The sequence below is a fragment of the Columba livia genome, chromosome 2 (assembly GCF_036013475.1).
Source record: "Columba livia isolate bColLiv1 breed racing homer chromosome 2, bColLiv1.pat.W.v2, whole genome shotgun sequence".
Taxonomy (NCBI): Eukaryota; Metazoa; Chordata; class Aves; order Columbiformes; family Columbidae; genus Columba; species Columba livia.
Window position 1 is genome coordinate 117,126,566 of NC_088603.1, and position 144,179 is coordinate 117,270,744.

General features: G+C 42.5%; 2 protein-coding genes across 7 annotated transcripts in view; both read right to left on the reverse strand.

The window, feature by feature from the left end:
- The window catches only part of LOC102096676 (ras-related protein Rab-10), a 33,917-nt gene extending 29,854 nt beyond the window's left edge, over positions 1 to 4,063 (reverse strand). The window contains exons 1-2 of one of the 2 annotated variants that reach the window (XM_065053419.1): positions 3,683 to 3,803; positions 270 to 389 (exon numbers count right to left, since the gene is read on the reverse strand). In XM_065053419.1, the coding sequence (XP_064909491.1) occupies positions 270 to 339 (70 nt within the window). In that variant the 5' untranslated portion in view covers positions 340 to 389; positions 3,683 to 3,803. Of the gene's footprint in view, positions 1 to 269; positions 390 to 3,682 lie in introns of both variants that reach the window. The other variant, XM_065053418.1, reaches the window with a different exon arrangement.
- A 29,222-nt stretch (positions 4,064 to 33,285) lies between these two features.
- Positions 33,286 to 100,726, reverse strand: KLHL14 (kelch like family member 14). Of its 5 annotated transcripts, none has more exons than XM_065053426.1 (9): positions 100,153 to 100,726; positions 97,515 to 98,497; positions 81,992 to 82,113; positions 50,971 to 51,060; positions 46,378 to 46,456; positions 39,545 to 39,735; positions 39,234 to 39,392; positions 36,480 to 36,637; positions 33,286 to 35,996 (listed from the first exon to the last, which is right to left on the reverse strand). In XM_065053426.1, the coding sequence occupies exons 2-9, from the start codon at positions 98,450 to 98,452 to the stop codon at positions 35,856 to 35,858; spliced, it is 1,878 nt and encodes a 625-aa protein (XP_064909498.1). In that variant the 5' UTR covers positions 98,453 to 98,497; positions 100,153 to 100,726; the 3' UTR covers positions 33,286 to 35,855. The 5 variants fall into 5 exon arrangements, with proteins under 5 accessions (XP_064909498.1, XP_064909497.1, XP_064909496.1 ...); XM_065053425.1 differs by lacking the exon at positions 100,153 to 100,726 and adding an exon at positions 99,551 to 99,814; XM_065053424.1 differs by lacking the exon at positions 100,153 to 100,726 and adding an exon at positions 99,218 to 99,814.
- Between the last annotated feature and the right edge of the window lie 43,453 nt (positions 100,727 to 144,179).

Genomic DNA, 144,179 nt, shown 5'->3' on the forward strand with positions numbered 1-144,179 from the left:
TGCTAGAGTTAGGTTAGGTTATGGCTGGACTCGATGATTCTGAGGGTCTCTTCCAACTGAAATGATTCTATAAAATCATCATCCACAGGGGAATTCAGATGTGAATTGCCCATCTCCTCCTTCAATATCTATAAAATAGTCTTCGTCCATCTGCAAAAGTCCTCTTCAAGGAGGTCTAGAAAATCAAAAGACACTTTTCACCCCAATATAGCTGGCAAGTTCCTGATACAAAATGCTAAAAAAAAAAAAAAAGGAAAAAAAAAGTCTACCTAGTGAAGATGCGAGTGCGAGCAGCTTAGCAGGATGCAATATTGACAGCACAGACAAAGGGTGGTACATGTCCAGGTGCAGGTTCTACACCCACTTACTGTCCTACAGCCTCTTCAACTCTGGAGACACAGAAGCAGTTGGTACACACAAAACAAACATAAACAACCCCAAACCCAAACAATAAAGACCCAGATTGCTACTACTGTTCTTAACACAGGACATGTTTACCTTCAATATAGTTCATTTTTGTCAATTAACTCTATTTTCTTCTAAAGTGAATATCAGGGAATCTACACAGACTTCTGAACTGGTTCTCTTATTCACCGTACATTAGAAACAAAAGTGTAAATCACTTGAATTTGCAACTTCACTCTTAATAAGTCTTCTTTTTAAATATAGGCATTAAAAGTAAATGTTTTCTTTTGAGGAAAAGTCAAAATAAAATTATCTTTCTTTAAATCCTGAAGTGGGAGTTGCACCACTTTCAACTGTGACTGATCTGGGTGGATTCACACCTCTACAGAAATGTTTCTCACAGAAAACACGTGTGCTGCAGGACCACAGCCACCGTTAATACAGCAAAATAACAACCTCACATTGTGCGAGATGACAGTCCTGTTCACTTGTATACAAGGGTTTTTTTGTTCATCAGCTTTCTCTATGGCTTTATATGCAATGCCATTGTTTAAACAAAAACATTTCTTCTTTATAGTCTATCCATAATACAGTGCATCTGCCTTATGATGCATATAAGTTTAATTAGAAAGCTGTAACTGCTTATAATTCACTCAAACTGTGTAATTGAAGAGGAGGAAGAGTACCCAGCCTTGAGTGTCCAAATGCTGCATAAAAAGCTGTCAATGAAAATTTACTGTGGATGTTTGTTTGTTTGTTTTTTCATAAAATACAAAATTTTAGAGATGTTGACTACTACTGGAGCTTACTACAAAATGTTTGGGGTTTTCTGTTTGTTTGTTTTTCCCCTGCAATAACACTAGGATTCTTCCTAGTAACACATCCCTGTGATTCATGATGACACAGAAATGAGACTTTCAACAACTTTTTAACTTCTGTGCCTACAACCTTTTGCCACTAGGGAAGGAGGTGGCACATGATTTTTTCAGGGAACGTGGATGGCTGAGAGACTATACAGCCTGCATAATCTTACCTCTACTCAGTTCACTATTTCAGCTGGACAGGTAGGGTGAAAAATCAACAACAGCTTAGCATTCAATAGGCTGCATGACAGAAATCATCTGAGCTTATATGAAACAGGCATCTGGATGAAACCAGTTATTTGTTTTGATGGTGTCACCAAAGAGGGAGAAGACATCACAAACAGAAAAATCATTGCATCTTTTTCCTTTGTACCCTTATAGGCCACAACCTATAGGCCATGCTCTCAGTTGTAGCTATCTTGTCTTCATGAAAAAAAATCTTCTGCTTCCAACACGACTCTTTCGGAAGCCATCACTCACAATCTCATTCGTTCTAGAAGTCTAAGCTCTAAAACGCCTCCTAAAATGGATTTAAATGGAACATGGTATTTCAGAAAGAGCTTTAAAAATCACATCCAGATAACAAATACAATATTTGGATGATTCATTTACATTTCAGATAAACACTTGTTTTAAAAGTTTTCAAATGTCTCAAAAATAGGTTTCAGGAACAGTAAGAAATCTAATAACGTTAATCTCAGTCCACAGCAGTCACAAAACTATTTTACCTTAACTACAACTCATCACTTGGACAATATATTCTTAACATCATCACCATACAAGAGTTCTTAACTCTGCAGTGGAATGAATTAAAAGAAATTCTGTTTCAAAATAATAACCTCACGGGCAGGATCCTACGTTCCTATAGAAAACCCATCAACAAAGCTGATGTTTAGTTTCACAGTCATTCTTTGGGACTCCTTGCTAAGCCTGGTAACAAGTTGCCTGTTAAAAGGATCAATGTCACGACTTTACTGCTAGCTGCCTTCCTCCCTTTTTGTTCGTGTTGGTTTCAAATGTTGCTTTGCAAGAGTGGGCAAGAAAATAAAAAGTGGTTCAAGTTCAGCTGTTCTCATGTGGGCAGGTCAATTCACCTCCCGTACATTAAATATTCCCTGGACCAATGGCTGCCACAGCCACTACCTGTTATTTATTCAGTTAAGCCAACTCCTTCCACACTGAAAAACATATACAAGAACCATGCATATTCCAAATGCAGGAATATACAATTTCTTGTGCAAACTTAAACTTCCTCTTCAAGAGCACAGAAAATGAAAAGAAAAAAAAATTCTTACACACATGCAAATTTTCAAAACAAAAAAGTTCTTAATCAGAAATGGGGAAAATCTCCACAGCAAATCAAACTACTGCACCCACAAGACACATTTTTATGCTGATGACCCCGTTTTCAGCGTGTGGACAGTCAACTTGCCTTTCCTTGTGGCAGCGTGGGGTTGGTGTCCCACGGCGCTGGGGAGCTCCCCATCACCCCCATCTGCGGAGGTGCCGGGGGAGGCAGCGTGGTGCTGCAGCACAAACCTGCCGTGCTCTGGCAGGGAAAATTACTTTCACCACAGCAGTGGTTCTGCCTTAATAATAAGACATGTGGCTACCTACAGTAGAAAACACCTTGACTTTATACAATCAAAATTATTAACACAAAGTTAAACCCCTTTCTAGCACGAAAGACGAAGGCACTGGGAATTTTACTGATGCTGCACAACTCTTCGAGGTAGATACCGTTTCCTCTGTGGCCACACTAGTGTACAGCAATCAGGTGTCTGTCTGGAGTCGTGGGAAATAAGAAAGAGTAGGAAACAAGTTGTCTTCATAAGTTTTTTAAGAAAAAAAGTAGGTTCTGAATGCCCCAGACAAACGGCAAGGACACTGCACAACCGCCAGCACAGCGAGTTTTTGGAGGCAGGGACACACGTTCCCTGACACCCTGCAAAACCTCTGCAACGGTTTAAGTTGCCAGACGTGGCCGCAGACACGCAATAGGTCAGGAGAGGGAGATTTGAGATCTCCGAGGCAGGCAGATCCGAGCTGCCACGCCGGGAAGGTCGTGTTCGAAACACGAACCCGCGGCCTGCGCCCGCCAGGCGCTCCCGGGGAGGGGAAAGGATGAGGAGAGGGAGGGAAGCGGCCTCCCGGACGCCGCCGGCCCGCTGGACACCCGCCAGTCCCTCGGGGCGTGGGGCGGGCGCGGACTTGCCCACGCAGCCGCCCGCCGGCGGGGCTCAGCTTGGCGGAGGGCTGCGAGAGCCGGCGGCTCGCCGCGGCCGTGGGGCGGACTGAAGGGCACCGGGGGCTGCGGGGCGCTGAGGGGCGCTGACGGGCGGCAGGCCGGGGGCTGCGGGAGAGCGCCGGCAGGGCCGGCTGCCTGACCCCTCCCCCGGCCCGCGGTCACTCACCGATCGTGGCCAGGTAGGAGGTGGGAGCCCCGGCGGGCGGCGAGCCGGGCTCCGTGTACCTCCGCACGATGGAAGTCTTCCCCACGCAGGACTCCCCGGCCATCACGATTTTCACCAGCAGCGGCGGCTTCTCTACATCGCCCTGCCACAGCCCCGCCATGGCGGGCGCCGAGTGCCGGCCGGGCCGGGCCGGGCCGAGCCGAGCCAGGCCGGGGCGGGGCGGGGGCCGCAGCGCCGCGGGCCGTCCCGCTGCGAGGGAGCGGGCAAGAGGACATCGCCCCGCCCGCGGTGTTGGCGGGGAGGCGGCTGGGCCGGGGCCGCTGTCCCCCGCCCGCACAGGTGGGTCGGGCCGCAGGAGGGCCGGACGCTGCCTTGGGTGAGGCCGTGTGCGGGACCGCCACCCGGCTCTTTAAACCGGTGTTGAAGAGTAAAGAGTCTATCTGGCTTTTTTTTTTTTTTTTTTTTCCCTACTCTGACTGTTGCGGTCGTCACAGCAGCCAAAAAAATCTGTGCACATACCAGGAAATATAAAACCGGGGTCAAGCTCTAAATTATTTAATTCTAAAATTGCTAAAAAGATAAAAGCTGGGACCAAAGTGGTTGATGTGAGGAGATGCCGTGCTGCCAGGCGATGCTGTGGCCCGCAGCAGCCCCAGAGCTGTCACCACCCGCTGTGCTGGCCCCCAGGTGGAACAACTGCTGGAGAGAGTCCAGCGCAGAGCCACGAACATGATTAAGGGAGTGGAGCGTCTCCGTTATGAGGAAAGGCTGAGGGAGATGGATCTCTTCAGCTTGGAGAAGACTGAGGGGTGACCTCATTAATATTTATAAATATGTAAAGCGTGAGTGTCACGAGGATGGAGCCAGACTCTTCTCGGTGACAACCAATGATAGGACAAGGGGCGATGGGTATAAATTAGAACACATGAGTTTTCATTTAAATTTGAGAAGAAACTTCTTCACGGTGAGGGTGAGAGGGCACTGGAACAGGCTGCCCAGGGAGGTTGTGGAGTCTCCTTCTCTGGAGACATTCAAAACCCTCCTGGACACCTTCCTGTGTAACCTCATCTGGGTGTTCCTGCTCCGGCAGGGGGATTGGACTAGATGATTTCAAGGTCCCTTCCAATCTCGAACATTCTGTGATTCTGTGACTGCGGTTAAGATGACAGGTGCTGCACATGGCAGCCCATCGTCACGCTGCGCTGTGCACACCTCTTACAAGGCCTGTGCAGGACCCCACGAGCTGTGCTTCAGCTACTGCTCGGAATCAGCAATTATGAAATTATGCAAATGTGTGCTTTTTTTTTTTCGTGAAGTTTTGTCAGCGGGGAGGAAAGAGGGAACTTTCGCAACCCCTGTAACACTTCCCCTGTGAAGTACAGAAATAGCCAGTCTGGTCTCTCATGACTTCCTAACATTAAAGAGAAGAGACAGAGGAAAGAGGTTTTAAGAATTTCATCTTAATTCACTTTTGGTTTATTCTCATCTGACAGTCAAAATGACTTGTTATATACATATATATATATGTATATATAAATAAAGTATATCTACAGTGTAGACCTACTGCATGTATTTGTGGATGTTTTTACCAGAATCCCTCATTGTCCAAGTGATGAGGCCCTTGACCATTTACTGATGTGCACACTGAACTCGCCCAGTGTAACGAATTTAGGAATGGGATACACTTTGAGTTAAAAATGCTAACAGATGTTTACAAATATGTATGACTATCTAGGTCTGTGATGACTCCCCACAGATCTTAACATTCTCAACTTCAACTGCTCAAGCAACTCCTCTATCAATTTATCTATCACAGAGCAGCCGATGAAACATACTCGCTTTTTGTGGAGAACAATTGGTGACTCGGTTCCACCCAGCACAATTTGGGATGTTCTCTTATCAAAGGACAAGTTCTACTTCAGGCTTAGTTCCCCACCACCCCACTCTGAACCCCACACCAACCTGCACCTCAACTTGCTGCTCTCAGGCTTGGTAGCCATAAACCTTTAGGGCTTTGTGGTTGAAGATTGTCAAAGGGTGGCAGCAGCTTGTTGGTTGATCAGTGCAGTTTCCTTCATTGTTGGAAGAATGAGAATTTCTTCTACCAGTTGAGAAATAATCAGTAAGAAATGAGTGATAAAATTGACTGCTGAGTTAGACAGTCTTTTTAGGACTGATCTCTGAGATGTGGCTGTGTAAAAAAACCAATACTGCTGAAGAAGGCGTCAGTCAAACTGTTTCTGCTGGAGACAGAGAAATGTTGCGTATTGATAAGACTGAAAGCATTCCTGAATGATGGTTGGTGGAAAAAGTTGACCCTCCCAGGACACTTGTAGCTGACACAAGTATGTTATGAAAGCATTTGGCGAGCCCTTCCTGTACAATAAACCTGCAAGCATGTGGCTTGCTTATTTTAACAATGGCTAGGATGAAATATGATTGCTGTCTAGCAGGAATTAAACAATAAGGAGGTGAAAAAAGCTGCTTAAAGAAAGGGATAATGGAGTGAATGTGGCCAAGCTAAAAATTGTGAGGGTTCTAATGATATTTCAGAAAATTCTTGCAGTTGAGGTAATCAGGAGAAAAATCTTAATAAAGGCAGAAGAAGGTGAATTTGTTAGGGAGGCTGTAGCCACCTGCAACAAGGAAGGACTGGACTTCATAAACCAGAACACTTCCTATAAGAAACATCCCCTGCTATCTCAGCAGCCCCTTGAAGTTCTGCTTCCTCATGTAGAAATTTGAAGCCACCATTGATTATCCCAAAACTGAGTGATAACAGGGTGCCAGTATCTTTTGGTAGTTCTCATAGATCAAGCCTCTTCTGGTAGTTCTCATGGGTCAGAGGTGACAATGTGTGCGTGGAACCTGTATAACCTTTATGGATAATCTAATGTTTGCAGCAAGGGATGGGTATCTCCAGCCAGTTGTCCGTCAGTCCTGCTCCAGTCCGTCTGTCAGTGTGGCTGCAGAAGCAAGGACGAGTCTGGTGCTCCACCCTGTAGATGGGTGCTCTAGGATGGGTTTGGCAGATGAATGCATGTGGGCAGCACAGTATGGGTCAGGTATACCATAAGACTTTGTCTTTATTGTGGAGCCTTCTCCCATTCTCTAATCCGAAGCTGTTCTTCACGAAATAGCTTTCTTCAAGTGAGGGCAACACTGCAGCTGCCTACAGCAGTTAGATTTAGGCGATAGCCTGGACTGATGGTATTAGCAATGACGCTACACTAGCTCAGTCATTACCTTCTGTTGTCTGTCAGGCCAACCAAATTACATTAAAAGGCTCTCCACAGTATTTTGTACATTTGAGTGTTGATTTATGTACAATCCACAAGGCAGGATTGTAGCTAATTTCCTAATGAAACTCAAAATGCCCAGGGTTCCCGCTGCTATCAGTGAATTACAGTATCACTTTCCTCATATTCCTATCCACAAGGGGACAGTCTTTCCATCTCTTACCACTGACTAAAACCATTTAAAACTTAGCTCCTTGAAAAGCTACCATTCAATGAATGAAATTTAATTTTTCTTTAAAAATCCATGTTTCATGCTTTAATGAAAAAGTTCTGGATCTCTGTAATGATGTTACTGTACATATAGAGCTAATAATAAGTAAAGTTAGTTTGATGAAGCTAATGACTTTAAAATGATGACTGTGCAGATACAAGACAATTAGTGCAAAGCACAAAACAAAGTGTCCATAATGTTCATTGAGATATCCCTGGAAAAGGATGTCTTTGCTTCTCATTCAGCTTTTTCGATTACTCACTTCCATTTCTTTGACTATCTTTAAAAAAATGTGATAAATAGTAATAATAATGACATAATTTTTAATAGCATTTTAGTGAGACATCTTTTCATTTTCACACAGAAAAATGACTAGAACTATTAGAATTTAATTTTATAAAATGTTTGGTTATTACAACATCACATTCATTTTCATTGAATGCTTGCAAATGCCTAGTGTTACTTTTATAGATATGATACATTTTTGCTTCTTACCATAAATGTTCAGTTTAGGACTAACTGCTCAGTTTACTCTCAGAGTACTGGAGGACTTTGGGCAAAGAAGGCAAAGCCATATTTTTTTAATTCTGAGAACGTTCACATAAGTTTGGGGATTCACCACCAAGTTTGCTTTAGTGCGGTGTATTGCTCCAGTCTCTCCTGATGAGTCAATTAATTTTTACAGCGGCTGATTTTTCATATAGCCAAACCCCTGCAAAAGGTGGGCTAACTCTTCACTGCAGTTACAGAAAGTGCTGTAAATTACTCAGAATGCAGGGAGGAAACAGCAGGATTCTTCAGCAACGTATTTACTGCAAAACATCCAGCATAATCTTGTCACTAAACCTCCTTTGGACATTCTGGCAAGCAAACATTATTTAAACAACAACAACCACCAAAACAAACCAAAACAAACCCCAAATGAACAAACAAAAGCAGATAAGGAGACTAATGTAACCACTAACCAGGGATGAAGAAACAGTAGCATTCAACTACAGCCCTGTTTCTGAAACATAATTGTACCATTACAGATGCCACAGGCTCCTTAATGAAATAAAGCTTACAAAATAGTGCAAAGAGGTTCAGTGTATTTCCATTTGAATTATTTTGATGGAATATCGGAGTATTAATGCAATTACAAATGTTAGCAGCATATTCATGCAAGTTTTCCTGAGCTGCAGGTATAAGCTAAAAAATGGTAATGAGAAGAAAGAGCAACATTTAATTTGGGTTTTAAATCCTCAATACTAAGTCACTGCTCGTGAAGATAACTCCCTGAATAGATTCTGCAAAGTGACCAAAGTGAAACTCTTTGCTTTCATTAGTGTTAAGATAAAACCACTCCTGAGTGGACAAAAGTGAGGTAAATTACTCATGATAGGCTAAACAGGGTTCACTAATCCTTAAATTAAATTTCTTGGCCATCTGTAAAGTATTTTAGCTATTTAAGAGACAGGTTTCACTGTTAAACTAGAATATAATTTCTAAGATGTCACCAGAGAACAGGGAACCCCTTGAAGTCAGAATGACTCAAATGTGGGGTTACTGATGAAAACTGTTGAAAAGTGATTGCAATGAAGTGTCCATTGTTTGTAGCTGCTCATGACCTGGCTCACAGTTGTAGGGGCTTTTAATTTTATTTTACTTAATAACAGAAGTCATCACTGGATTAATTTGTTATCTTCAGTTAGAGTATCCTTTGATACCTCCAGATGCAAAGTCACACTTCTGACCTAATGATAAGGAAGACAAATATTAGCAGAACAATCTGAAGTAATCCAAACCTTACATCACGGGTCCTGACCCCTTGGATAACTTAGAATTGAGACCAACAAGGAGACCATGCAAGTGTTGCCCTCAGCCCTTTCTCAACATCGTTGCTCTTGGACACACAGAAGATTTTAGCTATGAATATTTAGTAATTTGCTAGTAAAATTGCAACAGAGCAACTTTAAGAACACTTTTTTTATAAATTGGGCATATTGGAGTTCCCATATCGGTAAAAGTAATATTTCTTCTGCAGCTTCTTTTGCAGAGTATGATTTTTTTCTGAATCTGGAGCAGCAGAAGGGATAGCTTTTAAGAGACCATACTGACTGCCATCTGTATAGTTAATAAAATCCTGATTATACCTGAAGTTTGCTCAGAAAAATGCACGTTTATGTCAAGGTCACAAATGTTATTTTTTCCTTAGCTTGAGCCTGCCTCATCTCTGTTACTGGAATGCCAGTGCATTGTAAATGAAAACTGAAATTCTTGAAAATACAAACTTTTGACCAGTTCTAGTATCTGAGTTATCTACCGCTGTCAGTCACTCACTGCCAGCCTTGCTCACTGAACAGCCTGAGAAGTACAAGCTTTAAATACATACACTCCTCCCAGAGTCGCTTTGGCTTCCCCATTACTCAAAACTGTGCTTTCTTTGGGTCCCTGCTTAATTATCTGGTCAAGATTTTCAAAATCATTATTCAGTGTTACATTTCTAAATTAATATACAGGAACTTAAGAAGTTACCCAGCTGCACGAATGCTAAATGGAAACTGCTGGACCCTCAGAAATTTCGTAATTAATTTTGTTGCCTACATACAGCTTTAGAAAATAAGATATTAGAAGCTAATTCTTTAAAAGACACATTTACCCTCCAGATATTTTGTGAGGATTACTCTAATGTGTTTTCATCAGACAGAAGCGTTTGAAATACTCTATGTGCCAGGTTGCCAATAGTTATCTGTGCGGAGGGGAGCACTGAGATTAGGTCTTTGGGCAGGTGGTTGCTGACCATAGGGACTGAACTCCTGCACCAGATGCCGCGCATCTCAGGTGAACACCCCCAGATACATGCTCAGGGATTTCTGCAGTGCTCAGAAGTGTCTCAAGCACTACACGTGCCTCTTCTTTATATTATATTTGCATTTTTTGCCACCCAAAAGCCATGAGAATGCACGTAAAAAAACCCAAATGGCAAGAGCATAGTCTAAGATACTTCCTGTCTAAGCAGACAGTTATGATTCATCAAGACTGGATTTTCACCTCTGTGTGTTTACTAAAATAGTATTTATGCCAGTCTTTTTAGGTGTTGATATCCGGCCACTTGTCTATAATTTTGCATTTTCACTCTTAGCCTTTTTTTAGCTCCATGCTTTGCCCGCCTGTGGGATGTGAGTTAGCAGCTTCTGCTTTTCCTAGGTTTCCAGAGGGTTTTTCTGCTTGTCCCTTCTATGGCCTGCAGTCTCTTCTCTAAATTTAGTAAAAATTAAGTGTTCTGCCATGAATTACCGAATAAGCATTTTGTGACTCTGCAACAAAAGTTGAAACATTTTGTAGTAAGAATAGGCTTTATTTGAAACAACCAAACCTTAAAAATTACATGGGTGTTAGTTTGGTGGGAGAAAATATATTTTCAGAGGAAAATTCCAAAGTTTTTTTTTTTTTTTATGCAGGGTTATTTTGTGTATTTCCAAGATTATATTAATCTTGAAAATTGTTATTATTCAAATAAGGAAACTGCTGTAAGACAAAACTGAAAGACAATTAGTTCATTAACATTGATAAAACTGTGTCACCATGATAAAGTGATAAAAAAGGGGTTAAGGTTTTAACAGAACATGAATGGGAGTATCATATTCCTGATTCTATTATGCCGATTTTATTAAATGGTTAAATAAATTGGCTCAAAACTAGGGAAAGGTCAGGCACTATATTCCTAGCGCTGCTGCAAAACTTCATGAAACAGAATTTATTTTGAAGGCAAATGAGTCTGATTAGATAAAACAGTCCAATACAAAGAATTCAAGCTGGCTCTGCAAAAGGCATGAAGTGCACATTGGTATTATTTCCTTTGTGTTGAAAATGTTCTCAGCTGGACAAGACAAAATAAATAAACACTTCTGGGGATTTAGGTAGTTGACGGGCTGAGAGCCAGAGCCAAAGAAGAGGCTACGGTGTGTAGGAGCATCTCCTAGAATGCAGAGAGGGGAGAGTTTGGGGAGCTGGAGGCAGCAAGGGCTGTTTACCCAGGGCTAGTGCAGGGAGACCGGTTAGTGTCATTAAAAAAACCATGTGCTATTAACACGTGTCTTTGGCCACAGTGAAAGCTGTGATTATTTTAGGACAGATTTGGTAGGTCAGGGGCTTAATCAGCTGGAGAAGGGAGAATATTTTATGCAGAAAGTGCTGCTAGCAGTGCAGAGGGAAGGGTTGCGAGAATGAGGCAGGTGAGAAACTCCAGCCGGTTCTGCCGTGACAAAGTCAAGAAATCAAGGCTGATGAACCAGGGAAAACAAGTTATCAGTATGTTCAAAAGAGGCAGCATGATGGTCACAGTAACAGGTAATTTCAGCTTATTGAAGAAAAACAAGATGAATAAATGAAAGATAAGAGGATTTCTGTAACCAGAGTGAGAGACGATTGAGGCAGAGAAATATTTTAGATAGAAAGACAATTGAGAAGGATTGATTCTGATACATTACAGAGAAAGACATAACACTTGCTTATTTTTCACCTTTTATGGATAATATGAACACACTGGTGTACAAAAGGGAGAGGCACTCAGTGTTTGCACAGCCCCACCTTTTCAGTGGCTTCCTGGTCTTCTTCATTCCTCCCTCGCTCTCCTCTTTCCTTCTCTGTCTGCCTTGGATTCTTCTGCCCTGGTAAAGGTACTACATCATAGTTAAATGGAGTTAAAAAGGTATTACATTTGTAGTGTTAGCAGACACATGGAAAAAAAAGACAAGACTTATATATTTGTTATACTCATCAAGAAGTTCATCTCTGTAGTGAGATTTTTATGACCTCAGGTTGCTCTATTTGGGCTTCATGGTCAGTTCAAACTGCAAAGTTAGCTTAAGGTATAGGATGAGCCATCTGTAGCCATGGGAAGCCCTTGGACTCGGACAACTATTGGAGAACTCAATTTATTTTCTGATAGAGTTTATGCTGATGTGTGTGTATTATGAAAGATAATTTAGGCATAAAATTATGCTTTATTTTGTTTTGCACATTGCAAGTTGCCTCCCATGTTTGCCTCCCTTATCTCCTGAAGTGCAGGCATCCTGGTAAACAGCATCCCTGCCTATTTTCTGCTCTGCTCCCCGTTTTCTTAGCCAGATGTCAAGTGTCCAGGCATGAATATCCATGGGAAGCAAAATCTGAGAGTACCCTTACTTGTGCACCTGGAAACAGCATCCATCTAATCGCCTACTCTGTTCTTGTGGAATACAGGTCTGCAGGGGACTTTGCCACAGTAATCTGCGATATTTGAAAAAAAAAAAAAAAAAAATGGCAAACATCTTAAAATCACAAAAAGAACCCCAGGAATAGGAAGAGAAGGTGGAAAGGTATGTTGTTATTATCTAGGTATAAGAACTATGAGAGGGATGCTAAGTACATCTGCTTATTCTGATTTTCCTTAGCACCTGTAGTGTCAGAAACCATGTAGACTGAGGGTGCTGATTGATCTCCAAATCAGGGGGACAAGGTGTAGAAAATTAGAGCAGATGAAGAGAAGAAGGACTGAATTAATCCTTGCAGGGGCCTGTAGGCACTGTTTATGGGAGAGATTTCCTCCAGCACTTTTAGAAGATCAAAATGGTGTGGCTTAGAGAAGTCATTTACCAAAGGCCAAGTGGCCATGACAGACAGCTTTGATTGGGAAGCTTTTACATACTGTTCACACTACTTTTTGTCTAGCAATGGAAACAAAAGAAGAAACCATGTAAGAAATCTGCTTATAGACAAGCCTGAGAATACACAGACTTCATCTGTATCACCTCTAGCAGAAATGCCCATATTTCAGTTCAAGTTCACCAACCAAAGCTGCTGGAGGAGTAAACCAGCAAAGATGGTCCGTCTAGTCTGTAGGTACTAGCTCACCTCTGCTAACTGGGATTTTGGCAGGAGTGAAACCAAACTCACCAGCTTGCTCCCATCTCCATGTGTCCTGATGCAGCCAGTCCCACTAGCTCCCGTGCTGGGTGCTCTCATCCTCAGCTGGACTTGCATCTCCAGCCCCAGGTGGTTATCAACCCATCACAAGTAGAGTCTAGGCCACAGCCATGCTGCCTGCAGTTGAACATCAGTTTTGGAGAGATGCTGGTGTATGCTGGTGGTGGCATTTCATCCTCTGAGCCTCAATCAGCAAACTGTATGGCAGCTCCCCAGAAAGGTCAGCTTTCCAGGGCATGGAACTTCTTCCACACTAAAGAGCACCCAGCTGCCCCCAAACCTTACCCAAAGTGCTACATGAGCACCCATCCTCTTGTTTTTCATCTGGAACAAGTGATGCTGGCATGGAGGTCCCAGTGAAGAGCCTTCACATTCAGACTGTCCTGCTCTGCTGTGAAAACTCTTGGTTCCTCTGGCCTTCAGATCTGCTGGACCCATCTCCAGTCCCCCTGCCACAGTGTGAAAAGCTGGGACAGGGCTGGGTACACTCAGAGCTGGGGGCTTTGTGGTTCCCTGTTACAAAGGCTCCTACGATTTGAAGTCACCTTTTCAAATTGCCCTCATGGTCTTGGTTAGCACAGGTTATCTGAATGACTGTCCAGAGCAGGGAATAGTTTTAATTTATTTTTGAGTGGCTGTTTTCTGATTTAATGGAGGTTGCTGGTTTTATATTTGTTTTCACCAGTCTGACTGTATTTTCCTATACATCAAAAGAATGCAGAGTTGTGGATAGACCCTTTTTATGTATCTTATAAATCTATTTAAGTGAATAAATAAATAAATAGCACCACAATGGAGTAAGAGTGAAAGATTGCATTGATGCTATTACGAGTAGAAATATTTTGGAAGTACCACAGTCAAATCATCCGTGAAAATGTCATATAGGCACATGCACATACGTAACCCACGGAAAGATTTTTTTCCTTCAGATAAATTTCAAGAAAGCAGACATCCATTTTCATTTAAGTACCTGACATATTCTTCAAATCCACAGTGTGCTTGGCAGTTATCAGAGCATCTTCCATTAATCCTTAAAAGATTTAAATAGAATTTAATTTATATTTAGCATTCTGAACACACAAAAGAGAATAATAAGGGTATTCAATGACTAGATCTTATAGGCTTCTTCCTAAAAAAGGCTGATACAAGAATAAGGCTAAATCAGTAGTAGCTTAATCTCTTGTAGATAGTATAATTTATGTTGCTATGTATCATTTTAATGACTCTAAAACAATGGGCACATGATATTGTTTTCATTTGCAATTTGTGATTCTCAGAGTAAGAGATGCAGAGACAAGGATAACCCATGTTTTCCATGAGAGATTCATGGAAACTGAAAAATAATGTCTTTTAATAGTTCATGATAACTGTTTTTCTTGGCTTAAGTGTAGGTTTTAAAAAATGGTGCTCATTGTTTTGCTTGTAGTTCTTTCATGCATGGACAATCATGCTGATGATGCATTTACTTCAAGTGAATTTTCCAATTGAAAAAGTGCTCTTGAGTAGTTTAAGTACTATGAATCACCAAAAACTCATCTAAGTCCCATAAAAGCACAGGCTGCAGAAAGCAGCCCTGGAAGGAAGACTTATTGGGATTGTACTGCATGATTCAGCTAAACAGAAATATATTTTGTCGACACAGAAGAAGCTGAAGAACCCGACAGTTCTGTAAAAATGAAATTATAATCTGCTAGAAAGACAGAAATTAACTCTTCTGGAAACCACATTTTTGTGTCCTTCAGTTGTTCCTCACTGGTCTGAAGCAGAGATTCTAGATGTGAGAACCTCCCTCCTTGAAACACAGACTTTGTGGGATGCATTCCATTCCTCATCTCTTTATCTATTTCACTATTGTCTCCCTTCCTAGATACCCTTGGCTTAGGCTTCTTTTTCCTGTTATCACTGCCTGCATCACTTGGACAACTAGCATTTCTGAGACAATGTCTTGTTAGTATGAGCAAATGCAACCTATTTATTTCTTCTGTGATAATATTTACTCTGAAAAAACTTCTAGTCATAAGTTTTGTCAGGGAGGTGTTATTGATTTTTAAGTTATTATTCAGTTCTTATGTAGCTTTCATTCAAGGCAACCTTTGAGAGCAAATAAAACTATTCACTACATCACTATTCAAGGTTTTCAAAATTGTTAAATGTTTAATAATGATTTCAAAATTTTAAGGTATGACCTTAGAATTTTTTCTTTTTTAATTTATGAAATAGATTAATGTTACAATTTTTTAAAAGTGATTTAGATATGCTGAGAGTTTAAAAAAGTTTAATGTAGCTTTCTGTATCTTGGACAGGGATGTATTGCCTCAGGTGAGCAACACAAGTGTCAGGGCTTTCCTTGCTTTTGGAATTTCTATCAGGATCAAAGGCCTTGGGGGCCGAATCCAGTAACAGGCTGCTGAGCCTGTAAGGTGTTCCAGTAGGGGCTGAGAGAGTCGATGTGGCCATGGCACCTTTTCTGCTTGCTACGACTTGTGCAGTTTTAGGTTAGCTGGTGGTAGACCACTTCCACCATGCCCTGGTGAAAGAAAATAATGTTGCCCATGTGCGTCCACAAAAAACATTTTAATTTTCATCATTTTTCCACAGTGATTTGGATACAGGTTAAGATGTTTAGCATGAGCTAGAGGAGCTTGTGTGAGTGGCTTGGATGATGAAGTAGGGAGCACAGCCAAGCCCTGGCCATCAGTGCTGGCAGGCTGCCCATTGACACCAAGCATCTTATAACTGACATCAGTTTGGCTACTGCTCCTTGGGAATCTGGAGTGAGAGTGCCTGAAATGTGCCTTTAGGGTGGAAGATACCTGAGAATATTCAATGATTTATCCCATGTTTTGTTTTCTTGGTGACATCATTGATTCACAAGCTGGTTGGCTTTACTTTGAGGATTAATATTCTCACGCTGTGCTTTGAAATAAAACAGTTTGTGAAGGTGAAATGTAATTAAGTAGCTCACACTCTCTGATGAGCTGTTAGAACAGTAACTGTAGAACAAACAGGAATAAATAAATAGTCTACAGATTCCTAAGCAACATGGATGGTTTCTTGCCCTCAAATTAAAATGTCCTGGGGAAGGTGTGGAGAGGAAGGAAGCAATATGAATATGAATGTTTAGTACCTCTCGAAGAGACACGTAAGAGAAGAATCAATTGTGCCTCAAAGGTATGAAACAGTGAATGTTCAGTTCTAACTCAACCAAATGCTGTTGAAGTCACGCGTCCCTTAAGCAAAAGTTCTGTTTTAAATCAAGAACTTTTTCTGTGATTTACAGCTAAAACAAATCAAACTTCCATCCTTGTCCACACACATACATGGAGGTGAAAGAGCGAGTTGGCACATCATTTGAAATATTGATCAAGCAATTGAATGTCATTTGGAGAGACGGTGAAAAAATGTTTAGAAAGGGCCACATGCATTGTTTAACAAAATAGACTCCTGCAGGGGGACAGGTGGGTTGTACACCTGTGTGACAAACTCACTTCCCCTTCCAACAGAAAACAAATAATCGGTTTCACACTTCTAAAATGTGTCTATTCGCATTTTGCCTGGAAAGTTTTAATACTGCCACAGAACAATCCAACAGTATGAAACTGGCGCTTTCTCAGAGAACATTATTCTGCTCAATATTATTTTTGTTAACCTGCTCTGGTTGTTTGTACACCAGCAATTTTGGAGTCACTGCTAGGACTTTTTAAAGGAGTGTGGCTGAGGGAGCTGATGTGCTGCCCAGGAACACACACAGCTCCTGTTTTCCTCACATGCTGCTCTGTACAACTCTACTGATGCTGTTTTCACAGCAGCCACACCCATCATCTCCAACACCCTTTCTGGGGTTTCCACCTTGCATATCCCTCCAGCATTGTGCTTCACGAGGTGCAGTTAGGAGCTGGTGTATTGGTGGGACCAAAGAGGTGAGAGAAGCCAGGATGGGGGACACAGGGGCTGGTGGGTTGTTAGAGAGAAAATTGAAGCAGACTCTGAAACTTGACTCTTCTGTCCTTTACAGACTACAAACATTTGTGCTGTTCTGGGGACATGACTTTTCTTAAATTAAATCAAAATCCAAGAAGTCACTTGACTTAGAGATGGCTTTGTTTGAAATTTGGAGTTTGTTTAGGTTGAGGAACAGAATCACTGCAGGCTTTGGCTAACCAAAGCAGGGCTGACAAGTTGACAGCAGTGCTGTGCTTGTGGAGACTGAGACAATGGTGACTGTAGTTTATCCACAAGCATGAGCATTGATAGTTTCTCTGAAATAAGGATAGTTAGCACTGAGGGAATGCTCCAAAGCAATTCTGGTGCTATTGATCGTGCACATTGCAAAGCACATAAGAGTGTGTCAGCTTAAAAGAGTGCTGCTTGATGACTGGTGAAGTTGACCAAATCTCACCTTCAGAAAAAGCTAGAGATCAAAACGAGTAATGAAATGTGTGGCAGATAAGGTACATGGCACAAGCCTGGAAAATGATAAATCGAATGCTTTTCTTGAGAAAGTAGGGAAAGGAAGAGCTAAAGACTTCTGGAACAAATAATCAAATGAGCTGCAAGGACAAATTGGATTTGTCAAGTAAAAATTGTATTAAACCAGCCTAATTTCCTTCTGTGACAGGATACCAGGCCTTATGGATTAGGGAAGAAGGAATGGAGTCCATAAATCATGAATTCAGGGAAATGTTTTGTCACAGTTACCTGTGGAATCCCCATGAGCAAGCAAGGGAAGTACAGTCTGAGTAAGTCAGTCCGAGTAAGTCAGTCCAAAACCATTTTGAAAAATAAAGGGAATAATTAGTAGATCACTGTCACACTGGAGCATGTTTTGAGGGGGAATGTCCCAGAGGCCTGTCACAGACCTGATAATACTGAGTGTTGAATATTCATTCAGAGTCAATTTCAGTAACAACATTGCTGATGTAACAAAGACTGTATTTGTTACATTTGCAGAAGACACTAAGCCGGGACTGTGGCAAACACTTTGAGAGGCAGAATTAGGATCCAGACTATACCCAGTATGTTGGAGAAGGCAATGAGAACAAAATACTGTGCAAATTCATAAGGAAAAACCCTCCACTCAGGAAGGAAATTCTGGACTCCAAATCCCACAAAACTGGGAATAGCTGAAACAGCATAAAAGTAATGGAGAAGATCTGCAAGTTATAATGAATATGAGTTAATGATATGGCAACAAGGTAAACATTGTACTGGGCTGTGTAAAATAGGCACTTTGTCTACAACATACGTGAAGTTTTCTTCCTCTGCTCAGTGAAGGTATGGTGTTCAGCTGGAGAACTGTGTCCAGTTTTGAAAACTTGGAACACGTAAAGGAAGATGTAGGTGAAGAAGGTGTATAGAGCCATTTTGTTTATTCTCCTCTAAACTCTTTGGCAAGATTAAAGGAAATAAGGAAGACAGATATTAACGCAGACAGATTAACCATCTTCAAAAACAATAAATGGCAAAGAGGGCAGGAATAACCTCAAAGAGGACAACAATAATCTGCCAACAAGCAGCAAGAAGTCTGCATTGGATGCACTGATATAATGAGCTAAAGACCCAGGTGATAATTAATAATTCTATCTAAATAAAGTTCTAATTCAATATTTATGGTAACATAACACTAAATGTAATAGAAGAGAATGTCTTCTTTCTCAGCTTTCACATCTGATTTAGACTAACTCTGCAAACTCCTGCCTGCATGCTGAGCCTGACTTGAGCAGTGCTGTTGGCAAACATGTGAATTTAAGCAGAAAGCATGGATTTACAAGAGGCACTAACTGGTATCAGTACAGTAAAACCAACACATTCTCATGCCATGTGATTTGCCAACAGTCATATAACCATACAGACTCTTCGCATTCCCCCATTTGGATCAGAGCTGCAGACATGCAGAGGTGCATTCTTTGTTACGTACCAGAAACTTCTTTCTTAAAGTCTAGGAGCCTTGAGCATTCAGCACCTCTTGTTATTAAAAGTGGAAGTTTTTCAACAGATTTCCCTCCTGTCTTCTGCAGCCAGAAATATGGTACATGTAATGCAGTAATATGGGACTCCTTGGGACAGAAGTATCACAGCAAAGGATAAGAAAGAAGCTGAACCTTCGTGGTTCCACTAGAACCCTGGTAGAATCAAAAGGCAAAAAGTTCAAAGCCCAAATTAATTTCTTGTTTTTGAAGCACCTATTTGGTGATTAAGTATTTCAGGTCTTCACTAAAGCTTTCAATAATATTTCTAACATCAAAACTCTCAGAAAGATGGATGTAAAATGGATCAATAAAAGGATTGATTTTTGTATTGCCAAACTGGTCTTTGCAGTCACATGTTAAAGATGAAATGGAGATATTTTATGTCAATCCACGACTTTTGAGAAACTACTTAGCTTCCACTGAGTCACTTATCTTTGCTGCTATTCTATTATTAATAATCATATATGAATAATACAGATGCTTCTCTCATGCAAAGAGGAACCCCAATAGCATGTTAAGGCTCTCCAGGCTTCAGTTCCAATCTTCTACTACTTTCTGTGATGTGTAAATAAATTCTGCTCACTGTAAAGGCAGGGTTGAAAATGTACAGGTCACAATTCAAAAATGGTCTGAGGTGCATGCTTCTAGCTCTTGGACAGCATTTCAGCAGGCATTTCAGCTCACACTGAATGGCATGTTCTAAATTCCTAATCATGTTGTAGCTGTGATGGTCTACAGTTATGACAGACACACAGACTGCAGGAAGAGATCATACCTTCTTTTTTTTTTTGTCTTGGAGCAACTAGTACAGCTGAAAAAATATACAAGTTTTCAGGCACAAACTTCTCTTCAGATAGAAACAGCTAGAAAGCTTGTTTATGCTTTTACAGCTAAATCAGTGGGTCTAACCAAAGATATCCTCCCTCCTGACAGATTTGCCCCACTGCAGCCTGGATGACAGAGCTCATCAGCGCTTGCTGGTGGTGTGTGCCAGGGCTGTGCCATTGCTGCTCTAGGAACCTCCATGGGGACTGTGGTCCCTCCAGACACGGTGGAAGGGGGACAAAGCAGGGATGTGGGAGAAGAAGGTGAATGGGGTAAGGAAGGGAAAAAACTCATCGTTTGCCCCCCAAAAGCCCACCTTTCCCTGCAACCCCCATGTCCTGGTCTTGTTAAAAACAAGACCAGTTTCTCTTTTAGTGATTTTTTCTTTCAGCTAAGTTCTTCTTAGTAACAGCACTTTTCTGAAGTTGGATACATGTTTTGGTAGACATAGCAATGGAATGCAAGGTCGCTGATAAGAATCCACATCCTGTAAGCAAGGAGGAGCGAACTGAACAGGTGACTAAAACTGACCAACTAAGTATTCCATCCCATCCACATCATAACACCATAAAAAAGTGGGAGATCATGAGGGTCTCGCTGTCTCTTTGACTGTGGCCACCATCTGGAGAGAGCCCTGTCTGCTGTTCCTGTGACCAGAGGCCTAGTGACAGATCCTGGTCCTTGAATCCAGTTCCAGTCTGTTGCACAGTCCAACCCAGGACTTATGGATGCCTGCCCTGCAGCTGCTGGAGCAGTGCTGAGCTACCTGGAAAACTGAAGAGTGGTTTTGAATATTTTGTATTATTTTCTCTATTTTATTAGTAGCATTACTAAAACATTTTTAACTTTTTCCAACTTGCAAGTCTTCTCTCTCTCTTTGCCTCTCGTTGCCCTCCTATTGCCTTTCCTTAGTGGGGAGGCAGGGAGGTTCAGAGGGGGTGGAGAATGGGGAGGGGGTTAACAAAGCATCTGCCACGGTTTATTGTCACCCTGCAATCAAACAGTGACACCCCATCATGCTTTGATTTCAGCCCTTAGACACCCTAGCTTTGCCTCTAGTTCAGGCAGCATCTCCATCTGACCAGCCTTCAATCCCATTGCTCTTCTTCCATCTTACTGGCAAGTCCACTCACCAGCCAGCAGCCATCTGCTCCACAGCCATCACTTGCCACAGACGCCAAATATGAAAAAGGAGAAACACCACAGCTCTTCACTGAGAACAGGTTCAGAGCTTTTCTTTCCAGGGAAATGCTTGATGAATCAAAGTCTCAAACAGGAGAAGGAAATTATAGCAGAATAAATCATGTCACTGTAAGGTCAGTTCAGAAGTGCTAAGAGAAGGAACACAAAATATGAACATTCCTTCTTCATGTTAAAATAAGGGATTAAATATTACAACAGGAGTCTAGGGACTGTTTTTAAAAAGGGCAAAGGTTTTAAGTCACCTGCTACTTTTGCAGGCTTGGTGACGTCACCTTCTGAACAGTTTGCTCAAGTCCAGAAGTGCTTCAGGTTCTGCATTAACTAGACTGTATTTCCTCAAAATATGGACTTAGTACCACTTTTTTGACCTCCTTTATATATTTATTTGGACTTGCTAAATGTAGAGCTGCAAGATTTTTAAATGCTGAGTCAAGCTCATAATGGGGAAAATAGCAGAAGTTGCAAGAGGAAGAGTCCTTTCTATAGTGCATTTGCAGTAAAACCACTTATGGTAAAGGCTGGGGGCAAATGTTAAAGAGGATGTAGAACTGCCCTTTTGTGGTGTGGCTGTATGGGGAATGATGCAGCTGGTGGATACAGAGGTCCTGTTTCACCCTGGAGCTGTTCCCACCTCTCCATGTGTGCTTGTCTGGGGTCACGGTGCCTGTACAGAAGCATCCATTTCTACAGCAAACTGTTGTCTGGGGAGTGAGGCATTTCACAAGGTGGTGCACTCCAGCAGCCGTACACCCTGGGGACTGATTTCGTGGAGCAAAAAGAGTCATCCTGAGCCCAGAGAAAGGGCTTTGCCTTGCACACACCACCTCAGCACCCTTGCTGGTGCCTAGGTCCTCTTATTCAGGAAGCCAAAGCAATATTGTCCTCCACTGGTCCTGAAACTAGTTTAGCTGCTAATGTGAGTTAGTTGGACAAAATAATTTTCAGTACCATCAGGGGCACTTTGAAACCAAGACTCAGATTCCCGAGACGTGTTGGTGTTGTTCCACTGGTGCTGGGATCTCTCACTTTTCAGCCTCAGCTGCAGCGGGGACGGCCATTACAGGTGGTGGTCACGAGACTGTGCAGCGGGAGGGGGTGTGAGCAGCCTCACCTCCTGCGGGGACCAACATTGTGCGAGGGATTTTTGGCCAGGGGATCTGCTGCTCAGCTTTCACTCCAAGCAGACAGAAACCACTTAGAGTGAGCTCTGGCAATGTCCAGCATGAGCATCCCTAGTGAATGGATTTGCTGTCGTCAAACGGTGACATTCCCATCAGGTAAAACCTGCACGTCCATGAAACATTTCAGATTTCTAAAGCTCATAATATTACATTGAAAACACATGTTTTCAACTATTATGTCTGCTGATTCTCACCGCTGGCTGATGACCCCTACTTACAAAACCTCTGGGCACACCATGAAGGGCTCCAAGGCACCCAAGGCAGCCAGCATCGCTTGAATAACCCAGCCGAACACCAGCATCCAACAGCTCTGTGCTAAGAGCAAGGGAGATGAAATACACACCAGCACACTTGGAGGAGAGCCTGAAGGCCCTGCAGGCAGCATTGGCCGCTACAGGTTTTTTCCCAGGGAGTGTGGTGTGAGGGTGTGTGGCACCTGCATGGAAGAAGCCTGTTAGATGACACGTGTTTCTGATATGGTGAGCTGCAGTGAAATGATTAACTGTCCTGGAACTTAAGTGACCATAATTAGGCTTCCCATGAACAGCCCTTTGAGATAAAGAATGGAAATTCACCCCTACATGGGCCTTTCAGCTTTTCAGCCTATTTGGGGCAGGCTGAAACTAGGTGTGTACATCTCCCTGAGCACCTTGGGCACTCCGCAGTTGTCTGAAGGAGCTGTGACAGTTGCTGGCTTGGCCTCCCTAGTTGTGTCATTTAACCTGCTCTTCCCAGCATCACATCCACGAACAAAAACATTCCTGGTTTGCAAGGCATGCTTCCCAGAAAATTACTCTTTTAAGGACCCACAAACCTTAGTTCTGCTTGAGCGCGGCTTGATACACCTAGAATAGCTGTGGGAAATAAGTACAAGGCCACCGTGGCTGGTTGAAGTACAAAAGATTTTAATATTGATACACTTATTGTGACTTATCATACATAAGAAATATTTCTTTAATTTCCACCATCAGTTTCTTTGAATTAAGTTGGAAGAAGTGCACGAGAGCAGCTCGAATGCCAGAGAGGTTTCTTGCAGAGTTAAAGACTTAATTTTAGAATAATTTCCAATAAGTCACCAGGCAAGATTATGGGCTGAGGGTTTTTGCAGGATATTAAGAATTATATCGCCCCTTCCAGAGCTATCTGCAAATCCTGTGCCGGTGTGATAAATAACCCCATGGTTACCAAAAGATGGAGAGCAACCAATGTCCTTGCAAACTAGAAGAGGTCTGTTTTCCACACACCAAGGTAGTGAGAGCTACAGTTGTTGTTCTAATGCTGTTAATGGGCGGCAGTATGCTAATTAGTCAGATTAACTAAGCGGGTGAGTCATGCACTAACCCTTCTTGAAAGAAAGTGCCCATTTTGAGATGCTAAATGAGAACATAAATGCAATCAGGCATAGAATTCTTGAAAGATAAGATGAGAGCAGACCTGCTTGTTAATGGAGGCAGTGAAATTAATTCTGCTTTGGAAAGGGGTGCACTTTTTCATATTCAGGGTTTGTTTTAATGGGGAAAGGTTCAAAACCTTCAGATCTATACGATGCATTTCACTCAGGTTTAAGTAGCTTTAATGACCCAACATAACAAAGATATTTCTGATATTCCCTGCTACATCTGCACCTTCGGAAAGACTTTTTTTCTTTCTTTTTTTTTTTTTTTTTTTTTTTTTAATTAGAGGCATTCAGATGTTTCAAATGAAGACAAAACTGTAATATTCTGAAAAAACACAAAGCCCTCTCATCTATAATTGATGGGAAAGTATTAAAAATGTTTATTGTGAGTGCTCAACCTCTTACACTGAAAAACTGCAGTCTCCTCACATTTGAGAAATGGGCATTGATGCTCACAGACACCACAGATGCGGTCTTGCTGTGGTGCTGGGGGTCACTGCTGAGGGTAAGGAAGGGAGGATGGTGTGCCCTTCTGTGGAGAAGACCTCTGCCATTTTTCAGTGTGTGCAACCCCTTCCTTTCTTCGTGGCCACCTACTATTTGTGCGTCAGCTTATTGTAACCTTTTTCTCTTCATGATTCATACTGGTGTAAGCATCAGGGAAACACATCGGTGGTGCTAAGCTGCCACCGCAGACTGTGATATTTTGGGTCCTGAGCTAAAGACAGCTCCAGTCTCTGGTCTGAATTCCTGTATAAATGCCCTTACCACAATTGAATTCACCACAAAAATATTCTGCCTCGCACTTCTTTTCGAACATGCTCATCAGTTACCAGACCTGGTCATTTTTCTTAAAGCTTTTTGACCCTTCCCGTCTGATTTCAAGGCAGCTCCTGAGCGGTAGGACTGCTGGAGATGCCGGCTCCATTCATCTGCCTTCTTTTCTAACCCAAACTATTTCCACTGCAACGGCCACCAGTTTCCACCACAAAGGTGGCTGCACTTAGGTGGTTGGTGAAGTGATCCCTATATATATTTGCAATTCTCTGCAGTGCCTTGAGGCTTGCAGAAGGCACTATATAAATCAATTAATAACAATATCAGAGGTCAGTCAGCCAACAAGAATACAATTTAGTTTAATGAGAGATAAATAAGACAGACAGAATGAGAGGGGAAGGGAGATACAAGGCTCCCTGCTCGGTGCAAGGCTCTAAATATGCCACCTCCTCGTTTTATCACAGTGATGATCAGAAACACAGAAGATAATCGTGTCATTGCCATTTCTTAGTCCAGTGTAATATCTATTACTGGTTTTGATGTCTTACTCAGCTTTGTACCAGTTTGATTTTAGGAAGAGTGTACATTATTTTCATGAAAACAAATATGAGCGTGAGGAAGCATTTTTCCCTTGCGTGCAATTCCTACTAAAGAATTTACATTCTTCTAATTTACTGGTTTACTGCACCACTTAGTGCACTCCTGAGATGTGCAGAATGTCCTCGCAGTTAAGAATGTGCAGATGAAATTTACCCTTTTTGCACTGAATCACTCACTCTTCCCTTGGAAGTCACCATGCTCTTTCCTCCCTCTAAATCTCCTTTAACTGCTCTAATAAAAGAACAGATTATTCTGCATAGTTACAAAATGGATCCAAAATGAATGGTTGGCAGTTTAGTTGGATTTTAGGGTAGTTATATATTTTTGTGACCAGCCTGGTACTAAACAGATGAATGGAAAGACATTGTTTTACATTTGATTCTTCCTATTATATGAAAGTGTAGGTGCAGGAACGAAAATTCGCCATTGTAGCCCCAGACAAAAAGCTTGGTTACATCACCCTCACTGAAGCATCATTTGATAATTTGTCAGAGGACATGGGGAGATAACCCCAAGTGGTGCAGGGGAGTGGATGGAGGAGACTTGAGTGGCAAAACGAGGAGGTGTTTTGTGTTTAGGCCACACCAGTACACAAGCTGCAAAGCCTTTCACTGTGTCTGTGTCCACACAGACCTGTTGGGATGTGTGGGATGATTCCCTGGGCCCTGCTACCCCCATAACAGCCTGAAGAGCGGCTAGGGAGGGTGGCAGCTCCTGTCCAGCCCCTGCACGAATCCTTTCTGGGGGTCCAGAGGGAGTGCACACATGGATACAGGTGCTGAGAAATGTTCCAAAGCTCAGTGTTACAGAAACAGCCATTAGCAGCAGAGCATGAAACGTGTGTCTAAAGCAGAATAAAGCAGTGTGAAGCACTCTCGGTGAGCAAGTCCATAGCTGTAGGGCAAGGCTGGCTTGGGCTAAAATTTGACACAGTTTAGCATAGCATCATTACACGGAGGATCTGTTCACCTGGTTATTTGTGGAAAAGTCTTTTTTTTTTAGCTGCATCTGCAGTCACTGCATATCTCTTCATGCCCGGTTGTTGCCTGTATCACGCTCCAAACAGGTATTCATTCAGGCCTCAAGCCCTGTAGCCATGGCAAAAGGAGGCAAAGGAGGCAGAACAGGCCTTTCTAAACCTCTTTGACAAAAGCCAAGGCCAAACAGAGCTGACTTTACGCACATCAGCACTTCTGAGGTTGCATCTCCCAGAAATTCCACTTACATTTTTGAATCCTTTCACGTGCCTCAGAACAGCAGCCTGTGCAAATCTGGGGCTGTCTCCTTCACACTTAGGTAATCCACTTGCAGCAGCTCAGATCTGGACATGAAAACATTGCTTCTGCAAGGGGGGCTGCTCTTTGTTCTCTCTCTCCTGTGCCAAAAAAAGCCAGCCCTGAAGACCGTGACAAAGGATTAGCTCGAGCAGAGGCCAGGCTGCGATGTAAATAGCCAGACAGAGAACAGAATGGCTTCTTTTATCAACCTTAACATCCCAAAGCTCTACTGATTTCATTGTCATTATGGTGGTGATTAATTTGACCCGGAGTACTGCCACCCACTGTTAAAGCCTTCACTGCAACCCTGTTGATAGCTCTCATGACAGAGATTACAGTCTGCCACTGCGTTGTCCATAATTAGTACTTGTCAAAATGAGATTTGCCTATGGTAGCCCACAGTCCATGAGAAACCCATTCAAAATTAAACATGCTTTGGAAAATAGGGGACAGTTCATCCTCTAATTGGAACCAATGACTACAGAGTGAAGACTCTTTTTTCTCATCTATTAAGTGTTGTTCCAGGTCTAAAACATGATTTTGTGAGTCCTCTCCATAGCTATCAATAAGTGTCCTCTGGTGAAGCATGTGAGTGCTGATTCTGTTCCGCAGTTGGGTCCTAAAATGTTTACATGGTTAACTGCCTAAAACAGCGTAGTTCCATTGCTTCATCTGAAACAGGCCAGTGTCAGGGCACAGTGACAGTCCCAGCTGTGGGTGATGGGCCCTTGGGAAGGCAAGGGCTGGGAATACCTTGTGCTGCAGGGGTGGGGGGATCACCTGGGGGCATTTGGATGAGTTGTTGCCTATTTCCAGGGAATGGAGGAGAGAGGAGGAAGTGAAGTCACACATCCATTGGTCTACCTGATGGGCTAGCATAGAAATGCAAGGTTTACAGTGACTGGGGTGTAGGCCAGTCTGAGGCTTCACTTACCAACATTTTGGGCTGCACTAGACATGGAGTCTAATATACAATTTACTCCTGCAGGCCAAGTCTACGACCATTTATTTCTTTCCCACTGTAAGATGAACGCCCAGTGTTACTACAACACTGTGGGCAAAGGCTCAGTACCAGCATCCAGCACTGCTAAGGATTGCAACAAAAGGTTTTCTGATTAAACTCTGAACTACAGCGGCAGTGCAAGGCATTTGCCAACATGAGACATGCAACTAGCCAAAGGTATCTCATCTTCCTACTTCCAGGCTGAGAAGTTCACCTGTGTTAAAAAAAGGGAGGAAAAGAGAGGAAAAACAGGCAAAAAACATCAGTCCGAATGAGACACATTAAAAGTGTGATTCAGCATTTTGGTTAGACACAACTATTTTTCTGTAGTACAGTAACTCAGAAACTACCAGTGTTTACACCAGACACTCTTGCCTTCAAATGGCAATATTTCACATTTCATGAGATGAATCTAGGATGGACATGGGGATGGTAAACATCCTCAAAATAAGTAACCATGCTGGGATCACTTGAAATTGATGTCCGGTTATGTTTTTCACAGGACAAACAGGTGAGGTGGTGTTTTTGTGATCAGAAGCATGAACATAGCTACAAAAATTGTTCTGCCTCAAGCCACCATCTAAAAACCAGAGGAGAGAATGCAGAGGATTACACCCTTGTGCTAATCAAAATAAATCACTGTTGGAGAAATGATCTATCTTTTCATTTTAGGTCCTGGCAGTGCTCTGTAGCTCTTGAAAGTGGTGGAATGTATAACGGAAAAAGCGAATGCTTGGCGAGTAAGTCACAAGAGGTGGTGGTGTACCAGACAGAATTCTTCACAAATGTCTTTAATTTTGTTCCACTAAAAAGAAGCAAGATCTTAAAAGACTACAGTACTTTTTAATGAGTGCCTAGCCACCGATAAAAGTGCCACATTTTCCTACAGGAGGTTAATTAATCTTTATGCAGTCCTATATGTAAATACCATTCACTAAAGGTTATCATATTGGACTCTATACCTGAATCCTGCACAGCCAGATTGTAACTTTCATTGCCATCCCTAGTGGAAATGCTGCTAAGAGGATGCTTCATTTTTAATATTGCTTAAATATAATTCTGATCAGCTCTGGCCTGTGGGAGGCTTATTGATGAAGGAAAGACCTCATTGCACAGCTTCACTCCTTTGCAACCTTGGACTGCATTCCTGCATGTTAGGAATCTTCTGCTCTTCTCTGCACTGGTCAATGCACAGCTGAAGAGGTGGGTCAGCTGGAGTTCATCTAAAAAGGGAAAAATCAGACTGCTGGTACATGTAAAATTCATAGTCAGGAAGAAGAGATTGAATCACAGGGCTAAAGAAAGGTGAAGACTGGTAAAGAAAGGTGAAGACTGGTAGTCTTCAGGTTTGCAAAAAAAAAGCTGCTGCAAAATAGTGAGAATAAGCACTTCTCATCCACTGAGAGCAGAAGGAAAAGCAGTTTTGAAGGTTGTGCCATTTGTGAAAGTTTCAGACGATTTAATTGCAGACTTAAATTTTTGGAAAATATTTGTTTTCTCTTTTAGGCTCTTCCTGCAATCATCTCTTTAGACTAATGAGACATTTAAGCTAGACATTAGGAAGCATTTTCTAATGATGACGATGACTGCGTCCCGTCACACATCGCTACAGAGGTTCGGCGAGTCAGCAAACGTCTGCTGGGAGAGCGCTGGGCATCGCCGGCCCCACCGTGGCGTGGGGGAGGCAGGGGATGACCTCGGCCAGCCCCCGTCAGTCCTGTTTCCTGTCACTCCGGCAAGTCTGAAGATTTACTTTCACCCTGAAGGTAATCAGTCAGTCGTGATTTTGACCTACAGTTTAATGTGCTCTCTTGCTATAGTTACAGACATCCTCCTTCTGGTTACGCTCCCCGCTGTGACTAATGGCATCTTCGCAGTTCAAGAGGTGGTTTTTAAAGAAAAAGATCCAAGTTGCAGTGCTGTTACCAAGTTCACAGTTTTAGTGAAAACAATGGCACAGCAGACTTTGCTATGGCCTTTGAACTTGACATTTTTTGGGTGCAAATATGTACATGTATATTTATACACCTTTCTCAAAACCCTTAAATACACAGGAAGCAACAATTTTTCTGTTACTGTTCATGCAATGGATCATCAGTCTTGGTATTTACTATTCACAGCGAAGTATGTTTAAAGTTCACTTACTCCATTCATATGAATTATTCTTGATCAGTCAAAGTTTTTTTGAAAACCGAACTGTTTTGCACAATTGCAAACAAAAATGGAAACAAGTTTGCAAAGAATCAGGAACTGTATACCCCACAAAATACCAGGATCCTAAGCAAGCTTTACAAATATGATCCTTCTGGTGTGGTTTTCTGGGAGATGTTTAAGAGTGATTTGAGGAACCAGGTCTTAAAGATAAAACCATAAGGATGTTAAAGGTATTTTGCAAAATAGCTCCAGCATTTATAAATATTGCTTTGGAAAACACTGCAATGATTGAAGGTCATTCTCCAAACTGAGGAATAGGTTTTTAGATTAACAAATGTGACCACTTTAAATAAATTCAATTGGTTTTGTTCATGTGTGTGTATGATGAAGAAAAATTTGGGAAAATGATGCATTTGTTTAAATCTCCTTCCCTTGTTTCTGCTTTCTAAACTGTTTCCCTGTATCTATTCACCTCGAAACCCAATTAAATTCAAGGGCAGTAGATCACAAAAGCTAGTGTTACTTGACCAAAATCTCTACTGTGTGTGGCAAGAAAATCAGCAGCAAGTAGGTCAAGTTTTGCTTTTCTTTGCTAGATGAGACTGCAGATGTCACCTGGATGCTAATTGGAGTCATTGTACAATCGTGTTAGATGCCCTGTTCTCATTCAATATTGTGGCAGGTAACACAGTACCTATGTTCTTCAAGAAAGGATCAATGTCACAAAGTTAGTTTTCTGCTGCAGGGAGAAAACAGACAATTAGAAAATCACTATTTGTATTCAATCTCTGTTTACACTGGTTGACCACATCACTTGCAAGCACACATTTCTCTCTAGCTTCAGAAATACACAAATGTATCAGCACCAGAAGTCTCCTCTCATTTTACTTTGCAATTCAGGAATGCTTTATTAATCAACGCAAGATGCATTCATTGAACTGGATTAATCCTGCATAAGTAATTTTGAAATTTCCTGCTGAAGTTATTTTTCATTTCTGGGAACAAATCATTTATTTGGATTTTCATATATCAGGATCACAGAGATTTGCCACAGTCAGATTTTAATTTTAGTTACATCTGAGCTGGCTTATATATTAGGGCACATAGTTTTGCATGAGAGCATCTTCTAAAATCTGTAATTGGTGTGGAACACTGACATGCACAGAATACATCTGACAAGGTCCAGAGAATTACGTTCAGTTTCGCTGATCAACATCTATGCTGCAGATTAACTGAATCTTTTATGGCATTACAAGCCCTCCAGAATTCATTAGTGTACTTTCCCTTCCCGCTAGCCACTCTGACCTCCAGCACAGCCAACGCTATTTCTTTGGTCTGGACCTGAGACTTCCATTTAAATTAAAACACGGTCTGTCCCTTAAAAGCAAGAAAACTAGAGTACTGTATAGGTGAGCAATTATAACACAATACAAACCGGTATATATAATGAGCTTTGGCATGGATTTTTCTCAGAAATTGGCTCACAGATGTAGCTAGCTGAGTAAATTATTGTATTAAAAGTGGGAAGGGGGACAAACCTGTGATGGAAAGCAATGCCAGCTTTTGGGAGGTGGGTGCGCACAGTACCTTTGAAGGCAGTGCTATAATGAATGGGAAAACATATTTCTGAAGCACCACCTTTGCCCTCCTTAAGGGCACACATATGGGTTGCAAGTCAGCAGCAAGCCACCCTTCTCATGTTTCCTGGACAGAGGATGGGACCACAGCTCAGGGACAGGGAAACAGCTCCATTCACCAGTCTGTTGTTTGCCAGGTCCAGCTCCACGAAAGTACCTTGGCAAGTTTGTCACGCTAAGGACAAAGAGGAGAAGATGGCTTAGGGGAGATCTTATCACCATGTTCCAGTATTTAAAGGGTGGCTACACAGATGGAGACCCTCTTTTTACCAGGAGTGACATGGAAAAGATGAAGGGCAATGGGTACAAGTTACTCCTGGGGAGATTCCGATTAGACATCAGAGGACAATTTTTCATAATGAGAACAATCAGTCATTGGGATAATACCCCCAGGAAAGTGGTGGATTCCCCAACACTGGACGCTTTTAAGATTCAGCTGGACAGGATGCTGCGGCATCTTGTCTAGACCTTGATTTTGCTAAGGAAGGTTGGACCAGATGATCCTTGTGGTCCCTTCCAACCTGGCATTCTATGACTCTATTAAAGTTTGGCAAGAAGGACAGCAGACAAGGAGAACGGAGGAACAGTCCAGATGTCTGACTCCCACAGACGACTTTAGTCTGTGAACTGGAAATGGAGAAGACACTTCCTTCCAGCCCAGTGGGCACCTGGACTTGTGACACATCTGCTCATCCTCTGCTTCTCGCTGCTGGTGGCAGCTCTTCCTCCCTTTCCACCAGTGCTGGCTGTAGCTGGGTGCTTCCTGCAGCCCAGGCACCCCAGAGATGTGTCACTGGGCAGCTGTGTCCTGATTTCTGTTGTGCTGAAGTCTGTGCACTGAAAGCTTGAATGCTGCAACACCTAAGTTCTCTGTTGACTTGCTCCCTCTTCTTGACAGATAAACCACTGCAAATGATCAGTCGAAGAAAACGGGAGCAGTACCATCACCAAGTGCTTATTTAGTTTCATGTGCATTTCCTGTCCTCTTTTGTTGCATTTTCTCGTGTTTCTCTTCTGAATTCTGTATGGCCTCACTGGTCATTTCTTCCCATACTTGCTCTGATGTGTGCTTCTCAGAAACCACTTTTGCCTTCCTCATTACTCCAGCTCTTACTCTCTCTGTGCCCTTGATCCACAAGAGCTTTCCACTTTCTCTTCTTGCTGGCTCTCATTTTCTATTTTTTCCCTTTCATTCTTACCTCTTTCTCACTTCATCCCCTTCCTTTCCAAATCGTATCTCTGCCCATTGCTTCCAGCTTCTCCTCTTCTTTCTTCTCTTGCATTACTTTAAAAAATATACATAAATCTCCCTTTCTCAAATAACCTCATTAATCAAACAGTCTTATATGCTGTGCTGTCTTGCCATAGTTGCTGTTGGCTCGCCATACCCTTCCTCATAAAAGATGTGAAGAGGATCAATCCCCTCTTGTTAGACCAGACTCTTCCACTGCACTCTTGGCCACCTTCAGCACAGCCCACACTTGCTGTAGGTGCGGGGTCAGGGCCTGGCTTTTTGTTTGCTCAGTGCACCTGCTGGTGGTTTGCATAGGAAGGTTCTGGTCCATGTAAAGGCTGGTAGGCATGAATAAATCAAACATGTAGTATAGTAACTGATATTGACAATGATTCTGCTTCCCGATAGAACCTCTGCCTTGACCTTGTCTTCTCAGCCTGCCAATAGCTCTTGTCCCAAATTCCTCTCCTGCTCACCTGTGCCAGCGCTTCCCCTCCAAGGATACAAATACCCATCATTAGAAGGGTCAATCACCACAGGAGGGACATTTTGAAGAGGGAAGAAATTGCCACAACCAGCATTAAATCCCCCAAGGTAAGATGGCATTTAACTGGGTGGCATCCTTTCCACTCATCTTACCATGGGATGGAGGAACGGGCCGAGCAGCTCAAGGCAGAGGCATTTCACAGACATATGATGGCATCGGTGACTTTCTGAGGTCCAACCCTGCCCACCAGCATGCAGGTGGGGCTTTCCCTGCTGGAAGCACAGGCGGGACATGTGGCTCAGGAGAAGAACCTGAGTCACTCCATTTTACTGTGTTGCTGTAGTTACAGGCACTGAGAACAACGAGGCTGTTATGTGCGGCCACAAAATAAGTTTACGCATCTACATGATAAAAAAAGTTCCAAAGAATTTAATGTAGATATTATTTATACATACACTTTGTAAGTAGGAATATGGCAGACAGTTGAATTAGTACATAAAGTTTTATTTAAAGTTTCCCCCCTACAAGCAAGCTTCATTTACACAGTCTAGTACTGTACAAAATTTACATTCTTTGTGTGACTTATTCAGTTAGCACTTTCCTTGGTCATGCCTTCCTGAAAGATAGAAAGATTTACATACAGTCCTCATAAATCTTTAAATTATCTCGGTAAAAAAAGGACCACTTAAAAGGACAACAAATATCCTTTAAAAATGATACATTTCAGTAGCGACAGGTGACAGTCAGTGTTTAATGGCAGACCTTATCCTGATCTTAAATGTCATTCAAGATTTCCTCATTTAGTACCTTAACAGTTTCCTTTTTATATATATTTATATTTATATACTTTCAACAGGAAAGGAAAAAAAAGTCATGATTGCACCAAATATATTTTACAAGGGATCCCTTGGATCTGAACAATATAAATAAATAGAAAACCAACTAAGATTGCACTATATAGTAGAAATGGATTGAGATTTCAAGATATACACTCCACTTTTTTGAGTTCCTTAGTGATGCTCAATGGAAAACTCCCCAACGGCACATCCAAATATTAGCATCTTCAGATAATCACTTTGTTTAAACAATTTTTTTCCAGGCGTGCAGCTACCTCATCCACTGGGTTATTGCATTTGTATGATATCAGTCTTTACTGCATTACTCCAGTTTTACAACTGCGTAATTCTGCTGCAAGCAAGGGAGTTGCACTGCAATAAAACTGGACTGATGCCAGAGAGAAACAGTCCCACGGTATTTGCTCTCCATTATTTATATTGCTCTCAAGCATCAATATATAGTGTAATTTCTGTGTACACTCACCCTCTTTCTATTTTGCAAAGCAAAGAATGAATTCTTCTTCCCATCTATTGCCTCTGCAGCAGAAACCAATCTCCAGTAGTTGCCTGCTCCTTGCTCAATGCACTAGCATTAAGTTGTGAAAGATACGCCGAGGCTTGAAAATGCAGGATCTGAGTCTGCTTCGCCTTTTATCTGGTGCAGCCAGTTACAGGTGGGCAAATTAAAGACCAGGTTTGCAGTGGACATAAACAAAAGTACATCCATTGGCTTCAACCGAGCAATGTCAGTTTATACCAGAGAAGAGGATGCTCCTGAGAGTAACGGATGCAGCACCAGTAAACCGCAATGGAAGAATTATACATATACTTTGCTGAGGTGTAGATGATTGTGTTAGCTGCAAGGTGGCGAAGAATCAGGCTCAGATTTTGTTACTGCTTTTGCAAAGCCAGGACGGAAGCCTAAAGCATGGACAGCCTGATTTGTGCAAGCAACCATGAGCTCATATGAAGCGAGTCCTAAATGCTACTGGTCCCACGTGGTAGCATTCTGAACTTGCTTTGTAACGTGTAAATAACTACACAGGTTATAAGGCAGTGGAAAGTCTAGCCTCATATTACTTCGGATAAACAGTAAAAATCTTTCAGAGTACATTTGAAGATGAACCACACAGGAGTATTTTAACTACTTACCAGCATCTCTCCAAAATTGTGCATAATCTTTTCAGAGTCCAAAGTTAAATGCAGTCTTCTTGTCTTTGGAAGCAACTAGCACGGATGCTCCTATCTACCAGGTTAGCGAAACGTAAGTAAGGTTTCCGGTGCTTTGTTAAGTGGCCATAGAAATAACTTACTCTATGAACCAAGAATTTAAGGTGTAGGACCAAATTTCTGTTATACCGATGCAAAACCAGTCATTCCGTGTGATTTCAGTGAAATTACTTTGACTTTACACAAGTGTGATTAGAAGAATTTGATCCTAATCCCTAAGCTGCTATTACAAGAAGTGCTCCGTAAAGCATGGCGTTCATTGTAGTCTGCTTTCTGCTGCACTTACACATGGGGACTTTGAAGGCAGAGCATTTTAGATGCCAAGCTGTGCAAAACCTGAATGATATTTCTTTACCTTTTATAATCTTCTGACGCTGTGTTGCTTGCAGAGCATGTGAAGTAGCTGTAGGTTAGGATTACAGAGGAGGAGATAATTCTGCAATGCAGTGCGAGCTTTTCACTATCTGAATTCTGAAGCATTCATGAAAACAACATCCCCATGACTTCAACACAGATCACATGCAGGTAGATACAATGCACAATACTGATCTTGTCTCTTCAGGCTGTATTTGAAAATTTAGCCTTCATTTTTTGTAAAGTTAGATTTGACATAAGGAACATCTCTGCAGCAGGAAAAAAGTTAAAATCAGTCTGAAATGGCAGTCTGTCAGCATGTAATGTTCGGTGTGTTTTAGCTACTTGCTTCATAAGACACCGGCATCTATCTGAGATGGGACAATACTTGGGTTTTGTTTTCTTTTAGTTTGCTCCTAAAGCATAAATATGGAATAAGGGGTCAATTATGGTAGCTTTTGTTTTAACAGGAATCCTGTTCTAATAAAATATTTACGTCACCCGTCATTATTTTCCCAAATGCAATCAGTGTTCGTGTCAGTGCTCCTTGACTATCATTTGTTGTATGGTACGCAGGCTGGCAATATGACAGTTGAACAAGCAGGTCCTGCAAGTGGCTCAGCGACATCTCCTTCTAGTTCTGTCCAAGTCCCTTTCTCAGGACTATAGCAAATGGTAGAAGATTTGTAGGCTCCCTGTAACAGAACAAAAAGTCATATTAAGTGCGGCCTACATTAAACTCAAGTTACACATCATCTTTAAAGATGAAAAGCCACTTTTGAAAGTGACTTGCCGTTTTGGGCCCTAATTTGAGAGCCTTCCAAGAGGCTTGGTTTTCGTATGGGTTGAGCACCCAGCCTTTGCAAATCAGGCTCCTCCACAAGTCCCTTATAAGCAGATCTATAAGCATACAGTCCCGTAAGTCACTTTTGCCAAGTTACCTCTGATTTTTATATTACTCCATGTCAGTGAACACAACCTGGTAATAACTCATCTAAATAGAAACACACAAAGGTGAAAAAATACTCCATGCTCTCCATGTGCTGAAAACCAAACCAAAACCTGCCCCTACAGCTACTATATCCCTTGTGTCCCCTCCATCCCATCTGAGCAACATACAGACTGGCTGCAAGAGCTCGAAAGGAGTGGAAGGGTCACTACAGAAAGCAGGTACACACCATACTCCAGCTGTAGCCTCCTACAAGGTAAATACTGTCGTCAAGGACTGCGCAGCCGGGGCCACTGCGACCCTCCAGAATTGGAGTCTGGAGGATATTCCACTGGTCGCCTTTCGGATCGTAGCATTCCACAAGCATTACATCGAGATGGGAGAAACCTAGATGAGAGCATTGACAAAAGAGAACGTGTGTTCTGACATACTGTTTTACTATTTGTTTTATGGTTACATTTCTTAAATTACAGTTACAATTATATTATTGCAATTATAACACTACTGCTCAACTTTCTTCTAGAAAATATTACCATATACATCTAAGCCATCTTCTGTAACATTAATGTCTCATTATTTCAGTTCAAAAACTGAAAGCTTTTATTACCAGTTGTACAGTCTTCTACAAATCGCAAATACGCAAATAAAGCCTGAACAAATTGGAAAGTAACACTCAATAAAAACCTATCAACGGTGCAAGCAGATTAAAGCAGTATTTCTCCTCATCTCTCAGTGCTAATGCAAGTTTGAACAGGTTCAAAAAGACTCCTGTCAGTCCTTCTCAAAGGTCAGCAGATCTAATCTATTCAAAGGCTGACAACTGAGGACGCCACTTGGTTCCAGAGGGACAAGGTGCTTAGCACAAGGGATGTGATGCTACGGACTAGCTTCAATTTTCAAGCCGATTTAAGGTGTACCCTAATTGAGTAGTTGTCGTGTGTCAAAGTCTTTAAGGTGACAGAAAATGTAACAAAAAAACCAAAGGAGGCCCCATCCTTCTCTGACAGATCGACAAAGGCTCCATGTAGTCACCAAACGGCAGATGGGTCTCAGATCAAGACTCTCAAGCTGTGATGTCAGGTATCAATTGAGAGGAACATGGACATAGAACCCAGGAGTCCTGGTTCCTGCTCCAATATTTAGACATTTCACTATCTCCTACTACTTTCTTTATCAGAGCATCGCAGTAAAATGATGGCTTTCTTAATATGCTGGGATGCTTTACTTGACAATGCTGTCTTCTCCGTCAAGGTATGACAGAAAAGAGGAGTTAGATTTTCTGGAAAAGGGCATTTGGTGATCTCAGTACTTCACAATGATGCTGCTTGTATGAGTATTATTTATGTCAGGAAAGAATAGCTGCGATAAAATAATTTTTCATCACTGTAAAGACTGTAAGGGGCCACAGAAAGGCCACCGCAGTGCACCCAGAATCTGTCAAAAGCTCCATAATAAACTGCAGCACGCACATGGCTGGCCGTGGTGCGGTAAATGCGCTGCTGACACAGATCCAGCCTCACAAGGAAGGGTTTTGCCGTGGAGACCGGCTATTCCCACCCGTTTGGAGAATTTGTAGCATTTCACCCATGCTTCAGTTCCCTCACTTCTCACTTTCCTTGCAGTTCTTCCTTTTATTTCACTGTGCAGAAGAAACCATTTTTGCAAAAAGCCCTTCTTCCAGACAGTAGGCAGCTTTCCAGAAACCTGGATGCTAAATACCTCTCACAACAGCAAGCACTTCATACCTAGTAAAGGCACCTAGGGCAGCAGTTGCAGAGGCAAAAATGCAATTTTTATTAGAAGTTCCTTCTTTCCCAGAGGATGGTATGTGAAACTGGGTAAAAAAAAAAAGGCAGGATGGAAACAACTCAAGCCTACAGAAACCAAAGTACCTGCTTTGGTTGTAGGAGGGCTGTGACATGTAAACTTTCCCTTTAGCGGGTGAAAAAGCCCACAACATGTAGCTCTGCAACCTCTACAACATTTGCTGGAGCCCATAAGGTCCAGTCCAGGAGCACCCATCACAGCTGGGGGTGGGACATGGAGGCACAGCAGCCCTGCTCGGGGTTTATGCACCACTACTATTTACCAGGGAAAATGTACATCTGCGACTTTGTCCCCTCCCTGCTTGACAGCCATTCAGATCTTCAAAAAGAGCACGTGGTTTCAGAGCCTCACAGGGAATCGGGTACCAGAGTCAACCAGGCACATGGGCCGGTGTTACTAGCAGTTAACATCAGTTTTTCTTTTGCGTTACAATCTTGCATGAAAGGAGAAAGGAAAAAAAAAGGGAACAAAAACTGTCAAATATTGTCAGGGGACAAAGGAGCAGGAGCTGTGCTTTTTGCCTAAGTGGCTGGATTAAGCAGAATCTCTTTAGCAGTAAGAGCAACAGTATGTAGGTATTAAGATAAAATTACCAGATGCCTAAACGGCAGTTATTTTAATATGAGACCTTTTCAAAAGATGAAAACAAGACCTCTAAAAAGAATTCTAATTAACAAGCTATATTTAATACTAAAAAGGAATCTAAAGAGCCTATTCCTAATAGTTAATGGCTGAAGGTTTGTTTTGTTTTTTCTTCATTAAATCAGGAGCTTGTATTTGTATGTTGCCCTGAATAAAGCTCTCTCTAACTGCAAATTTTAGAAAATGATTTACAGAGGAAAATATTGCTGGTACTTTCGGGTCAAAGAATAATCTGTTTGTTTCATTGAATTCTTGGTAATGACAAATTGTCCATGCCTTTGAGTAATGGAAGCTCCCATTTTTATTATCTAAAGCATTCATTACTCATATATTTAATGTACTGTTATAATTTTAAAATAATTTGCATAAAATGTTTTTAAAATTGCTGGCTCAAGTGTCCTGTTAAATTGTGTTGCCTGGTTTATAATGTATTTAACAATGACTGTCTAACAAAAATATTCTTTATCAGGAGACGGGAAACACTGAAATGCTTTTTCACTATTGAAAATGTGACCTTTCAAATGGTTTCCTCCAATTGCATACAGTCGATCATTCATTACAGCCAAAGTGTGGATTGCTCGCTTTGTGTTCATGTCCTGTTTTCGGGCCCAGACGTCCATCACAGGGTCATAGCAGTACAGCCAGGGGACATATTCTCCATTGTGAACACCTCCTGCAAAGTAAAGATACTTCTGTTAATTAATGTAAATAGAGACATTGTGCTGCAGCAGGAATTTAGTTCCATGATTTGGGGTTCTGGGTGTTCACGGTTGTTGCTTTGGGTTGTTTTTTTGTTATACAGCAGGAATTATAAAAGATACTGGCCTGAAATATAAATCTTGCCATTGTGAACTGCTCCTGCATGGGCTGCTAAAGGTTGTGGTAAGGCCGACACGTAACGCCACTCATTTGTCTCCAGATTGTAGCACTCCACGCTGGACAAGTAGCCAGTTTCGTTTCTTCCACCGATCACATACAAGTTCTTGTCGAGGCGACAGGCATAGAAACTGGCTCTCCTGAAGGACAGGGCAGAACAGAACAAAAAGAAGCCAACAACAAACCAATTAGCTACACCAACCTTGTTTCTTCCCTCTGCGAACTAAGAGAGTGGCTCCTTCAAACGCTGCTTCAGAGAGACGTAACCAGGAGCCTCACATGCTCACAGCTATCCCAGAGACTGTGGCTGCTTTGCTGATCTAATGCTCGTTCCACATCAGACGAATACTTAGTTTTTTGGTGTCAAAATAATTAAGCACACACAATTCTGGAAGAAAATACCCTTTCTCAAAGCTGTTTGTTGCTTTTTCACACCCGTGAAAGATAAAAAGGTGCTCATTAATGTTTGGGGCATTACCTTGTAAGGGATATAACAACTCAGTAAGACAAAGTGAAAAATGAGGTAGATAATGTAACAATAATAAATTATCTTGACATTCACTTTCTTTATGGTCCTTCAAGGGTCATTGTTCCCAATTTACTAAGAGAACCACATCATCAAAATTTTTCTTCAATTATCATTTTTTTCTTCTTTCTGCAGTACTGCAAATAGAACAACTTTCCTTATGCTAGGCACAATATTGTATTTCCACCCTTTAACTCGAAAGAGGTCTGTCTCCATCCAGCTAACTCCGAGAAAGATTTTAGCCACCTGTTTGCTTTCACATGCAACTCAGGTATGCAGGAAAATATTTTTTCTGGTCAGGACTGCTAAGCATATATTGGTTCATCTTCTTTGTACCTCCAAAATTGACGGTAAGTGTCTGTTGCTGAAGTAAAAGTAGATGGTTTTGAGAGACCCTGTTTGGTGTAATCTACTTGCAGGGAAAGCTCCCCAGATTATTCAGCAGCAGGAAGGTTTGCTAGGGTAGAGGCCTTTCATTTTAAGCTGCAAGGATACGAGAAAGAAAATTGCAAAAGAGCACAGCCAGGCTAGGATGAAGACCTGTACAAAATGTTGAATGAGAAGAAATGTCAGTCCCAAACCTCCAATTTTCTCCTGGGTGAAACTGGAACGGTATGCGAGCCCAGAGATAAGCAGGCAGGTGAGGCACAGCAAGGTCTACCTCTGATAGCTCCTGCAAAGCTGGCACGCTGGAGTGTGGCTGCAGCTTGCCAAACCCCCTCTGTGGCTGACACAATGTGCTCCAGTTCCTGGCCAGGGACCCGAATCTGAATCTGGGAGCAGCTGCATGTTGCGCTCCTCAATTGCACAGTAAATCCTGGGGGCTCGATGGTCACCTGCACCATCAAGGGCTCAATCCTACAGAGCGCTGCAAGGCATTTAGGATGAGTGGCAGTCCAAGTACAGAACACAACACCCTGCAGTGAACAGCTCTGGTATGTCCCGACTCTTGCCCAGGCTTCCCTATTGTCACCCTGTGACCAGGTGAGCTCGCAAAGCCTGGTGTGCGATGTCTCCAACCTGCCACCTCTCCAGGCACACATTCAGGAGCATTTCTTTCAGTGAAGGAACAAGTAAGATCTCCGCCCTTTACCCAGCTGCCGATTTTCACCAAATCTGTAGTATGCTTTAACATTTTAGAGAAATTCCTTCTTTGTTAAACGCGGATGAGATTAGCTGGTGGTTCGTAAGTTGGAGGAGAGGTCAGGCAGACATGAAGACATGGCCGTGGAAACGGCAGGGCTGGCTGGGCACTCGGGAAGCAGACCTGATGCAACGCTGCCCGTTTCTGGCTTTATGTTTCGGATTTGGTGCACGCCTGACAGGACTCCTCACCCGGCTGGAGAGGAGCTATGTCACTGAGCACCTCCTGCCTATCTCTTGGCCTTCACCTTGCCTGCACATGGACAACTTGGATGCCGCAGGACAGCACCCCTCATTGAGCAGCAGCACCGGCACAGGGGTAGGGCTACCAAAAGAAATGATGCAAACAGGAGGACAGGAATGCTGCTAAGTGCCTTCAGCTCAGCTGACAAATTAAATAAGATCATTTAATTTATCTGTCAATGGGCAGATAGAAGCTGATGGCATTTATTGCTCTGCATGGTCGGGCAGCAAATTGTGCATCTATGTTTTTAGCCCGATTTTCTATGGAAACAAAGCTTATTTGATTACGCTGTATGTGTATCCATGTCTGCCTGCGTGTTGTCTCCTCAACAACAACCGTCTGGCTGATTTCACTCTAATTTGACAGAGGGTGTAGGTGTTAGAAGCAATCAAGTGTCTATACGCTTCCTGAGAGTATGTGACAGGCCAGAAGCAAGACAGCCCATAGTGGCCCCAAAAATTGGAAAAGCTGCAGAGGTCACATCTTATGAAACATCAGAGACCCTGCACGGACAGGCTTACATTCTCTGACCCTTCTGCGTCCAGCAGCCACAAGGCACAAACCAGCAGGATGCCTGGCATGGATACTGGGGGTGCTCACATGTCCACTCATCTGTCCTTGTGCATCACTGACAAATCCATTAACAAACTGCTTTCTGTGTTTTTTTCAGTTCAGGTTTAAAAAAACGGAGGTAGGTACAACTTGCAGGCTTCACCATTTCAACTAGGATTTCATTGACATTATTCTGTACATGTACTCCTGGTTTCATCCACACAGTGTCACTATAAGGAGCAAAAATGAAAGTGTCAGCATGCTTCACTCTTCTGCTTGGATGTGTATATTCACTCAGTTGCTCCTGTCACATGTATTTTAAGCTTTTTGTTTTTTTACTTTTCAATGATACAGTGTGCAAGGGGCATGTTGTTAAGTGATGACTCTTAAAACTGCTGTAAAATATGATTCAGATTAAAATATAATACAACAATCTTTTCACGACAGCTTTCCTCACAAAACTGGGAAGAGACTATCTATTCTAATGAGATAAATAAAATCCACCTCAGGATCAGAATATGGAAAAGACTACAATTATTTTGTGGTTTTCTTCAGGACTGCAAGTACTTGACATTCACTGGTCTCTGAAATGCTTTCCCTTCACACCCCTTCACTTAATAATCAACCCAACTAACTACTCCTAAGTACACACACATAAAATGGAAGAATTTCTGATTTCCACAGATGATGAATTTATGCCCTGAAACAAGAAATACAACTAACAGTTGGAGGTTTAAACCTACCAGTGCTATTGCTGATCATTGCAATATCTGAACCTGATTTCAGAGTCACTGTCAGAGCTAATGCTTTGCTTTTTAAAAAATAAAGTTGTATTAATAAGGGTTAAAACTACTATTATTAAAGTCAAAGACATAAAATGTGATATTGTTTCATCTCTTTCTCTGTGGCTTCTTTTCTCCATTCGCTCAGCCTCACCTGCTCACTTCCACCTGTGCTATGCCTTATTTTTTGCTGGTCTTTAAGCAAAATCTTTCCATTCAGGATGTAAGAAAAAGGATGTTTTAAGTGTTACTATATTCTACACACGTCATCCAGCTCTGGGCTGAGCTGGCAAGATCCAAGAGTACTCCGACTGAGGCGTCCAGCTCATTCCACAAATTCAGACACGTCCACTGCAAAACTCACTCCTTCGCCAGATCTAGTCTAACAGAACTGCTCTCCAAAAAGCATCCCATTGTTATTGTACCATCAGGCAGATGTGTATTTCAAAAGCCAAGGAGTCATTTGCTGCTTCTCTAAACAACACACACCTGGAAATAGTACACACTTTTTGAAAGCATGTGTTTTTGAGATGTTCTTCAAATGAAAATAAACCAAACTTGGCTTTAAAGAAAAAACACGCTGATGGCTCTGAGTCTGTAATGGGATTAGACTTTTCTTTATAGCTCATGCAGTAAAATCAATCAGATATGGATTTTAGCATATAAGATAAAAGTTTACTCATCAAATATTTCATACAGATTTTCAACTTCAGAATATACTGTCTGTGAATGAGACCCACATTTACCTGGCAGCCATTTCAAAGGAGCTATTATAGTCTATCCAGCCAATTATTTTCAGACTAAAATTCCTAAGCAGGTTTTGACTTGATGGACCATAATGACTCAGAAAAACCCATTAAATAGTCTGTCTTGTCAATGATGCCTGCATTATGCCAGCAGAGACAGGGCATGACCCTGTACTCCTAGGGGAAAAAAAATAGCATGTTGACTTTAATGGGAACTTTATCTGACTAGAGGAGCTGTAAAAGGAAACTGCATAAAACCTCTCTCTTGTTTGTAAGATCTTCTAAAAACTGGGCCAGACCATACCTCTAAAGGCTACAAAAACTCTGAGGAAGTAATGAAGGATGAGTAAATAAACCATTAAAAACATTTTAGAAAGTCACTGGAAAATTCCTGTTTTCTAACAATAGCCCAAATACTTAGGAGCCTTTAGAGAAAAATAACGGGCAAGCCCATGAGTTATGTATCCTGAACAAAAGAGGTGACAATTAACTTTGCCATAGTAAAGACCCTTGCAGAAGGAATGATGTATGAGTTATTTAAATTGCATTTAAATAACACTGTAAGGAGCTGGGATGCTAATGCATTGCGGTTTATTACCAGGCAGCTGCTAAACTATCACAATGTCCAGCAGAGTTTCTGACTTGTGGCTGAAGGCGGCAGCTTCCACCAGAGCACATGGCAAGTCACATTCAGCACCTGTGATTATAAACTCATTTTCTAGTGAAACACAACTCGACACTTTGGAGGTGGAAAAAACTCCTACTGTCTGCTTTCTCCAACCCCCAACTACCTACTTCTGCCTTCTGAGGTTTGTCAGCCAAATAAACCTAACCGTTCAGCCAGCCACATATGCCCGTCAAGAGTTTGCTTGCAGATACCCAGAGGGCCTAATTAGGACACAGATTAGGCTCCAAAGAAGAGCTTCAAGCTCCGTACAACCGCTAGTCAGCCTCCCAGTTCACTGAGGAACATAAGACCTATGAGGAGAGGCTGAGGGAGCTGGGGTTGTTTAGTCTAGAGAAGAGGAGGCTTAGAGGTGACCTCATCACTCTCTATAACTACCTGAAGGGAAGTTATAGCCAGGTGGGGATTGGTCTCTTCTCCCAGGCAGTTAGCAATAGGACAAGGGGGCATGGGCTTAAACTCTACCAGGGGAAATTTAGGCTGGATATTAGAAAGAAATTCTTTACAGAGAGAGTGGTCAGGCATTGGAATGGCCTGCCCAGGGAGGTAGTGGACTCGCCGTCCCTAGAGGTTTTTAAACTGAGATTGGACATGGCACTTAGTGCCATGATCTAGTAAACGGACTAGAGTTGGACCAAGGGTTGGACTCGATGATCTCTGAGGTCTCTTCCAACCCAGTCGATTCTGTGATTCTGTGATTCTGTGAGGATGACCTGCACGGCGACACTCAATCTCAGGCACAGCTCCTCTCTCCCCCGGTGCCAACACCTGGGCTGGTGGTGACTCAGTCCAGGGAGCTCAAGCAAAGGGAAAGGTGTTCTTTTGTTTTAAGGTAAATAACCCAGTCGTGGGGTCACTCCGCAGCGCTGGCAGGAGGGAGGAAGGGAGAAGCCAGAGACTATGATAAATTGTGAACCTCTTCTTATCTCTATGCATATTGCTAATGTTATCAGTTCACTCAGCTCCAACAGGGAGCCTCCTCAGATCTGTTCCACTTGTGCTTTTTCGTGCAGGGGTACAATGCAGCATTTTTGGGTGACAGGCATTACACATGGGCCTGCACATGGATTCAGATCAATCAAACTGAATCCTGGACAAAAGCCCTTCGAAAACCCCACGGACTGACACTTTACCTCCGGAAATCTGAAGAGACAGGCATATTTCCATGCATCTCATAATACACACCTTGAACTGCAAAGTCACACGGGGTTCAGTATATGACTGCCAGACGCCTGAGCACTGGCGCAGCCAACAGAAAAAGATCTGTAGCGCTGACAGCACAAGGAATGAGCAAAGTGTCTTGGGAAGACCTTGTGAGATCTCTTGTACATTGGATCCATGAGAAGATGGGTGTCAAACTGAAAGATGGACATTCAATGCTCTTTCATGAAACACTGTAACTTTGGATCTCACGCCTTTGAGATTTTCCTTATGAAAACATGCATAATTCAGTTCAGATTTGGGGCACTTTTTTCCTGCCAGGGTAGGACTTGGGGTCCAGCGTTAAGTTTAAACCATCTTTACGGACCATTGCGCAAGTCCACATGAACCTCTGCACTTTGGTATACAATAAGATTAAAACATATGCTCCTCTAGTATGCATTGACTGCCAGCAACCTCACTCAAAGACTACCTAGGATTAAGAGTTCTCTGACAAGGTGAGTCATGTTGAGGAGAACTTTTCATGGCTGGCATGGTAAAACAGGATGGAGGCAACATGTGAAGGTTTCAGTTCCCTGTAAGATATCTGACTGTAATTACTGCTTGTTTACTGCAAACTCATCATGACACTTCAGTCAGGGGATATGACAGGACACTATGGAGACTTCAGAAAAATCCTTCAGACCGTACTCAGGCAACCAGTAATTGCACAAAGTCCACGGTTATTTTGCATGAGTTAACACTGCAGGATTTGGCATTTGGAGTTTTGAATTTGGGAAGTTTAAAAAAAATTGGGAGACAAATGGGATGCAACTTCACGCTGCAGTTTTATCTCAGTATTTTCAATGCTTCCGTATGCCTCCTTACTCCCAGAACTAAGACAAACTTCAGCTGCTCCTAGGATGATAAAACATATATTGAAAAACACATAGCAGGTTTTTACCTCTCTTGCATGGGTGGAAGTTGTATCCAGCTGTTAAACCTGGGATCGTATCGGCTAACAAAGTTTGTACTGTGTTTCCCTGTAAAGATAGATTATTTTGACACTCAGCCGTTTGTTTCATGTATTTAACATCATGATTGTAATATATATTACATATACTTTACAAGTTGACAGCTTTTATGAAGGGTTCCCCCTTTTACAACAATGTATGATTACACTATGTGTACAGTAATAATTCAACAAATGGGGCACTGCAAGGTTTGAATTAGCAATTGCTAGCAGTAGAAGGAGATAGAGATTATTCTTGCTCTCTGTAATACGATCTTGAAAATGTGTATTTAAATTTACTTATAGATGCTGTGGTACTTTCACAGCCACAATTAATCACAGCACTAAACAAAATTACTGCCCAAAAGAGGGCATCCCCGCAGTATTTTTATGACTAGAGTATTTTGTGTCAGGTAAAAGAATCAAAGGGAGAACATGTGCTTTTCTTCTCCTCACATCATCTCTGTGTGGAACACGGCAAAAAAAACCTTGTGCAAATAACCAGGAGCTGCATAAGCCATCAGCATGGGGTATGCAGTGTTTGCACTAAATGGTTTATTCTACCATGTACTTTCAGTGTTAAGTTAGAAGGAATTACACATGTGCATCGAAGGGGGAATACACTCTTAGATTTATTCCAAGTGTGTTAGCTAAAATAAGAAACATGAGCAACATACACCATCTAACTAGCTTATCCCTGCTGTCAAGCCCAAGGACTGTATTCATGTCTTCACGATATTAAGATTTCACCTTATTTTACATGCAGATTGACATCAAAGCAAGAAAATTGAAGCAAGAAGAGTGTACGGCAATTTCCTGCAACACCTGAGACTTCAACAGATGAGGATCTCGGAAACAGAAACCTTTGTTTATGTATGTGTGACTAAAAAATTGAATTAGAAGCTTCACAAGCCAGCAGAATAACCCAACTGTGTATGTCACAGTTCTATAAATGGTCACTGGGTATTCTACAAGGCAAATACTTTTGCATCAGAAAAGCCTCTGCAGGATCGGCTTGCTTTCTTGTTTCTTTCCACACTTACTTCAGCATGTGTAAACAGACCATCAAGATTGTAGGGAAGAATAAAGACACAGCTAGAATTTGTATTCGTAGTAATTTGAGATCATGTTCTACAAGAACATGAAAAGAAAGAAAGAAACCAGGTTGACCACTCCGTCTGGAAGCAAACTCGTTCCCTTGCTATGTTATAAGCATGTTCCATATGAGGAGGGTAAGGCAGAAGACTGACAAGTAACGCAACATTCCCCTTCAAATCCAGCGCGATGCCTAGTAAGGACCAAAGGTCTTTATGCTGAGCACCACTCAAATGCATCCCAAGACATAGGATGATATCCCCGTATGCTAAGGGCAACTGGTCATTTTGCCACTGGGTTTAGTAAAGAGAGGCTTTGCTCTTGGTCCCTATCCAAAATACTTTAGTCTATGCAGACAATTTAGTAAAAGAAGCATTGACAGCTATAGATTCAATAAACAGTGAAAGCAGTAACAGCAGGCATCTGACCATCACTGTTCAGGATATTTATTATTCTATTTCTGTTACAAAAAGCAGAATTTCAAAGCAATGTACGTATTGACTGTAAGTTTGGACTTCTAGTAGGAGTTTTTAATGCTGCTGTATTCACGACATCTTTCAGAGTTACTGGGGAATTCAGTGGTCACTCGTTATATAGCAGCTTTTTAATTATGTTATAGAAACATCTGATTTGGGGACCTTGGCCTCCTAACACAACATGTGTCACACACATATTCTCTACAAATATCACATACATAGATGATTGTATAGCATAGGGTAGAGAGAGATGGTTTAGTGACCCTGGAGTGGGAATACAAGATACAATCTGGTCACTTCACAGGAAGGAAGATGAAGTCAGACTAGAACAGTCCCAAAGAAGAGCCACTATGGTGGCAGGAGGAACAGAAAGTTTATCTTATGGCAAGAGACAAACAACTTGGCTTGTTGTACCATGGAAAACAAAAGCTAAAAGGGGATAGGAATGCCGTCTGTAATACATCACAGGAACAAATCTCCAGGAGGGGAAAAACTATTAAGCTAAAGGACAACTTTGGCATGAGAACAAGGTGATTCAAACAGTCAAAGAATACATTTTACTGGAAATTAGAATAAGGCTCCTAGTCATTTAAAGCAATTGGATTCTGTAACAGCTTTCCAACAGGAGCAGTAGGGGCTAAAAATCCAACTGCTTTTTGAAAGGTGCTTAGAAAATGTACAAAATGGGACTATATGATGCTTGTGAAGGCAAGAAAAGGACTCAATGACCTACTTAAGCTTCCTGGTGTAACTGGTGTGACTCCAGTTTAATTTTGGAATTCAGTTTGCAAGACAATTGTATCTATTATTTTGTCTTGCTCACCAGTGGGGAGGTTTACCCACATTAGGCACCTGCCGGAATGCCGAAACTCTAACAAGTGATTAGAAATCAGGATTAGCACATCAGGGCGACGGGACAAAAAGAGGCAGATGCTGCTGCTCTCTGCTTTCTACAGGAAGGTCTCTGCAGCCATGCCAAAAGGCAAAGGGCAATGACAGTTATGAAGGTTGGTTTTAATCCACGTCTGCGTTCTGCAGCCTGCTCTCATCAGCATTTACTCACGCAAGGTTCTCTTGTGACTGGAAAGACATAGCCATAGAAGTATGTAAAAAGAGAGAAAAAATGTATCCCGTGCTCTCTAGATGATTGGGAAGACACAGGAGCAGCACGGAGGGTACATGGACACTCCTCAGTGTCCATCCTGCTTCTCCAGAACCTGCAGGTCTGATGGCTGAAGACACGCATGGTGCTCCTTCCATTGCCCTCATCTCAAAGACAATTCTGTCCACTGGGAAAACACCTGGCACATTCTCATTCAAATCAAAAGCCCTGTAATGCTCTGGGCAAGAGAGTTCCAGCTAGGTCCACAGGAAGTCCCTTTGGTACTACGAGGATGGCAGACAAGGGCCTTTACATAAATTCAAGTGGGTATGTGTGAGCAGTTTCCATGTAGCTGCACATTTAGACCAAATCAGTTTCAAGAAAGAACTAGCCCAGTAATAGCACAGGATGCAGGTTATGATTTTCAAGAGTCTTTTTTGTGACAAATAAGATCCACTTCTTTTGTGGGCAAATTTGTAAAGAGATCAGTATCAGCAATGCTCCTACCTCTTTTATTCCTGTCTCCTCTATAGACAAATCACAGCTCTGGTATTCATAGAACAAGGAAGCTGTTAGACGTCTGATGATAATGTCTTCAGCTCAGGAGTTGATGTAGGTGACCTCAGAATTAAGGTACTATCCATCTCAAACTTGTGCTCAACTCCTCTCTCAGATGCAGGATATGTACCTGTTCTTACATCTCTCCATCATCTTGCAACTCAGTGTCCACATCCTCAAATTGTGGGTAATTATACTTATTTTCTTTCTTTCTTCCTTCATGTGACATGGCTATTTAATTATAAACTGTCTGGAACAAGGTCTGCCTCTTATTATCCATATGCCTACCACCAAGCACAACAGGGGCCCTCGGTTGTTGGATGTGGCTGATGCTCCTAATAATAATTGTCGTTAATGATACCATGCTATCTCCTGTTCAATATAAAGAAGATCCAACAACAGCAGTGAAGGGCTCTTCTCCCAAGACATTTAGTGATACTTTTAACTACAGCGGAAATATGCTTATAGGGTGGACTGGCTTGTTTGTCTCAGGTTTTAGGAAGTGAACAGATGTAACAATTTTCTATAATTTGGTTTAGTGCAGATGCTGAAATGGGGCATTCACAATAAAATATATGCAGTATATGTAATTTCAGCTGGATCCTCTGGTGTTTTAAAGTAAAAATGTGTACCTGCAAGCTGTTTTATGGTTTCTCAGTCATAATTATCTCTGTTACACAGACTGCTACAACTACAACTCTTTCTTCGTGTGCAAGCTTTTTAACAATGTCTTGACAATTCTGTGAATTTTGCAAGGCATGGTATTCTCCTTTTGCTTTGCTCAGAAGCCTGTTAAATTGTTTAATTTCTCTTTGCGGTAAATTTATGAAGTAATCAAATCAAAGAAGGTAGCAGCAGATAATCTATACAAGAAGCTCCTGCTCAAGACTAAAAAAAGGACTGGTTTAAGAATCTCAGAGTCTAGATAATTAACACATTAACAACTTTAGCTGCGAGTATCTGGTTTGACAATAGAAAGGAAGCATTCATCTACTGCAATTGCATTATTATATTATGACTGGAAGGAGACTGGAAATGAAGGTTAAAATTCTTAACAGCTGCTGCCTGGTGCATGCACTTGAAAGAGTCTGTTCTGCTGCCTGTGGCATTTCTCAAGGGATGTGGGAGCTGATGAATGACGGAGATGCTAATGCTAAAGTAACAGATATTTATTGCATCAATATCTAGAAGTAGCCTTTACTAGGTTCAACAATTAGGCTGAGGGTCCTCAAAATCCCTTGCTAATGACTACATCAGCTGACCTGATGGACAGATGAGGAAGGCTGATGCTGCCTTTTAATATTCTGTACATACCATTAGGGTTCCACTGGTCTTCTCCTCCCAGCACAAACAAGAAGTTTTCCACTTCCACGACGCAGTGATGGGCACTGTTATATGGCATAACTGCAAGCAAAGCAAGAATTCTTTGTCAGCTCATGATCCCATCAGGTATTTCCAAAGGTACAAAATACAGCACTGGGATTACATCTGTATGAAACAACAGGGGAATGCATCACCCCAAGCACATATGTCCACTGAATTAGCAGCAGACAAAGCCCCTTATCAGCAATCTTAGCATTATGCATTCTTACAAATAATTGAGGAAAAAAGCTGGAACTCTGGTCTCTCAGTGACCCCCCCACCTGCCCAACTGCCATATATGCTGCCCTAAAAACAACTGGTAAAATGAAGTGAAGTTGCCTGATATTTCTCTGAAAACAAGCAGATGCTAGGAATCCAAATATGCTAGACGACATTAAAACAACCCTCAGCCCAGCTTTGTTCTGCTGGTAATGTTTCCACAAGAAGAGTCAGTGTGTTCAGTAGCTTTCTATTACACAGCAATGAACAAGCTGCATTTCCATACAGTTTTAAGTTTTTAAATTAAGGTCCTGCTGATTTAATGCCTTTTCCAAATGTATACGCTTAATTTCCTGTACAATGTCATTAGCAGCACAATCACACATTTTCTATTCATCTAATCAGGAAGCCCTTTGTTAACAAAGATCAAAACTGTGGCATTAGGTTTGCAATATCCCTTTTTTTTGGAGGTGTCGCGTTTACTACGGACCAACTACAGTCACAATAATCTATTTTTTCAAATTTCTATCTTCCACTGCAAATGCTAAGAGAAAAAAATAAAGGCACTTGTATCTATAATATGCACATATCATTGTGGTGTGCCATACAGCGCTGTTGTGATATTATATGGTAAGTGTAAACTTACACAGCATTAGTTATCATGCCACATAAAGTAGTTTTGGCCCAGTGATACCAGTAGGAAAAATGATGTCCTTGTTCAGCTCATCATATGGGCACCTTAAATCTAGGTGAGGACAAATGGGGAGGTGATGTGCATGTACAGGCAGGGAACTTATTGCTTGACACGGATCAACAGAGCACTTAGGAAACCAGTGCAGTGGGAAATCAATATGACTCAGGGCCAGCTCTTACTTTGTGCTCTTTTGCCAATGCCAAAAAATAAAAAAAAAAAAAAGAAGAGGCAGCCTATCTCACACTTGGATTATTTTGGGTGATATATCTCTCATTTCATTTGTTTTATTATCTTTTATTTTTCTCAGAATGCAGTTGTGCAGTATAGCATATGCAAATAATAATAAGAAGAAATATGCGCAGCTTTGTTATTTAGGACACATTTTCTTAGAGATCAAGTGGGTTCATTTAAGCTTCTTACTGAAGTTTTTGCCAAGGCAATGATGAATAAGTAAGGTACATTTTTAGTTTCTAGTAAAGGTCGAATATAATTTTCATAGTCTGTGCTCTTACAAGTCACGTAAGTGAAGCAGCTCTTAAACTGGGCAGCCAGGTACACTGAAAGTTCATTAATTAAGGTTATTTGTTACTACTATACTTTCTATAACTGGTAAGTAATCCTATACTAGGCACTGTATAAGATTTTATACTATCTACAGATTCCTGCAGTGGGATGAAAGAATGAAAATATTTTTGTTTTCTTCCTACCCCCCATATAATATTTATATCATTCTTTAAAATCAGATATTTTCCCTATTTAAAACTATCTCCCTCAAAAACACAGTACTTTCCTTGATCTTGTGGATACTTGTAACACATAATGAATTTGTGTCTCCCATGGGAAACTTGCTGTCTTCCTTAGATACTTTTTGGGACCCCTCCTCTCAAGAAGGATCAGTCCACAGAGGCTTCAATTCTTACCTCACCCAATGCTCTGCTATGGTTTAAAATTACGTCCAAGGCATTGGTTGTACTCTCAGCCAGGGTCTTCCTTTGGTCAGCCTGGAGAGAGCTGGCATTTATCAGAACTGTACATGCATGTTTTTCACATGTTTTCATTTTTACAAACAGTTTTGTTTATTTATCCTCTATATTGACACAAACAGGGCCAGTAGAGGAAGAAATTATGTTTTAAGCTTTTCTGCTGTTCCCATGCATATAAACTATGCAGAAAGACTCCCTCACTTAGGATGATAATTAAACCTTGAAAACTAAGGGCTTAATCCTGGCTCCTACTTAACTTGATGGCAACATTCCCACTGATAGGGGATTGGGCCCAAATGACCCAAAATACCATCCATAACTCACGGGAAAGCTAAAGGGAAGCTTGCCTTAGAAAGGAGGGTAGTATTTGGGCTTCAAAAGGAAAGGTGACTGCAATAAAACACTGCAGACCTTTACTATGACCTTTATTTCTCACAGAGCTTTGGGGAAAATCTGTTCTTGGTCTCATGAATCTGCCCATGGGGTTGGAGGGTGATGGACAAAACAGGAAGGACGGAGCAACATTGTGGACATCGAAGAGAGAGAGAGTTTTGTCACTGAAATAATGAAATCATGAACATCTCAGTCTTTCTTCCCCACCATTTTCAGGGTCCCTCAGAATTATAAGAGATCCACAGAAATCAAAACTATGGGAACGAACAATTTTTTTTTACTGCTGTAAAACACCTCTTGAAAGCACCAGAAAACTTGTGCTGTAAACTGTAATTCTTTATGAACACACAGCCATACAAGACGTAACTTTTCACAGATATAGTCAAAATTACATGGCAATGAGTGTGCTAAATTCAGTCTCTGGAAGAAACAGCCTCTGAAACTCACTGGGCTTGCCAGGGTGTATCAGGAAGAATTTGGCCCATCACACAGTCTGGCCAAGCTGCTGCTTTCATTAATTTTATATGAGCCTTTGTCTGCTGTTTTCCTTTAATAACGTGAAAATCCCATCTTCTCATTTTTCGGTTTCAACCCAGTGGAACACCTGTCTGCCCCACAAAAAGGGTATTTGAAGAGAAGTTTGTACGCCACGCTCAAACACAGCCCGGTGTGAGTTTTTAGCGTGTCAGTCAGTGAGTTAGAGGGAAAGGGTAAGGAGAAGCTAATCAGGATGAAATGAGATTAAAGGCTGTCTAATTTTACAGCAACTGTGATCCATCAGCCACTGTGAAAGTGACAGTGGAAATGAATGATGGAGACAGACAGGTGGGGCTGTACATTTCACTGATTTATCCTCAAATGCACTGGGCCTTATTTTATTGAGTGAACATGACCGCATTTATCATGACTGTCATCTAAACCCACTTCCCTCCATTTAAAAAGGTCACTTTACTAGGAGGGAGTAGGATAGAGGCACTTTCAAAACAGATTTAAAATTTAATAACACATGTTTATAAAACCCTGTGCAAGAATTCTCAACTTTATTAAAGACCCATTTTAAAGGAAAGAGAAAAGACTATTAAAAAGAGGAGAAGATGGAAAAAAAGCCATGGTCATCTGAGAAACATGCTTAGGTACCATGGCAATAGATGCCAGCGAATTATAGGAGGCAGACAGATATAAACAGGCTAGTTGGAGCGGGCAGAAACCACCCCCTGAAACCCTTGCCCTTCACACACACTTCCAAGGCTTTGGGGGTCCATAGTTAACAAGCTTGTGTTTCCCTGGAACAAAAGCACAAAGGAGTCCAAGCAGCTTTACAGAGGACAACACCCTCACCAGCACCATGCCCATGTAATTTACCTAAGATTGGTAGCAGACCCTCGGTAAGGTGGGAAGCAGTTTCTCAGGTACAGATATGTAACATGCAGAGATTTCTAGGTCAAAACCAAACAGGTGATTTATCCTTGAGAATGTTCTGGAAGGCAGTGGAGTCCAAGACTGCTGTTGTTTGCTAAGAAATACTTCATCACACAAACACCAGTGACATTGCGCGGAAGGTGACACTTGGGGACGTTCTTCAGACGCAGATGCAGGTGGAAGACAGTAGCACTCTACATATCAGGATAGCTGTCCCAGGCAAAAAATCCTCACATATGCCATACCTTAGTTAATAAAAGGTACCACATAATGTTCTGGGACCTACTTTCAAAAGCAGAGCCGACAGCTTATAAATGTTCATGAAACCAAACATTCTCAACCATGAAGCCTATGAGGTCAGCCAGATGCAATGATGCTCTAAAGACATCTCCAGCTTTCGTATGGGGGGGACAATGACACAGCTCACTCATCTAACAAACAATAGTGTGTGCTGTTTGTCTTACCCTGTGTTTTTCTTAGTTTCTACCAACATTTGCACATTTAGGAAACAGCATCTGGTTGTTTTCCAACATTAATCAAGGGGTCATCAGCTCTTCCCTTCTTACAACCCACCTTCCCCTGTCTATCGTCACTTCACCACTAACTAGCAGGGAAGAAGGGGGAACAGGAATGACATTTCTCAAGACAGAAGGAAGGATGAGCTGTGGTCCCAGGAGATCTGAAAGCTGTGATACAGCCCATAGCCATTCTCCTGATGTGCTAAAAACTCCTTTCAGAAACTGCACTTGATTCTCCTACTCAAAGTTAAAAAAAAAAAAAATCCACAGATTTTTCACCGCCCTGAACCATTCAACTGCTTGGGATGCAGGAGTTACCATGAAGAAAGCCAAGAAATCTCTGCCTCAGGTATGGCACAGCTTGAGCATAGCCCCTCCAAGACTCAGTATGCACCCAGAAATTGTGCTTATCACCTCTAACGACCTGTGCAGACGACGCAAGAGAAGAGTGTGTTTCCAGAACAAGGATGTCATTACCAGAGGACACACGGAGTCAATAATGACTTTCCAAAGCCTAACCTGTTGGCTACGCAACATGCAACTACTGATACTTGAGAAATGGCCATTTTCACGTCTCTCTAGTGGGCAGAGTAATGTAAGAAGATGTCTTTTTTAGTCCTGGAGGCACCTGCAAACTCACTTTAGGAGACTGTGATTTGCTCATCGCAGAGACACAATACTAATTTCATTCCCAACTCTCTCCCTAAAATGCTGGCCAGACCACAGCTGGTCTTGTTATTTGCAGAGAACAGAATATCAGATACTGTTCACCTTTCTTTGGTTCATACATCATTTGCAGGAAGACTAGGCACTTATTACCCTATGTTACTTGTTACTTCTCACCAAGGAGGTTACTTAAATAAACGCTAGGACTCCTCTGTGAATTGCTCACTTCAATTGTTTGTTATTTACTAGCTGTGGGGAAAGACTGACCACAGTAAGTATGAAATTCTAGCCTTGGTGAACATGGTGCAAGTTTTGCCATTGACTTTAAAGGCATTGGGTTTTAAACCACTGGTATTTTCTGCTCAAAAGATAAAGAAAAAAAGTTAGAATAATCAACAGTATAAGGCAAATACTTATGGCCAAACTGCACCCCTCACCTCAAACTAAAGCAAATACATGTTAAGTATTTTTTCTAGTAACACACCGATGTCAATCTTGTGTCTGAGCTCTGGTCAGTGGGTAAAGCCTGGGACAATCCAGCAGCAGTCACCATAAACAGAAAATCCTAAAATGATCAGCATGAAGCACTGCACCTCAAAGTCATATATGAGAACAAATAACTGGTATAAGCTCTGGTCCAGTAGCACTGCAGAGAACTTCATCAGCTCAGCTAGAAACTTCACCACCTCTTCATCCCCGTGCCAGTCGTGTGGCACCTCCACCCAAACCATCACAGGTAGGATGTGCATAGGGCAGCTGAGTTCATCTAGGACACAGCCCCTACATCAACTGAGGCTGCAGGATAGCAAAGGTAAAATGCCACCCCAAACCTACCTTCAAGTCAAGACAACATAAGTACTAAGAGTTATCTGAGCAAATGAAAGTCCTTGGAATGACTCACAACATAGTCAATGGTATTTAATATAATTAAGATATTTCATATTAATTATGATATTTCACATTACGAAGATATTTCTTATTAATGGAAATACCAATATTTTCATTCAAATGTCAGGAGTTATTCTTTCGATACACTCTCTGGAATAATGCCAGCCAGACTTTTTCAGCAGGGTTCTCAGTTTAATTGTTTTAATGGGCCAATTTTTCACACGTGAGCATCTGAAATAAGACACTTAAATTCATGCTGATGCACCAGATCAGGCAAACTTAGCATCAGGAATAGCTGGCATGGTCGACTCCGCCCTGAAATAAATGGTTTTAAAGTTACTTGGATGCAAGTTCTCAGTACAGACCTGTCTGCTTCCATGAATGAAATTCACCCTATGGCAAAAGGTTCTATTGGGTTTTCAGCAACACATGCATTTGCCTGTTTGCAAGAACAAATTTTACCCATGTATTTTAAAAGCTGTATGCACCCATCTGGATTTCATTTGAATAACAAAATAAAGCTGCTTACTTGGATCAACAGCATCTGAATAAAGGAGGAAAATACTGTATTTTCACGTTAAAAACGGATGTTCCTGTACCAAAATCCTGACACGATCCTCTCCATGCAATATATAGCAAAGCTATGCACACTCTGCTGCCCCTCCCATGGAAATGACCCCGTGCAGCTGAAATGCTGATACAGGATCTGAGGAGCACATATAAATGAATACACCCAACTTCTTGGCATGACGCAGAGCAGGCGAATGTAATGCTCAATCCTGTGGGAAGGTTCAAAGCAATAATTTCTCTCTTTTTATTATCCTCTGCCTACCTGTCAACCTGCTGAAGGCTGCTCCTGGCCACCCAAATGCTCCAACAATTCCCACAGATGGTTTATGAGGAGGCACTTGTTGTGTACCACCCTGAGTTATGCAACGCTAGCTCAGTGATGGTTGCTCCCCAGTGGAATATGCTGTGTACCTACTCAGGCCTGGGTTTATGGTCTCTAAAGTAGAGCCCAACATATAGTACAGGGAAATGACATCTCGTCACACTGTAACAGTCGCATGATGAAACGTTCCTGCGTGACATTTTGCACAACAAAATCTCCTCATGGAGAAAATGATGAATAGTCCCTGATGGGAGAAAACCACAGATTTACCAGAAAGTTCCAGAAAGAAATACTATTTTGTCCCACTGGAGGCTTTCAGATCCTCCAAGATGGCAGCTCAAGGACATGTATTCCCTTTTCTAAGAGAGCCACAGGACAGAAGACCCCGACCAGGAGTGGTGTGTCAGTGCCCAGGTGTTTGTGACCAGTTGCATCCATTTGTGACTCAATTTTTACCCAACCTGGAGATGCATGCACTCTGTAGTCTCCCCTGAGGGTAACCTTCCAAGCTCAGCACAACCACAACCACTTCTTGTGTTCTCCTGGCAGGATCCTGCTCAGGGACCCATGTCTTTAAAAGAATTCATCACATGCAGCAAGATCTTACTTGGCCCCCACTGTCCCAGAAGTTGAACCTTTCACTATTTTCTTTCTTGGTCTCAGCACTTATCCTAATCTCCACTCCTGATCAACACATTTTTTAAAGGAAACAAAGGGTTTTTTCTTCCTGACAGGTCTTGAAGCCATTCCAGAAGATTAATTAAAATGTGATATTCCCTTCTGAAAATTCTACATGGAAGAGGGATGTGCCCATATTTCACCATATTAGAACAGCACTTTTGATACACTTTAGTTCACTGATAACAGATAAATTGAAACCTTCAGAATTGCACGGCTATAGATTTTTTTACTTTTTCCTTTGAAATACTTCAGTATTCGCAAACAAAAGGTTTTGTTTACAAGAGAGTCCAGCACATACGTAAAGCACTAAACATAAAGCAGAAGAGGGTGGAAGGATCTATCCAGTGCTTACCACCAGGAAAAAAGCTTAAAAAATCCTTTCTTTCTCAGAAGAGATATACCTTGTACGGGTATCTGAAGGTAAGTCTGAAACTTCCAACATGCCAAACCTCCTGTATCCCCAAGCACAGCACGTAGAAGCACAAATGTCCATGTGGTATTACATTAATGTACCCAGGCTGCCTAAGTAAAGCTCAGGTGTTGCTGCCAGGGACCACAAGAAGGTTCTGAGCTCATCTTTAATAGACAGGCCACTCAGATAACGGATTGCCAGGGTGCTGAGGGCACCAACACGGCTCAGTGACCCTGACCCCCAACACCACTTGCCCATGGACGCATGAGCCCTATTTCAGCTCAGGCCTGGGCACCCAGATATGGCCTGGATAGGCCCCATGTAGGAACACTGTGGCACATCTTCAAGTCCTGTCTTTGGCCTTGTCTCCTGGATGGACTTCGGACACATGTTGAGGCCTGTCCTCATGGAGCTACCAGCCCCTCCACACACTGGCACAGAGGCAGGAATGCTGCTGTCTGAGCAAGGAGAGCATCCCAGCCTTTCCCTCAGTTCTGCATATCCCTATCAGCACCCTGAGAAAAGAGGCACTTGGAGATACCTTGCCAAAGCTTAACGTTCTCATCATGAATGTAGTCATTCAAGTACCAGGAAATTAGTGTTTTACTGTCGACACCTTTTCCACGTTGGACAGAAAGGAATACAATGTATATTTTCTCAGGATGGGCAATAAAAGCCCACTGTAGAATGTAGTCACCACTGGGCAAAAAAATACAGAAGGAAACACAGGAATCAATCTACATAAGTCAAGTAACACCAAAGACTGGTTTCTCCAACCAGGCAGAAATGTTGTTCTCCTAGATTCTCCCCACAGATTAGCTACCAAGGAAGGGAAATGGCAGACTCACAGGCAATACTTCTATAAAATTGGCACAGATCACTTACTTCGTAAATCTATACACAGAAGATGAAATTGGAATGTAGTTCTGAAAAAAAAAAATCCTTAAATAGATTTGGACTAAATTTATGTTAATTTTCTTTTGCTTTCTATAATAACAGTAGTTTAATATTTTCAGAAAAATTGCTGTGAAAAATGTTTTGTGATGCCTAATCATAATGACCAGAAAAATTCACTCCATATGAGCACTCATACCATAAATTTTGTTCTGTCTCCTCAAAGACTTTCTGTGGATTTAGAAAGCATCTAGCCAGGAAACAGACGCAAAACTGTGTTTCTTAAAATTGAATATGGAGCTGAATGTCCTAGCACTAGCAGCTGCTATTTTAATCAAGCAGTGTCAAAATTCATGGTCTAAACCATGTCCACACAGAATCACAAATAATTCACAAATCACACACTAGTACATGGTCATGGACTGCTGACAAACAGGATGAAAGGTCGGGTTCATTTAAATCACTAGCCATGTCAGGACTGCAGGATTTGATGTCTACAGTAGAGTAAATTAATTATGATTAATCACAAACACTTAAAGTATACAAAACTAAGTATCCTCAACTGGCCTGCATCTTTTGTTGAAGAAGCTAATTTTGCAGACAATGTTCTTCATTAAAGTATCGTTTTCCATTAGTTAAGTGAAGAGAAGCGAGGACTGAAACACAGTCTGCACAAATGAAACTAGGACTCCCTGTGCTAGTAACCATGCCTTGGACCAGGTTCTGGTGGAGACTGAATTCAAGGAGGGAATGAAACTGAAATGGACAGGGATGCATTGGGCCAGGTTGGAGGGGATGTGGCAGAAGAGACCAAGACTGGAGGAGGAGCTGTCAAAATCAGCAAACACAGCAGCAAAGACTGATCCAGAGCCCCAAGTCCTGCACTCTTCACACTCTCCTGCTGTCAGCACATCTGGGTGCAAACCTGTGCTGTTTACACCACTTGGTTACCCAGGCATAGAGCCTCCTCTGTCACCAGCAACCACCTGAATTCAAAAGGCGGAGATGTGTACAGAAGGTCTACAAAGCCAGCCTACATGATGCACTGTTTCTCAGCATACCCTGAAAAGACAGTTTCACCTCCAAGTCTATGAAAATGCTGAGGAGATTTGGGACTCTCAGAAGTTACGGACTGCGTTTATGAGAAGCTGCAGTGCGCATCTCCTCTGGCACCTCTGGTCCTTAAACAGCTGACCATGACACTTCCAAACTACCCATCTTGCTGAAGGTTCAGTCCCACGAACACCGGAGACCTGCAGAAGCTGCCACTGCAAGAAACATTTCTGCCATTTCTCGTCCCAGGTCCCATCACTCCTTGTGATGGCTGATGCATGCATGCAGCCAAGCAATCAACAAGCAAGAAACCACACTGTTATTTTAAGGTGCATTGAATTTAACCCAGATGTGTTCCCCACTAAGCTTCCCTGCCTGGCCTCACAAATTGGAGTTAGCGGGAGTGCGAGGCCATGGGAAGGGAAGGACTGATGTACCAGCAGCAGCACAGGCTTGCAACAGCTTCTACAACCTCAATACACAATATCAAACCATTTAAATGGGTCTAACCCAGTGTTGCTGTGGTCCTGCTCTTCATGCAGCCCAGGCAATCCAAGTCTCTCTTTGTGCAAGCACAGTCTCCCTGTGCTTGCACCCCTCAGTGAACCCTTTTCAAAGTAATAATCTGGTGAAAAATAAACCAGAAAACAAGAAAGTATATTTCCATTTTGGTTTAATGCCCTGAGCAGGCTCACTCGTGATTTGCAGCGTTGGTATGAAGGAGGAGACAGGACTATGGGATGGGGTTTGGGTGGAAAGGAACTTGAAACAACAGCAACAGCTTCATCTACCATGTGGCCATGCAGGAGATGAAGCTGCCTTACGAATGAACTGGGTGACAGTGAACAAGACCTCTGATTGCAAGAGGTTGCTTCACTTCTGGAAGGTGTGTAGGGAGAGGCTGGGGGGTTCAGGAGCAGATGGGCTATCTCACAGTTAAGGCACCTGTGCCCTGAGCTGGAGAATGTGATCCTGTCCCTGACTTTGCCACAGGATTTTACTGTAGTGCTACACAAATCCCTTAAGATATTTTTTCCACAGCTACCTGTTTCCACTGTTCTGAGAACACTGATTATGTGTGTTTCATTTCTGGAGAGCCTGTTCTGATCCCTGTGTCTGATACGCAGGAGCACTCTGTGCTCGCTGCTGTAACTGAAGTAGCTGGGAGAGGCAGTCTGGAAAGCAGGGTGTGAGGGGTCTTGAAATGGGCACCCCAAACTAAAGGATACCTTTGACTTCCACCTCCTTGCACCTCCATTCCTCATCTGCAAAATGGGAACAACGACGGACTACGCTCCTCACAAAGAGGATAGTGCAAAAACACTGTAACATGTCAATGAAGCAACTGGCCCCTGTTTCTTATGAACACTATAAAGGAAACCTTGTGAAAAAATGGTCTTCATAAGATTTTAGTGGCACGTGATGGACACGATCTGCTTGCTGAACAACAGAGAAAACAAAATAGCGTGAGGAGAAATTCAGCACAGTCCCTTCTGTGCACTGACATGTGACAAAGAATAGTGTGTGATATCATTAGAGATTGTATCTTAATGCTTATGCAAACAGAGGCCAAATTAAGGTTGCAGAAGCAGCTTAATTCTCACATTTCCTAACTCGAGAGGGGCTGGTATCGCTGTCTGTCTCATGCTCCTTCCAAACTTGGTGCAAGTCCCTTGTGTGTGATCCACCCCAGGTCTGACAGGCAGCCAGCGCCTTCTTTACCCTGTAGCTGCTTCAGCATCTCAGGATCACCCAGGCAGTCGCTCTGGAGTCCCAAGTCTACCCAGCCCACGGCAGGAGTTGCAGGAGCCCTCCTCACCCTCCTCCTTCTCCTGCCGCATTTCCTTCCCGCCGGCAGTTTGAGGCTAAGCCACTAGATGGGGTGCGGGGTGCTCGGCTCCCCCCTCCCCCGGGAGAAGCATTTCAATCATCTTTTGGCTTCAGGTTTTGCAGCCAACCAAAAAACCAAAAGAGGTGAAACGCAGCACAAAAAAAAAAAAAAAAAAAAAAGAAAAAAAGGACATAGCCAGCTTCCTCCCAAGCAGTTAACTTCTGCTTGTTCCTCGTGTTCGGTGTGAAAGGGAAGAAATCAAACGGAGTGTGCAAACCCTGTCGAATGCTCGGCGCATCAATCCTGGCGGGTGCTGAGCCCCCCCGGCTCCCACTGCCTGCCATGGGCACGGCGGGTGCTCAGGCCCTGGCACCGGTATCAGTCATACCTGCTTTGCCTCGTCGTGTCTCAGCTCCCCGAACCCAGACTGCGCGGGGATCAGCCAGCGAATTCTCTGGCAGTCCGCACACATCTGCTTTTCTACTCCGTGCGCCAGTCCCAGCAAAATACAGCAGGCACGGTTCCCTTCCCCACCAACACGCCTCCAAATCTCTCTCCCTCTTCTCTCTTAATAATGATCTGGAAGCTGGGTAAAACAACATGCTCGCTTTTGACAAAGAGTATGCTTCCTCGTTATAGGGGTAAAGAAGGGGAAAGAGGACGTGAGGAAACTGTGATTAAAAAACAAACAAACAAACAAACCAAACTACAGAATTACAGGGAAAAAACAGAATCCTTTCTAAAATAGCCATTCCTTTCCAATGGAAACACCGCACTTTACTCAAGGTTAATCCCAAAGCGAACTGCATTAAGGTGGCTGGATTACAGCTCTCTTCTTGTAGCCCTACAGAATGTTTTTTTTGGGAAGGCACGCAGAAGCTGAAGGGTGCCTATTCCATCACGAACGTGCAAAGGGACCCATATGTACCTGTGTACACACCTCTGACGAGTTACGTCTTCTCTCACTCTTTCCCAACTGCCTACAAGTAGAACTGTCCACCTCAAAGCATCATCCATCCCAGTAACACTACTAATTACTAAACTTGTAAATAAAATACAACCGAGCACTCCTGTCCAACATCCAGCTTCTCCCAGCCCCCCAAGAAAATACAGATACCCTAGATCTCCTACACAGCATCTTCTCATGACCTTGCCTTGTTATCTCCTGCAGACTTCTTCTTCACGGCCAAGAGAAAGAGAGCAAAAAGCCAGGATCATTTTGAAGTCAGTCTTTTCTTTTGCTTGGCTACCATGGGTAGAGAAAGTCCTCCTTGCACTCAGTGGAGGAAGACTACCTGAGAGCAGATGCTGGGGATGCTTCTAACATGGGGAAGCAACAATGAGAGGGGTAAGCACACCCTCAGTTCTCCTCTTTAGCAATGGGAGAACTTGCATTTTTCAGCTTGTCACAGCTGGTGCTGCACAGGCCTATAGTTGTGAACTGGGAGATGAGCATGGGCAGAGAGATTTGTGCTGCCCAACAGCACGTCCTATCACATAGCCTGCATGTGAAAACTCAGGTTTCATTCCCGATGAACTTGGATTTTCACAAAGAGAAACACATGATAAAAATGTGGCAGAAAAAGAAACACAAAGGAAATAAAATTAATGAGTGAACTTAAGTAGTTTTGTTTTGCTGGGGCTTTTTTTGGTTGGTTGGTCGGTTTGTTTTAGGTTTTTTTTTTTTTTTTTTAATTCATTGTGACACTGACAAAATGCACAGTGCATCATTACTGGACATTAATAAAGACTGATCCTGCCTGAGGAGTCTGCAGTCTTCCTGTAAATTAATAAAGACGGAACATAATCCCAAATGCAGTGCAGTTGATCATATATATTCATAAGGACACTGCTGATCCACATCTGGTTAAAATAAATGTGTTTTTACACAAATTAGATTACCACTGATACAGTTTTGATTCATACTACAGAGCACGAACAGATGATCAACACAATTGCTTTGGTTTAGCACTGTGCTTGTGAAAGTCACCACTTAACAGCTGGGCTGCGGTAATTGCTTCTAGTCTCTTACAATTACAAAAAGCCACTAGCTTAAACTACCTTAAAGCACTGATTAGATTGTTTAAAATAGCACATTTTACCTTACATTTGTAACCACCTAGGAACACGAGCACTAGCAGGCATTGTGTCTCAACTAGTGGGTGCTACCTTGGAGAGAAGTAGATAAGCTGGATTTCTTGCAATCCTTTGACCACAAAAAAATTACAAAAGATTTAGACTCAAAAAACCTCAGAGATGGCAAACAAACAATACCAGCAACTACTTGCAAAATGAGCTGGTAAAATCAGCCTACTCCTTATGCCAGTTTACCTCATTTACACACTACAAAAACACGGAAATTTTGCGCTTACTATACATATCCCAAGAAGTAGTGTGGTGTTTTTATTAGAGAAATACCTTTGTTAAAATTCTGTAAATTTCTTAAAGCCAAACTTTAGACAACTCCATTTGATTAGCTACATATAGACTTCGAAATGTTAGGTCCTCTGATGGATTTTGCTTACTGACATAAGTAAGTACTTTCTGATGTTCTGCATTATGTAGAACCTCTGAGCGATTACTTTGGGACACTTGGTGAGTCCAATGCCACTGGGGGTTCACAAACTCATTCCTATTGCTCTACCAGGGTACATAAACACAGTTTTGATAAACATGAGAACTAACCATTTTTGCAAAAATCTTGTCTTCAACGCACATTACAAATCTTTTGGGATTTGTTATTTGCTCCCTTCTCCACAGTAGAAGTGCTGATAATCTAAAACATTTTCAAAAATTTCAATCCAGACCACTAAATCCAAGATGCTACATATTCTTGATGCCCCTTCAATTTACTTTCTTCAATTTACTTTCAATTTACTTTTAATTTTCAAGCATAAGACCAAAACCTCCCATTTAAAAATCATCAGTTGAATCACAAAGCTTTGTCTTAATACACTAAATGTGCAAGATCAGAGATAAGATTGTTGGCGACACTGCTAATGTAACTCTGCAGCAACTTCCCTGAAATACTCAGAATTAGGTATTCAGTTTGGCTTTATTTAGACACACGACAAAGGGCAGCATTATTGTTGCGCTCTGCGGGGACAGTCTCAGGGTAGAACTGTGAGTACCAAAATTGTTATGATATGGTATAGGGATACCTGAACTAACTTAATGCTGCTGACTGAACCGAAACTGGTGTACTTTCAGATCCTCTTTTGTTTCAAAGGTCCTAGTTGGTCCAGGACTCAGTTCAGCAGGTGCTGTATCCACTGGTCACAGGACACAACACGTTAAAAAAGCATATAGAAATTATCAACAAATTGGTAAATCAAATACTTCTTCTTGTTTTTTTTTAGTATCTGTGAGTTGCAGACAACCACAAATCATTTTAAAGTGGAACAGACATCAAATTTATAAGAGATTTCATCCATAGATTTCATAAAGTGATATGAATTCAGTCCACACAGTTCACTATTCCTACATCTAATAGCCCAGACTCTCCTTTCCTTGTGCTTTTTTCCTGTGACACTCAGATGACATTTTTGCTCCAGCCTCTGGAACCCACTCAAGATGAATTCCAGCTGTGGCACTAGTGGGCAGCTCTGGTATCTGCCCTTCTTGTCCAACCATACAAGCCCCAGCAAACCCAATCAAGCAAAAACAGACACTCCCACACCCTTCCTGCACCCTCCACGGGGTTCCTTACACCTATAAATGGTGTGTACTTCAGTGCTACCTCTCCAGCCTTGCTTGTGCCAAGAGAAGGAGACTTTCCACCCCTGGCCATTCACCCATGGGCAGCTCCAGCAGCCCGCTGCTACGTAAATCCCCGCAGCACCCCGCAAAGCCTCTGAACATCAGGGGAAATGCAGGGCTCTCAAGAGCTCTCTAACTTCAAGTAACAGTGGTGTCGTACAGTTAAATGGCCAACCCTGGAAGAATTTTTTTTGGTGAAAATCAATAGAAGGTGATAGATCAATAGCAGTTTTCTGTATAAAAACATTTTGCCCTGAGTGAGTTGAGCATTATTCAAACAAATTCTTCTATTATTTAAAGATGTATCTTCACTTCGGTTGAACCCTACTCTTTTGTGCCATGTAAAGCCAGAGGACTTTTCTCTAAGGAATCAGTTATTTTCTGTGAGGACAAAGAACTATTTTCCAATATTGAAAGTTTCCAATGAAAGCCCTCGAGTAGCAGCAACTGCTTCAGGCAGGTACCAGTGCTATTTTACCGGGAGGTACACCCCTTTCAACAGCAGCCCTGCTTCCCTGAGAGGCCAGGCTGTTAAAATCAAGCAGTTGGATGAAGCCAAATCACAGCTTCAGGAAAAGCGACGCTATGTCAGGGCTTTACTGCTGTTGTAAATCTCTGCAGTTAAGAAAAATCAAACTTCTGAGTGCAGAAATGATCATTTATTGGAGCTGCACTGGAGACAGCCTAAGAGCTGACAGGAGGACAGTGGCTCCAACCTTGCAGGGTGAAATGCGTCCCAGTGCAGAAACCCCTGAAACACCCTGCACAAGCCTTAAGTTAGAGACTTGAGCACTGTATAAATCTTTACCTGGGACACCAATGCCCTGGACGACTCTTTCTGTCCTGGAGCTGAAGTTAATGTGAGCCAGTAAATGCCCAGTAAATACCCAGATGATTCCAGTGGCTATGATTCTTCTGAACAAAACAAAGTTTAAGCGAGCCTGTGCAGACATGGGTGGTAATGCAGCTGGGAGACAAGGACTGCACAGGGACTAGCCAGAAATCTGGGATTTGGACACCACAGATCATCCAGCTTTGTGATACTGGCTGCCACGGTGCTTGAAACAATTGTAGTTCTCTGGAGAGAGTGTACAGATAAACTATGTCCTACGGTAATGCATTGTCATATAGAGCTGTTTACAGGCAGTACTTAGTAAAGTACTTAAGCATGTATTTAAACACACTGCTGAACATCAGTGCGATTAATACTTTGCTGAATTAGAGATATGATATGAATACATTTTTCTGCTGTTGTAATTTTTCATTATATACAATTATAAGCTGGTCATAAGGATTTTCTTTCAGTTTTGCAACCAGCAAATGAGTTAATTTGGGAGTCGAATTCTGCCTTAGTTATGCCTGCACAATGCCTTTTACATGCATGAGGGCAGAAGACTGTTCCGTTACCTTTAATTGGACTTATTTTTTGTTAGTCTTTAACGATTCATCTAGGAAAACAAAATCTGGTTCTTTCTCTCTGACTTGGCAGCTCTTTGACATTCACTTCACGTCCTTTCAGTCAGAAAAGTATTTTTCACATACGGTATGTATGTTTGTTAAGGCTGTGTAAATACACCAGCTGTAATTCTTGACCAGCAAGAAAGCAGCTGCTCATGAGTACAGATCAGAGCCCTGCGCTCTGCATGTAAAACTTGGGGGGAGGGAAGGGGAGAGAAGAAACGTGGCTCTTGCATCACTTATCATCATAATTCAATTTAAATCTATGTTAATGATTTCTAACAACATAATTTGCCAAGCCTTCCCATCTGAAAGTGATGCAAGTGCCTCTCTCTCTCACTTTTCCCCTTTCCTGCTTAACCTAGGGAGATGCATTTTACCATCTCCTACTTTCAACTTTTGGAGTCAAACCTTTTTTTTTTTTAATAATTAGAACTCAAAGCACTGGCTTACTCATATACATTAAGGTGCTGGTTATTGTCATCACTGCAAAACAGTCGCTCCACTCACACCTATTTAGTTTTTACTCACAAGGAAATGAGCATGATTTAATAGTTTTAGCTCTAGTCATCTCAGAGTTGAAGACTTTCCCTTCCACCCCCAAAATCATGTCCATTAAATACACTATCTACTTGTAAAAAAATGGGAAATTTCGAAATGATTCAGTCACAGATAATTTATTACTGCAAACAGCAGGCTTGCATCAGGCACTGGAAGCTCTGGGTGTTTGCTGGGCTCAGGAAGCACCTGAGTAGGCTTACCGGGGTTCATGGAAAACAGACATTCCCACTGTGGAAAAGACCCCAATTCCCTTTTGCTGTCCCTCTCACTACCTCCTAAGAAGCCCGAATGGGCTCTCTCACGCCCAGTGCTTAGGGTGCTGGGGTTGCTCCCACACCTCAGCCCTCACATGCTGTTCACATGATGCAGGTGAGCTCGGGGCATCACAGATGGAAACCAGCCGCCCCCACCCTGCCAAAAATACAGCCCAGCTTATTTCACACACTGCTTCCTGCAGGTGCCACAGACAATACCACCCTATGTCTGGTTTTTGCCCTCATCCACTGACTTCTTTTTTTTGAGCCTGGGGATGATCTGTTCACAAACAGTACGGGCACAGCCACGGGGCAAGGTGAGGTGGCTCCTACTACAGCTGCCCTTGTTGCTCGTGCCTGGCAGAGGGCATCACTCGTCTAGACTGACGGAAAGGCCTATGTTAAAGCAATTAATTCATCTGCCCTAAAAGACTGAGGCCAGGCCAGAATTTGTACCTTTCCTAGGGCTCAGGCTGATGTTAAGCAATGGGATTTCTGCCATTTCCCACGGGATATTATTCCACAACCTAATAGATCTCAATGTCAGGAAGTTTGTTCCTGATATTCAGCCATAATTCATATCCATGAATTATGAGCTACTGTCGACATCACACCCATTGAGGCATTCCTAGAGCCTGCTTCATTTAAAATTATATGCTCTAGTTATGCAGGGTTTCTGTGTACTAGGGCAAAATGCTTTTTCTGCAGGTTAATTCATTACTATTCAATTTGTTAACACTTTTTTGCTCGGTGTGAACAGTCATTCTGCAGTTGCATACCCTATAGTAGCACAATCCCCATTTGGGAGTCGAATCACAATACATAAATATGACAAAACAACATACCAAAACCCATCCCTGTAAAGACATATTAGTCTGTTCCTGCAGATACTCCAGCCTTCAGTTAAATGAAAGCAGTAGCTCATACAACACCTGGTATGAGACAGAAAGCTTAGAAAAAGCCTCTCTCAAGTCTGTAATAAATTTTATTTCTGTCTTAAACAGAGGGAAGGTATGGGAATAGGGGAGGGAGTAGGGGAGCCAGCAGGGAAGGGGGAAAGGATGGAGACGGGAAGGGAGAAAACAACTTAATCAAGCTGTGAGGAAACAGAGGAAAATTGACAAGAGAATGACTCCCTGCAAAGAGCCACTACAATGCAGGAAGGACATACAACAGCAAATAAACTTGAGGATGCAAAATGCACACTAATAGCACTTACAAAACTGAGAAAGCTAAGACAGGCTTCTGGTATCTGTATTGCAAATAACTGTGCACAAAACACTTCTTAGGAGGAAACTGCCTTTTGTTTTAGGAACATTTGAGAGGAGAAAGTTTATAAACTATATACCAATTTCTCAAAAAAGTCTGAGGATTTTTATGAGAATTTCTTATGATAACATTTTGCCCAGCTAGTGGTCCTTTGCCATCCTGTTTGCAACCCATTTGTACATAAATAAAATAACACATTAGATACTGAAAAAGGGAGCTCTTTCTAAAGTAAGCAACTAGAAACACACCAGAATTCATTTTCATCTCCATACATGCCTACCTCCCATTAAGGCTACATAAATCCCAGAGTAACTAGATGAGAATAAACACATAAATTTTACCTGAAATCATCTAAGAAACAGAAAGCCATGGTTGCAGTGAGTACTAAATTCACACAATGCCACACAATTTTTTCACGGTAGTTATTCCAGATGGTTGATTTTTTAGAGACAGTGGCCAAATAGTGTTAATGGACCTACACAAACAGATCTGCTGAGAACACTTTTGATGATACTTCCTTTCCCTAGAAATTAGGTGACTTTACTGAAATCTGTATCTATCCAGGTGAGACACTTGCTTTGGACAGAAGACAGGACAATGTAGCTCCCAGTTCCTACTGGACCAGGATATGTGTGTTCATAGCAGAGACACAACGTCCATAGGCTGAGATGGTTCGAAATGTTGCAGATTCTTTAGAACGGCAATAAGCCTGTGGATCTATGCTCTGCTGATCACCAGGGTTTACCTGTGAAGTCATAGCAGCTTGTTATTTGTAGCTATGCAGTTTCCAGTTTGCAGTGAGCCTTGCCAAGCTGGACAAAACTTTGGTGGTACTGTGTAATACCCATTGAGACATATATGTGGGATTCCTAAGTTAAAAAATTGTACTCTGACTTAAGCAAAGCAGGGACTTGAACCTCAACTGCCAGCTTCTTCCCCAGCCCGCAAGAGATGTTGAGATGAAACGGGATGTTCTGATACAACTCTGGTTTTGCAAAAACATTTGAAGGAATTTGTTTTCGTTTTGCCTTGGAACAAAGCTGTAGAATTTAGTGCAAAATGGAACTGTCATCCTCAAGCCATCTGTAAAGATACATAACCCAAGTTGAAATATGAGATAGGAAAAGGTAAGTTCTGCGATCCAGGAGGAAGGTTTTGAGTCAAAGGTTCTAATGTATTTGTAAGGATACAGCAGGGAGCAGCATCTCCAGGAACCAGCAGTTTTCACTGTAAGACATCTCTGCAGAAGCCTGACATCAGCATCTGCTGTGGAAATGGCATGGATCATCTATAATTCATCTTTCACCTGTTGCCTTCTTACCCAGAGCCGGCCACGGCTCAGCTCTGCACTGTCTCAGTGCCCTGCCTAAGGATGTCTCGGAACAGGGTTGTGTCCTGCTCTCTCGTCCCATGCAGGTTTTCAACCACAAACGGTCCTGGCTGAGCGCAGGCAAGGAACAGGACATTTAGGTAACACTTTTGGATTCTACCTAAAAATAACTGTTTGCCAGTGTAGTTTCTGAGGATAAGGGTGGGTAGATTCAGGCATCTTTGTATATGCAGAAGAAAATGAACAGCCTGGTATCCAGAGACATGGGTATTCAAAAGTCCATAAGAAAGGGCAGAAAGTAGACAAGAGAAGCTGAAACACGGTTGAGGCCTTCAGCACAAACAGACTGGACACAGTGGCGAGACCAGCCATTTCAAAGACACAGCATAGCAAGATTTAAAGGGACTGGAAATACAGGAAGAAAAAAAGCTATCCAGAATCAAAGACACCACGCTTACAAAGGAGGTACAAAGTACGGAGGTTATCACAAAAGACACACACCGTCAGGTAACACCTGTGTAAAAGCAGAAGCTAATAACATTGTAATCAAAGAGAAAAATGCACAGAAAAAGGGCTGACATTTCTTGAAAGTTATCTCAAACGGCAGTGCAGAAGAAAGCAATATTTAATGCACAAATACAGCATTCACTGTGAGAACATGCTACATTTTCACTCCTTCTTAGAGTTCTGTCTTGCTCTTAGATACGCAGGCGTGCACCATTAATGGCACTTGCATGGTTGAATTCCCTTGCATCATTCTCAGAATAGGAGCTGTGGCTAACCTCTGGTATGTCACACGTAAAAAAGACTCTTTGCTATATTTCTGTTTCTTACTTCTATGTGCTCACTTCCCTATATGTGTAAAACATGTGGCTTATTGGCAATGTGTCTGACCACCTTGAATTAATCTCTTAAATCCAAGCTTAAAGTTGGATAGTCATACCAGTCAACTTTTCTGTGGATGAATCCCTCTTCTTTTGTGACTATATTTTCCTGTTTTTGAACCTCTTAAAAGGGTTTAAATATAAGGATGGAAAACCCGGATGGAATTTCTGTTTAAAATTAGTGATTTTGTTTAAGAAAGAAGATACATATAATCATGTGCATATGTGTACATGTACTTGTACAACTTCTACATATATCTACCACATTTATTAAACCTGTCTAGTGGTTAATATGAAGGCTTCTGCTTAGCAAGACGCTAAGGCTTGTTCAAGCTTTTCAATGCAGTGCTGAAACCATGCTTGACGCAGCACTGAAGCAGAAGCTGCAGCATCCCAGGCTGCTGGATAAATGGAGAAGAAGAGATGAAATTCATCAGTGCTGCCAAGAAGTGTTCATCAAGATGTATTTTTGATTAACCTAAGTGTGCACTGTCCTCACAAGTGACAAAAGAAAGTGGGAAGAAATTACAAGTGGCACGTGTCAAGAGAACCTGTCCGTCTGACTCAACTCACCTTTTGCAAGCAGCACTTCTTTTATTCAGTTACCAACTGATTTGGGTTAAATTGACAGAGGAAACCTTTGTTTCTAACACACTGTTATTCTTCTAAAAAGTAAAAGCTCTACAGTGGATTAATTTATTTACTTAAACAACGTAACATTTCCATATGTGCTAGGCATCTAGTGGTACTTAAGCCTTTGGAAATTTCTCCCAAGAACCTCTCATGTGAGAATATAAATCGTACTGTTTGTCTTGCAAGTAAGCAGCCTGGAAAAGAGAAAACTGGATAGAGCACTCCAACACATGAAGGACCAAGAAGTGTTTGGTGGCTCCAAAGCCACTTCAGAAAAACAGAGAAACAGGAGTTTGTTAGTAATTTGCCCGGGAAGGACAAAGTATCATCCTGTACGGGAAATGCTGATACAACTAAGCACCATGGAATTGTCACAGAAAACAGAGAAGAACAAAATATAACCTGTTCCAGCAGAGGTAATGTAGGCTGGGGAGCAGAGTGACCCAGGGTCTCTTATGCTGACTGTGACATGAAGCAAACCATTCTACCTTCCTTTTACTTGACTTTCCTGTGGATAAAATACATCAGTAATGATGCTGAAAGGGTTTCTAGAACCACTAGTATGCCTAAGTGCTGGCTGACATTCAAAATGAATGATGGAAGACCACTGCAAAGGCGGCTGCACTGTCATAGAATATATTCAAGGGAAATTTAAAAAAGTCAAGATGACAGAAATAAAAAGATGTATTCAGACCAGACTACCTGCAGTGGAGACCACCTCATGTAAAAATGAAAGCACAGCCAACCTGGGAAAGGAAGGAGCAGGCGGATTGCCTTTATCAGAGCACTGAGGATGAAAAGGTTACCAGCTGCTTGTTATGATCAGTGAGTCAGAGGAAGACAAATAAATGACAGCTCCCTGATACTGTGTGATTGCTGCTGGCGTGAAGGAAAGGGATGGAGAAGGAAATCAAAGTGCCTGATTTTGTCCTTACACATTGACCAAACACAGCAGACTTAAATATACCTAGCAAAGGGCAGGAAGGTCAAGATAACTAAAATAAGACTAAGGGATAACTAGGGAAAGAGGTAACCAGAAATTAGATGCTGATCATTCCAACTAAACTCTTCAGTCTGGCAACCTTCTGGACATTTCCCTGTCTTTCCTAACCAAATATATCACCTGTGTCATTCTTCTCATCGGACAGTGATGTTGGCTTTTACAATGGACAAAAATCCAAACCCAGTGCAAGCCCTAAGCATAAATGCATTATTGCATTTATTGCTAAGGCCAGCCCTCAGGAATCCCAGACCCTAGAGATAGGAGAGAAAGTCTGGAGAAAGGAAGACTCTCCCTTGTTCCAGGAGGATTGTGTTATAGATCATTTAGGCAAACTGGACACCCATAAATCCATGGGCCCCAACAGGATGCATCCACAAATGCTGAGAGAGCTGGCAGATGTTATTGCAAAGCCACTCTCCCATCATCTTTGAAAGGTGCCTGAGGTGTCTGAGGACTGGAGGAAAGCAAATGTCACTTCAGTCTTCAAAAAGGGCAAGAAAGGTGATGGAGCAACTAATTCTGGATATTGTCTCTAAGCATGTGGAGGAAAAGAAGGTTATAAGGAATAGTCGGCATGGATTCATCAAGGGGAAATCATGCTGTACCAATCTGATAGCCTTCTACGACAGCAAGACTGGCTGGATAGATAAGGGGAGAGCAGTGGATGTTGTCTACCTTGACTTCATCAAGGCCTTTGGCACTGTCTCCCATAACATCCTCATAGGTAAGCTCAGGAAGTGGGGACTGGATGAGTGGACAGTGGGATGGATTGAGAACTAGCTGCATTACAGAGCTCATAGGGTTGTGATCAGCAGCACAGTCTAGCTGGAGGCCTGTAGCTAGTGGTGTTCCCCAGGGGTCATACTGGGTCCAACATATTCATCAATGACCTGGATGAAGAGACTGAGTGCACCCTCAGCAAGTTTGCTGATGATACCAAACTGGGAGGAGTCGCTGATGCACCAGAAGGCTGTGCTGCCATCCAGTGAGACCTGGACAGGCTGGAGAGCTGAGTGGAGATGAATCTAATGAAGTTCCACAAAGGCAAGTGTAGCATCCTGCACCTGGGGAGGAATAACCCCAAGCACCAGTACAGGCTGAGGACTGACCTGCTGGAAAGCAGCATTGCAGAGAAGGACCTGGGAGTCACGGTGGACAATAAGTTAACCATGAACCAGCAATGTGCCCTGTGGCCAAGAAGGCCAATGGTACCTGGGGTGCATCAGGGTGAGTGTGACCAGCAGGTCAAGGGAGGTTATCCTCGCCCACTACTCTGCCCTGGTGAGATTGCATCTGGACTATTGCACCCAGTTCTGGGCTCCCCAGTTCAAGAAAGATGAGGAACTACTGGAGAATCAAGCGGAGAGCTACAAAGATGATTAAGGGACTGAAACATCTTTCTTACAAAGAATGGCTGAGAGAGCTCGGTCTGGTTCAGCCTGGAGAAGATTGAGAGGGGACCTTATCAACACTTCTAAATATCTCAAAGGTGGATATCAACAGGATGGGACCAGACTCCTTTCAGTGGTGCCCAACAATAGGATGAGGGGCAATGGGCACAGACTGAAGCACAGGAGGTTCCATCTGAATATAAGGAGAAACTTCTTTACTTTGAGGGTGCCAGAACACTGGAACAGGCTGCCTGGGGAGGGTGGGGAGTCTCCCTGTCTGGAGACGTTCAAGACCTGCCTGAACACATTCCTGTGCAATCTGCTCTGGGTGAACCTGCTTTAGTGGGTGGGTTGGACCAGACGATCTCCAGAGGCACCTTCCAACCCCAACCATTCTGTGATTCTGTGATTCTCTGGAGACATTCAAAACTTGACTGGGAGTGATCCTATGCAGCCTGCTCTAGGTGAACCTGCTTTAACAAGGGGATTGGACTAAATGATCTCGAGAGGTCCCTTTCAAAGCCAAACATTCTGTGATTTTGTGATTGCCCATACATGTATTTGCCACTATTTTGATGCCCCATGGACCCTCTCTACGGTTTACCAAGATTATGTGGTTAACGAGGGAGGTTAAGAAATGTTACAATTAGCATCTTACTGAAAAAGAAAATACCAATATGAAAAAAAGGTCTGCTATAGCTGCAGCATCACATGGATGGAACACACCATGTAAGAGTTCAGTAACACTTCTAATGTTTTACCCTTTTGTGCTTTCGAGAGAAAGGAATTTTGCATTGAAAGGAGGATTTGCTGTATACCTAGAAATCTGTAAGACACAATTTCTCTCCTATTCATTGCTTCTAATCAGACAGATGGATACATTGCTATGGAAAAAATACAAAAAAAATATAAAACAATGACTGCATCATTTTTATTTATTTCTTGCATTCTCTGTTCACACAGCAAGAAATTTAATTCCAGTTGGATCAGTCTCTTGTGATATTTTTTTCTTTCATTTAATATATTTTTTAAATGCTTAGAGGCGTTATGACAGAAAAGCATGTATTTTTTGCCCTGGTTTATACCCATCATCCTTACCATTACAACAAGACAAAAGCATTAAAGTAAAATTAATCATGTCAAAAGATTTTAGCAAAAAACAAGGGAGACCATGCATAAAGCATCGCTTTGTCTAGTGTGAAGTCATGCTCTGATTAAAAACATATAATGAAAGTGAAAGTAATACATCATTGCCTTAGCAGTAGGGTTTTTGGGAGAGCTGTGCAATTCTGAATGCACAAAAATCTTTATGGGCTCTGGATTTTGAAACGTGCAATAATTATAGAATAATTCTAACAAACAAAACATTGTTTCACTTCCTTAAAGTTTAATTAATCTTAAACATTGCAGTTAAAATGAACAACCCAAGGAGTTCTATGATTAAACAAGGACTCCTGGCAAGGCTGTAGCTGGCAATTAAAACCAAAGCTGCAGTGGCTGGTTTTGAGCAGTGAGGCATGAGGTGGTGACACAGGGACCCCCCCGACTGCCCCACATCCAGCAAGTAGTTATGAAGATTCCGAAATATCCTGGAATAATGAAACCTCATTAATAGAGCAGAACTTTGGCTGTTACTAAGTACTGTCAAACACCCATCAGCTGTTCAGTTTGTGTCACCAGGCAGTGGTAGCCTGTTGCTGCTACGTGACACACAGGTAGCACCCAGCTAAAAAATAAACTGGTGTTTGTGCGTGTGTAGGCAAGCCTGAAAAGAAACCACACAGTGAAGATCTTCTCACTGTACTTTACCATACAGTCTATAAAAGCCTCTACTTCACTCAGGCACAACTGTGCAATAAGCAATGTTTCAAATTAAACAGCAACGTGCACGTTATGAATCTCACATTAGGACTGTGCCCACACCGAGTAAAATTAGGTGGCAGAAAATGTTTGTAGAATGCCACTTACTTTCTCCTTTCTTTCTTGACTCTGTCTCTATTCTTTCTTGCCAACATAGAGAAAACAACTGAGAAATACCAGACAGGAAAAATACACAGTAATACTAGACCGTGAAAAATCTACCAATCTCTTGAGCCATAGCATTCTCGCCTATAGATGATGACATTAAAAAATTGGAAATGGGTGCATACTTCCCCTCCTCTTCTGGATCTATGAACAAGGCAACTTGTTTTCCTGATACCTTTAGAATTACTGCCATTAGTACTGATACATTTGGTGCTTTGGGTAGCCAGGCAGAGAGAGGTGGGCAGTATCCCCTGCCAATAGATCTAGTCTTGTAGCGGGAACAAAATGGGATTGCTACTCCATGAGCTGTCATACTCGATAGCTTGTGCTGTTCCACCTGCAACTGTCTTCAGAGCTCCAGCTGCAGTGCCATGGCTTGCAGTTTCTGATGGCTGATCTGCTGCTGTTCTTATGCATCACACAAGGCAGGACACAGAGCCACAAACAACTGAGTGGCTGCACTCTCCACTCCAAGAAGAAAAAAGGCAACAGGCAAGCAGCTCCTGCTCAAATGGGTTTGTAGGCTCTGCTGAGTAACTTCCAGGGCCCCTCTCAGCAGAGGGTGACAAGAGTAGGTTCAGTCTCCCCTCATCTATCTCCTTCTATTGTCCTGCCACTGCACCCAGGACTAAGTGTCTGCAAGCTTCTTTCACACTTTCCCTACGCTCAAATGCCACTGGTACAGTGAGCAGAAAACGACTAATGTAGACGGGTTTGGAGGAGGGAAAGGGGAATTTCTGTGCACAGCCACATTGGATCAGCAAGCCTCTAAGCACAAAGCCTGGCTTTTTGTTGGTATGTGAGGGAGTTGCAATAAGGTCTCCCCAGAGCCTTCTCCACGTTGAACAACTCCAACTGTCTTTGCCTGTCCTCCTACAAGAGGTGTTCCAGCCCCCTGATAATTTTGTGGCCTCCTCTGGCCCCTCTCCAGCAGGTCCATGTCTTTCCTGTGCTGAGAGCTCCAGAGCTGGATGCAGAACTCCAGGTGGGGTCTCACCAGAGCAGAGCAGAGGGGCAGAATCACCTCCCTTGACCTGCTGGCCTTGCTGCTTTTGGTGCAGCCCAGGATATACCACAGAATTACAGAATCACAGAATGTTATGGATTGGAAGGGGCCTCAAAAGATCACCTAGTCCAATCCCCCTACCAGAGCAGGAACACCTAGATGAGGTTACACAGGAAGGTGTCCAGGCAGGTTTTGAATGTCTCCAGAGTAGGAGACTCCACAACCTCCCTGGGCAGCCTGTTCCAGTGCTCTGTCACCCTCACTGAGAAGAAGTTTCTTCTCAAATTTAAGTGTTCCGGTTTGAACCCATTACCCCTTGTCCTACTGTTGGTTGTCACCGAGAACAGCCTGGCTCCATCCTCATGACACTCACCCTTTATATATTTGCAAACATTTAATAAGGTCACCCGTCAGTCTCCTCCAAGCTAAAGAGCCCCAGCTCCCCCAGCCTTTCCTCATAAGGGAGATGCTCCACTCCCTTCATCATCTTTGTTGCCCTGTGCTGGACCCTCTCCAGCAGTTCCCTGTCCTTCTTGAACTGAGGGGCCCAGAACTGGACACAATATTCCAGATGTGGTCTCACCAGGGCAGAGCAGAAAGGAAGGAGAACCTCTCTCGACCTACTAACCACCCTCCTTCTAATACACCCCAGGATGCCATTGGCCTTCCTGGCCACAAGGACACAGTGCTGGCTCATGGTCATCCTGCTGTCCACCAGGACCCCAGGTCCCTTTCCCCTGTGCTGCTCTCTAATAGGTCATTCCCCAACGTATACAGTCAGCTTTCTGGGCTGCAAGTACACATCATCAGCTCATGTCCAGCTTTTAATTCACCAGTACCCCCAAGTCCTTCTCAGCAAGGCTGCTCTCAACCCCTTCTCCCACCAGCCTGTATTGGTACTGGGGGTTGCCCCAACCCAGGTGCAGAATCTTGCACTTGGCCTTGTTGAACCTCATGAGATTCGCGTGGGCCCGCTTCCCAAGCTTGTCCAGGTCCCTCTGGATGAATTCCTGTTCTTCAGGGGTGTCAACTGCACCACTCAGTTTGGTTTCAACTTGCTGAGGGTGCACTCGATCCCACTGTTTATGTCATTGATTAAGATATTAAGCCGTCTGGTACCAGTACAGACTCAGGAGGGATGTATGTTTGCTTGTACACAAGGAAATTAAATGCACCTAAGGCGACAGTAAGACAGAACAACCTAAAATACCAGACTACAAGTACTGAGATTCTTCCCATCACAGAAACTCATGAACAGGACATGGTTTTTGTTCTGTCCCTGCTCACTAGGGAGCAAACTCCTCATTTGCACTGATGAGATGGGAGTGAACTGCAACCTTAGGACTGACAGTACCGTCTAAACAAGTGAAAAAGAAACAAAAAAATTCCTCCTCTTTCACTGCTGATTGTATATCTCTGATAAGAATAAACTGACCAATTATTTTCCAAAACTGTGGACTGGGAGAGAGATAAAAGGGTAAAAGAAGGAAATAAATGTCCTTCTTCCTAAATTGCAAAAAGTACATGTAAAATAAAGATAGAACAATGTCCTTAAATTCCCACACACCGTAAATGTCATAGTATGTTCATGACTGCACTGAACTAGCACCATGTTATAAGGAGATTAGTTTGTGGTCCTCCCTAAAATTGCTTGGTCACAGTTCTTCAAGTCCCTGTGCTCTTATGCTGTAGAGTCCTTCAACATTTCATGCAAAGGACAGGACAGCAGTTCTACTCCAACTTGTCTCTACTTCCTATCCTTTCTTAAATTAAGTTAGAAAATAAAGTAGTGGATACTTTAAACTCCTATTTCAACTTTAAAAAAAAATTGTTCCTACCAGTTAGTAAGTAGTAATAATATTTTCTAACAAATCATGCTTGCTAACATTTAGTCTTTTTCAGTGTGAATAGACAAGCATTCTCCTCCACATTCCTTGAACAGTAGTCCAGGACAAGAGGACATCTTTTTCCAGGGGGTATTCTAAGACTTGTGTTATGAAAGGTTTATGTATTTGACAGCCATTGTCTCAGCCAACACTGAGACAGATCCTGGGACCTCTAGGACTTTCAGTGCTGAGAACCAAGAGCTTGAACATGAGCTTGCTGTAACAGAAGCATTATCTTTTAATCACAGCACAGAAGGTTATGTACAGTAACCAGACTGGAACGAGAATTTTTGTTTACTATTTGTTAGAGGTAATAAAGACTACATTCTTTTGATACAATCACATAAAATCATTCAGAAAAATCTTTCAACAACACCACAGAACGTGGTGTTATGCAAATACTAGTGATGGACTTCTTAGCAGAGCATTTAGGTATCACGCCTCCAGGTCCAGTTCCCCACAGTCTTGGGGAATCATCACAATGTAAGTAATCAATAACTGCGTAAATTAATTCTTAAAAAATCTGACCTATCTACAGATGTGTAAGGTTCAGAATAGAGTTTTTTACTTTAATTATGTGGAGAGTTCAGATCTTGAAGCATAAGATAGATTTCTTCTGTCTCTCCTGGTGAGCCACTGGAGTAGACACAACAAATTCAAAAAACCTGAACATTTCTACCTTAACACTGATTTTTCACTGATTTACTATATTCATAAATTTCTTAGAAGCAGAAGACAGACATGAGTATTATATCTCATTACTCTGAAAAATGTGAAGCATAGTATATTCCCTAGTACAGATGCTGTACACTTTTCTAATGTACAGTTCATACCACTATTCATACAACTATTAGTCCAGAGCATCTATACCTAAGCAGTCTTTATGTTGCAGTGCTTTGAGAAAGGCTCCTAAATTTTCCATGGGAGAAAGCAATTTGCAAAGGCATCATTTCAAGTCCTGCATCACAGCAGTCCTCTTAATTCTTTTTCATCCTAACCTGTGCAAATAATACTGAAGTGGCTGTATCCCATTAGAGGGCTTTGGATACGAGATGAAGAACAGAACTCTCTAAAATGTATTTTACCGGGAAAAAAAAAAAGCACATCTGTTAGGAAATCCAGGTTTTACCAGTTGTCCAGTTTCAGAAGTATGGCTTTGATTCATGGATCAAAATTGCTCATTTATTATTTTATCTATACTGCTTTGGGCAATTTTGACAGTTAAAATTTAGTTTTATTGACCAATGCAGCCAGTTTAGCCACAAGGGGACTAATGTACACACAGCCTGCTGCACTCAAGAAGCTATGATTTGATTCCATGACCAACCCAGACTGGGAATCGCAACCAACATAACAATAAGTTCCAAATCTCTATGCTCGAGGCAAAATACTTACTCTAAAACACAATCAACCTTTAAAAGAAGGTGGGAAATAATTTTGTGATAGGAGCCTCTGTGCACCATTTGCTGTAGCTGATAAATTCCACCAAGGCTTCTGTCAGCAATGGACGCAGGGCAGTACAGAGAAAACCTTTCTTTAATGATTGCGGACAACAGATAAAGCTGGAAGAAGGAAATGAAAATGCAAAAGAGAAACAAAGGTGTGCTCTAGTACTGTGGCTTACCAGTGATCTGACTCGGAGAAAACTGTCTCAAATATTGTCTTTTTTTTTTTTTTTCCTAAACCAGATTTTATTCATATGTACATAAATACGCACGTATTCATGTCGCAGAAAGAAAGACTTACAAGCTGACTTAAAAAACTTACTGGAATGATTTTAAGCCAACGTTAATTTAGGCCTATCCTATTATAAAATTAACATCTTCTACAATCTCAATTTATTGCTCCATTGTGAAGCCCCTTGTGATACATAAACAAATCTCTGAAGAGAAACAAATCAATAAAGTGTCTAATTTGATTAACCATGTTTTTAAATTCATCAAGACAACTGTACCAAAATAAACCACTTACTTGTCAGTATTTTCCACGTCTTCTTTTCATCATCGTAATACTGAACCAAATTGCTGGGTAGCCGGTCAGGTCCGGGAGGCAATCCTCCAACCAATAACAGCATTTTCTTATTGGAGCGAATTCTTCACCCAAAACAAGAGGAAAGATGAACAACCACATTACTGAGGGTATTTTTAGTGGCAACAAAATCATAACCATCAAAAGAATATTCGCTGCTTGCAGTTTTCTATTTCATTTTTTGTGTTTCTTTCCCCAATCATGTCTCAACAATTTTTTGAACCAAGCAGAAAAATGATCAGAAAAGCTGCATATCTCTCTACTCATGGAATAATAAGCTTCCTTTATGCAATTTGTTAGAGGTTCATTCTAGAACGACCTTTTTCTTATATTATCCCTTTAAATCATCACTCTTTACAGCTGAATACACATGAAATGCTCTGGAGTTGTACTAAGGTTAAGCATTAAAGTTGCATGTCAAAAATCGTATTAGTCAAAATCATTATTATAAGCCATTCTACACTCAAAGAACCTTGAAAAAATTAAGGTTATGCAGAGAGTTTGTGAGCCAACTCTTTAATCACACACTGAACTTCAGATATATTGTTTAGTACAATTAGCAGCACTGGGCTAATGGCTATGGGTTAAATGCTACTTACAAGCACTTTTGTTTGTTTAATTTAGTCCAGACTCTTGCTTTCACTCTCCCCCCCCAAGCTTCCCCTCCTTCTCTTTGCTCTCCCCCTGTGCACCACTGGCTATAGCAACACCAATTGGTAAAAATGAGACTGTGATGTTGTTGTGAGCCTCCCCAGAGTGGAGCCCTGCCAATGCTTGCCACTGATCCAGCGGCATGAACCTGCTCAACTGTGCAAAGTCACTCTAATTCCCTCCCTCTGTTTTTCTACCTTCTCCCCCAGGGGGCAACCACTGAAAGGAGTGACTACCCACCCATCAAGAGCTGGCAATTCGCTGCTATTAACCGTGACCGTGATTCCCAATCTGCCTGGCAGTTCTTAAGAACAGGACTGCAATGTCTCATAGGCAGTAAAAGCGGTTATCTGCACCCCGGCCTCCAACGCTCCACCTGATGAATGTACATTTCTTTGCAACATTAAGGGATTAAGCACAATTGTAAGCGAAAAGGGGAGGGGAGGCCCAGACCCCCAGATGAGCCCTGATGCTTTAATAGTCACTTCACATATAATTGAACTTTCATCAGTTATACTAAGCTCGGGTGTGAAAATGCTGAAATAAAGGTCTGTGCTCAAAATGTTCCTGTTTAGTAGGCAGGTGACGTAGCCCAGAAAACATGCATCGACACGAATGAATGTGCAGGGGGACCACGCATTTGATGGAAAGCACCCTTGTCAAGCACCAACATTTTCTTTCCAAGCACAACACCACCACTGCAGCAGTCTGTGTGTCAGTCTGCAGCAAATGCTCCTCACCAAGAAAGGTACAGAATGCCACAAACCAAAGCCCACTACCCCAACTGCACGTGGCAGGGTCAAACCACTGCTCGGGAGCTCCAAGCTCAGCAGTGCACTCTGGCAGCAGGTGCTTTGCTACCAAGGCACACCAGCGGCTTCGCTCCAACTGCTACCTAGAACGAGTGCTGGGGACCCAACAACTTCCATTTGTATCAGGATTCTGTCCTCTCTTGTGAAGACTGGGCAAAATGATCGAGGTTGTGCTGTAGACATGCACTACCCAAAAGTAACCTCCTTCAGGAAGGGAGCAGGCAGCTGAAGGCTCAATATACACAATGCTTAGGTATAAAACCTTTTAAAATGGCTATCCAAAAGACAACTACAGACTGCAGAGACATCTATCCCAAGGATGGTCAGGGAATTATCTGGCAGATGGCCTTGTTTGGTTTTGAAAGGCTTTAGGGCCCAGGGAAGGTCCTGAATTGACAGGGGAGGAAAAGAAGCCCTCACTGCAGGGGCAGCAGTGACACTGCAACATTCTCCCATTGCTGTCCTGCCCCCCTGCTTTGCTCCTAACTTGGGGCGAGCCCCTGGAGTCCTTCAATCTTTCTGACAAGCCAGCCTTTGACCTCTGCGCTGAACCTGCTACATACTGTCAAATGATGACGGTTACCTGCCCAGCAGACTGCATCTGCACAGGATATCAGGAACCATCTCATGGTCGCCATCAGCACCAACTCCATTCAGTGAGACCAAGCTCTGGGCAAAGCTTTTCAGAAGTGTTGCCAGCATCCCAGTGAAGTTTTTAATGAGAGAACAGTTTATAAAAACTATGCAACACAGGAGTACGATAAACTATTTTTGGTATGAAGTTAGGGATGACTGCACACGTAACAAGTGGCAGAGCAAACCAGAGCCATAAGTCAGTTATGCATGGTCATCCCTAACGATAGAGAATAAATTGTTTATTCCAACCCTCTTGTGTTGTATGTTATATCACAATCAACTCCCTGTGTATTGTAAAATTCAGAATGCCCTTGCAAGGTTTGCTTGATAAAGGAGTTTATTTTGATTTTCATCTTTCATCTGTAAAACTCCCTTCTAACTCCAAAGCACTGTGAAATACCAATGAATGGCCAAGGCTCAATAGCTAAAGTGAAGAATGAAATGTCAGATGTAACTCCGAGTTTCCAGACTTTGGCAGCTGCAACTATCCTTAACATTACTTTTTCAGCTAAACAATCTGAGAAGCTACTGTTTCTTGAGATGGAGCAGCACTGCTACATGGGAATGTTTAAAAATATTTATTATTCTACACATTTAAAATGGGATGTTTCATGAACAGAAGCCCTTAATAAAAAGTTTAATAAGAGCTTAATAGCCAGCACAGTTTCCACCAAAAGAACAGGGAACTCTCACATGGCAAAGAAGAGGTGGGTTCTTTTACTCAAAGTATCTAATTAAACTATCTTGAAAGCTCTCCCAGTGAACCAAGTAAAGACAATACAGTCACTAAAGATATGAATATTTTAAAGTGATGTGTTCTCTTGGAGCCAATTCTTATTTTTAAGTTTCGGTGTGAACTGCTACATTTTAGGTTTAAAAAAAAAAAAAAATCTATTATATTTGTGTTTCATATTGCACCAAGTAGTACTGCTAAAATCTTAAAATACATTCTAAAATATGAGAGACATGGAAATTATCACTGCTTATATGCAGAAGACTTTTCCAAATATTAATAAAAATGTAATTCAGTGAAATACTACAATGAAGTCAGGATTTAGAAATACGTGTAATACCTTAGCAAGGTAAAGTTTCTCCTTTTCTTGCTTTACTACATGTTTGCTGTTCAGATAACTCAACATTACCACGTGAAACGCTGTGCATTGTATCTGAAACACTCCCTTTTCATAGTCATTATTTCACAGTATAATATACTATTCTGTTACATACTGTGGTTCACAGTGTCCCTAGCAAGGCTATTATTATCATCTCATGTTCAATTAACAGTTGTGGGTCGTGGTCAGGGAAGGCTAAAATAATGTTAGCCATGACCTGGCAGGCTGATGTCATGGCAAAAAGCTCAGATAAACTTATCCATCTCTTATTCCAAAAGCATTTATTATACCTAGAATACAAAACTCAAGTTCTCACTGATGAACATACATGTTGCTGCTATTATTACATACACACTTTACAGATCTTGTTCTGCAAAGATTCTAAACCACTTAATTCACCTTAATTAAGTTCCTGGGTACCCCATGTGATGGGAAATTTATTTTGTCTACTTGGAAGACGGGAAACCAAAGTGTATTTTAAAGTCAATATTTTCAAATTTGTACAATTCCTTCAGGCACACCAACCTCGGAATTCGATAACTCATGAAAGTTGCTTCATTTTCAGAGATGTCGAATACCCATCAACATATCTAAATCCTGCTCACTTCAAAGGTAGCAGCAGATGTGATTCAGCTCTAAAACTCTGGTCACTAGCCCATAGTCTAAACTAACTGCGAATACACAGGGCAAGATGCTGAGCTCAACAGAGTTTATAAACTCATAAGGTATCAGCAGAAAAGACAGAAACAGAGCTCAATACTCCTGACAACCACTCCTACCCAAAGCTCTTTTGCAACCTTGATAATCTTATGTTAATGGAAAATGCATGAATGGGAAATACTCTTACTGTATATTGTTTCTTAGCATATCCATCAAACTTGCACTGATGGGTTTTCCTTATCTGGACAATTAGTAGAAGTTCATTCTACCAAGGCTGGCAAGAAAACAAGCCTCAAACAACAGGCTGGCTCCAGACTCTTCCAGTTTCAAACAATGCAATAAAGCTCCCCTTTGCATTAGTGAATGCAAAGAAATAGAAAGAATAAAACGATGATGTGATAGTCCTGTGTTTCTTAATGCATTCGGTGTAGTGTTACAGATCAGTAAGAAAGGTGCGTCTTGGACATACAGGTGATCATGGTAAACAATTGAAAAAAAGACTATCCAACTATACTTTCCTCTAACTCAGGGCTACAATAAAACAAAAAATCTGGATAACTGATTCTCTTTAAATATAGGTTATCACCATGGCTTTGATTATGGAGTGAGCCAGGTTCAGACCAAGGCTCTCACAGACATGGGAAGCCTTGAGTGCTGACCTCAAACGCAGCACAGCCAAACTGAACTTGAGGCGTTTGCTCACTGAACTCAGGTGCAAACAAAAACAGCCAGAAAACCAGCCCAGGTCCAGCAAGAGCAGGTGAATGAGTGGTGAATTTTACTTAAATCCACAATCTCATTACATCAAAGGATCTGAGAAACCGGTGGCTGACACATAGTGGTACTGTCAAAATAAGAAGTAGCAAGAATGTCAGAAAAAGTGTCCATATTAACCAAAATGTTGCAGTGAGGTTTAGATACTGATCTCAAGGTAACAAAGACACAAATATACTGTCCCAATCAGCAGTTCAGTTGAAGACCTTTTGTTTGTTATCTCTAAAGACTTAATCTAATCTTCAGAAACCACAACAGTCCTTCGCAACCTTTTTCTTCTAAAAAAGCATCTGAAGGAGCATTGTGTCCAATAAAAATTTAATGGGGAATCTAGCTGCAGTCTGCAAATCTGAACTGATGCTGCAAGCATCCATTTACCCGTGACTGAAGAAACTGTTTTGCCATCACAGAACATGTGATGAGATCTTTGACAGTCACCTTCCCCACTTCTGGATAGGCATTTCAGCGCAACAAAACTGTCACATGAAGACTGCTTATTTCAATGGATTTTGGCTTCTGCGGTTGACTGCAAAGACAGCCATGACTGGCAACACATGTTTAATAGACAGGAAGTATAATTACCCAGGAATTTAACTATGAACCTGATGAAAGCCAGAAGATGCGATGTAAAAATTATTTTGGATGGAGAAATTTTGCGAGGTTTTGTTATCACAATAAATGAATTAACGGACATCACAATCTATAGGTGAATAGCTATCTAGAATCTCTTAACCCTATAGCACTGCCAGGGGAAGGATATGAGACCTCACATTTACCAGACCAAGTCCTGCAGGTCAGACATGTGCTGAAACTCTGACCCACCAGTAATATCTTTCTTCTTATGGGCAAAGTACAGACCTAAAAGAATATCTCAATTTTGTCAAAACTTAAAGCAGGTGGAGGTCTCTTGCGAATTATGACCAAGCAATTATTTAGTTCTTAGGTACAAAATATGTTCAAAAATATGCTGAATGTATGAATGTCACTTTATGACCAGATTTTTCTGAGTCTTCTATGGCACATCTATTGCCCAAGGCACACTTGAAAGAACGTGAAAAAACTTTCTATTAATATTATACCTCACAATGAGTCTTATAATTCACTTTAGTGCATGCTTAGCAGAAGACTCAAAGCACAAGCTTCCTTTGCAGTAGAGCTCACCATAATGTTCACTGAAGAGGTTCGGTGATGCCCAAGAGACACCCGCTCTCCTGCTCGCTTAACACATGTTGCTGACCACTGACAGACTGAAGTTTAGCAATATAAATACTAAGTTTGGAATGATTTGCTGCAGACATTGATTGTTGTTTTTGTCCTCTGAATCCACTAGAATTTTATTCTTTGTCCCATGTTATTAAAAAAAAAAAAATAATAAATGCATAGAAAAAAAAGGAAAGTCACTGTTTGCTCCAACAATCTTCCCTTTTTGCCTCTATCTAAAAAGCAGAAATCTAAGGGTAAGTGAACCTTTTGTCTGACAGGCCACACTCAGCTGTTGCGAAGTTACCTGACAAGTTCATGTCTCCTTTATTCCTACATTTGCCAGGTGATTTTCCGTCCCCTATATTAAAATAACTTATAATCTGTATGGAGCTCTGAATACCCAATTTTTCTTTCTGAATCCAATACCACTGCCATTTCTAATGTGGAATGGTCTCTAAGTAAATATTCAAGAGTTAGAGTATTCTTTTAGCTGGAAGATTTCTAAAGGCAATGTTCCTTGCCTCTTGGCACAAAAGCCTCTGAACTAATTGGCAGCTTATGGATGGGCAGCTATACTGGAAGAGTGGCATCTACCACCAGCGTTGCTTTGGGAGGAACACACAGGAATGTCCTTCTCATTTTTGTCTCCTTGTATTACCAGTTTATTCTTCATGTTGACAGGAGACTGGTGCAGCTCCCCAGAAAGATGCTCAGTAGCTTTCCCGTACGGAGTCCTGCCAAGGTTGCTGTATTAGTACACAACGCTTGTTCCTTATAGTTGAGACAGGCTTTAATAGATGTGTTGCCTATGTGAGATCATGAACAGTACTTCTATAGTGACAATATCTACACAAACAGATCATTTGAAAACAAGTCTCACTGAGATATGAATGCTGAAGATATCCTTACGAGCCACACAGTGACTTGTCTGAAACATTGTAAGGGATTTGAATCAAAGGAATTTTACTAGCAAAGCTTATGTTGGTAAATGAGTCACAAAACCTCCCATGTAATGAATCTTAATGGCAAAACTATGCGAACAACTGATTTTCCATACTGTTGGAAGATCTCAAAAACCTTAGAGAAACTCCCTTGATCCTGAGCACTTTCAAAAATAAAACTAAAGACAACGTCAAAGCTGGATGCTTTTGCAATTTGCTTTCCCTTCCCCACCTCCTTGTTTTTTGTTAGTTTGTTTCTGTTGTTTTTCTGTCAGGGTTTGTTTGCTTTTGTGGGATTTTTTGTTTGTTTTAGACACAGATGGTAAAAAGGAAGTGTTTATAGAAGGCTTCAGGGTGGTGAAATCCTCATTTTTCCCCTAGGAAATTTCAACCAAGTTTTCTTTTTGATTTTCAGACTGTGAAAATTGAAGAAGGTCCTCTTTTTTTTTTTTGTTTAATTCTATATGCCCATGATGACAGGATGTCTCTGCATCAGAGGCTTTGTTCTCCCCAGCTGAGGCTTCTTTTCCTTAGGAAACCGAGTTGAAGAAACACAACTTGCTGCTGTGTCACCCAAACTATGACTGGTCACCTTTTCCACTGCTTTTTTTTTTTTTTCCTAAAAGGAGGCAGCAGTCAGGGAAGGCAGAAAGAACCAACTGTGCCACCAACTTCTACTTACTTCCAGTTTCATTGCGAACCGTCTGCTTCCACTGAATTTGGCAGCTGATAATATTTGCTCAAAGTTTATTGTCTGCTTTCCAAGAATACAGCAAGAAGTGTTGACTACTAAGTACTAGGCATGACAGTCTTTAAAGAAAATTGCAGGGAGGCAGCAAATATGAAAAATGATGCCAGAAAGTATCTACTAATGAACATGAACTTCTCATATTTAATTTCTTTAGATGGTCCTTTGGTGAACCTGTAATACCAGACAGGATCTGTTTCACCAAAATCAGCAGGAGAAATGTTTACAGAGCAGTGAAGTCCAGCTCACAACTTTAATTCAGGATTCCTATTAGCTTCCTGCTCAATCTATGAAGGCTATACTTTGCAAAGGATAACAAACTTTGTTGTGATTTAGACAACTGCTCTGATTTTTAGAAAGCAGGAGCTGTTTGAAAAGATAAAACAGTGTTTGTACACATTATGAGGATTTTTTCCATAATGTGAGTTTAACAGAACCAAAGCCTTTTTCCCAGTCAACTATTTTCTGTCGATTTTGTGTTCTACGTTTGCTTTACTCACTCCACTTGTCCCCAAGGCTTGCCGTACTTTTTCTTCAAGTACAAATCCAAACAATTACACTGTCTCAGCTCTGTTCCATTTACTGCTCAGCAGTTACAGAGTCAGAACCTCTGTATTCTTCTCCCATAAGGAGAAAATTATAGTGACTCCAGGCCACAACGTGCCTTCAAAGACCCTCTCCTTTCTATCTCCTCTCTCCACATGAAGGGGATGCACATCAGGCGAAGAGTGAATAGAGAAGCCTCAGATAGGACACACAGGCAGTCAAGACAGGTGTGTGTGATGCTCACTGTCATTCTACAGCACACTCCATTTGTAAAACATATATAATTCATACCAAGAGGACTTTGTTTGAGAGGGAACTTCCTTATGCAGAAGACTCTGCACCACGTGTGACCTACGTTCTCCCTGACAGGACAGTCCTGGATTGTGCTGCCAAAGCATGAGCAAGAACAGCACAGGACCTCATGGGAGTCAGCTCCATTCTTTCAGGATTTGTAAGGAGCTGCACAGACAGTTGCAGGTGGTGGAAGTGGGAATTTTTGCTTAAGTACAGCATTTGAGGAAGAAGCTCCCATTTTTCCAGGCTCTTCGCCCTCAGTTTGAGCAGCTTAGTAATATTATCTTTTTTAACTTAATTTTCCCTCTAGAACAAGGTGCCTTGAAATCCAGTGGAAGATTTCCCCTCTTGGAAAAAGAGTTTGGACAAGCAGATGCAGATACTTAAAGCTGCTTCAAGTGGTAGAAGAGGCAGGGTGACAGAAAGCCAAGGAGCAGCACAGCCCAACCAGCCACAGCAGCCTCCGGAAGCCCAAGCTGAGAGGTCTGGAGCAGTCAGCATTGGTGTGGGTGAGGAAGGGAGCCTGGTGGAAAGAGGCACCAAGGGGCCAGGGGCCATGGCAGCAGAGGATTCAAGAGAAGGAACAGGTGGAAGGTGAAGCCCAGCTAGGCTGGATCTCGGGAAGAGCCCTATCTGGCAGAGTGGCCCGGGAGCAAGGAGGAGCCTGTGAGGCAGGCTGGTAAGGGAAAATGAGTTATTTTGGACAACCAAAAGGCTTTGAAGTAGGGGATTTTGAGGAACTGAAGCTCTGGAGAAAAGGAGGGCAGGAGGTGGGGAAGGTGCTGGAGGTACTGGGACCATGTGTCACCTAAGGACATAAATCAGGAGGGGCTGGCAGTTTACAAAGGAGATTATCCCAACTAGTACCCCTGACCAGGACACTGGCTGGCAGGGGAAGAGAAGTACCTGTACATGGTACTTGGCATCCCTTCTTCATCTACAGCTGTTGGAAAGATGGTTGCCCATAAGAAAGGCCACTAAATGCCCTCCATAAATTATGTTTGTTCTAACAAGTACTATAACTGTGACAAGAAACTGGCTATGACCTGTGCCACCGCAGCCCTCAAGGGTTTTACCAGCCAGGATGTACGTGTCTCTTTAAGGAGGCTCCCAAGGAGTGTCCTGACCCACAGCAGTCCTTTTAGGAGAAGAGTGCTGCCTCTGACCCTAACCTGAGCTCCAAGCCTTCCTCTCTCTTGGATACTCAACATTTCTCCACTTACACTTCAGCACTAGCCTGTCTCTAGAGGCAAATGAATGCACATAAGGCAAGCAAGGCAAGTAGGTGAGACTAACCAGGATTAAACTGACTACAGGTCTGTGGTTCACTTCCCCACAGCCTCTAATGTGTCAGTCTTCCTTCTGCAGCTCAGCTGAGGGAGTCCTGGCACAGGTACAATTTCCTCATATTAATTCAGGCACATAATACGCGATCCAAAGCCCACTAAAATAAACTGGAGCCTCACATTCACTTCATCCACACCATAATGCAAATGTTAATAATTAATTCACATACATTTTAAGGTATGATTTTTATCCGAATGTTAATCTGGGGTCTGAAATATTTCTCACTTGCAATTAACCATGAGTACAAGTATTAGTTAAAAATACAAATATTGGTGTCAGGATCACAAAGGGATAGGCAAGCAGCTGTCAGCAGAACACACAACAATGTACTTCAGTGAAAAACAAGCAAATTTTTACAACCATCAAACGTGCCCTACTGACATCCTACAGAAATCTCAGTAGGAAAAACAACTCAAATCTAACTACAGTCTGATAGATTTGGAGACAAATAGTGCATTTAAGAAGCAAACTGTTTAATTGCCAAGGATTCTTCAAATTTTTAATCTCCTCTGTATACGTCTGTTATATAATATATAACATTTAATATATAATCTCCTCTGTTATATGTCTTCCACACAAATACTAGCATCTCACACTGTTCAGCACTTTACATTTTCCTTCTTCAACAGTTCCCACCTTCCTACCAAATGAAAACGGGTCATATCATCTTCATCACTTGTCACTGTTTAATTTACTGTCATTTTCACCAATATTATGTAACACTAAACAGCGTGGATGACACCCTCTCTTCCCTGAAATTAAAGAAAAATAAAACCCCCTAGAATTAATTTCAGCAAGACTAGAATTTGCACTTCTAATCTCCCCAAGGTCTAATAGTCCAGGGAACAAAAGTATAGAAAAACAGCTGGGTTTGTGAATGCTTGGACTTTACTGAACCCAGGAAACAGCACAGTCAGGCTTAGCCTTCTTATCTCTTTGTCTTTTTATTTTCCTTTTTTCTCTCTTTTTTTTTTTAATTCCATATTTCCTGCCCACGACTTACTGAATTTCAGTTCAGTTCCTCAATCCCCATCCATTTTTCCTCCCCCACATCTGAAATAGCTTTACCAGAAACTGAAATACTCAGCTGTTATTGACAACAGATGCTGCCTCTGCTAAGAACGAGGGTTTTTTTCTTTTGCTTCATTCCCTCTCTTATCTGCCAAGGTCTTTTTTTGTTCTGCTTGTCTCCTTTCCTATGTAGTATCCTATTCTTTCACTTTTTTCCCTTCAAAAGTGCTCTTCTCTCCCCTTTTCACTCATTTGTACTTCCTTGCTTCCGCTACTTATGTCCTGTTTCTCCCCTGGGCTACCTCAATTTCTTTCTTTCTCTGCATTCTCCTCTCCCCTTTCCTCACTCCCCTCTGCCTTCAGGTACCTGATGCAGCTGTACAGACATCTACCTGCTGCTCTGCCAGCAAACCAGCCCACACGCCCATGGATGTTTAGCAGAGCTGCATGTGTCCTGCAGCCGACAAACAACTCCCAGGCTGTAAGGGGCTGCTTCTCCGCACCCAGCCTATCTTCGCATCTCTGTCTGGAACAGAAGCCATTGTAAATAGTTGCAGGTAAGCGGAACCATAAAATCACAGGAATGTTCTATTAAAAAGCCACAATATTTAGGTTAAAACATTTAATAATAAGTCCTGTGATTTAAATACTTTTCCATAATGCTCCGGTCTCTGTCTACAGCTATATTGTGCATCAGTACAAGCAAAATTAAAGTTAAAAGCTCAGCGTCTCATAGGAGTGATGTGTTTTTAACCATTTTCATTGCTGCAAGTAAACATGGAAGCAGTAATAATTCTCACTAGCTCACTCATCTTTAAAAGTGAAATTCTTTCCAGCAACATGGTGATGCTCTAACCCAGACTTTTTTAAAAATTGAAAACACATACCATGTATTGCATAAAATATATTATATTACCAATAAAGCACAGAGGCATTTCATTCAACTCAATACTCTGGTGAAGTCTCGAGAGTCAAATAAATAACTGGAAGATGAACGCTTCTCTATCTAAATGCATTTTCTTCCCAGAAGGACAGAAAACATGACACAGCACAGAGTTACCTGTGTCTCTTAGGGACATACAAACGTCACTTAAGCCTGGTGTTCATGGTCACCGTAATGGGCCTGATTCAGTCCATGCTGAAATCAACTGGGATTTTTCTTACTGATGGCAAAACTGACTGTGCCTCAAGAGGCTTTAACAGCAGCTTGTGTGCTGACGCCCTACTGTAGGTGAGGATCACAGAGGCCAGAAAGCTCCAGCATTAACGTCAAAAAGGGAGATCAAAGTCAACAGATTTACTAACTTGCTTAGAATTGAGCACCTGATTGAATGCCAGATCAGAGCCAAAAAACCCACCCCCTTGGTAAAGTCCTGAGCCTCCGAGTGCACAGCAAGGTTCACAAGTCAGGAACATCATTCCTCAACTTTTAAAATGATGATTGTTTAGTTGCTGCACTTGGAAAAATAATTTTGCAAAAATGCAGGAGGGAGTTCAAGTGTTACCTTCTTTCGGGAAATTTCATGGGAAAAAAAAATCTGCTCTCCCTGGAGGTAAATAGTGTTTTTCACTGTGGCACAAAAGACAACCTGGGTGCCTTCTAGCCCCAGCATCACTTGTGCTGTAGGACCTGCATTTGTAGCACAAACTTTATAAATAACTCCATTCACAGTGTGCAGACTGGCTCTTAAGATCCAAAATTGCTTTCCTCCAGCCCTGACAAGAACAAAAACTTGTGTTCGTTGCAAAAGTGAGCACATGTGATTTACCACATAAAAAATAAGCTTAAAGAAAGAATCAGTGCTATTTTTACAGTTACATTTCAAAGGAGAATCGCCATATTTCGAGCTTCCCATTACACTCGTTTTGTTAAAAGAAATATATATAGCCCAAATTCCAAAGTACTCCAAAGTGGCATATGGATATGTACGTACCTATGAGTTCACACTTTAAGTAGTGTGTTACAAAAATACATTTTTGTTTTAAAAATGCAGAAAAATTATTGGCAAGTTCTAATTCTGAGTGCAATTCTCCTTATTTCTTCAGTAAGCAGATGGCTATGGCACTGTGCTGCTTGTATTTCTCACTGGCCCATACTGTACTGTGCAGTATACGTTACACAGCACAGGAGGAATAGTTAGTCTCTTTCTAAAGACATGTGAATCACTGGTGAATGACCTTTCATTAAACTTTAAATTCCAAATTACCAAGGTCACCATTGCTCACATAAAAAGTAATCAAAGTTTTAAAGTCCTTTTCTGTCTAATATTTTTTCTCTATTTGCACATGTACTTAACTGTTAGTTACTTTTAAGATTTCCTTCTGTAACTTAAGAAACTCTCTGAGTGACACCTGTCACTGCAGCTTTAAAGAAACTATGAGTAATAGGAAGGACAAGTCTGGGAATCTCTATAGCGCTAGGTATGTTTATTTTGTTTCTTCATTCATGTTTAAGAAGGCACTTAGGTAGCCTGATGAAATCTTAAAACTATTAAGATTCAAAGACCAGCCTTTGTGACCTTCAGAAATTCCCAGGAGTATCATTCAAGACCCAAAATGAAAATATACCAATTGTATTCTCTATCACAGAGCATTTCAACATCTCCAATGTTAACATTTTTAGTAAGTTCTAATGCCTGCTTATAAACAAAAAAACTCTAAATAGTTTTGGTCCAATTTCACCACCACCGTAGAGCCCAATCAAGAAAAGCTAGTTATGATACTGTCATTAAACACACATTAAAGTTGAGAGTGACAGTACGTTTTCTTCCACTACTGTCAGGGGTCTCTGAAATACCACTCTCTTCACAGACACACAAACCTATTACAAACAAAAAACGTGCTGATTGTGATACGTGGAGTACCCTGTAAGTCATTAAGTAAGCGCAACTTAGAATCTAATCTAGGTCTACTAAAATTGTGTCCCTTTTGTGTACAGTCCTGCTCACAGGGAGAGGCAGCTCCCAGCACCAGGGGTATCAGATTCTAGCAGCATCCATGACACTTGTAAGCATTCAGTGGTCAGAACACCACTACATATCCTTCAAATGACATGGACCAGTGAAGCTGGAAGGTATCTTCACTGAACCAAGCCGGCTGGTATCTCAGCAATCCACCAGGACACGAGCCCCGGCATGCCCCCGTCAGCGTGCAGAATCGCCACTGAGAAGGAGGTGGTGGGGTTTGCATTTTTGAGAGTCAACAGTTTTGAATATTGAAATGCAAAGGGTACGGATCAGCTGCAACAACAGCGTCTGAAAAATACACTGCAAAACGCCGCTATTTGTCCTTTACTGTAGGATTTCGGAGTGAGAGTCGGTTAGACAGCAAGGTGATAAGCACAACAAAACACTAACAGAGCGCTAGCCAGAGATAATAAAAGAAGGCACAGCATTTTCAAAGTTAAATCATCGGGGTACCTATTACATGAAGATACAAAGAATACATTAATGCTAACAGAGCGTATTATATAAAATATATAATAACGTACTAGTTTTTCTTCCTCCTAAGTCATTAATAATATGGACCTATTAGTTAAAAAGCTGAATTATACAAAGTGTGCTTTGATTTCTACGCTACTGTGCCACTGTACTTGAAAGATGGTATTATCTTTCAATTTTTGAATGAAATGAAGTATAAACGTATTTTAAAAGACAAAAAAATAAATACCCCCTTCAGTTAGGGTATATTTACTGCTCATTAAACTACACACTGTGCTTTCACTTTCTACTACCAACCTCATATTGTCAATCTCTGACATCATGATTCATTACCTTATTAAATGAGAATAACTGGCATGTCGTAGATATAAGGGCTATGAAGTCACAGGTTTCCATGCACGCTACAGACATCACCCAAATACCAGGTATACCAGGAAACGCACAAATAATGTGGCTATTTAGGAAAATAACTAATTAGGTTTAGGACTTGAATATCAGAGCTTAAAACAACCTGAAGATGTAACTCCTTGTTACAAGTAACATCGCGGGAAAGTAAATAAATAAATATGGCCTACAATAAATAATTATTATACAGAACAGGTTGCTAGGGCCCGGGGTCCCTCTTGCTCGCGTCTTAGCCCCACGGACCAGGCACGACGGCTGAGGGAGCTGCGATCGCCGCCAGCCCGCCAGGAGGCCGGAGAGCCGGGCGGGCACGGCCTCCCCGCCCGGGCTCCCGAGGGGCCCACGCCCTGGGAGGCCCCCGCCGCCGCCCACCTCGCCGGCCGCCTCCGAGGAGGCCTCTCGGCCCCGTACGCGGCCTCCGGCCCCGCCGCTGCCCTGCCGTGGGTCCGGCCCTTAGCGCCGCCTGTGCGCCCCGGGCCGGCTCTCCGCGCCACGAAGGGCCAGCGGCCGGCCAGGCGCTGCGCGGCGCCAACCGCCACCCCCCCCCGCCCCCGGCCGCAGCGGCCCCGCCAGGCTGAGGGGAGGGGACGAAAAGTTTGGCGGTGCTGGGGGCGGGCAGATCGGCACCGCCGCCCCCCTCCAGCCGCTGCCGCGGGCGGGCTTCTGCCGCCCGGCCCGGCCGCAGCCGCCGCGCCGCTCCCTGCGCCGCCGGACGGCGCCCGGCCCGGCCCGGCCCGGCCCGGCCCGGCCCCCGCGGGGTCCCTGCCCGCCGCTGCCTCGGCCCCGCGCCCTGCGGGGGCTCCCCGCTCCCCCGGCCTCCCGCGGCCAGGAGCCGCCGAGGGGACGCCTGTGAGGAAAGGTCCCCCCTCCCCGCCGCCCCCCTCACCTGCTGGCCAGGCTCTGCCGGCAGTGCTGCCTGAAGGGCATCAGGTGGTAGTTCATGGCGTCCAGCAGCAGCTTCTGGCAGACGGGGTCGGTGCGCATGAAATCCACCGACTGGACCCGCTCCACCAGCTCCGGCGCCGGGATGAGAGCGAAGCGAAGGCGCTTCATCAGGTCCGGGGCATACTGCATGCGGGTCTCCCGGTCGTGCTCCAGCCAGAGCACGGACATCTGGAAGAGCGCCAGCTCCGACTCGACGGGGGGGGGCAGCGAGTCGAGCAGGGCGCGCATCTCCTCGAAGTTGAGCAGCAGCACGTCCTCCACCAGGTACTTGTTGGCCAGCTTCTTGGTCTCCTCCAGGCCGTGCAGGGCGGCGATCTTGCACACCTGCTTGTAGTTCTGCACCGAGATCTGGTCGTTGAGGAACTGCACGCACAGCTTGGTGACCTGCGGGATGTGCAGGATCTTGCTGACCGACAGCACCTCTTCCACCGTGTCCAGCGAGAGGGTCACGTTGGCCGTGTACAGGTACTCCAGCACCAGCCGCAGCCCGATGGACGAGCAGCCCTGCAGCACCAGGTTGTTGATGGCCCGCGGGCTGGCCAGCAGTTTGTCCTCCGGGGAGGAAGACGGGGTGCCTGGCTCCTCCTGCGGCTGCGGCGGCGGCGGCTCCTTCGGCGGGCCCCCCAGCCCGTCCTGGCCGCCGGGTCCCAGCCCCAGGGCGTGGGGGTGCCCGCCGCTCCCGCCGCCGCTGGAGAAGAGGGATCGGAAGTACTGGGAGCAGGAGGCCAACACGGCCTTGTGGCAGTGGAACTGCTGGCCCTGGGCCGTCAGGGTCACGTCGCAGAAGAGCTGCTTCCTCCAGAGCAGGTTGAGGCCGTGCAGCAGGTTGTCGCTGTGGCTGGGGTCGAAGGTGGAGGTCCTGTCCCCGGATCTGGACATGGCGAGCGGCCTCCGACACACCTGCCTTTTAAACCCTCCTCCAACCTGGGCAGAGGGGTGGGGAGGAGAGCGGGGTGGGGGGACACACGGGACGACACATCAATAAACACAGAGCTTTAGAGGCCCGGAGGGTGCATCCCGGCCGTGTACGCACGGGTGGCGGGGGGGAGCGGCCGAGGGACGGGCTCCCCTCTGCCCGCCGAGCCGCTCCCCCCCGGCCCGGGTACGGACGGGCTCGCTTGGAGGAGCCGCAACTTGGGAGGGCTGGAGATTTTTTTTCTTTCTTTCTTTTTTTTTCCACCCCCGTCCCCCTCTCCTCGTCTTTTCCCCCACACACACTCACATGCACACACTCAACCCCTTTCTCCTCCCTCCTCGGTGCACACCGGTTTGCTTTTCAGGGGAGGAGCGAGGAAACTGGGGACTTTTTCAGAGCTGAGCCGCCCCCCCCCATACAAAAAAAAAACCAAAAACAACAAACCAAAACCCGCACCAACCACCCAAACAATCGAACACACAGGAAGTAAGATCTCCTCCCTCCCCACACCCCCAAACTCCGCGATGCCCAGAGAAACTACCAAGTGACTGAAACTCTGCCCGGGAGGCGAACAGCCCTGCCCGCCGCCAGCCCCCGACCCCGCTGGACGCTTTGGCAACTCGGCGGTGCCGGGACCTGCTTCCTCTCCGGGGCCGGGGGGCGGCGTGCCCGGACCCGGGGAACCGGCGCTGGCCGGCACCGAAGTTGAGCCCCGCTCCTGGACTCACTATGGGGTGGGGTGCAATACTTCGCACCCCGGAGGAGGAGAAGGGGGGGGGGTAGAGGGGTGGAAGCGTCAGCCCCGGGCCCGGCGAGGGGCCGCCGCTGCTGTCCTGCCTGTCTCGCTTCTCCTCGCAGCAGACGGCGCCGCTGCCGTAACTCCGGTAACTACGTGAAGTTCATGTTGGGGGAAGGACGGGGGAGGCGGGCGGGGGCGGCGGGGAGCAGGGCCCTGCCCGGCGGCCCCGGTCCGGCCGGGCCCCGCCGCGCCTCCCCTGCCTCGGCCCCGTGCCCGGCCCGGGGAGGGGGTTCGGCGGGGTAGCCTCGAGCTGCGGCCGCACCTACGGGGACTGCGCAGCCACCGACCCGCGCTGGTCGCATCTCGCCCCGCGGAGCGCCGCCGCCACCGCTCTTCCTCCTCCTCAGCGGGATCCCGCCGAGATCTGCTCCTGCCATTGCAACGCGCTCAGTCACTCCTCGCCAGCTCTGGGCTTCCTCTGCCTCCTTTCACCCCCCCCCCAGCCCGATTTATCGACACAGTGAGGGGCTCCCTCCAGCCGCTTCCCCTGCCCCGGCGCGGCTCAGCCCCGCTCCGCGCCCCGCCGCCGGCAACAGAAACCTCCCGGAGCCTCTCCCTTTAAGTGGACCCGGTCAATCCCCCCTCCCCACCGCACACACACATACATACATGCACACACACACACGCACATACACACACACTCTCCTCCTCTTTCTCCCTCCCCTTCTTTCTTCCTCGTTTTGCCCATTTCTTGCAATCGGAGTTTATTCTGCAAACGCGTTCGTTACACAACTGCCCCCCCCCTCCCCCCGCACACACTTCCAGCGCACACACAGACACCCCTTTCCTCTCCCCCAACAACAAACAAATCAGGAGACACAAGAAAATGCACAGAGACGGTTAGACACAAGGCCAGAAACTTACCTGCTCCACAACCAGCTGCCAAAGTAAAGGTTCACTTAAGCTCCCCCCCAAAAAAATCAATTGTCCTTCCTTTTTAAAGGTTTGCTCGCTCCTTCCAAAAAAAAAAAAAAAAAAAAAAAAGGGAGAGAAAAGAAAGAAAGAAAAAAAAACCTTCTGGTTCCCAACTCGGAGCAGTCACTCTTTACAATTTATTTTGTCGTACATCATTTGATCACCATGAATTAGCAACAGCAAGAAAATGTACGAGAGAGAGAGAAGGAGAGAGAGAGAAAGAGAGAGAGAGAGAGAGCACAGAGCTTTCTGCAAGAGAAGAAGAAGAAAAAATGTACGTGTGACAAATTATGCTACCAAGAAACAACACATCATTATCCTTGGGCCTGGGGCTCAGTGAGTCGTAACGAGAGTAATAGGAAATCCACGGTTGGGGAGAGAAACGGTCGTGCATGGCCAGTGGAGAGAGACCATACAGGGGGATGGATGCTGGAGAGACTCGCAAAATTATGGCTCAAGGCTATTGTAAAAATTGTCGAGCGTAAATGACTGCGATTTCAAACATCTTTGGAAGAAAGAAGGGGAAAAAGCGAGCCCCCCCCCACCCCTCCTCTCTGCCTCCCTCCCTCTCGCTCTCCCTCTCTCTTCTCTCTCTCTATAAAGAACCGTCAAGTTTTAGTGCGCATTGCTAATTAGTCAATTTCTCTCTGCCTTCACAGGCTGGCGACTTTGCTGCTGAGCTGAAACTGCTAATTTCTGTGACCAGCTTTTTTCTTAGCTGTGATCTGGATGAATGAGTAGCTGTCTCACAGAGATGACAAAAATAAACTCTAATCCCCCCAAAAATTTCCACTACATCTTTCTCATGCATAGATTTATGATCTTCAAGCACCCTGTGCAATATGCAAACTTTTTGTGTGCGAGTGTGTGTGTGTTGCTGGGGGGGTGGGGGTAAGTCTGTTGTATTCAGGTTGCACAGTATTTGTTTTGTGTCTCTACTCTCCCCCTGCACCCCAGATGTGATGGAAATAATGTCTGATTTCAGTACCCGATATATTGTCACCCCCACCCCACCCGCCTTGTATTTATATTATTGCATTGACAGGATACATCCTCCTTTCTTGCAAGTATGATGAGGCTGGAGGGGTGGAAGGGAGAGAAAGAAAGTGAGGCTACTAAATGGTGTTAGTGGTAAAACGTTCCCTTTACATTTGTTCCCCTGCACTGTTCAAGATTTATGATCTTGTTTGAAGGCATATTTTCTCTATCGTTTTGTCTGGTTAGACAACCGTCTCTGAACTTCACTGTCAGCTCTTCAACAGATAAGGGTTCAGAAGTCACTTTTTTTTTTTTTTTTTTTTTTATTGGGAGATTAGCATATTGTCAGATTTGTCTTTTGGTTTCAAGACTTTGCAATGCAGAAACCTGAATCAAATGGCAGAAAAGCAGCTGCTATTTCACAAACATAACCTTTCAACTTTTTGCCATAGCTGATAGCCTAGTAACGTGCACAGCACAGCCCACGGGTTGGGGCTTTGTTTTGGTTTTTGCTCCTTTACAGTTGTAAGAAGTAGAGGGAATTCTCATTGTAGGCATTTAGGGCTTTTTCTTTCCACCAAGGGGCATTTTGGTAGAGGACATGTTCTCCACACTTTACCTCATGATATATTGCACTCTCACATTTATAGCTCTGTTCCTCTGTTGTCAAACCTCCAATTGTCAAAAAAAACCCCCACACAACCAAAACCAAAACAACCAACCAACCAAAAAACCAAAACCACCAAAACAAACAAACCACCCCAAACAAAACAAAACAAACTAACAAAAGAAAAAGAAAAAAAGAAAATGAAAAAAAAAAAGGTGGAATGGATGCCCTTGAATGAAATGTGCATGAAAGGAGACTGGAATGAGCGCTTAGAGAAAGTTGTACCTGATGTGAAAGCCACGAGCCCCTTCCCCTTTCCCGGATAATACTCTGGCTCCCGTTAATTAAAATACACATGAGGAGCAGACTTTGAATGCCAGGTCTCATGGTCTTTCCCTTTGACTTGGCCAAGGATGCCAATGCATTTACAGAGCTGGAGACAGATTGCTCAGGAATGCAAAGGGCTGGAACTGAAAGGCATCAAGGCAGGTTTTGCTTTCATTTATTTTCTGGTGACCTTAAAAAAGAAGTTCTGCCATACCTCTCTGTTTTTCCTCACCAGATAGCTCCCTTACTCCTCTCTTTGACATCAATTATTTCTGCAAGAAATTTCCTAGAGAAATTAGGCGGCTGTTGTTTTAAGGCATGGTATTCTTCCCAAATTAATTACACCATCATATATGCTGCTTCTAAAACCCTTTGCTTTGCTTCTCTTGTCCCGCTCCTTCCTTCCAGTTTACTCTGTTTGCCATCCAGATTTTGACCCTGTTCAAGTGAAGAGAAACATGAATTATAAGACACCTCCATTTCTATAGTAGCTGGTATCTTCAGTGATGCGAGTTGTCTCCCAACTGTAGTAGATGGGAAGAAAAATTTTTATATCATGCTTGTGCTGTTGAACTTTTCTGCTGTAATAGCTGTAAATAGTCTTCACGGGGTTTTGTATCAGTTTTCACTGAGTGATGTGTCACACACTCCTGTACCATTGTAAACTGCCAAAATAGGTCTGTGCCAATGTGTAGCAAGTTTCTGGGACTAGCATACTGGTATGTTTTCCTCATTAATGAAAACAAGACTTGGTTAATTTGTATTTAACTTTGGTACACTAACACAAGTTGAAATAAAGTTCACTCTTATGTCTATGATTTGTGGTCACTTACGAATTACAATTGACAAATATTGCTAAAGGTCGTGGGTATGGTGTTTTCTAAATGGGTTTGAGTGCTTTTGAAAGGAGAGTTCAAAGTTTGTAACTCTCTTGGGTGCTTTTCAAAATTTTACACCTTTTCATCTGCAAAGTGGAAAATTTAAGTTCGCTGCTTAAAGGTGGCATCTGTCAGCAGAAAAATGCCGTGTGTTTTCTTTCTTTTGCAGTTACTTCCAGATCTGCACCGTGTAAAATTGTCCATTTTTTTCCTTTGGAGCGAAACTAGATGTACTGGCCACTTGGCTTAAGCAGGGACTTTGTGTCTCTAGCTTATAAGCCTAAAACCATCACAGACTTGCCATTGAGAGCAGCAAGCATCTCCCATGAGGCACTGAACACATACTAACTACTGAGCCTTCCCAACTGTAGCTTTAGGGCTCTGTCCCTAAGCAGCATTTCTGAAGAACAGCAGGCAGTGCCCCATGTTTTCATCTTTTCAAAGCCAGAGGTTGGTAGATGTTGTGCTTTTACTGGTCTTCCCTTAGCTCATCTCTTCGCTGCCATGCAGACTTCTCAACTTACTGAAGCCTCATTGCAGAGACTTGTAGTAGGGGTGTCAATACTGCAGAAGAAACTGAATCACATCTTGCAATTAAAGGAAGAGATCCTCATGCAGAGGAGATCATCAAGAAGGCATAAGGCATTGTCATTAAAATCCCAAGGAACAAACTCAGTAAATAAGCAAGGTAAACACTTTTCACTAAGAGTAATTATATAAAAATGAGAAATTTAGAACCCTTTCCTTATCTGTGCTTGTAATATTAAATGTATCTCTGCAAAACTGATGTTTTGTGGGGGATTTTTTGCAGTTTTTGTTATTGCAATATACACTGGTATCTTGGCACAGCTCAGAAATCAAGTTACATGCAGAGTGTCTTAATTATTAAGAACAAAAATAAGTGCCAGTTCTGAACACCTTTGTCATTGACACTGTTGTCAGAAACAGGACTTCAGCTGGCTCCACTGTTTTTGGGCACTGAAATTGCCTTTTTTGTGATATTCTCTGGCTTGTTGAATTCTCTCAGCAGTCTGCATTTCTGCCACTGTTGCATTTCAAATGGTAAAACAGACATGACAGCATTCACCAGAGCCACCAGTACGTGGATGGGATCTCTCACCACAGAAAAGGGAAATTCTCTTGGGGACCTTCCAGAGACATAAAGACTGTGTCGGTTTTGTTGGGCAACATGCCATACTAGTTGTTAGGACAGATCTGAGCACATAGGTCCCTTTCATAGTACAAGTACTATACAAATAGATGAGTAACAGCAGTATTGGCTGTCACTGACAACATTGCTACTCATGCTAAATATTGTATAATCCACCTGAAGTTTCTGACATAGAAGTTTGTAAGCTTGCACTTCTGAAGGTAGACCTGGCATCACAGCACTGTTCCTGGAGTACAGATTAACTCCTCACTTCAACCATGTCAGGTACTGTCAGCCTAGGAGCAGAGCAGTAGTGGAAGATTTCGGGAGATTGTGTTGATGGTTGTTAGAAGGCTCATGAATCTGGACATCTGGATTCCTACCACTGACACACAGGGATTGTACCTACCCTGGTTTGCACACTTTGGGGTTAAGGCCTGGGAACCATGCAAACCTCGCAGGTGCCTTCTTGTTTCCTGAGGAGGTCTTTTCCGTGGGAACTGAGGAGATGTGAGGCATCACAAGGAGCTGGGAGGGAGAGAGATCTGAAAACAGAAGTTATCTTGGGTCTAGTAATGTAGATGTAACAACCTTGACCCAGGTGCATCCTTAAATCTCTTTGTGCTTCAGTTAACAAATGCTAAAAAGGGTTTTCATTAGTGCAGTCCAAGGCTCTCCCAGCTTGAGGTCCCTCGGCCCTGCTGAGCACATCTGCCCAGCTCCACCCCCAGCTGGGCATTTTTGAATGTTCACTATTACACTTGCTATGCCAGTGGCTGCTGCAACCATGAGGCTCTAGAGACTGGTACAACTGGCCCCAAAGGTGTCCCTGTGCTGTGTCCTGGTTAATCCGTGCTTGCCTAGTGCTTTGAGGTTCCTCCAGGAATACTGACTGTTTTTACTTATACACACAGATCTATGGTGAAGTATTGTTTATATGCCTCAATGTATGCAGAGCAACATTTCTTCTGTAACAAGGAGCATGATACCATTATGTATTCACAGTTTTGCTCTGCTTCCCCAAATCTTTGGTGAGAGTGGACTGGAAACTGCTAAATAGGATCCTAAATGAGTAAACCTAAGAACACTGAAAGACAAACTGTTATTCCTCCTCTCTCAGTCCCCAAAAAGGCAACAGGGTAAACTACAGAAAAAATAAAAGTCATTTGATGCTGTGCAATCAAGATGACATGAAAAAAGTTCATAGAAGATCAGTAGCTTCTGAAAAATCAGAATGTAAGATATTGCGTCTGAAAGAGTTATTAAAATAACTTGGGGGGGGGGCAGAACTCAGAACTGTTAAAAGAAGCAGCTAAGCTTGGGGAAATTGCAATCTAAAAGCAAGGTGGATTAAGCAAATCCTTCTGTATGGAACCATGCTACAACTAGGAACCCTCTAACCATCACTCGGAAAAGCTTACGCTCTGGGACTCGATTTTCAGACACATAATATGAGCTTTAGTGATTGTGTCTGCACTATACTCCCAAATAAGGGATACTCTCTTGTGCTTAAGTCCATTTCTGTTCAGGAAAGCATTTAAGCATTTCTTAAAGCATATTCTTGAGACGTCTCTTGAAAGGGGACGCTTTCCTGACATGGGACATGTGTCTGCATTCACCATTCAGTTTGACTGAATTTTCCCAGCCTGATACACACAGGACTCATTGCAAAACCAGGAGGAGGACATGTTGGTGGTGAGTGGCACCACAATTGCTCCAAACTGATAGTCAGGCTTTGTAAAGAAGCCATCCTCAAGTGGGACAGTGCTCCATACCAGTTGCTTGGTTTTTTGATGTAAGACTTAGAGACACATGGGGCAAAGGGTAAGCTTCAGAGCAAGAGGAACTCGCAGGATGGCAGTGGCTAGGTTTAGAGTACATTTTTGTACTGAAGTAATACATAATCCATAGGTTGAACGTGGCTCTCACAATCCCCAAGTGAGCACTAACAGTTTTTAAGGGAGAGAAGAGTTATGAAAATTTTTTAATTCCCTTTCAGGCAAAGTCTGCTGACAAAGACTTTTGTTCTGCATCACATCTAAGTGCTCTAGGGACAGAAATCTTTCCCATAGTGTTCCATTTCAACTGCCCCAAGTCTGTCTTCTCCCTTTGGATGTAGCAGAGAGGAGTCATTGGATGTCAACTCCCTTGTGAGAAATAGTGATTTTAAATAAAATGTAGTGTTAAATTTGACTACCAAGATACTTATCATTAATATAATTTGGGTGTCATAAGTTAAACACGAGTATAAAAAAGCAAAGGAAATGCAAGTTAACGTTTATGACCTCCCTTTGCTTTACTCCATCTTTCTGAGATAACACAGAGCACCTTCTGACCTGGCTGCTTAAATAGTAGAGCTGTGCTTAAATATACAGCCTTGTTCTGCTGCAAAGGGGAAAAAGGTGATCTCTCTATGGAGATGATGTATCATCATTTTCTCAGTAACTAGACCTATTCACCATTGTGAAATAGTCAATATGCTGCTTTGCCCCCATATTCCAAATTGTATTTTTAAATTCGTAACCTAATAACTCAAGTTAGGTAGTTTGCTGAGAGAAAAAAAAAAAAAACAAAAAAAACCCAAAAACAAAACAAAACAAAACAAAACAAAAAAAAAAACAAAAAAAAAAAAAAAAAACAAAAAAAACCAAAAGAACCCCACAAAACACAGAAACAGGGCTTCATGAGATTAAAACCAGGTAAACTTTTAACTTTATGTAGCCAGTGAAGGTCAAGCATTGTTCTCCCAATTGGTGTTGACCCTCACTAGCCAGTGAGGGTGATTTTGGTGAAATTCATTAGTGGCTCCTACTTAACCCAACTAGCTAAGGGTTAAACGAGGACCTCTCTCTTGTCTCAAACAGGTCCAACTGCAAAACAGCAACCCGAGTTTGCTGTAGCGTTATAAATATATACTCTTTTTTTTTTTTTTTCAGGGAAGAGTTAACTTTGGTAGCATACACTCTGAATGGGGAGAAAGTGGGACTTGGAAAATAATAGCTTTCCTTTGCTGCAGCGTTTCACTGCTTCTCAGCAAAGTGGGCAGTTGTGTCCAGCTTCCTGGTTCAAATCTTGCCCAGGCAATAGAAACCAAAAAGAAGTCATCACTGGATGGCTGGCAAGGCTCTGTATGTCACCAGCCAGCTGTTTCAGGCCAGCATCTAGTTCACATAATAAAAATGTCCTTGTATTTGGCTCTGAGTGACATTGCCTTGGAATACAAACAGATCATCTGTGGTCTGCTTTGGCATGAAGGATATGCTAAGTGTTCACAGCTGGAAATTTTTCCCCCCTCACCTTTTTAAATATTTCAGTTCTGTTTAATCTCTTTATCAGTGATCTGGATGAGGGGTTTGAGTACACCCTCAGTAAGTTTGCAGACTACACCAAGTTGGGTGGGAGTGTTGATCTGCTGGAGGGTAGGAAGGCTCTTCAGGGGGATCTGGACTGGCTGTATTGTTGGGCTGATACCAATTGTATGAGGTTCAACAAGGTCAAGTGCCAGGTTCTGCACTTGGGTCACAACAACCCCACGCAATGCTACAGAAGAGTGGTGGGAAAGCTGCCTGGAAGAAAAGGATCTGGGAGTGCTGATTGACAGCTGGCTGAACATGAGCCAGCAGTGTGCCCAGGTGGCCAAAAAGGCCAACAGCATCCTGGCTTGTATCAGGAATAGTGTGGCCAGCAGGACTAGGGCAGTGATTGTTGCCCTGTACACAGCGTTGCTGAGGCCCCACCTCAGATCTTGTGTTCAGTTTTGGGCCCCTCAGTACAGGAAAGACACTGAGGTGCTGGAGAGAGTTCAGAGAAGAGCAACAAAGCTGGTGAGGGGTCTGGAGCACAAGTCTGATGAGGAGCAGCTGAGGGAACTGGAGCTGTTCAGCCTGGAGAAAAGGAGACAAATCATTGTCTACAACTACCTGAAAGGAAGTTGTAGCATGGAGGGGGTTGGTCTCTTCTCCTGGATAACAAGCAATAGGACAAGAGAAAATGACCTCAAGTTGCACCAGGGATGTTTAGATTGGATATTAGGAAAAAATTCTTCACTGAAAGGGTCGTCAAGCATTGGAACAGGCTGCCCAGGGAAGTGATGGAGTCACCATCCCTGGAGGTGTTTAAAAGACATGTGGATTTGGTGATTAGGGACACGTTTTAGAGGTGGACTTGGGAATGCTATGTTAATGGTTGGACTTGATGATCTTAAAGGTCTTTTCCAACTTAACCGATTCTATGACTGTATGATTTCCATGGTGCCAAAAGGGCAATGTGAGGAAATCAATACTAGTTCCATTTCTGTTGTACCAGAGAATTAGGAGGAGATTTTAGTCTTCCCTGTTAACCAACTCATTTATGAACCATATATGGGAGTCAAAAAAGCAGGTATGAGGGTAGATATGATTAATTCTAAAAAATGGCAATGAAATGGAATAAAATGGTACTTGGTGATGGAGCCCAGTCACCAGAATTTAATATCTTTTTCTTCTTTGGCCCAAGTGATTTTCAGATACCTATTGCTCATGACATAGTATCTTCCTGTCTGCCCAATGCCTCGCAATTATTTGCACCAAGGTATAGATAAACATCCCAAGTATCCTAGATCTGAGAAAAGGCACCATAGAAAAATGAGAAATGTTTCAATTTTAACTTCATTTGAGTACAGCTCATCAGCAGACAAAGGTTCATTGCTGATGTAAAGGGAGGGTCCTAGTGGACCCAGTGCTCACTCACACAAGCGATGAATCTGGCCAATAGTCTTTTACTGATGATAAAACAGGGAGACAGGCAAAATGAAGAACATCCCTCTGCTGAGAAATTTCATTTTTTAAAATTAGACGGTTTAGTTACAAAAGACTGCAAAGGTGTTCAAAATAATAAAACTTTAGGATTTCTGTGCTCCTTATCTTAAGAATAGCCGCAATGATTTAAAACGAATATGATTAAAATGGAATTTATATATTGCACCTTGACTTTTGTTTCAGACCTGAATGGATTTTAACTGCCAAGCAACAAGCCCTTTAAAATGGGATTAACAATGGAAATTCTGGCTTTTTTTAGAGCTACTGTGGTACTATTATAACATCCAGGCTTCTTCATAGCCCTTGGTCCATCATCAAGAACTCCCAGTGACAGACACCAAGACTAAAGCTAATGCAGTGACCTGAGTTATTTTGGAAGTTACAGCTCAACATATAAGATTTCATGCAGTAGCTCTGATGACAAAAAACGAATTTACCACATGGAAACTCACAACATATTGTGCGGTAACTTAGAAAATAACTTGGGTTACCCTTGCACATATATATATAATGTACATTAACAGCATTTATAGACACTGATCTATTAAGTCATTTTCCTACACTACCTTCAGACCTTTTGTATGAAGCAGAAAAACCATCATTAAAGCTATGGTTTGCCACACAATTACTTTGTCAAATCTCAATAAATTGCATAATAAATTGTATACATGCATCAAACATGAACAGCAGAGGGGTATAACAAGCTGCGTATTTCCAGTCCAGTTGTTCTTTCAGCTAAACAGTAGCTTTTGTTTTGAAGAGTAATCCTATATTCTATTCGAGGCATAAAATGTGCATATACATTTATCTATCAAACTAAGTAGAAATAATTGAAACACTTAATATGCACAGTAATAAAGAAATGCACAAACAACTTCATTATTAATGTCTATTGATTATTTATGTTTTCAAATAGGCAAATGTAGCTACTAATATTTGATCATGTTAGTCTATACGTGCATTTTGGCTTTACCTGTTTATTGGCAAATTTACTATCCACATTATGGGTGTTTTTATTGCTGTTCACTCATTTACTATGCACATAACTGAGGTCAGTTTACGAACTGACTAGTGTTTACTCAATTTGATTACTATGTAACATTGCTGAGACTATTCCCCCTTTGGAAAATTAACTGTACAAGGAAGCCCAGTAAATCTTTACTTAAAAATTCCAAACTTTAGATTGATTTCAGCAGTGGGTCTGTATTGATCTAAAAAGCTTTGCGTTCCTAACTAAAAGCTAATCTTTATTTCACCCTTTAGTGACTGCAGCCATAAATATGTTCACTGGTACTGGAGTTCAGTGGATTAATGGTTATTGGAGATTGTGGCTTCCAACTGCGGTTGGTAAACCTTAACCTTTGGAGGACAACATGAAGGCATTTACCCCTTGTCATCTGTAATAGCTGGCTCCCTTTCTGACAGTTACCTGAGTGTTAAAGAGGAGGCAGAGGAGAGGATAGGAAATAAAGCACCAGCAGCTCTAGCTATTTGTCACTTATTAGACTCACTGGTGTATCTGGACCTGACTCGTTTTCTGATGCAAAGGCATTGAAATGAAGCAATTGCTTTTGTTCGTGGTACTAGAACTCCAGAATTTCCAAGCACCAGAATTAGCCATGCCTCAAAACCAAGAGACAGAAGTATTGTGTCTTCTTTTATTTCACCATGTTTGAAGGAGGTACTTTATGCAACTCAGGACAGATCTTTTTCACTGTCTCTGATAGAGGATTTTTGAAGGCAGCTGGCAGGAAACATTACCTTCCATTCCACTGCAATGACTTATTAGTTATTACCCAAAACATAATTATACTAATTGTTATAAAAACCATAATTGCATTAATGTCTCAAAGTAGGGTTTATTCCGGAATGTCATGTTCTGAAATAGATGTCAATTAGCACTTAAGTTATGAACAAGCCATCCCTACAAAACTTTAATTCACTCAAGTCAGCTTAAGTTACTCAAGAAAGTAATGTGAGGGTACAAATTATTCCCACATGTAAGGACTGAAAGATCTGCCCTAACTTTTCATTAAAGAGAATAATGATTATTGAGAACATAAAAAAATTATTTCATTAGCAATACAGAGGAGGTTTCACTGGAACACGAAATATACAAAACGGTAGATGTCAAGCGATTATATTAACAGACACAATTCAATATCCATTGTTCCAGAAAATATACTGAGCTTAAAGGAGAGATTTCTCCTGCAAGAAATATTGACTCGAGCCTGCCTAAATTCAAGAGAGAGATTTATTTTTCATAAGCAGGTACCATCTTGTGAGAGTCACTTCTGAAATTATTCACATTTGAGAGCACAAGGGATATTTGTGTCAAAAAGGGCACCTGGTTTTTGGAAACTGAACTTATTTTAAAACATTTCCTTCTAATTCTATTAATTCTTCTATTTTTGCAAATCAAATTCCCAGGAAGGGAGATTGCTTTTGTAATAACATAGAATCACAGTCGCTGGCAGCTGTTGCAAATGATTCTAGGCAATTTACATCCCTCGAGACATTTCCCCAACATCAAGGTAATCAGGGCCAGTGGGATATAATCTGGGCACAATTCTAACAACAGGTTTTCCATCCTGGACCAAAAATCAGTCCCAGGGGACATGCAGATCACTTGCTGTGCCTTGACATTCATTCCTAACACTTAGCTGCAAATTTTGCATCTGTTTTGTTTATTAAACTAAGAGCATTGATTCAAACATTTAAACAAAGGTAGCCAGACTGTAGGAATACCAAACATCTGCTAGGCAGATCATTGCCCTTATTTTGCTATTTCATTTGTCTTATGTATTCCTTGTTCTTCCAATTGTCTCTAACTCATTTCCCGGTTTCAGACTGTGATTTATTTCACCCAAGAAGGTAAAAAAGCACAGCAGCACATGGGGTGAGACCCCACTATTTGCTGTCCTCACTGAATATGGAAACAGGATTTGTAGGGGTCTTCTACAAGCATTGGCTAATCACAACACCCACTGGGGCTTTGTAAAGGTAATCTCAGTTTTAATAACAAAGCATCAGCTTTCTTAAATATCATAGAATCACAGAATGTTAGGGATTGGAAGGGACCTCAACAAAACATCTAGTCCAATCCCCCTGCCAGAGCAGGAACACTTAGATGATATGTTGGTTTCTAGAAATCTTTGATGATCTGACTGAAGTGTGTTTCCCCTTAGTTGGCAAAACAAGCCTTAAAAATGAGACCAAAGAGGAGAGAGTGGAAAGAATAGACAGTGCTTGTTCTGCAGGAGACTGAGTGGACAAAAATATGCCTCTGTCTCCCTGCCGAGCATATACCAAGAGTATATACAAAATAGTAGCAGTTAGGAGTGTTGTGAAAACATAAGCTCATTAAGAGTCTCTGAAATCTTTGTGCAACATAAGTGAAGTCATAGTAATTGCAGGTATCTTTTGATTGCACTTAGAGTGGGAAGAATGAATCTCATGGCCAAATGCTAAGGCTGATCTCGCTAATTTCCATTTAAAGCCCTATCTGAACGCACATGTATTTGATGCAGCATTGGCAGCAGCACCAAGAAGAATGAAATTGGTCTTTTTGGCCCAGCATGGAGCAAGGAAACTGTGTACTGCTGTGCATAAGACAGAAGAGATATTGCCTGTCCCTGCAGCACCAGCTATATAGATCTATCCGGCATTTGGGAGACACCTTTATCTGTCTGTCTGGGACTGTCAAATTGAGAAACGAAGGGAAAAATGAGTCTGCCTGTGACTACCTATTCCTGCAGCAGGGCAAACCTGGATCAAAACAGTGGAAATGAGAGTATGGAGCTGATGTTTTCTGATTGAGAAAGGGGTATATGGAGTTGGCATGTTTTGTGTTTTTTTTTGTGAGGAGGACCCATCCACAGAACATCAGTTATCACCAAGTGAGCGGGAAAATATTTCTGGGAACCTTTGTTAAACCCATGGGAGCTCATTGCTGATGTTCACCTAGCTGAGATCAAAGTAAGGCCACCTGGAGTAAGAGTGCTGTTCTCCTCAAACAATGCCAAGCTGCTTAGAATATTATAGGAAAAATAAAAAGAAATTAAAAATGACCACATCATTTCACACAGCAATAAATATGTCATAAGGATTTTTTATCACATGGACTTGATGCATGTTGGACAGTAAGAAAATAGATTTGATCAACAGGAATAGCTGCTCAACAGCTAATATGATCTACTGAGTCACAAATCCTCTTTTTCATAATGCTTAAATACGGATTTACATGATGGACCATAACAACTCCAAATGCACCATTTATGTTTATAATGTAAATAATGATGAGTTTTCAAATTAGAATGCTGATCAAAATAGCATGCTTGTAATTCAAATGGCTTCTGGGTTCAGAAACTCACTTTTTGAATAGTTCAAAAGTGTGAGCTGTTTAGACTTTGGGTGTACATTGCTGAGACCCAGGTGAGCATTGTGCACATGAGAGTGCTCCTGCTGAGCTCAATAGGTTCACTCAGCTGTATAAGGTTACTTATGGCTATAGGTACCTGCAGAAGGGATGCCAAAGTCAGTAAGGACACTTTATTTTTTCTTGTCGACTTCCAATCATTCTGTGAGCTGATCACTAAAATTATATTAACATTCACTGTTTACTGCTAGAGGAATAATTTCTGTGTCCAAAGCACGTGCAAAGTGATAACTAGTTTGCCAGATTTTTTACCCTTTTCTTCTTCCACAATGCAGTACTCTAAAAAAATGCAAGAAACCTTGCCAGGGTCCTGTCTAAGGGCAAACACCTTCAGAAATACTGTGCTACCCTCTCTCAGCCTGCCTTTGCAAGCCTCAGCATCTGTGTCTATGCACAAATGTGGATATTTGTGGGAGTCAGGATAGGTCCTGCGTTTGACATTTAAATCCTTAATAGTTAAGCAATAAATTGTTCTCCTGATCATCCAATGTTGCTGGAAAACAGACACATTTTCTTCACCTTTGATACTAGGATCTCAGCCAGGGGTGGCTTCTGTAGTTCTTCAAGGCTAAAAACCAGTCTTGTGCAAAAGGCCAGTACAAAGGTCTTACAAGTCACGTTATTCAAGCTCTCCCTCAGCCCCCCAAATTAGTCCTCATTGCCATAGTTTCACTGACAACAGGCATTGGGCTGCCTCTCAGTAGAAAGATGAGGTCTAAAATTAAACAATGCCCAAGGGTTCAGGGGACACTAGAGAGCCCAAAGGTTATTTGGCATTATCTTTTCCTGTTCTGTACCCATCTCCCCCTAAACAGGCAGAGTCCATCCCCTTCTACTTCCTCTGAGTTAATTATAACTTGCATTGAGTAGTGTCATGGAGAGAGACATAAAAAGCAGCAACACTAATAGTACTCAAGGGGAATTTAGCAGCTCTACAGCAGAACAAAAATCTCCCAGCAAAGAGTTGTGGCAATAAATGAGCCAGTTTGATACCAGTCAAAGTCCACATGCAGATAGATTTATTTGCTCTATATTGGCCATGCTTTTCCAGCTTCATGAGATATGGATATTTCTGCAGGAAGGATTCCACGTTTAGATGGAGAGGTAGCATGTCTCTGCAACATAAAGCATTCACTGGCCACTGCACCGGTACAGGGACACTGGAGTTCAAATGAGCTTTTGCAAATCCCCAAGAGGGGAAGAAAAAAAAGACTTGGGCACTGCTTGAAAAGCAATATTTGGACTTACATTTCAGTAGAGTTGAGGGGGGGAAGAAGGGGTTGTCTTGCTCTCTCTGTACCTGTTTGATACAAGTCAGAGCCAGCCAGAGGTAACCAGTATATGAGCAGTGTGATATGAAGGCTTCCCCAGCCTGGATGTTCCTGAGCTGTGCGGGTGATCTGGGATTATGGGCGAAGAACAGCATGGAGATGATGCAGGAAGCAATGCAAAACAGACCTGTGGTGCCAATATTTAGTTGCTTGCTTTGGGTTAATTTGTTTGTGCTGGTTTAGATGTCAGGCAAATTCTCAAGGTCAGTAGTACCTTACTCATATCAGTAGCTGGAGGGGACAATGTGAAGCTACTTGCAGCTAGAATTCCAACCAGCCCATTTAATTCCTTCCCCTTGATTACTACTGGCTTGTCCAAAGTACCATATTCTTCCACCTGAAATTCATGTCCAGTCCTTGCTTCCTTCTCCCTCTTCCTCTCTGGTGACATCTCTGTCTCTAGTCAGCAGTTAGTTATCAGACTTCTCATAAATAGTCTGAGCGTTCTTTTGCCCTTCTGGTAGATTCCAACTTGTAGGAAGAAAATGGACATTTTTCATCAAGAGGGCCAACACAGTAGCAGAGCTATGGCAAGAACTGACTGGGTTTATTTATCTACATTTTACTTCAGAATTTTCCTTTGTGACGGCTAAAATCCTATATGTAAAGTGTGCTGACCATGCTCATTGGTAACATGTGAGCACAATGGAGCCAGGGCTGTGGACACCATACTAGTTCAGAATCTGCATCTTTGAGATGTCTGTTTCCTAAGGGGTATCTTCACATAGCAAAGGGCTTGTACTTGTGCTGTGAACTCATGTCCATAGCCTAGGTCAGACACAACTGATAAAAGGAAAAAAATGGTTCTATATCTACACTTTATAGTTGTTCCCTAACACAAAAACAGGTTTAGCATTTAAATATTGAAGATAAGAGAGGGTAAGAATGATCTCTAAGGGCTGGAATCTGTAGCATCCATTTGTTTTTCAGGCTGCTTGTTTTTAAGACATGCTGCCTGTGCAGTTGATAGGGGAGCGTGGTCTGTCTGAACAAGCTGTAAACCATTTCCTTTGACTAGAGAAACGGTGGCAGAAAGCTTTGGAAGCCATGGGTCTGTGGGTAGTCTGACTTCCTTTGTATGTGTTTCCCTTCATTGCAAAACGATAAAGACTTTCTCCTGATACTTAAAGGGCCAATTTCTAAGGCAGTGAAGAGATCTAAATGATTGCTCCAAGTTTTCCAGATACTCCATAGGCTTTTCTCCAGATGGAAAAGAGGGATTTATGCAAGAAAGAGCTGAAAACTCTGATGCTAAGGAGAAAATGTAGGGAGAAAAAAAATGTCCTAAATGCTGATTAAACACAGAAGTGCACAAAAATTTACCATGTTTTCCCATCCCTGTCTTCAAGACAAACTGAACTTGTTGACTACCACTTGGTCTTCATCAAAGATTTGTGGAAAATAAACAGACTTCCTGTGAAATTGCATTGAACAAGCACCAGATACAGAGCTCCCTTCCCCCATCACCTTTCTGCACCATTGCAAAGACTTACTTAATGATTTACATTGTTCAAAGAGTCACTCAAGCAGGCAAAGTGGAATTCCACCTGATCGGTAACATAGGGTACTTCCTATCTGAGCTGGCATGTGAGCTGTTTGTCAGCTCTCCTAACACGTGAAGAGCTATATGGGAACTGCTGAGGTGGCTATAGATTTTAAGGGCAACAATCTGCCTTTTTTTTTTTGTGATGGTGTGGAAAAACTACCATAGAGAACACTGTTAAGACAGGGAGCACAGTGAACATAAGCACACCAACACATTATCCAGCCTCAATGGCACATGGTACATTGTTTCCATTATCAGACAAAAAAACCTCACAAGAGACAGAGATCAAAGGGTTAGCTTTTCAGTGATCTTGTCATGCGGCTTCTTAAATGATAATGTAAAGGTTTTAAAAAACATTTACCGTAATTTCTGCTAAGTGTCACAGCCTAGTGAACCATTAAAAGTGAAGCAGCTCACTGAACCGCGCGGAAGTGAACAGATGGAATTCCACCCTCCCTCCGCTCCAGAGCCTCCTCGAACAATGCAAAGTCTTCTTTCAAATCTCCTCCTCTGAGCTCATTACCCAGGGCAAATATGTGGCAGGTTCTACTGCCACAAAGGCTGGGGCTCACTCTTCTCTGCAGCCAGGCGGTGCGGCAGGATTTAAAACAAAACAAAACAAATCAAAAACAACAACAAAAAAATTACACTGGTTTCTACACTTGTACAATCCTTTCTTTCTTCCTCACTTTATATGGATGCTTGGAGAAAAGTAGGACAGCCTGATTTGAGCTTCTCAGGCTTTTATAGGTAACTGTAAGTCTTGTTTTTTCCTGATTTCACTTAAAAAAAAAAAAAAAATGTAGCCATTTTCTTTGGGTACAGTTGTTTGTGCATCCATAGTTCTGAATTTTCCAGAGAGAAAGACATAGCCCAAGCACCACTGCTACTGTTGCACTTATTCCTGCTCCTCTCTGCTTCCCTGCTGAGGTGACAGGTAATTCTGCACAGGTGTGCATGATCTTGCACTCTCCTCGCTATTTTTTTAGAGCGCTTTACGAGCTCATGGAAATCTGGATCATTATCACAGGGCTGAAATTTCCACTGAGTTTTGTGGGTTCTGTGAGCACACTGTGAACCATCTCCTCAGGCCAGCTTCCAGCAGAGGCTAGCAGGGGTCCTGCAAGCTCCAGTGGGACATGTGAATCAGTGGTGCAGTAGCCACAGGGGGAGGAGGCTGCAGGGTGAGATGGGGGATGGTCAGTGTTTGCTGGGTGCCAAAGTGTTTGAGGAGAGAGGATTCATGCAATAAACTCCAGTTCTGTGCAGGGCCATCCTCTCCCTCCAACGAGTCTCACTGATAGGTGAAGAGTGACATGCAAAGGATTGATCTCCCTCAAATTTGGACACATTTAACGTCCCAGACTAAAACTGCAAGGTCCCCATCTACAACTTGCGTCACCTGGTAAACTAACTTGGGCTGGGCTCATTTCTGGAACATGTCACTGAAAAAAATCTTTGGCTTTTCATCTTTATCTTTGAAGCCAAAGCCACAATTTCTGCCAATCTGTGGGTTAAGTGCCTGACTCCTCTCTGTCCTGTACTGCATTTACATCTGTGTAAAACTCTGTCAAGTATAATATTGTTTGCACTTCCCACTGAACCATTGCAATATGGTCCAGAAACCATCTGTAATTCTCCTCAGTCTGCTCTCGCCTGTGGCCTTCATCACAGAAACGTTGGAGTGGGACTTGCTGTGATTCAGCCATTGGAGGTCCTTCAAACCATGAAAACCAGAAACCAACTGTCTTCAGGATTCGTTCACACATGGCTTCAGCATTTTACAAGGAGGTTCACCCATGTGAGAGCTGGCGTCTCCCATAAAGCCCCTTTCCTGTTATCAATGGACTTATGTTCTGAGGGTACCTGGTGGGAGTGGAGTACAACGTTTGTAGATGAAGAAGAAAAAACACCTAAATTGGTCTTTTTCTGGATTAGATGTTGTTTTTGAGTCATCAGTGCAACACTGGGAAATTCACCATTTTGTCCTCAACTTAAGCATGCTGGAAAATTTGAACAGTTATCTTGCAGCTTGGGTGCTAGACATCAGGTCTGCTTTGAAATCTGGGACATAAAAAGCACCCTGGGATCTTGACCTCCCCACTTTGCCAGGTTGAACTGAAATAAGTAATTCCATCCTTTCTGGACACTGGAGAAGATTGGAGTTCAGCTTCATGTTGTACCTGGCTGGTGATGTGGGCTGAGAAATACAGGGGTGTGGTGAAGGAAGGAGGAAGGCTCTGGCACCTCCTTCTCTGGGAGAAGCAACAATCCCCACCACAGGCTCTGTACAGCAGCAGGAGATGCTGTCAGCTGAACAACACATCCCTACAGGGGCATGAAGTGGCGCGCAGCCAGGCACGGCCAGCCCTGTCTCTGCCTGGCCAGGCACTCTGCTGACTGCAGCACACTCTCACCGAGGGCACCCTGTTTCTGCCCAGGAAAAGGCAAAGTACCTCCTTCAGCACATTCTCCCTCTCCATCACACAGCTTCTTGTTTTCACAAGCTTCTGCTGTCTGTCTGTCTCTCTGCTGAGACTATTGCTGGGCAATGTCTTTGATTTCCTTCCCAGGGTAAGATTTAGACAGGTGACTCTGGCCCTTCCACCACTAGTTGAGCAGAATGAAAATTATCCTCTCTGGTGTGACATTTGGGAGCAGGTACAGATAGTTTGCTCAGAAATGGCAGCTAAAAACATAGGTAAACTGGTAAGGACTTAGTTTGCTTACTGGGAGAATCTGCGGCTGTCTCAGGGGAGGCAGAGGACCTGACTGTGTCTGTACGAGGCTGTTCTCTGTGAAATGAAATGCATGTGCTTGAACCACATCTCTGATCATTTGATCATGCCCTTGGAGTAATTTGTATGGATCAAGATGTACTTCTTCCTCTTGAATCCTCCAGGTTGTCCCAGCCGGTGAGAATCACCACCATGTTGCCAGGGTAGACCCTGCACCAACTCTTACATAGCCACTTCTGAGTAGTCTTCAGCACTGTAAGAATGGGATCAGACCTTCTGCATGCGAGTTGTTATCCAGCAGCTGTCAGCTTCCTTAGGGACACACTCCTTGAGCAACCCTAACTCATAACCTCGCTCTGCTACAGCCATGGGAACTGCGCTCTGAATGAAAGCCTGAGCACTGGTCCTTTTATTTGTGCAAATAGATACGAACGAGTGCTCCATGTTTCATTATCATCTCTCTTTTTTTTTATCTTCTTCTTTTTTACCATTTACATTGCATGCATACACTTGAACAACTTGGCTTCAGTCTTGATTGAAATATTTAATGGATATTATTCATTGTTGGTATTCTCTCAGTGTTGTTCTCATTCATTTTAAAACTGCCAAGCCTTCCCATTTTTCAAGGATGCCTGGCCTTTTAAATAAAGAAAGCATTTTGATACCTTTATTACATTTTTTTGAGGCCACATTATCTTGTTTTTGCTATCATTTTAACTTTGATTCTAATAAACTGAATAGAAATAGCAGTCTCTCCATTTCTTAAATACCTCATGCTTTTCCATTATTGTCCACAAACAGTTGATTCCAATCAACTTTCTTCAATTCATTCCATCCTCAAAATTATTGTACTTTTATAACCATTCACAAATATTTTCAGAAGTGTTTCCAATTTGATGATATTATAACCTAGCCCTAAGGGTTTATTATCTTCTATATTATTCATTTCACCTAGTTTCATTTCCTTGGACTAAGTCCAAAATAGCCCCTGGTCTTGTTGATTGCTCCTCAAACGGAAAAAAACAGTTTGGTACCGCACTCAGAAACACGCATCCATCCTTAATGACTCCACTACTGCTATGCCCATCAATGTCAGCATAATTGAAATTCCACTGTAGTCACTGCCTCTGCCTTTTTGCAGCTCACCCCTTATCTATGTAAGCATTTCCTGATCTACTACTTTGTTTTACCCACTTCCCAGGTGCATGCCAGTTTTCTTCTTGGATTGTGTCATACCGTGAAGAGGTCCTTATTCATGCTTCACATTTGTCAGTTATTTGACAAGCTGAATGGAAAAGAAATAGCATTATAAGGAGCATGTTACCTATTTTTGGATTTCCCCTCGATGCGGCAGTAGGGCATGTCTTAGAGCATTTGCCAACTATGCCAAGAATGGTTACTCAGGTGCAAAGAAAGTAGGAAGGCAAACAGAGGGAAAACACTCCCCCTCCGCATTTAAGCCATATATATTCTTTTCTACATGCAGTTTTTCTTGGGAAATTCTGACTGTAAAATAAAGCAGAACATTTAGGATGCTTCAAATAATACAACCCTTCTCCTGGTGAGCAAACCATGAGGGGGCTTCCTGACCCTCGCAATGTTGCAGTGCCAGCAGAGAGAAACTACTCTTCCGTTGCTTAGGCATACACTCAGCCTTTGAGAGCCTAATTTGGCTTTTTATATAAGCAGATCTTCCTTAAACAGAATTTTGAGTTAGCAATGAGCCCTTTACACTGTAACTCTGGGGAAGGTAGAGCCTTTCCCCTCATTTATTAAAAAAAGTAACTTTTACGTGGCATGCTGAGATCTTGGATTATTGAGATGGGTGTGTAGAATAGTTTACTTCCAAAACTGCATAATCTCACTGGTAATATTGCTAAACTGTGTGAGCTTTTAAAAGCTGCCTGGTGCTGCTGAGACTCACTGAAATGAAACCTTCACAGGCCTGAGGTTCCCTGAACACCTGCCTTATCTGTGGGGGGGCCTAGGGGACCCACATGTTGCTTAAAAAAGCTGGTCCTCACTGGTGGAGATATATGTAAAATAAATACCAAATGAGGTTTAAGGGCTTGAGAATCTTTGCTATGCGTTGCTGCCGATGAGCAGGAAGGCTGTGGTGTATTGCTCAGATGCCCAGCTGGTTGCTGTTCTAACACATCCAGCCCACAGACATGGGAAGAGGCATTCCAAATGGGGATCCCACTTCCCCAAGGGCCATTTGTTTGTTCCCTTCAATGTGGAGCGGGGCAGTATCTCGCAGGGTCAAGCAGACACTGCTACCAGTGTTTATTTTGTCCGGGCACCGCTGCTTACACAGGGATGCTGCACCTGGCAGGTGTTTCCAGGGAGCAGCTCAGGCCAGGGTACTGCTTTCTCACTCTCTCAGCACCTTTGGATGCTTTTTTGTGAAAGGATTACAATGCCTGTTCATTTCTCACATGCCTGCCAGCTTAATATTGTACCTAACCTTGCATTTGGGCATCGCCCATTCTGCAGTGCATGTCTAGTGTTTATTTCGGAGTCTGTCAGAGACCCAGGGTTAAAACTATTGGAGGTCCAGATGACATCTGGCTTCTCAGCTCCTCCAGAATATTGGCTGCAGTGTTTATCAGTGCATTATTCATCAAAACTGATGATGCAAAGTACAACATGCTGTCTGCAGCTCAGTGTAAGAGTGGAAAGAAGTTGGCAGAAATGCCTAGTGTTCTGTGAGCAGCATGTAATCAATAGTCTGGGTGCTTGTTCACTTTATGTTGATGACTATTCCCTCTGGTACGGCTTTGTATATTTTTGGGTTCTCAGTATTACCAGCTGTGCAATTTTTCTCTCTCTTTTCTGGGTGCCAGCCTTGATAGAACAGAAGGGGCAACCTTTTGTGCAGTAGGTGTCAAATCAAATAAACTATTTGCACAAAGCCTGGAAATGAGAGTCAGAGAAAAAAAGATTTAGTTTAGAATTTCCATGACAGGCTGTTATTTCTTCCCTTTTTTTTTTTTTTGCCTCCTCCACCCCCCCCTTTTTTTTAAAGGAAAAGGAAAGATATTAAATGTAGTAGAGCTAAAAACTGCTTCAATTGTCATTAAGATTTTGGACTAAAATCTGCTCTGCAGGTAAGGTATATCTAGCAAGACTCCATAGATTTCAGTGAAGTTACTCCCACTAACACCAGTCTAACAGAGCAGAATGTGAATGCTTATCTTTAATGCAAGAACTTGCAAAACAATAATCAGATTCTCAGCTGGGGTAAGTTGGCAAGTTTCCATTAAAGTCAATGGACCTAGGCTGATTTACACCAGCTGACGATCTGCCCCGGTATCTGCCATACCATACACACATACAAGCCACTGCTTATTTATTTTTAGTGTTAGACCTGCATGTGAATTTGGTGCTACAACAACTGAAGAACAGCAGTAGATGAGTCTTATTGAAAAGGCATATTGCATTATTTTTCTTACAGATCTTCCCTTAGTATCTGTGTATCGATCTGCAAAGTCTTACTATTCCTGTCCATGGCAAAAATTATAAAGAAGAATGGAACTAAAAAAGGCTGTTTGCTTTGTGACCCAAAGCAAAATAGCAGTCTTTGAAATTCTGAAATGGAGACTTCACAATAACTCTCCTAAGCAAAACACAAGGGAAGCAAAGCAAAACAAAATCTTGCCACCTCATTCAGTGGCTTGTCTTTGAAGGGCTTGTGATTTTTGTTTTCCAAAGGGGTGCACAAACGTGTCAGCCAGCTGTATGTGGATCAGTATGCACTGTGGCAGAGGGGGGCTGCTGTTCATCAGTTATCTGCCATTCTTCCAAAGCTACAGAAGGCCAAACCATGCATGGAAGGGGTATGATGGCTGCTAAGTCTGAATGGTGAGTCAGTCCTCGAGTTTCATGTAGCCCATATTGTATATTCTTGATATTTGAATGAGACTACTGATAAAGAGTAAGTGTTGGTATGGCTGATGAGGTAAGAGGAGCTCAGATTAGAAAATATGGGTACGTAAATCAGTGGCTTATTTTCTCCTTCAGTAGAGATCTTCTGTTGTGCTTTCATGACTGAGAAATGTTTTGCAGAGTGTCTAAGGAAAAAAGTAAATTAGAGGGATGAGGAGTTTCAGACTTGAGGATGTTTGCCTCAGCAGTGTTACTGGACTTGAAGCTGAAGCAACATTCATGAAGCTGTGTAGACTCACCAGGTACTGTCTACAGCTTTTCTATCACAGCGTGTGTTCTTCCTGCCTGAGACACAGAAGTGAAGTAATAACTTCAGTCCTGTTGCCATAGCTGAGTAACCTTCCAAGGCTCACTAAGGTCACAGATACAGGACTCAAGTGCTCACATGTAGATGTGAGTAGTATCAGAGGGTCTGCCTTGTACTTACTGTGTCTTTGATACTTGGAGACATTTTTTCAGTAGCTGCAGAATCCCCAGTGTTTGGACCAGAGAAAGTGATGGGATAAGAAACACTCTCCCGCTGAAAAGGAAGGGAGGAGATTTTGTACTTATAAAGGTTCTGAGCATTAGGTCAAAAGACAAACTGTCCTTGAGGATGTTCAAGACTGAGGGAACATGGGTTATGCTGGAGTTTGTGTCTCTGCCTTGGCTCTATTCCACATGCTTTCTGCAATATGTGGAGTATGTCCTGGAAGCATAATCTTTCCTAGAGGAGAGTTCTGATTAGCTCGTCAGACTGACCTGCTCATCTTATTTGTCTCAGTTCAGTAGGCATGCTGCTAAGCTCAGGCTTTTTGGATCTCTCTGAGTCATGGGGTGCTCTGGCACAGCAGATCTTCAAGGCTGGGAGTTAAAGAAGTGACAATGCTAAAGGGAAGTGATTTTTGAGAACCACAGATGAGAGGAGGAAATAAAGAGTAAAAGTGGGTCACTACTGCTATATGCTGGTGTTCAGATTTGATTTTGATCACAGCCTGTCACCAAATCATGCCAGATTTAGCTTTGTCCCTCAGGGAAGTATGGTACTAGAAGATCTTGCTGTGGGCAAGAGAAAGGAAACAGTGTTATTGTGGTTACCCATAAAACATTCATCAAGACAGAATTTTATCACAGTGACTGTTTTGCCTGGATGCAGACTGCAGGATTTGGACTGGAACAGTAAAAGAATTTGCTTACAGTCATGTAACAGGTCAGGAGTTGGGTCAGGACCAGGAACATGTGATGTGGCGTACCATCCTGTAATGATTAAACCATTTGTCACCCCTTGCTCCTGTAGTTTTCAGGCTTTCAAAGACCAAGCACACCTTCAACAAAGTCAGACGACAGGAAGCCCATCAAGAACCTTGCAGCCTGTAACTAATTGTCTATGTCTCGATAGTCCCATGGATGTCTCCTCTCCACGGTGTTCTCTGTCCTTCAGTGAACCCCCAGATCTCTGTGACACGACAAACCTCATCATACCCACTCTTCCTTTCTAGGACTTATACATGAGAGAGATATTAGGAATAGTGACTTCTGAAATATCATTTGCCTCCCAATTGGCAAGAGAGTCATGCAGGGATGCTTATATATTGAAAATGCTTCTTATTCCAAATAAAAATGACAATTCACAAACTGGGGTGCTTGCTGGGATGTAGAATTGAGTTGTTTCAGTTCTTATAGAAGAGAAATTTTTGAAGAGTTCTGTTTTGGCAAAGTGTTTTGCAAATGTTTTGCCCAATAGACTGAGGGAACATGGGGAAATGGGTAGCTTTGGGAGACTGTGGATTCAGGCAATCAGAAAATAAAGCAAGAAGGCTAGTGAAGACCTCTGGGGCATATTTCATGGGATGATGCCAAGTCATGGAATTAATATATTCCAGTGGAAACCTGCTCTGACAGAGTGTTCTGGTCAGGTTCATTTCAATATCACTTCTTCCAGGGCTCTTGGGGAACAAATAAAATTCCACCATTGCCACCTAATTGGAACATCATACTGCAGTCTTAGATTGACTGGACAGCCCAACCAGCCCAGTGTGGAGAGCCAAGATTCATTTTCATCCCCTTTGTGTGCATGGCTTGCATAGCTAACCATGGAAACACCCTACACCTGTCATGGCTCTCCCATTCAGTGGGAAGCTGGAGCTTCCTCAGTATAATAGTGCACCAAGGATTCCCAAATCATCTCCCATCCAAGTGTGAGCTTGGCTCCCCTGCTTGGCTGCTGGGCCTGGCTGTATGGTAGGACAAACTGACACCATGCTGCAGCCTAAACCATGGACCATTTGCACTTGCCAGCAGCTACACCAGCCTCTCTGCCAGGAGCAAGTGCCATTGCCCGCATCAAGATTTGAAGGTTTTTATTTGCAACAGTACAAGCAGACACTCACTTAACTGGAAACAGGCTCAGAAGAATGACTGAAACATTTGTCTTCATACCTATGACATCGTGTCCAAACCTTTCCACTTCCCAAAAGTGTCTCTCTGCATCATGCACAAGAAAACATTTTATCTGCTTCACAGATTTCCCAATTGGTCAGGTTAGAAATATTGGGCTGGTGCTTTGTACTAGAGATGAGAGTACAGACTATCTCACATCCCTGCTCACACACATGCACACAGGTGTATGGGTGTGCAAATCCTCCAAGCCAATAATATCTTGAATGACTAGTAGGGTCAGAGCTGTTGTTTCCTGAGGATTAGTGAAAGGTAATCAGGGAAAAAAGATATTCCTTTCCATACTGTTCTGGTTTCAAATGAAAAATGAGATAAATTTAGAGTAAAGGCTAGAGGAAAGAAAACGTTTAGCTTTCTGTGACTCCCACTGTCAACTTCCATCTCAAATCCCCCACCCGAGCTACCTTTTACTGCAGATTTAAGCAAAATTCCAGTGTCAGGATTTCCAAGTTTTCACTTGTCACTTGCAGTCTGACTCCACGTCATGCTGTGCTCTATCCACAGCTGGTCACCACCTCCCTCTTCGTTTCTAATACTTGCTAGAAAGTGCCGCCTGACATCTGTCCCATAGGTGAGAGACCACTTCTTCTCCCACCTAATCTCCTCACAAAGCTGACCACCATGCAGTGACAGAGAGGAACATGGCACCCTCTCTGAGTGCACATCTCTTTCCAGTCACTTCTGAAGCTTTCCACCACACCTGGCCCAGGTGTACCCCACCTGCACCTTCCAGTCTGGACCAGCTTTCTGCTCAGCATCCCAAGGTGGAGACTCCAGTATCTCCCTGGCAGCTCTGTGACCCCTCTGTGAAGCCCCTCTGTGACCCCCTCTGTGACCCCTTCCCTGCCCTCCCAGCCTCACCATCACAAACCCATCCCCGTGGCCCTGGTTTTCCCAGTTGTGTTTCCTGACACCTGGTCCACCTCCAGACTGAGAAGGTCTGAATCAAAAAAGAAGTGAAAGGTCATTTGGTTCTTCTTACATTTTATTGTATACAACACCACGTTTGGAGCTAAAGTTCAGAACAGCTCCTGTGTGGTATAATCCAGATGCCTTCCTTGCCACTAATAATAATCACTAATCCAGCTCCAGGTGAGCTAAGCATCAGTTTCCAAAGATGTGCTTATCATATGTGCTCTAAAATGAAAACACAACCATTTTTCTTGCTAAACATGATGAGATTTTTAACATTATCACCACAAGACACACACTGGTCAAACACCCACAAGGATTTTAATTGTGAGGAGAAAAACCTGGCAAAATTATTCATTGATGTGTGGTGTCCACAACCTTGGATCAAATCCTACAGTGCTATAGGTAAAGAGACTCCCATTACCTTCAAAGTTGGAATGTGTCTTAATGAATTAAATATGCACAGAGCAAGGTCCTCAGAAATTGATATACTTTGTCCAATTATTTTATAATTATATAAAATATTATCTAAAATAATCTTCTTTTCTTTTTTAAGTTTCTTATAAAGCAACCGAAGTTCATTATGCTACTATTAGGATTAGTACAATATACTATCAATAATAACATGAGTATTTTGGAGCCTAAGGTCAAGTACTCTATTAATAACTTGGTGATATATTAAAAAGACTTTTAGGGAAATGAGGTAATACATAGAATTTAGCTGCAGGACCAAGATTTTTGAGGGGAGTGGTGATTTTGAGTGACTCAGGTTTGGAAAGTTCAGAGCATTATTCAATATTAAAAAAATAAAAAGAAGCTAATTTAAGACAATAACTAATCTAATTGCTACTTCAGAAAATATTAGTCTGTGTCTCTCAAGAGGGGAGAACATAGATCATACACTTACCTATTTGGGAACTTTGCCTATGATTAAATAATCTTGTAAGAATATTTCTTATGTAGGAGTGAAATTGTGAAAGAAAAATTCACTCATCAAAAACAAACAAACAAAAACCCAAAGCTGTTTTAATGGCTCCTGCTTTCAGTAGCCATGGAATGAATCAGCATTAAAAAAAGAAGAAACCTGAACTCGTCTTTTTCTTTTTCTTTTTCTTTTTCTTTTTCTTTTTCTTTTTCTTTTTCTTTTTCTTTTTCTTTTTCTTTTTCTTTTTCTTTTTCTTTTTCTTTTTCTTTTTCTTTTTCTCTTTTTCTTTTTCTTTTTCTTTTTCTTTTTCTTTTTCTTTTTTAACTTTGTAAACCAATCAGTTTGGATTATCCACTTTTTTAAAAAAGCATCTGCACATCAATTACCCAAGCAGTTTAGAATGCCATAATCTCATTTTGTGACCAGGATGTGAAATCCAAATGTCATCCAATTTTATCAGTAAGTGACATTATGGTGCCTTTTGCTAGATATTACGCTGTATTAAAAACTCCCCAGTTTTTTTTTGGTTGTTTTTAAACACAAAAATGTGTAAGAGAAAGCAGGTATAAAGATTTGTATTATAGATTCGTGAGGGAGATAGGAGGGATTTTCTTTATCAGAAACTGGGAAAAGACAAAGGGATTTTTAATTCAGTTTGAAACACAAAGTCTGTATTGGGCAGTAAGTGTTGCTGGTGTAATCTTTGATGTGCATATTTTTGACACATGCACTCCAGTATTTTCACCTGCAGACCTATAGACACAGTTCTGTATGGGCAGAAATGGAGCCTGCTAAAGGCACAGTGGAAAATTTATCCCTAAAATATTGATTACTTTCCTGGTTGTTAAATCATTATCAAACCAGGTTGAAAACTTGTTTGCAGTCTCTTCTAATACTCCTGGTGTCACAAATGACATCACTTTTTAACAAGATGGATGTTTCCAACGCTGGGCTCAGAAATGCCAAGTGGAATTAGCAACTTTAAAAAAAAATGCATTTCACTGTTTATTCATGGTGACAAGTGCTTCTTGCACTGTACTTTCATGCTGTTGGTCTCCGCAATGTGGCTGCAGTTTTATTTTAACTTGCAAGTGTCGGGCAGCTCCAAGGAAGCAAAGCAGAAGAAAGCTTGGCGGGGCACAGCCTGGTGAAGCGTGCGAGGGGCCGAATTCCACCCTCCCCATCGCTCCAGTCCAGCGAGCTGCCTCCTTCTCAATGCTCCATACACTGTGGCTACTCGAATTACAATGAAAATATTTGCAAAGTATTCTTGAGTTGTCTGAAGAAAGGAACTTCATGCAGAGAAGACTTCGGGCAGAAACCTTGCAGCCTTTAAAAAATATTAGTGTGGCGCAGATGCACACATTCAGAAGCCACTCTTCTGCCATTAAGAAACAACAAATAGGCACAAGATTTGCATAGAAGATGATTTGTTGAAGTGAGATCAGATAGTCATATGTCCCTTCCAGACCCTGAAATGAAGCAGCGAGTTGTTATTCCCCAGCTGTGGTGTCCTACCACTGCAATTGCCACATTTCTGTCATGGGCAAAATTATCTCTTTGGAAAATATTTTAGAACCTTTTAAAATCCGTGCCATGCCTGGCACTATGCTCATTTTGCTCTCCTTGCTTTGTGGGTAACCAGAAAGAGGTACAGGCAATAATTTGTTCTATTGATGGAGGAACACAAAGGATATGTATCTCCAGTTGCTTGCCCTTGAGTAAACAAGTGGAGAGGGACAGAGAAGACCCTCTAAGGAACCAGTGAACAATGTATAATATCACACATATATAACATACTGTTATTTGTTGTAAAGCACTATGAATTTCTGAATAATACTACGACATGAAATGTAACAGGCTCCATCAAGAATTATTCTGCATTCAGGACCTCTGCGATGTTTCGGTGCTGTCTGCTGGGCTGTCTCTCCTTAACCAGTGCTGGCCTTAAAACATCTTCCAATGTGCTTGCAGCAGGAAAAGTGTTTGTAGGACACGGCAACCAGCTGTTAGTCAGACATTTGTACCACAGACTCCTGCGCTGCCCCTGAAAAGCACAAGATTTTATAGACCTACCTTGAAGTGATGTTTTCTCCTTCATTTGACCCTTAGCTTTTATTGTCCTGGGGAGTAACTGCAGCTCTCTTTAGTGTTCTGTGGTTTATCTAAGGTCTTGGGAAAGAATACAACAAAAGTATTAAATAATACGAAGAAGAGCAGAAGCCAAGTGAATACAAGCAAAGTGCTTTTAAAAGGGACTTTTTCTCAAGGCTGAGGACAAAGAGGTGAGAAACGATGCCTCCGAGCATGTATTGTTGCTCTTTATGTGTTGCAGTGGGAAATCAAATTTACAAGAACAGTGGGAAGGGTGGAAACAGTGAAACCCCAAGCAACATTAGTATATGCAGCTGAGCCACAGCACCCATGAGACCAGAATCTGGGTCACAGCCTTGTCTTACCTTACAACATGACAAAATGGCCTCTGAGGAGCACAACCAGTGACCAAAAAGCAAGGAGAGAGGAGTTTGAATATCCAAAAGCCTTGGGAACAGGACTGCAGTTTCCTTCTGTGTAGAGGGCATTTGAAACTAAAGCAAAGCCCTAGAAGAGGAAAAGTGTGTCAGGAAGGGAATATCCAGACCCCTCCTGTCCCCAGCATAACACATTTTCATCTATTTTTTTTCCGTGACATCGTACAGTACAAAGAACATCACCTGGTTTTGTTGAACGCTTTTGATGTGCAACCACACAATGTAATGAGCTCGTGAGAGGGAATTACCTCCTGACTCTAACCCCCATTGGAACGCAGTGTTCTTGCACAGCCGGGCTCAGCACTGGCCCCAGAGCTCCTGTCCTGCCCACCTGTGCCAGGCACCAGCCCCTGCAACACCCGTGCCCTGCTCGCTGGAGGGGCCACTGCTGCAGGTGAAAGTGTGGGGGTCATCTCAACAAGATCCCGTCCACACCACACCCTAGTCTGTGCCTCTCCTCCATCCCCGTAAAGGAAATTTCTTATTCCAATTTACTCATTCTGCTTTTCTCACCCATTTTTTTGTCAGCCCTCTTGTTACTACTTTCCTTTTTTCTTCTCTCAGTTTTGTGGCTTTTCAGTGTGTCTTGCATCAGGTGTGAAGCTTTATGCCTTATCATACTTGTCTGTGTGTAAAAGGTATCTGCATTTTGCCAAAGCATCAGCTGAGACACAGAGGCTGTATCTAATCTGCCTGTGATAGTTATGTTTAAATCAGCTTGCATTTCAGAGTCAAGAGCCATAGGGCAGTTGTGTCTGTACAGCTCTTAAGGACTGAGCTCACACGGTGAGTATGGTACTATGTAATTTTCAAAGCATCTAAATGTCTGCACCTACATTAAACTTTCAGAGGAACTAGAATTGCTCAGCACATCTGGCAGAAGAAAGATGTTGATGCTGTAATAAAGTCTCTGAAAGAGCTGGAATAATAGCTCTAAGTAATTTTTTTTCTTTGTTAGCATTTTCCCTCCTTGCTGGTGCAGGGAACACCACAGCTTCCCAGGCACAGCTAGCACTCCTCTTTGCCCCAAACAAAGCCTACAAGAAAGCAATGAAGCCTATGATCCTATATGTGTATTGCCATATGAGCTCAAGGCTGACCTATTCCTACAATTCAGCTTTATAGCTATTCTAGTTAGCAACAATAAAATATCAGTTTTGCACAAGGCTTTCTCCTTTCCAAAGTTTGCCTGTTTTGTGCAAGGCGTCCTCTGCTCCTGTTACCTCCTGATCTCAGGGTGACACAGTTCACAAACTGCCCCTGCTGCAGTGCAGGACAGACAGTAGTTTCCAGCACAGTTTCCAGACGAAGCTTTTGCCAGAGCTCCATATTCATCTCCAGCAAGAGGTGCGAGACAACAGAGGAGATTTTTGTTAGTGTGGCTGGGCTGCTGCCGTGTCCTTGTGCTTCCCCATCGTACAAACCTGCAGTGTCCTCTCTGTTCTCCCAGGCCCATGCGGGGACCAGTTCCACTATTTTACCCTCTCTGATGCACCTAAAATCTGCTTACTTCCTCTTTATTTTTTTTTTTAATTTATTTTCCAGCTCTTTCAATTACAAAAAGTCCTTATCTGCATCATGACTCCATGAAATGTTTTGCTTTCCCCCTCTCCTCCTTCCCTCTTTACCTTAACCTCACATGGGATACCATTGTACCTGTCACCTGCTGCTTTCCCCCTGTGGAGAAACCTTCAGTTCTCCTCACTTAGCCACTTTCACTGTCTCTCTTACAACTGATCTTAAGATCCAGTTTTCTCCTAGACCTTTTTGATGTGCTTCGTCCTGAGGAAAGTGTTAGTGCTTTTCTCTCACTTGTGAATTCTTCAATTCTGCTGCTCTGGCTACCCACCCCCTGCTCTTGCAGATCCTCTGCTTCTGTAATGGACTTTTTCAGTCACTGTAGTGATATAATATACACTGTAGACCTAATACTCAATAAAGTCAGGACCTTTAACAAAAGTGTCCTGTTAGCTTCTTTTCTGCTGCTTGCTTCTTGAGAAGGGCTGTGTCTGCCTTTATGTCCCTAGATCACCATGCATGCTGTTAATGCCCAGTCAGAGGCTTATGTGGCAAAATATATTTCAAGTTTCCCACTGAAACTTTGTTCAGCTTTGTCTCACACCTAAACTATCCTATGGAAGCTGAGAGATCTAGGCATCACGTGTAATGGCAAAGGTGAGCCCGGAACATAGCTGTGATTTTGGTTCAAACTTCCATTGAGGAATTGTGATGTTGCCCCCCACCAGGTGTGCCTGGAAAACTCTGCCTAGGGCAACTATCAAGCAACTCACACCTTGTTCAGTTTGTCACATAGAGTGTGGTCAGCTTCACAGGGTCTCTGCCCTCCAGGTTGGCATTTAGCAATACTTCCATGCCTGTTTCCTTCCTTTCTCCCAAGCCCAATCGTTGCAGAAGAACACAACAGCGCTGTTCTGTCCTGACAGCAGTGCTGGGAAGGGTTAATTTTGTACTGTCTCTGATGGGGAGACCTCTGTGTAAACACTGCTGACATTTCATCACTGGGATTTGTCACAAGCCAAAATAAGATCATATTCCCCGGTTTAAAGGCCCTGAAGAAATGTCACTGTCTTCTCTTTGCTTAGGGCTGCATTAGTTTCTCTGCTACAGATCTTGCTTTTACACATTAAGAACATCCACAGAAAGTTCTGTATGCACGGCTGAAGCTATTTAAGAACAGTGTTTTACAGGAAATGTGAGGACAGACAAAAAATGCAAAGCAACACATAAGAGACGAAAATAACAGTCAAAAATAATACATTAATAAAGTACTCTCCTAGAAAAGGGAATGATCTTCCTTACGCTTAGATGGCAACTCAAAATAACCTATCACCAAAGACAAGGTGTGGCTTTTTAGTCCCTTTATTGCCTTTTGCATCACTGCACCCAGACAGACATCAAGGATTTAGGGTGGGGGTCAGGGCGAGGTGAATAGGTGGATCAAATGAAATGCAGCTTTTTAATGCACTTTCCCTCATTCTGTACCTGGTTTTCCAAATGCAGATCTTGTCTGGAAGCAAAACAGCTCCAGGGTGTGTTACGACTCTCTGGACACTCTCTCTGACTTCTGCCACACAAGTAGAGATGAGGACAACTGCGCAGCAGCTTCTCTTATGAGCTGCTGGGGAGAGGGGCTGTAAACTGAGGGCAAACCTTGCCCTAATAATTTTAATGGCTGACATTTAAAGCACAATATAAATTTAAAGCAAACAATATGAGCTAAACCAATACAATATAATCTATGATTTGTAAGTGCTCTTGCTAGTTACTCTTTTTGTGCAACTACTGTAAAATGACAGCCAGCCCAGGCTAAGTTAATGCCAAAAGATGGGTTTGTGTTCTGAGCTCTGCTATGCCTGAGCTAATCTTCTGGGTAGAAAAAGCATAAACACTACAAGTATCCAAGAATAAGTAACGCTTGTAAGTTTTCAGCAAGGAGATAATGAGACAAGTTCACCAGTTGGCTCAGCCTTGCTGATCCAGGCATGGTGATGACTCCTGGCAGGCACAAGGGTGAGATATAAGCAGCAGGTCAAAACTTTTAAGCTAACAGATCACAAAAGTGGGATTCAAGGGAGAAAAGTCTGGATTATCCAGCCACCTGCCCCAAAATAACATAGGCAGTCCCAAGCCACAAGGAGGACTCAGCTTTCATTCTGAGTCCCCCCAGGCTCACCTCTGCAGCTGTTATCACTGTGGGGAAGGAGAGCTCATTCTGGGAAGTCATTAGTCCTTCTTCCTCTCTGACAAGCATTAGGGCTGCCTCTTGATCTTTACTTTTGGGAACTAAACCTGAGGCCTGTTATCCTTACTAGGCAAAAGTCATGGGCTGCGGTGATCTAAATAGGTGCCTATAAACTCTTAAAACAAAACTTTGAAGCCTATAAACTCTTAAAACAAAACTTTGAAGTCCATATTCTGTTCAAATAGTCCCATGATGGAGATACATCAGGATCTGAGACTTTTGGCTGCAAGGAAACAAATTTTTCCTTGACACCCAAAGTGGGCCAGTCCTGCAACACTCTAAAACTGCAACCACTGATCCACAAGAAGGCTGAACAAGGCAGTCCCGTGACCACATAGGCTGACGGAGGAACTAATTGTGGGGCTAGGAAGCAGCAGCATATATAGCATGGATCTTGATGGAAGGGACAGAAGGGGCCTCTACCCACCACCTCGTGGATCAGGTCCACCTGCAACGGCGTGCAGGCACCAGCCTGCTGGCACCAGCCACACTGGTGTCCATGTCCACATCTGGGGCTAGAAGAGTAGTTAAGCAACTGCACATCTCACTCACTTTGATCCTGGCTGTCTGCCATGAACCAGTGCTTCCCTGTCCTCCCAGCTTCGATGTATGGTATGTTCCTAGCCTGTATGTCCTGCTGCAGACATACCACCTACACATCATAGGTAACCTCAGCACTAGAGGTGCTGCATACACTGTTTTGCCAGGGAGGGAGCTCACTGTCCTCAGCCAGGAGTAAAGTGGAGGTAAGGCTGTGCCCAGATGTCGCGTGTGCCTTGTGAAGCAGCACAAAATCTTGACACAGCTGCAGCATCACACCTGCTTAGCAAGGAGGACCTCAGGGTAAAGGATGCTGTGGGAAGAAGGAGGTCTATGGAGGCCTGGGCTGGAAAGTACAAGATGGGAGCTTGGAGAAGTTTATGTCTCAAAGAGCCAGTTCAGGGCTTGGTTCACTGAAAAGCTGTGCCAAAAGACAGGAGAGAAGATACAGTCTTTCTTCTCTGTTCTGTGAGTTCAAACTTGGCCCATGGTGGCCAGTAATTACAGTAATTACTGTTTCTGCATGATGGGTGTTTGTGACACTGCTTGATGGGCTCAAGCCAGCCCTAATGGCCAGAAATCTGCAGTGGGACAAAACTGTCATTAAAACTCTGGAAGGCTGGAGGAGTCCTTGCCAGGGTGTTGAGAGGAGACGTGCCCTGGGGCCTGACTGAGCCCGCCGGGATGGGTGTGACAGGCTTTTGTGGGGCTGTGCCATGGCTTGTGTCACAGAATCCATGGGGGCATATCACAGAATCACAGAATATTATGGATTGGTAGGGACCTTGAAAGATCATCTAGTCCAATCCCCCTGCCGGAGCAGGAACACCTAGATGAGGTTACACAGGAAGGCGTTCAGGCAGGGTTTGAATGTCTCCAGAGAAGGAAACTCCACAACCTCCCTGGGCAGCCTGTTCCAGTGCTCTGTCACCCTCACTGAGAAGAAGTTTCTTCTCACATTTAAGTGGAATTTAAGTGAATATTCCATTATGGAGAAGGGAGAGATGGTTGCCCTACCGTCAACGTGCTAAATTTCACCGGTACAAAAACCAAACAGTCCCCCACTCTATAGTAAGACATCCACATATTAACAGCTAGATGGACACCTCTTTCTCACAGATATCAGTGACATATGGGCACAGAGAAACCGAATGGATGGATGGGATGGCAGATCTGAGATGGTGACGACGTGATGTGGGGAGGAAGGCACTCTGCAGAAATTAAGTGCTTGGCTGACGTGGCTGCTGGGGCACATCTGCTCAGCAGACTAACAGGAAAACACGGCCCAACCGTTAAGATAGCTACACTTGGTAAGGTCAGGTAGGACAGCAGGAGCTGCCTTCTGCTTCAGGTCACACCACCCTACTGCTGATAACATCATGGGTTAAAAAATGTGTTCCTAGCCAGTCTTGTAGTTTGGATAGAAAGAATGAGTATTAGTTAGTTTTTGTTCCTGGTGTTTACTGGGACATAGTAACAAAGAGGACACAATAAGCTAGTGTGAGATGTCAGCCTTTAAATTCACATGGCTTTGTCCTTAAACAGTAAAGATTTTTTTTATCACTACTGACACCTCAATATATAGCAAAGGACACCCTGAAATGGTCATTGCTATTTCAAATGAATGAATGTCAGCACACCACATTGTCAAAAGGAATTATGCACAAAAACAGGGCACTTGAAATCTGAACTTGCCCACAGTTGTGGGATTTTATGCATCTGAAAAACTGGTAGTGATAGGAAATAACTCCATGCAGTGTTTTACATGGGCATGTTTGAATTACACATACAACAAAAGCCTTCCATTTTTCACCTTGCTAGTGTGAGTATATAATTTTCCTGCTGTCTTTTCCCCCCTTTTGTTCTTTTCAGCTATTTTGTGATTAACACTGTCTGGAGAAGAATTTCAGTATTTTCTCTGGTTTAGCAGGATGTGAGTGAGGTGGTGCTGCTGCATGAATCTTTTAAAAGCAGCCTAAGAAATATTTAAGACCTTAGTCTAGGAGGAACAGCTCTCCCAGGCATAATTTTTGGTGCTGGTTGCAGCAGGGAGCGTATGCTGTGAGGAAAGTATTATTTTTCTAAATGGAAGGTGTCAGATGGTCACGCAATGTGACTGCATGTTCGAGATCACTGCCTCCCATCTGCAATTTGTGACGTGTGAAAGATTCTGCCCAAATGTGCTCACCAACTGGAAACCCTCGGCACTTTTTTTTTCTTATCAGGAGAGACCAAGATAACCAATGGTTTTACAGATCAGGGATCCTATCAAATTAATATCATTCTAGGATAAAATCTGCTTTAAATACAACCACTAAACTCCAGCAAAGTTAACTAGTACATACAAGTTCATTCAACTGATTAAAAATCCCTACTAGTAAAACAAGAAAATATACATGGAATTTTTTCAAGAAAACTATTCTGCTCCTGTCTTTTAACCAAAGGCTTGGTATAAAACATGACAGTCTTTTCCAGCACTAATTAATGCCATCTAATTATAACACTTACTAGGCTCATGCCAAGCATTAATATACTGGGGATAGTTTCTCCTTGTCCAGCTTCCCGCTGGATCAAACAAGATGATTGCTTTTTGCATCTCTCTGTCGGTTAAATGGATGCTGCTGTGGCTGGGGCAGAGGCTTAGCAAAGATTATTTGCCTCCAGAGTAGAATTTGCAGCCTACCAAGAGGGGAAGGGGCTCTGGCCAGGGGCAGTGGGCTCTGCCTCCCCTGCCCTCTGCCCGGTGAGGAAAGCATTTCCAAGGGGTTATGAGCCAGTGACTCGAACCCCAGCTGTGCCAGTGGTGGGGGGGAAGGTCATGGCTGCTCCCCAGCACTGCAGGGTGCTTGCTGCAAGGTTCAGGGGCTGCATGGAGCAGTGTAGCCAGGATAGCCTGTTGTCAAGTGTCCCCTTCACACAAGACAGAAAATGGGGCTGTGAGGCAGTAGTTGGGCTACCCCACCATCCTGTCTGGCCACCTTGCCCTCAGCTTTGCCACAGAGCAGTGTATGGTAACAAACCTGGATGATCCTTGTCTACCACAGGGCTACAGTGTGGCTCACCTAGCACTTTATAAATCCCAGAGTACCCCAAACAGGAGTAGTCGGAGAGTTCAGGGGATGGATGTAAAACTCACCCAGCCACTGGAGCATCCTCCAGTGTTTTATAGCCCGAGCTGACAGCTACCAGAGGAGAACTCCTCTCCTGTGAATTACTATTTTTGATGATCAATAAGTTCATTGCATTTAATTTCCCTTCTTTGTTCAGCCAGGAGGTAATACAGCAGGTACCTCTGCCAACTCTCCAAAAAAGAACAGATGTGCTCATGACTCAGCACTGGGTGCCTGTCCAAGGAGGAGCTGCTGACCGAGGCCGTGTGATGAACAATACTGTTACAGATGTGGCTGAAGCCATTTTCATGCAGCAGAGCTATCTGTAACCTAACAGTTGTACACACGAAGTGGAACAGGAGAGGGAGAGACTTGTACAAGTTGCTTCAATCCTTTCCAGGAAGATAGGAACTTGCCCACACGCCAACAACCTAGTTAAGGTTCTCAGCAACTGCTATTGGTACTGGGATTAATGAGATTATAGGTGCCTCTACTGTCGCCCATTACCACACAAACAGACTTCAGGGAACTGTTCTTATAGAAGACATCAAGTGCAGGTGAAAAGCATTTGAGTAACAGCCCTTTATCTGCTGAATGGCTATAACAAAGGTGGTGACAAAATCTGGTCTGCATTGCCTCTTGAGTGGGCCATCACACCAACCTAGAAAATAAGGTTTTGTGTCTTTTTAGATGTCTCCATTAGGAGAAATACCAAGTATTTGCTACAGGTACAGGCATCTTTATTCATGGACTGCAGAGGAAGGTCCCCTGGGTGAGGGAGCCCTTCCTCCTTTGAATCCCTGCCAGATACACCCACTGAGCTCTGCTTGGTCTTGCTTGCCTCAGTTTAGTAGAAGGCAGTGAGCTTTCTTCAGTGATACAGAGCTGACTTCTAGTTGGCTAGAAACCCTCCTAAAACAGCCTATTCCCATATGTGCTTCTGCCTACACTGTCCTTTAGAGTAAACAGTTCTTCTCCATCCCTATGTTTATCTTTTTTCTTGCATTATGGATGCGCACAGCCAGAGGGTAGATATATATTCAGAGCCCTTGTTTTTTACACAAACTAATAGCTCACACATACAAAAGGATCTTCATTCCCTGACCAGCCTCCCAGCCCTTCTCTTCACCTGTCCAGACCATGCTCCTTCTTTTGGATTTTGGTTACCTCACTATTTCAGATGATGCCTTTGCCTGGCACAGTGGATGAGTATTTTGCTATATGCCACAGACACTTAGTTTGATATGTTCTAGGTTGCATGGCTTTGGCACACTATTTTTTTGTAGTCACCTTTTGATGTACTATTACAGGTCTTCTGCTTCCCAAGCCACATCTAATCAATAAACTCCCTTTTTGCTATAACAGAAACAAACACCGAGACCCTAAAATTTTTGTAACCAAGAGAAGCAGAGAGCTTGCTACAGGCACTTCAAAATGAATCTGAAATAGAACCAGTTTTCTGAGGTATTCAGGCATGCAAGAAGATTAAAGTACTACAGTATTTCTGCGAACACCTCCCTGCATTTAGCTTGAAGCCCACCTCACCCATGCTTTCTTTGTGCCATCAGTCCATGAACATCAGAGCCATGGACAGGTTGCTGTTAGAACTTGCAACAGCTCCAAGAGATCTCTGCTACACTCAGCTCTTGTTTAGCCAATTAATATCTTACCCAAAGCCTTCCATCCATCATCTTTCTCTTCTCTTGTCCCATAGGAAGTGATAGCAAATTTCTGACCATATTTATTCTTACTTTCCCCGTAATTATCTTCCCTCTCATGTCCCTGCTGTAGCAGCCAGCTCACAGGTGGTGCTGGTGGCTTCTGTCTGGCAGCCACAGGGCCACCGTGCCCCTCAGAGTTGCTGAGCAAGGGGCTTGCTGTAAATCACAAAAATGCAGTAAATATGTTTTTTTCAGCGTTCAGTGGTAGGCAAGTCAAATGAAAAAGGAAAAATAGCCATTGCAATTCAGGGGTTAGAGCCTGGTGAGACATTTTCCAACAAAGACAGACCATACAATCCATACAATAGGATTCTTCTTTGTGTATAGGTGTTTTTGTGTGTGTGGTTTTTTTGTTTATTTGTTTTGTTGTTTGTTTGCTTTTGTTTTAGTTTGGGGTTTGTGGTTTTTTTGTTGTTGTTGTTTTGGTTTGGTGTTTGTTTTGGTTTTTTTTTTTTTTGTTTGTTTGTTTTTTATTTGTGTTTTTTTTTTTTTTTAAGTCTGGAACGAAATAGCAGAAGTTTTAAAAGCCTTAATGAAAAACCCCAAGCAATAAACCCAATGCTAAGAGTCTGTCACCTACTCTATCCCAAAATGCAGTGAGCTGGACTGAGAAGTGACCAGAGCATCCCCAAATGTTACATGCGTGAGGCAGGAAGGTTGGTGGAGACAGCTTTGAAGGAAGATTTTGTATTGTTCAGAGAGTTAGCCAAGCATGGCGAGGCTGGAATTCCATCTGTTCAGCTCTGCTCAATGAACTGGGTCACTTTCAATGGTTCACTAAGTTCTGACTATCTAAAAAGTACAGTTATTATGCTTTTAAAATCTTGAGCTGCACGGCAAGATCGCCTTCCTGGTTTTTTCTTTGTCACCCTTGAGTTTTGCACCTCTGGAAGAGGGTTAGGTGCAGTTTACAACCTAGAAGGTGCATCAAGTGTCATATACAGCATTTAGCTTTCTGGAAAAAAGATATAAGTTTGCTCATGAATAAACACCTTGTGTCAGAGCAATCCTTGGCAGGAATTTGTTTCCTGAAGAACTAGTCTCTAACATTGGGAAAAGCTGACCTTCTAAGATGGATCTTTTCTTTTCAGTCCTCATGGAGGTTTCTCTGCACTCTGGAGACTGATCTCTGGCTGCAGCAAAAACCAGTAAGTATTTGGATCACCTTTTTGCTGTGTTGTTCCTGGTTGTTGTAAGAACAGCTACAAGAGCAGTGGAAAGACATGGGAAGATAATGTCTTTGGGGGCCAAAAAAAACTTGCTGAAGGGTGGAAAGAGGGATGAGGAAACAGAACTGCGTAGTTCCTGGATATTCAGTATCTCATGGGAGGCATTTCAAAGCAACTAATCACAGATCACCTCTGAGAAACAACTATTGCATGCTGTGCCCATGTTTGGCTCAGAAAAGAGAAAGAAATATATCTGCCTTTAGCAGAATATGGATCTTCCTCCATGAATACTGGGGGTTAAGAAGGTGATCTCTACTTTGAAATCAAGAATTCACTTTTCATCCTTATCTTTAGTTATACTTTATCCCTACATAGATGGTACTGGGGCAAATTTACATTACTTTTTTTAGTGTTATAACTTCTTTTTCCTCTGTACAAAGAGGTTAATAATATTTAGCTGCCTTCCAAAGGTGATTTATGTTTTTATAAAGAATATAAGAGAGTTAAAGAATGAGCACAGCTGACCAACAAAACTATATGTACCTCTAAACAGAATCAACTGAAATCAGCACTTTGGAATTTAATGTGAAGAACACATTATGGAGCCTGCAATTAAAGACTTTTTCCCCCTAGATGGTCACATAAATAAATGAACCATTCAAAGTGAATCAGTTCACTGAGGAGCAGGAAAGTGCACAGCATCAACTTTCTGATCACCTCCTGACACAGGTACTATAACTTCCACATCCTGACCTCTTCCATCCCCAAATCCCTCCTCTCTAGTCCATTTGAGTCACTGACAGATAAGTACCCAGGATGAAACTCCTTATGGAGGTATTTAAGCTGCTAAGCACTAAATGCACCTATTGGGTCGCTGCAAACGCTGTATATTTAAACTTTCTTCCCACCTGGCAGATGAAACTGAGGTTCAGTTTTGGTGCAAAGCAGCAGCATGAAATAATGGTACCTCCCATCCAGGCATGGACAGCTTGGCAGAGAACATCAGGTCTCACATGTTTGACAGGAAGAGGAGATCTGTCTGAACTGGAGAAAGTCCTGGAGATGCAGCAGGCAGGTGGTGCAGTATATTGGTTTGGGTTTTTCTACACAGAAAAAGTTCCAGCCATTTTTATTGTGGAGGAAGGAATCCAGATTGCAAAGTGTTTGAGTTATTTCATGTTGTTGGGTTTTTTTTTTAATCAAAAAGGAAAAATATCTTCAAAATATATCAAGGGCAATAAAATATACACCAATACCAAATTTATTTTTTTTTAATATACTTCAAAGTGATTGTAAGCATTATTGGCAGATTCTTATGTGATTCTCTTATAAGTCTCCACTTCCATTTTGTGACTGATGACATTCAGTTTTCTTGCATACATTTCTTCAGTATCTGACCCACATAACCAAAAAAATAAAAAGAAAGAAAAGAGTTTTTCAGTTAATTTGAAGGACAGCTCAAAAGCAAACCTTCAGACACATCTCGAGAAGTGACCACTGCGCTTGTTTGTTGTTCCTTTTACCCACACATCAGCCTGGTCATTGTGGGTGGGTGGTAGGATATAAAGCTGCCCTGCCCCTTCTATCTACTTGTCTGTGTGGATCACCCAAACTACTGGGGCTACCCAGCTGAACTCCAAGGCTCAGGCAATTACAAAGGCAGAGGAGGGAGAGATTATTTCCAGAGCTGCACTAGGTAAGACACAGATAACTTATCTCTAAAGTAGTGGAAAACAAAAAAAACAAAAAAACAAAAAAACCCAAAAAAAAAAAAAAAAAGGAAAAAAAAAGTGACAATAGGTCAGCTCCTGCAAGATGCGAAGTATCATCAGTGCTCCCGACCTTCACAGAAGGTGACATCATACATTTTTCAGAAGGTACCACTGGAGCTGCAGAAGCACGTCCCATAATCTTGCTTTTACAGTACTCGTTCCTTTGGATGTCAGAGTCCTTACAATATTATCTCTCCACACCCACTATTATTTGCCTTTCCTGCTTCATAGAAACAGGTGCATTGAAGCGTAGGGAGGAAAAGAGCCACACGAGCAAAACCAGTTTTTAGTCTGGGTTCATGAGGAGGGGTTGGAGGTGAAGTTCACAAGGGCGATGTTTGACATCTGCCTTGAGGACACTAAAGGTCGAGAGAGGAGGGAATGAAGTCCAACCCAAGAGTTTGTACGTGGGAGATCTCAGTAAGCTGCATTAGGAATTGGATGTACTGTGCCTCTGGTAGTGCAGATACGCTCATGCTGCTCAGATACCAGGGACTGGGGCACTCAGAGAAGGAGCCACCTTTGGAAATAACACTGTGTGTAATTTACCCTCATTTTAGCCTGATTCTGCATTGTCTTGTACTTCGCTACTACTTACGGCATTGTGCAATGAGACCAAAGCACCTATTGGACAGTACCCCCGGCTGGGGAATGTCCTGGGTCTATAAGTAAAGCTGTGTAGAAAATGTTTCTGTGAATCAATAGCAACAGAACCCTTGGTTTTAAATCTCAGTTCTCTTACCAAATAACACTTCCATTTGACCTAGTTGTTATTATTAAATAGAAAGAACTTCATGCCTGGTATGTTAGGATTTTTTTTTCTTTTTAGAAGAACCAGATGAGTAAAGGAATAGAAAGAAGTTGACTCTGCATCAACTACACCAGTACTTGCTCCCGAATCATTGGCAACTCTAAAGGAAACTATCTCAAATACTTATGATCAAAGGTATAGCAAATAAGGAACAAGGTGAAATGACAATTGACAACTACTCTGGGCTACCAAATTGCGCAAGGGAACAGGATTGCTGGTTGTTCAAACATCTTTCTATACATTAGATGTAGGAGGAAAAAAAGCTGCATTAGAAGAACAGATTTCCTTTGATTGACATCTGCAAGAAGTATCTGGCTGGCAGAACTAAAATGTCCTTGAAATTTTTTAAAAGGATGGATAACAACTTCATACTTCCAAAAAAATAAAAAAAACCCATGACAGTTGTATCCAACATGGTTGAAGTTATACTGGAGTTCATCTAACAGAAAAAGAGAAATTTATGTCTGAAATAAAATCGGAGAACTACTCAGGATTGTAAATTGGCTCTGTTTGTTATGTGAAAACAGAATAGAGCCTGAATCCCCAATACATCTGTCTGGTGCTTTAGAAAAGGTGTGTTTTACACAGCCTAAAATATCTGAGCCACATATTTTAAGCAGAAAAACACGAATTATAACTCTCAACTGTTTGAGAAATAGTTACTTCACCAACTTCACATAAGTCCAGAAGAAAGGCTGTATGAGTTAAAAAAACATTGAAATATAAACAGCTATAAATACCAAACCAAAAAGTTTTAAAAAAATGAAATACCAATAGCAATGAACATACATTAAAAGCAGGAAAATACAAAAAACTGATTAATAAAGAAGAGGAAATTTCCAGATAGAGGACTTAACAGAAAAATAAGCGGGATCTTTTTAGACCTTGAATAAAAATGGCCTGACCTGAAGGATGTTTTAAGAAAAAGAAGATGGAAATGTTAGAATAAACATTTATAATATTAAAGTGTGGAAACATTCAAGAAATCTCTCTTTCATTTAGGAAAAAAAGCAGATCTATATTCATATGATATGAAACTGTTCCTGAACTATTTCCCAGCATTGCTAACAGTATTTAAGGCTGATGGTAGGCAGCCATTACAAAGGTTAGGTGTTTAAAATCATCATATGTTTTATTTAGAGCTAGCCAAGGACCTTTTAAGATTGTTAACGTTGATTTTCAATATATATGATACAATCCAGATGTTGCAGAGGAGGAGCAGAAAGGCAGCATTGTGCCAGTATTTTTAAAAGTGTAAGTACTATGACCCCATTAGCTCCAGGGGTCTCAGTCTGATGTCAGTCCAGAGTTTTGAAATGGGGTCATTGGCAGCAGATTTTATTAATAGATAATGTAGTATAATTCGTGATAATTAACATGGTTGTATAGAAACCAGTTCTTGTAAAATTATCTTTCTAATTTTTTTTGAGATTATTAATTTAGTTGATAATTATATTGATGTAGTATACTTCAATTTTTGTGAAGTATTTGACCTGGTACTTCAGAGTACTTTGATCAACACACTACAGCAATACAAAACCAGCGTGGC

What these genes read in the sequence shown, in the direction of transcription:
- KLHL14 (XM_065053426.1), bottom strand. Translation starts at nt 98,452, where the DNA reads ATGTCCAGATCCGGGGACAGGACCTCCACCTTCGACCCCAGCCACAGC. An exon ending in AGACCAGTGGAACCCTAATG is followed by an intron (nt 46,457 to 50,970) that starts GTATGTACAGAA and finishes CTATCTTTACAG; the next exon opens with GGAAACACAGTACAAACTTT. An exon ending in TGGCAAGATTTATATTTCAG is followed by an intron (nt 39,393 to 39,544) that starts GCCAGTATCTTT and finishes TTTACTTTGCAG; the next exon opens with GAGGTGTTCACAATGGAGAA.